At 33.7% G+C, this 144,179-nt stretch overlaps 5 protein-coding genes across 9 annotated transcripts; 1 reads left to right on the top strand and 4 right to left on the bottom strand.

Moving 5' to 3' along the window:
* Positions 1-3,934: 3,934 nt before the first annotated feature.
* On the bottom strand, positions 3,935-7,355 carry LOC140062910 (uncharacterized). The gene is made up of 3 exons (XM_072109303.1): positions 6,882-7,355; positions 5,810-5,908; positions 3,935-5,294 (listed from the first exon to the last, which is right to left on the bottom strand). Exons 1-2 carry the CDS (start codon positions 7,242-7,244, stop codon positions 5,831-5,833), a joined length of 441 nt encoding a protein of 146 aa, XP_071965404.1. The 5' UTR covers positions 7,245-7,355; the 3' UTR covers positions 3,935-5,294; positions 5,810-5,830.
* A 24,968-nt stretch (positions 7,356-32,323) lies between these two features.
* LOC140063194 (minor histocompatibility antigen H13-like) lies at positions 32,324-40,462 on the bottom strand. Its single transcript, XM_072109680.1, has 9 exons — positions 40,241-40,462; positions 39,728-39,826; positions 38,497-38,579; positions 37,927-38,012; positions 37,556-37,641; positions 35,820-36,003; positions 35,539-35,659; positions 35,023-35,211; positions 32,324-34,436 (listed from the first exon to the last, which is right to left on the bottom strand). Exons 1-9 carry the CDS (start codon positions 40,427-40,429, stop codon positions 34,349-34,351), a joined length of 1,125 nt encoding a protein of 374 aa, XP_071965781.1. The 5' UTR covers positions 40,430-40,462; the 3' UTR covers positions 32,324-34,348.
* Positions 40,463-40,542: 80 nt separating this feature from the next.
* On the top strand, positions 40,543-68,750 carry LOC140063192 (cytosolic carboxypeptidase 1-like). 5 transcript variants are annotated; one of them, XM_072109674.1, is made up of 27 exons: positions 40,543-40,664; positions 44,131-44,202; positions 49,241-49,356; positions 50,103-50,170; positions 50,571-50,775; positions 51,309-51,440; positions 51,809-51,902; positions 52,253-52,290; positions 52,410-52,556; positions 53,040-53,114; positions 53,483-53,647; positions 54,027-54,103; positions 54,275-54,292; positions 55,333-55,431; positions 56,769-56,867; positions 57,582-58,276; positions 58,950-59,084; positions 59,358-59,433; positions 60,243-60,399; positions 60,834-61,066; positions 61,495-61,651; positions 64,099-64,279; positions 64,788-64,917; positions 65,290-65,424; positions 66,006-66,182; positions 66,558-66,712; positions 67,288-68,750. In XM_072109674.1, the coding sequence occupies exons 2-27, from the start codon at positions 44,186-44,188 to the stop codon at positions 67,466-67,468; spliced, it is 3,762 nt and encodes a 1,253-aa protein (XP_071965775.1). In that variant the 5' UTR covers positions 40,543-40,664; positions 44,131-44,185; the 3' UTR covers positions 67,469-68,750. The 5 variants fall into 5 exon arrangements, with proteins under 5 accessions (XP_071965775.1, XP_071965777.1, XP_071965778.1 ...); XM_072109676.1 differs by lacking the exon at positions 54,275-54,292; XM_072109677.1 differs by lacking the exon at positions 55,333-55,431.
* Positions 68,751-73,361: 4,611 nt separating this feature from the next.
* On the bottom strand, positions 73,362-128,531 carry LOC140062309 (BDNF/NT-3 growth factors receptor-like). Its single transcript, XM_072108466.1, has 13 exons — positions 127,438-128,531; positions 94,164-94,238; positions 92,588-92,659; positions 91,354-91,425; positions 84,873-85,030; positions 83,778-84,038; positions 81,329-81,646; positions 80,487-80,593; positions 78,207-78,393; positions 76,645-76,966; positions 76,125-76,362; positions 74,884-75,042; positions 73,362-74,426 (listed from the first exon to the last, which is right to left on the bottom strand). Exons 1-13 carry the CDS (start codon positions 127,632-127,634, stop codon positions 74,226-74,228), a joined length of 2,367 nt encoding a protein of 788 aa, XP_071964567.1. The 5' UTR covers positions 127,635-128,531; the 3' UTR covers positions 73,362-74,225.
* Positions 128,532-138,694: 10,163 nt separating this feature from the next.
* On the bottom strand, positions 138,695-142,057 carry LOC140063054 (52 kDa repressor of the inhibitor of the protein kinase-like). The gene is made up of 3 exons (XM_072109491.1): positions 141,805-142,057; positions 141,141-141,251; positions 138,695-140,994 (listed from the first exon to the last, which is right to left on the bottom strand). The coding sequence occupies exons 1-3, from the start codon at positions 142,055-142,057 to the stop codon at positions 138,695-138,697; spliced, it is 2,664 nt and encodes an 887-aa protein (XP_071965592.1).
* Between the last annotated feature and the right edge of the window lie 2,122 nt (positions 142,058-144,179).

The raw sequence follows: 144,179 nt of genomic DNA, 5'->3' as shown, positions 1-144,179 counted from the left end.
CAGTTGAATTTCATTAAAAAAGGATTGGAAATTGGTAAGTTATTCTCCAACGTCTGGCCGTGGCTTAGCAGAGAAACGGACAACCAACAAACGAAGGAATGGGTGGAATGGAATATTTATTGTATTTGTGAATAACCTACAATTTATACTCCATGTTGCAAGAAAATTAATAAATAATTAAATGAAAATAAACGCTAATATGATGTGTGGGAAAAACTAAACTGAACCATCAGTGCTATTAGTATAGGCCTATCAAATAGACACAGGGCATCGAAGAACGACTGCATTAATTCATGCCTAACTGTAGGCCTATAGCAGCTTTAAAATGTGAATAATAGTAGGCCTAAAATTATTTAATTCCATCCACAATCTCAACAAAATAATTAAATAAAGAAAATGTATGTGTAGACTATATGCAGCGTACGAGTTGAGACGAACTTTATGTGAATGTCCAATTAGATTATGTATACGTAAACGTGCCTTTCAATTCGATTACAAGATTGCTTATTCCATAATTTAAAAATCTGCTCGGTATTTATTTACATAGGTCAAAGGTCGGAGTATAATTACTCCTTATTTGTATGCATAAAGAACGCATGCTAAATCATGATTAAAGATTCTACATTTGCTTCCGTCATCTAGTCGTGCGTGCGTATAACATTGATGATAAATGACATTCGGATTTTTAACGGCAAACAAGTGAACGTGTTTGCTTTTTCATACGATTTACGATCTTACACCCGTCTACTGAGATTTGGCTAAATATTAAAAACGTGTAGAGAATTATGAACATGAGTAACGTTAAACACTCAGTTCTTGTTCTTTTCGCCTATTTGTATCATTCTTTCGAAATTTAATGACTTAGTCAAAGTCAAATTTACAATTGCAAAACATTGAACAACAGAAATGCATTGACTGATATCGTATAGTGGGCGATATTTCTGTCTCGTCGGTAAATTATTTTATTAAAACGTGGATTATGCATACAGGTAATAAATTTCGCATTGAAATGATGTATTGTTAAATAACTTACTATTTATAGATTCATTTACTTTCAATAAAGACACTAATAAATAAGAAAAGTACTTTACTCAAATATCGGCTGCATTCCAGACAAGTTAAAAAAATAGGTGCGGAATGAGTCGAGTCTAGTTTTGCAATTTCAAAAGTGTGAAATACAAGTTGTAGCTGTATTAACAGTAATGCTGGTACATACATTGTTATACTAAATAATCATTCATAATTTTCAATTGAAAGGTCTAATATTGAGTGTAGGCCTATAATAGACAACAATACGGTCATAGCGCCCCCTGTAATATTTCTGCGCGATACTCAATGCTCAATAACTATTTTTACGGTTATTAGTATTACATTGTAATAATAATGACAAAGATATATTATGTGAATCATGAATGGTGCTTGGGAAAAAAAGCAGATATTGTAAAAAAAAAAAGATAAGTAGGCCTAGATTGATACGGAGTTATAAGAACTGTGGAAAACCTTATGTTGATGATGAATATGATGATGACGATGTTGATGACGATGATCGGGTGAGAATCAAATCAAGATGATCATAATATGATGATAATGAAGATGATAATCATGCATTAATATGGCCGATCATCATACGCATAGAGACGATTGAGATAACGATGACAAACTCAATGATGATGATGATGATGATAATGACGATGATGATGATACTGATGATGATGATGATAATGATGATGATGATACTGATGATGATGATAACATTAATGATGAGGATGAGGATGATGATGAGAAAGATGACGATGATACTGATAATGATGATACTGATGATGATGATAATGATGATGATAATGATGAGTAGGATGATGATGAGGAAGATGAGGATGATGATGAAGAAGATGAGGATGATGATGATGATGTTGATTATGATTATGATGACGATGATTAATGAATCTGATAAACGTAAGAATATTTGTTTCGAAAATCTTTTTCTACTGTTTTCATACTCAATGCATTAGGTTATTATCAACGAACAACGTTTTTCTTTCATTAATTTTCCTCGCAGCTCTCGGAAAAGCAACAAGGTAATCTAATATGGCGTCAACTGTCTTCTTTCTTGAAGAAGGATAATAATGATGATAAATGATAATTAGAATAAAGCATCGCTCTCAACCGTTCTTGCCTTTTCAAAATAAGAAAGCAAGAAAATGCAAAATTGCCATGACAACGACTTGACTAATGGATTTGCAATCATTCTCTCCGCCATCATCTAATACTTGAAACTGTTTCTCTTTGTTACAATGAGCTTTTAAATAAAGTTAATCACATTAAATTACTTTAAAAAAAGGTGGTCACCTTTTAGTGAATGCACACCCGGTGTGTAGTTATTATGAATGTTGCATTCGTATTGTATGTAGTCAATGAGTCCATGTTTTACGGTATACGGTACTCATCATAATTAAGATATAGGATTACCGTTAACATACGGTTCAAGATTTGAGTTAGAAACAACAAAGTATAACAAAAATAATGTGAATTTTATCTCCACATATTGTGGATTAATATTTATAAGTACAAATGTACTGTAGTATATAATATGTTGTGGGAATTTTTTCTTTTTTGTGCAATTTTTTGTATAAAAAAACATTTTTTAGGCCTACTGTTTCTCTATTGTTATTTAAAATCAGATTTTATTTCAACCAGTGACAATAAATTTACAACATCATAAGTACAAAACATAATTAACGATAGAAAATTATAATTGATAACCGGCTAAGAAGTAGAAGAGCTCAACAAACATTAATATTAATATAGTGAACCGGGCAAATTTCCAATACAATTGTAATACTCATGTTCAATGATAAAAGCCGTGCTTTAAAAAAAAATAGAGGAATTGTGGTTGTATTATTCGATGGAAATTGATTCTAAGAATTCTAACTAGGCCCAACTACCACCTGTGTCAAAACTTGACTGTGCTCCGCTATGATTGGGCGGGGGTAGGTCGTCGTGGTTGCGTGTTGTCAACACAACAGCACGCGTCTCCACGAATCAGCAACACAAGTAGAAACATAAGGGACAACTGTGTCAACAATGGTAAACACAGGAGGAGGACGACAACAACATACCTTACTCGTCCATCGATTCCAATAGGGAATGTTTTATTATGTGCAGTACTATATAAAAATGATATTATGTTATTTTGGTGGCGAATTCATAATATACTGTACTATCGTATCGTAATGTTATATATAGTGATTTGGCTTAGAATATATTTAAACGTAGGCCTAGGCTCTCTAATCACTCTCTTTTATTGAAAGAGCCTTCGATGAAAAGTGTAAATCAATAATTAGGCTGGATAAGATATATAAAACAGAAAATAAGATGTCCTAAACATATAATATATGTAGTATATTCAAAGATTTTATTGTCAGTAGCTGTATTTTTTATAGTCTGTCATGTCAAATATCAAACGTTAATGGTACGGTAGCCTACACGGAGAGTATCCACGTTTGTTAGGTTTCTTTTTCGTCTTCCCTCTAAAATGCATGATTTTGGCGTTGATTTTACGCATGTACGAGGCATATTTTAATAAAATGTATGTTTTATCGGTTTAGTCGTAGGCTACTATTATATTTGATACTACAGTAAGACGTATTAAAGAAATTATAATAAGCTCGTATGATTAAAACCCGTAGGTTTCATTCCATTAAGTGTAATGTATACATTGTAAATTGGATTTCAGATTTGTGCAGGCAATATACATTTACTGCAATAAAATAAACATAAATCGCTCATATTTCATACGGGGTCATTGTTGAAAATCCAATTACTGTAGCCTGAAGACTTTCGTATTCAACTTATGAGCTACTTTGACACAGCGCCCCCTGTTACTTTTCCCTTTTCGTAAAGACTGCGGCAATCAAAATGTCGTAAGATCAAAATAAAAAGGCAAAAGACGTTTTCAAGTTTTCATTCATTTATAGCTATACAAAATTTCTCTATACAAATATACAAACGGTAACAAATAAAATCGACCATTCTTAGTCTTATAAACAATTAATTTAACTTCATTTTCAAACCATTTTCCCAAATGATCCTTTTCTCGACCTTAGGTCGTCGACGCTGCAAAATAATAATGCAAGGCTTTTTAATTTTACAAATCTTAATTTTATATTTGTTCTAGCGAGTAAATGAAGTAAATGTTGGTCACGTGGCTATATTAAGCTTGGTCCCATTTGGTTGATATTTTAGAAGCAGAAGAAACAGAGGATGTAACTCAAGATCAGGTTAATTATGTTGTAGTCCCCTTTGGCTATGTTTTTGTATACAATTACAACATACTAGGGCTAGGCATCGTATTATGAGCTACCCTAATTTACCGTACGTTTATAACAAAATAAACTAAAGAATTGTGTCGCCATTACAAGACGACTAACGCCCTGTAAGTGGCCATAACACTTAAACAACATTCTTAAAACACAACAAAAAATAGTAGAAACTGAACATTTTATCAAACACAGTTTTAAACTATTGTTTAGTCGAAAAAGAATTTGCAAAACAGCCGTCATGGATTTTACGAGCCGAGTGTTATTAAAGGAATGCCCCAAATCATTAAAGCCCGGCGTGAGATCTGTCAAACCGACATTCCTGTGGAGTGGCAAGTCAACCGGCGTGCAAATTCTCTTTCGACACCTGTTTCACTGGGGCATAGCCCCCCACCACCTGCTTCTAAAATAAGTGGTTATTAGAAATGTCATTATGAATATTATCGATTGGAATCCGTTTATTCAACATTACTAAAACCCAAGAGACAGTTGAACACAAGAGAGTCAACCCATTGCTATTGTACGTTACTGTAGGCCTAACTTACACAATTGACAATATAAAAATCATTCATGATTTGTCGGATATTGCCGTATACAAGGTTAAGAAGAGTTCCGGGATAGACGTCACTCAACAACCGTGTACGGACATCCGACAAATTGAATAGGATATTTAACTATCGATCAAGTATAATATAGGTGTTAGGGTGTTTCAAAAACAAAAATTGTTCTAATACAAATAGTAACTGCCAGTGTTCACGTTTCCACGGATTTCACTTCCCTTTGTTCAGTAAATTTAGTTCTTGTTTCATTTTGATCGGATATTATTTAGAAATGTAGTCATTGAAAGCGTCTGTGCATATATCAAGTTTTTGTTCTTCTACGTTTGGTATCATATGAAATTCTTCGTTCTTCTCGTAGTGAGAATGTCATCCGCATCGAAGGTGACACCACCAAGGAGTTATCCATAAATTAATTCACCTAGAAAATAGAAGAAATTAGAAATTTAATAAAATACGAGTAATAATAATTTAACTGATGAAAAGATATTAGGCTAAGTATTACAATATGGTTCGGTGAGAAACCCCTGCCATGGGAACTGGCTGCACGGATTAGCACAATCGTAAGCTATCAATCTTATAAGTATTTCATAGCTGAATATTATAATACGATTGTTGAAAGGAATTCTCAAAAATGTGAGGCACCAGCTGGTTATAATATAATCAGCATGGTCCTGTCTTTAGTCCGCATGGGAACCGGAACAAAATTGGGAATGTTTGCTAAGATTAGAATGATAGAAACAAATCCCAAGCGATCTCTATTATTAATTGTAGTTTCACACACATATTTGGAAAGCACTGGACAGAGCGCTAAATTTGACTCAATATCTAGTGGAACTGGTTCACATTATAAACTATCAAAACCGAAACTCGTTCTGGTGCCATGAATATTATGTGATCTGTATGTTTTGAATTACATTGGGTTAGCATGCTTACCTCAATAATTTAAGACGGTATTCAACAGCTGCCACAGGGGCTAGACAAAGGAGATGATTCTGGGGTTTCGTATGCTTCTAGTGCTTTAGCTAGTTTTTCCTGCAAGATAAAAGAATTAAGAAAACATTTAGTCATGATGAACAATCGATACTATGTTGATATAACTGTACTTCGTGGTAATTCTATAGGAAGCATATTAAATCTCATTAAAATGGCATAATACTTTGATTAAATTCACAAATTTCACAAAAAATGAGCCATAAATAATACATCATTTAATATGTTGATGCAAATGCTACACACTACTAAATAACTACATAATAATTATATTCAATTTAATATTAAAGTCAACATATTACAATTATAATAAAGGTCACACTACTACTAGTGTAACTGAGAAGAGTATCAATCAATGAATATTATTAAGTCCAATTAATTTACAAATTTATTAACTTATAATTGTGTTATCTATTTCCACCAGTAATTATAATTTGACCAAACTTCCTCGCTCTTTATCCGTTTACAACACCACGAACGAAGAGATCGTTTTGGAACAGTATTAGTTAAATTCACTGACATTTTTATCTAGGCTCTCACTACATACTCGAGTATTAATCGCAGGAAATTTGTTAATTAGAATCCGTATCAACTTCATTAGGTATATACACATTACCAAGTAACCGTATCATGAATCTCATACTTCCTTGTTTTTAAATCTATGCCCATGGCCAAAGGCAACATGGGATATGGCAGAGACAGGCCTCTAAAATACTTCCGTCAAAAATGCATTTTATCAAATTTACTAATTTACATAAATAAAAAATAAACCTAATGCAAAAGTGAAAATAATCTGAATTTTTATCTTAATAATACATAAATATAGTATAACGTAAATAAAGGAGGGAATTTCTACTCCTCTCAGCAGCAATGTATGTTAGTATAAATCTGTGTTTTTGTAGACTATTATTGCAAAATACCAATTTAAGTTAAAATGTACTAAAGAAACTACACTGTAGAGAGTATCATAATATAAACAATAACAACAAATATGTTAAAATGTAAAATTACTTACTTTTAATTCTGCTGTCCTATCTGGGGTGTTTTGTAATGAAAGTGACGTCAGTGGATTCCTGTTATTCGTTGATCCTGATCGAATGCCACAAAAACTAATATTTTGTTTTTCAAGTTCACTTTGAAGATCTTGAATATAGTCAATGACATGTTGTAATATCTCCACCTGAGAAAGTTTTCTATCTTTGGGTATCGTAGGTACGATTTCCCTCAATTTTTCAAAACAGTCCTGCATGCTGAAGTTGCCAAGTGAATCTGTATTGCTGTGTTTACTGCGTTTTTTATGAATTCCAGAATTCTGTTGCAATCTGTGTGCGCAGACATGGTTGTGGGTCTCCAGCTGAGCTACGTGAGTTTTCGTCATCTTTCAAAATGATTCTAACCTGTCGAAATTAATAATATGTCAGCAAAACGATCGAATTGTGCCTTCTAGTAATTTTAAGCTAATCGTGTTGAGTTAGCAAGATCTAAGCTGAAAATGATCGTTCTACAGCTGTGAACACAACTTGTAGTATCTGATCGCATCAAGGTGACCAATCACAGATCGGTAAGTCACATGATTAATTAAGAATAAACACATTGAGAACTGTATTACTCGATTGACATACATCACACATCTGTCGACCAATCAGCGTTCAGCGTTGTCAATACGACCCGTCAATCGCTTTCGCCTACAGGCAACTTATCAACATAATACTTGATAGTTCTGTTCTTTCTAATCATTCCATATACAACTCCTAAATCCTTTCATGAAACCGCAATTAACATAATTTAAAATATTCAGTTCCTTTTTATGGAAAGTATTTCCTTTAACAAATATTAATACTATTGTTTGATTTAATATATAACCACAACTGCATTGTTGCGGGGAGATAGTTAAATCATGGAGGTACCTCCATAGTTTGTTTTTGTAACAATTTTACATGTTCAATACCAGGCAAAGTTATTAAAAAGTGTATACATATTTTATGAACCGGTCCTAAGAACATTTTAATTTAATGAAGATTTATGCAACGCTATAAATATGTTTTATAAAGATAAGAACACTTTAGCATTACAATAGCTTTATTTTCCAACTTTGTTTGGAAATATTTAACCAACTGTTATCTTTGTATTAATTATAACAAAAAAATGTTTAAACCCAAAAGCAAATTCCTTCAAAAAATGGCTGAAGATAAAAAACAATAAGCAAAAAACTAAATCAAATAAAAACGATAGTCAGAAAGATATACATTTTTAACAAAAGATTAAAATATGATATGATACTGTCCATTATTGCATACAATTAAATTAGTTTGAATGATTCAGTCACTTTTGTTTCCCTGCCCACCTTAGGACCGTCATGTTTATTATTTTTTCAATTAGATATGTAATTTCAAGTGTGTAATTAATACATAAAAGAATAAGATTGAATTTACTAAAACTTTTAGGCCAGTTTTTCTAGGCCTAATATTAGTTTCCTAATTGAGATTCAGTCAGTAATATACCCCTGGGATTTGGGTTTTTCAGGGTGGTAATTAAAAAAAACACGGCAAACAGTAGGCCTACCCCAAACAAACTATAACACCGATGTTGTTTACTTTTTGATGTGATGGAATTTTGGAGGAAGTATGTACAAAATATAAATGAAACGTTTTATCATTTTAGTTATTGTTTTCTAGCAGCATGTACGTTTATAATAGCTTCGTGGTTTGTCATACAAATTCAAAAACATTTTTGTGGTGAGATACCATGGAGCTAAATAAATGGTGAGCCCAAAACATTCAAAAGTATTTCTCAAGCGGGTTAAAATAGCCAATGAACATCTGTGAGCACTTTGGCTATGTATTTACTTTAAAGTACTGGTATAGTATAGACTTGTGATTAATCGTATAGAGATTGTCACAATCAACAAGTCCGTTCTCGACAGTCTGGCGCCGGATTTATGACGTCATCCATTCATTGCCCATTGAGTGCTGTCAGATAGGCGACGGACTGGCGGTCGTCATGGGAACAACTATGCCAATCAGGATCTGGTTGAAGGGGACCGCTTTGAATCAATTACAAGTTAGCTATTCAAAACTGATAAAATACCTTTTTGAAATCATCACCTTTGCATCGGTATCGCTTGCATCTTAACGCACCTGCATGCTTGTTGGTGTTAACTCAGTTCCTGTAGCGCTAATTACACTATTTGACCGACAACTTACCTTGTTGACCTTACGACTCTTCACAGTCCCATACATGCTGATAGACTTTTAACAACTTATTACATCATATTCACCTATAATTTTAATTAAAAGATATGAATTTTTTCGTATATATTATAATATATAGAATTGTTTTTTTTTCTCTTTACAATAATATTCAAACAGTAATTTGATTGTATTAAAAAGGTTTACTAAAAGTTTTTTGTAATTAATAATTAATACAGTGGCAAATTTTTTTTGTTCGATTTTGTATAAAATAAATAATAATAGGAGAGTCGTTTACTGACACAAGCTTTCGAGTGCATCAAGACGTTTTAATATCAACAACAATTCAGAAGAAGTTGATTAATATTATTGTAATATACATAATTTTAACTGAAAAAGTCATTGAAGTTGAGCTTTAAAAAAAGTTCGTGTATCGAAAAAAATTCGATACTATTATAGTATTTTTGTTTTAATGAGCCGTTTTTAATAACAAAAGTAAACTATATAAAAAGATAGAAATAATCAGTAGGCCTATATTGGTTTCACAGCGACACTAATTAAGGATAATTATCAGTCTGTTGAGTAACATTACGTAGGTTAACACATCTAATTAATAACAGATGAGATCATAATAATTAAGCGTAGGCTTATTTCAACGAATTTATGTAGATAATCAACTAATTACATTTAAACCAATTAAATTAAATAATAAACAATAATTGGAACTAACATTAACAAAGAATTTTATTGGACCAGATAGTTGTAATCAATTATATTAGGTCTATGGATAATTAGAGATACTGAGACGCCATTGTCCAGATGTGCCTCAAATATTATAACTATTATATATATAGACCTACTTATTTTCTTAATATGTATTTCAGCACCCCCATCCCCTTTTTGTCATAGGCCTACTTATTTCTTCGGTAAAAAGTTTAGGTTTTACTCAATGCGTAAAGATTTGTCTTAATTGAAGCTTGCCGTAACCTTTCATTTTTAACATTAAAATTACTACATTTTATATTTGATTAGTTTTAAAATGCTATAATATGAAATGATGCACGTATGGTAAATAGATAAAGTAAATGGAAAGTAGAAAGCAAGATGTACCCTTTTTTAAGTTCCTGACGTAGGAGGATAGAACAATTATTTATGTTTTTCTTTTTCAGTAAAGTCATGATAATGGTCGAGCACATGAGTGCAAGCTGCGATCTACACGCTTGAGGGTTCAGATCTATTGACAAATGCTCATAAACCTCGAAAACATTATTTCTGATTTACACTAATATTAGGCCACATCAGTCCCTGATAATGGATGATATCCCTGTTTTTGGGGTGCTCACCCGGGTGCTCAGTCAAATTCCAAATGTTATTAGTATACCGTAATTCATAGTTGCTCTTCCGTCAATTTTTCTTTTCTGTATGATTTTTTTCGACGTTTTTATACTTTCTACTAAAATTATAGTTTTTCAAGTTTATAATAATAATATGCAGAAGTATCGCACTAATATATAGAAAGATTACTACGATATGAAATACTTTACAATCTTTATACCAGAAAAGTCCTAGAATTAACACTACTGAAAGTATTTGCTTGTTATGATCACTGGAGGAATTCCTCTATACGCTCTGATTAAACTTGTTATTTTTAGTTACGGTAAATATAACGTTCAAGTCATTTAATAGATTCGTCAGCAGATCTAGAAATTAGAACAGTCGCAAAATGGGATTTTTGACAACACGATAGAATTGGTACTTTAGCTATAAGTAGCACGGCTGATTCAGATTAAGGATGGTTTTGGAGGGTCAATAGAGAAAAGGCAAAACACGTGTGATTGCAACACCTTTTGTCTATGTATACACAATCCGAACGCCCGGCGCCAGCCTGGCGCCGATAGAGATAAACTCCTGGAATTTATCACAAAAGGTCTATGGTGTTGAGTAGGGGGTTTGCAGTTAGGCCTAAACACAGCTGTGCTGGCCCAAGTAGGCAAACAAACTTTAGAAGGTAAAGATAGATTGACATGATACTCAAAACTTCAAATCTATCGGAATGCAGATAATAAATATTCAATTAATACTTTACAATCAAATACGAAAATACATTACACGTCAAATCGGTGATAGAATTACATAGGTTTGTTTACATTATGTTGAATAGCATGTTGTTAATCCTACTAGATAGCTATAGTAATGACGCAATAATACCATTATGTAGGTTATTGATTGTTTTAATTGAAATCTGTCTAAGCCAGACAAGACGTGGGAAAAGATTACCTTAACACCTAAAACCCAACAATTCTGTCTCATGAGTGATGCAGGGACGATTTGCAAAAGAAAAAAAAATAGGCCTAATTTACCAGAACCCTGTTATTAGTACTGCATTTTCATAGATAACTAATTTGCATCAGCACGTAAACAACAGGTTTATGTGTATTGGTTCTATGTAGAACAGTATTAAATAATGACATCAATGGTCCTCATATAGGTCCTCTATTGTAAACAGTTCTGTATAAAAAGTTCTGATTAAAAGTTGCAACTAAATTGATTAAAGTAGGGACATTGTATAGAATTTAATCTCACTTGTATCTTTAGCAATAGAGCAAAACGAAGGTTGAGACAAATCGATAAGCTATAAAAGTTAATTAATTCATGACATGAATAGAAGACCTAGACGTGATGTAGGCTTAAGATTATAAATAAAATTTCCAAAGTTGAAGAAAGTTTGATTCGTTATCGGTCATCAAAATCGTCAGGTGTGCATGTTGTGCTTTTGAAATTCCTCAAAATATTAGAAATAAAGACTTTTAATATCATATTTATTGATAACAAATGAAGCAAATAAATTGACAAAACTGTTGTGATTATATTTCGATTTTTTACGCCTCAGAAGTGGTTAGTCGTAGCGTCCATACCTACGACACATGTTCGAAACATTCCTTGACACTTTAAAACAATCTTCAAACTTTGAGCCTACAATGTCTCTTTACAGAGTATGCGTAGAAGCGTGTGAACTGAATTCCTGATATTAATTTAGCATGTTAAACACAATCATTCAAAATGCAATTAAGAAGCTATGCTTTCTTTTAGTCATAGCGTCAAACTATTCAACACAAATGTACACGTGGTTTGCCTTCTTCATATTTGTTGATTTACAATATTTTACGGTTTTGTGGTTGCCTAGAATGCAACAAAATGCTAGCAATACAATTGTATTGGTATTTCTAAAACTCCAGATGGTAAACTACTAAATTCGTGTTTTTATATTTTAAATCTTACTCAAAATAAAAGAACAATATTTAAACATCTGAAATGAACAATACGTTGTTGTTACGTCAACAAGCGAGCGGCGTTTTTTAAAAGAAATATATCTTGTCTTATTCTTAACAACAATAGGCGAGGGAATACTGTTTCCAAAAGTTTGACACTTTCTTCCTGGCTGATTCCTTACTCTTATTTATTGATATGCCTATATGAAACATGGATTTGTTTGAGATGTAAATTGCCTATTATTTTATCTAAAAAATGAATACTCTAACGAGGTATGTAACCAATAACCCTCCCTTATTTGTTTCATTCACTCTTGTTCACACTCCATATTTGTCACAATACAGATTATATACAGAACTGTGATGGGTGTAGAAGCACACCTGGGTGGGACGGTTAAACGCCGTGCAGAGCAAATTAATACTGTTTGACATTTTTGTGTATGCATCAGTAATGGCCTATATAGGTAGGAGCCTTTATATTAGGCTTTTATCAGGAAACACATTTAATCTCTTTTTACCTAAAAAACAACTTATTATAATTCCAAAGTAATTAGTTTCATGAAGTTAACAAAACGGTCCTACTAAGACATTTTCCAACTGGTAGAACATTACATAGGACTGTATTGTGAGTAAAAAGAATGATTAAAACATTAGGCCTATGGAGTCACAAAATGCATATTTTTCATATATTTTCATACTCTTTAAGGCTTCTAAAAAAGTGTATCTCCAATAGATATAGGCCACTGATTAACAGCTGCAGTGAAAATGGTGTTATAAACCAACCATAGAGGTCCATGAACAAACAAAAAGATAATCGTTTTTAGCTCAGGTGTGTTATAACAAGAACCGATACCTTAATCTAGGATCTAGTTTGATGTGTGCATACATTACTAATTCTCTAATCAAAACATTGCAAACGATAATATAACGATAAAAGGTCAGAATTTGTGGATTGTAATAGTTTGAAAACAAAGTACTTGAAACGAACATAAGTTGCTAAATTATTATTTCTTTTCTTAGCCTACTATTTATGTAATAATTTTAAACATTTAGTTTAATTTATATTATTGTTTTGACAAAAAGGAGCGAATGTATTTTTATTTATTTTTTTATTGGTAAAAACATCTTTATACAGAATTACACAGTCAGGTAAAATAAAACATGTTTTGTATTATGGTCCTGTCTTGAATAAAAAAAAAAATCAGGGGAAAAATGTTTAGTTTAGTGAGGAGAAAAAAAAATGAGATGTAGGCCTAATAGTCAAACATGAGTTATTTATCGTGACGGATTACAGTAGGCCTAATTGTAAAAAAAATAATGGTCTTAAATGAGGTGTTATACGGGTATGTAAAAGAAATATGTAGGCCTATTTTTTAAAAGAATTAATTAAATGTAAAAAATGATGTAGAGGAAGACAAAGCCTATATCGCCAACTTCGTCAATATTGCATTGATGGAAGAATTCACCGGTGAAGAATTACTAATGAACGGTAAAGATGTTGATAATTATTCAAAAAAATTGAGATTAAAATGATATATGCTGAAATGATACGAATGCTGCTGATGAATCATATACATCCAGTTCACGGAATTGATGAATACGGTAACTTGTAAGGTGGGAACACGTTACGCCCAAAACAATAGGTTGGAATGTCAAGAATGAAGATCAGTTGAAACAATTAGGTGTAAAATATCTGAATCCTTTCTTTTTGTATCAAACTAACAGATGTCCAACAATCAATAGATCAAAAGTACAAGTAAAATCAAATTAAAGTAATTTACTCATTTAAAAGTGTGTATGTATGAACGCGCCTAATGAAATATGAAATGAGGTGTTAAAAGAATGTCGACAGTAGTCACGTTCGTAGCCACAAAAACGAAACCTTGGTTGAAGAATTGACGAAGAAACTAATATACCAAACTTGTGTTATATTATTTTGAAGTCAGTCTGAAACTTGTTTATTTAGTTGTTGTTACAATTGGGGTGTATTGAACACGCTTATAAATATGAAACATGCTTTGGTCTAACAACAACAGTCCTCATTATTGTATATTAGGCTATAGCAATAGGCCTACACCAACATTTTTTTAAATGTTTTTTTTTAGTTTTCTCTATACATTTGATAACAAAATAAAGATTTTGTTCGTCGAAACTTTTTTTGGTAAGTTCTTGTTCTTGTTCCAACTCCTATTTCATCAGATATATAGGCCCCTAAAGAATATGGTATAATCCAGTACGGTATATTATTCGAATAGGCCTATGCGATTTAAGACATGTTCTAAAACATGTTCAGTGGAATAATATAAAGATAAAACAGAGTCAATATTTTCCATTGAATTGAAAACCACTTAATGGCAAATGATTTTATTTTCTCCATGCATTTTATAAAAGTTGTGATTGATGGTCCGACGTCAATCATCGACATTGTAGTAAGTAGGTTACACTTGTTCTATACAAACCAAGAGTTTAAACGTATTTTTTATTTTTAGAAATTTAGGGGCCTTCACGAAAATTAAAATTAGCTGATGTTTTATCTAAGAAACTGTTAGCTACATATGAATAATGAAATCATAATTAGCGAAAAACAGAAAAAAAAGGATAGAATTCAAGATCCGTTTTCAATGTAATCGGTACTCAGCAGTTTCCGCTTAATTGAAGCCGAATGCATCCTGACTGAATGAAAGTCTAAAAATAATTATAATATTCACATTTATTCTGAACTATCTTTTATTTGGGTTTATTTGTGGACGTGATGAAGTTCATCGAGAGACACATACCTTGCTTTGTTGTGGAAATGTTTACTCAGTGAATACTAGAAAACAAAATACAAACCAAGCGGAATCGAACGGTGAAAACAATAAAAGATACTTGAATTGAACTTAAATCATTCGGTCGGATACAAAATTAACCTTGGTTCTACCCAAACGACTTCCCTAAACCCATGACTACATACAATGGAAAATCATAATCTAGAAACACCTGTACGCCTAAAAAGTACTTATGAACTGAAAAAACCTCTAGTTCCGGTTTTACATAGAGAAAATAAAGGTTAGAACAAGTTTTGAAATGTAAGAATCTTCTTTCAGAAATCCCAGCTTCTTTGTACACTATTTTAAAGTTTTGTATAAGTTATATTAAGAATGATAAAAATCAAATAATACTATTTAAAGCCATTTTGGTTCATTATTTCGTTCTTTATTTCACCAGGAATTAATATGACAGTCAGATATCCAAATTAGCATAACGACATGACCTGTTACTGCAATACGCATTTAACTACTGTATATACGAAATTTATTTCACACTTTGAAATTCAGGTCTCTTTATTACTGTTAATATCTTACTGATTTGCCGCTTTGTTGATTAACAAGCCTATAAGGATTTTGTTAATTAATTCCCATTTTAGTAGGCCTAAACATTTGTTTTAATTTCACTTTCTTAAGTACTATGCGTAGTGTTATATTGACATTTTAGTGCGGCATAATGACTAAAATATTTGGGCATAACTTGCTAAAAACTTGTACAACTTGTATAACCTCCCTGCTTAATTATTAGTTTGTATCTATGGAATGAAGTAATTAATATCGTTAGTTCAAATGGTCTAGATACGGGGTCCTTGAAAGTTTCCCGGATACGGGAAAAATCCAACATCCTTCCTCCTCTAATCAAACGTAACTCATGGTCATAATTATCTGACTGCCTATTTCTTAAAATATATGCAATTGCTACTGATTTGTTGAACGAAGGTAATGCATCATTCACATCACAGAAGAAGCGTGATCATATTTTTGATGACGTCACACGCAGACCAAGATCTTTAACTAATGAGACTTCGTTATGACATTAAGAAAATAAAATTAATTAAATTATTAAGCTACACCTATCTCAATTCCGGGGCCGGACGAGGAAGTCGGCCAGTTCTTAAACGTTTCAGACCGTCTTAATAAATGTTTACAAATAATTAGGTCGCATTTTTATTTAAGCCTTGATATAAACAATATATGTTAAAATATTAGGAACGTGATTAATGACAGAATTGAAAGGACTCCCAATCATGGACTCCGCTTGACGAAATTAAAAATGCTTTCCGGCAGATGATAACATGGTAGGATAGGTTCCTGTTGTCTGATTCCCACGCGGGCATATTACGGTTCTCGAAGATGTGCTCATCTTCACTGTTGGTTACTGCCATTCTCAAACAGGTGCCCGAGATTTTATATAAAATCCTAAGTAAGAATTCCCTGAACAAAGACGGGAATATTACAAAACTGTGATCGCCTCAAACAGCTGTTGTACATGCGGAATTGCTTGAAACTTGAATTAGTATGTCCTCGCGTATAAGAGGAAATTTCACAAAACAATACTTGAATATATTCCATTATAAAGTTGATCAAAATCCAACGAATGTATAAAAATCCAAGAAAATTACTGACGGCAACTGAGGTTTGGGCTTACGATGTGGATGAGCCCATTCGCGTGCCGTTTGTGGTACATTAATCTTGTCGCGTGCCTGTTGTATTGAAAGTGGTAGGCAGCTTACAAATAATCTATTGTTCCGGTTCATCCATGACAATTACGGCACGCGACATTTCAGATAAAGTTAGAATTAGACCAATCACAGATCCCCACGATTTGTGCTGCTAACCGAAGCGTGAAGTGAACCTAAAGTTCTTGTTTATTTAGGGGTTCAAATTGTTCACTTTCTTTCCTTACTTTTGTTACTAGGCATATATGGTATACGTTATAATATTGATCTCTTGTTTTGAACATATAAAATCAAAAGTAGCCACGTACACGCGGTAATCCAAAAACAAAATGCTTGAAACTAAAACTTGTTCTTTAACGGATAACTTTCACTTCGTGGCATTTATATAATGTCAATAAGTGATATGAATGATATATCAAATTATGAAATAAATAATTATGAAGTTTGTAATTTAGTTTCGTTTAGGCATAGACAAGTGTAGCTAGTAGTGTACACAAACAGGTACTTTTCCTCAACATAATGATTTGAATTTAACTTGAAATAAATGCGGTTTAAATGTTGTAGTCCTAATTGCATTATTTGGCTTACATGGCCTCTGTTTAATGGGGTAGAATCGTGGACATTAGAATGCCAATTAAGGAACACCTTCGTGGGGGTTGGGGGGGGGGGGGCAAACTAACACGCAAGTGCCCTATGAAAGATTGACCGTAGTGCTAAACATAATTATAGTACTATACTTCAAGTTCACTTTATAAGTGTGTCCCCTGAACATGGTGTCCCAAATGAGGGGTTCTATTTGATGATCTTTTCCATTCTTAAATTGATTGTTAAAAATAAACGGTTAAGATATTTTATAAAGCGAAAGGCGTGAGTCTATATCAAACAAAACAACATGTTTAGATGCAAGTGCCAAGAAAATCATAAAAACAGTTTTAATAATATATAGTCCCACATCCGGGCAACTGACAACATAATCGAGAGAAACACACTGTGTTTAAAATTGATAATATTTTAGAAGGAGATTTCCCAGTTTACCTCGCCTTCAATAATTTTAAAACTTCTTCATTCTATTTTAATAGAAAGTTTGAAGAAAGTAAAACAGGTGGTTAAGTAAGGAAACATGTTTTTTTTCTTCTGTGATATAAACATGTTAGTGTACAAATAAAATACAGATCTTTTTTAATAATCCGTGACACTCAAAAAGATGATGGTGAGAACTTTAGTTTAGAAAAGTTATGGACCGTCTTTTTTTTTTATTACTAAGCTTGGCTATAGGCCTACTGGAAAAACGTTTATAAATGTAGGCCTACTGTAATGTCAAATAGGCCTATTATGTTTTCACTTTAGGCCATTGATTTAAATAATGATTTTCAATACTAATCAAACAGTCTATACATAAGATTATAGAATAGATGTATAATCAAATACTCACAGGCTCACGTGATCACTTGACTAAGTGAGGAGAGCATCTGAGTCCCAGGAAAATAGGTCTGCACATATTTCAGGCCAAATAATATTATTATAATAATACATTGATTATATATAACGGTATTTTGGAAGGCTATTTCGTATGTTCGTTGTAATATATAAAAGTATAAGGTTAATTGATGACGTAATCATAACGATAGTTAGTACAGCCTTGAGAATTGGTTATATAAATTATCATGATACATCATATTTTAAAAATATAACCCACGCATGTGGATATAGATTCAAGTAAATCAGTCAGCTTAAAGGGGTTTATATTGCTTTCAAGATGTATTCACTCAAATCAGACTTGGCGTCGTTTTCTCTTGACTTTCAGCTTCAGTCGAAATAAGTACCATCATGCAACACGCGATCTATTATTAATTGAATACCTGAAGTAATCGCCATATGATTATTTATGGTTTTTTTAAGTACTCTTAAATATTTTTTGTGACGTCAAAATCACAGATGTATGCTTATTTTTAGATGTTTATGACGTCATCTACCACCCTCCTATATCTTAGGAGGTTCCTTGTCCGTATAAGAGTCATATATGTTGCCATGGTAACTCTAACAACTTATCTGTCACAATAGAAGCATTCTTGGTATTGTGTAGTGATTAAATAGCTATTTTCCATTTATAAAAAAATTGCACTTACTAGACCTATTTATGATAACTACGCATATTAAAATAATTACAAATGTCATGTTTGTGATACGGGAAACATGCTCTCACGCTATTTGTAATTGAAGTCGTCGAGTGAGATATTAAAGAAGTTCTAAAGCCCAACCATATTGTTTTTATTTGTTCAAAGGACATCGCCATGTACATGATCTCAATAGAAATATATTGTTTCGGGACGTTAATTTATTAAATATGAACCTGTGTATGCGTATAACAATGTATATTTTGGTAGATTTTTTAACGTTTGATAATCGCACTTTGTAATAACGTTGGCGCACTTCTTTCAAACCCGTTGAAATTGTAACTGCTGTCGAGGATGGTCACATACATTTGGTGTTTGTAAAACAACAAGCTAATTGTAAAATACATAGCTATAGTGATTATTATAAATTCAACAGCTCAGTTATTTATATTTATTTATTTATACAGTTTTTACAAATTCCGACAGGTAGGACGATTAAAGTGCGATAACAAACATTCGTCTTTCATCTTGAAACGAAAATTCACTAAATAATATATTAAGTAATATAATTTATTAAATATTATTAATAAATAATACCTATTTGAACACTACCATGCATAGGCCTATGCTTAATTTGTATAATGATAAATATCTTGAACTAATTCGGGAATATAAATGCGCATTTTAAATCTGTCGAATTATATTAATTATTATATACAGTACATATTTTAATGTTGTTCCTCATTAGATAATAAGTACATTGCAACGACTGTGAGAAAATTAAATATTTCTTACAATTATTGTTAAAAGTCCTTGAAATAAAGAATTAATAATAAAAGTAAATCTGTAGTCCGCCTTTAGGGAAAAGAGTTAGCGTTCTTATACTTACAATTAGCCATAAACTGTGAAACAAATCACAGGTCTAGTTTAATCGTCCACGAACAATACATCTTCACTGATGGGGCCTGGGGTAGAGTTTGCTTCGTTAGTTATGGATATTGTTGAAACTAAATTGTAAAACATATCCTCAAGTTAATTATATTTCATTTAAAATATGACCGGAATAACCTTATCAACATCTGTCGATGTGTTACCGATTGCTCAATATATTTTTTGACAAGTACATATACGTTTTCTAACTGGGGTATGCTAAGACACATGATGGGCATGTAGGGATCCAATATATTAGAGTATAGCATTATGTATGTTACCGTATATGATAAAATGTCTACTTTTATCAATAGGTCCAGACTTAGAAGCCAGTCCCGCCTTCAGTCTCCAAGAATAACATTTTTTTCTGTATGCTCATTTTGTATGCTGTTTTTTTTGTCTTCCGTACTTTTATAGCGTTAATGCAAGCGCTGCTTGTGTGTTATATGGTGGTAGGCTGTTGATCTGCATGGCATTGTATTTCTAAAATTAAATTCACAAACTGGGCATAAGGTCAATAATCAATTTTGTTCACCTTCCGATAATTAAACGGTGAAGCCACTTTTTTATAAACTCAACAATAAACAGCTATTTTATATTTTAATATTTATTTTATTATTATTTTATAAACGGTCGTAGGCCTATATTTATTAAGAAAGTTGTTGAAAGAATCTTTCACTTTTTACATCGAAAATGCATGAACGTGATCGTAGGCCTATTACAAGCTGTGTTTGTCAACAAGACATAGGCCTACTAATCATTATGTTTCGTACATCGCAATAGCTAAAGTTAGATGCTTTGGCCAAATTTTAAATTTTTATATTTAAATAATTTAAGAAAGAAAAGAACAATTGGATTTAAAACCGACAGGTCAAAAGTAAGTATGTAATAACATCTATTGGATAATATTGGTGCCAAAAATGTGTCACCATTACCATACGATTTTATTAACAAGTGTTAACAATACGTCACTAAAACAATTGCTTTTTGAAGAATCTTCTAGGAATTTGGTCATTTCTTCAGACGTCCCAGGTGTTGAAGAAACCATACAGACGTGTTGTAGAAACATGTAGACAAATTCTGTCACTCCTACCAGTAAAGAATGCCAATTGGGTTTATCTTAGTTGGGTATCGCTATGTTAGTCCATTGTTCCCCCGTATGTTGGGCCAGACAACTGGCGCCGTCGAGTGGAGTTTACAATACCTGTGGATTCTTGAGTAAAGAGAGTACATACACGTGTTCAGACCAAGTAACTGGATAACAATACGTTTCGCTCCGGTGTCGTTATAAACAAACAATGGAGATCAGCGAAGATTGTGGTTACACAATACCTCGAGGAAGGTGATTAAACGCCCCCATTAAGAATAGCCCTGAATATCAACTTTGAAAAAATACCCTATCTATATATACAATCGATACCGCAATATGAAGGTTATTGGTACTAAGCTACTGAGAATTTAATTACTTGTGTTTTCAATTTGTTTTATTAAGTATAATGAGATAAAAAAGCGCCCTCACAAAAGTGGTTAACTTTTAATTGACTACGATTCAATCCAATTTCAAAGGGAATACCGAAGGCATCCGCCTTTAAAAAGATAATTATGATTTGGAGTATATACTATTTTGTTCTTTAAAAAAAAAACCGCCGTCAGCTTCAGAATCCAAGCGCTAAAAATTGTAAAAATCAAAATGGTAGGCTATCTATTCAATTCAGTTCAATTCGTTTATTCAATATTCAATAAATATTCTCCACTATATAAACACGTTAGACAATAATTAATGAAAACATAATGTTATGTCCTATTGGTATATAAGCACTCTAGGCGTTGTTTACTGTTCTGATGATGAGAATAGTTTCTCGAAACATGTCACATTTACATTTTAAGGCAGTTTGCCTTTTTATTAAATGCCTCGCTATAATAGTCATCTTAATGTTTGGTGGTATTATTCATGATAATATTATGTGGAGGGAAACCTATATAAGTATAGGCCCTAACATTTTAAGGCTAGGCTCCCAGAAAAAAGTAACAACAAAGTTGGGAAGAAAAAGAAACAAAATAGGATATATTCTAATAAAAAGGGAAGAAGAAGGAGAAGCACCACTGTTTCTGGCTTAAATTTGGCTAAACTATGGCGCAACGATAATAATATAATGGACGAAACTGCAATAAACACTGAAGGAACTTAAAAATAATCAGTGAAAAATCCTCAGTAGAGGAGAGAGTTTGGTTTTCTCTTTAGAAGTGATGGAAAGGAACGAAATAAAAGCGTCAAGCACTACATTTATGGAATTAAACAAGCCTAACTATTAATATTACACTTGAAATAGATATTCTAACCTACAATTTATAAACGTATTTTGTAAATCAAATTTATTCTTGAAAAGATTGTGATGGTTTTTAATTTTTTAATAAAACTCAACTGTGGTTTTGAAGAAAACTCACTTCAGCTTATATTGTAATGAAACGGTTCATTTTCGTTCTTTACGGTGATATCAAATTTGATTTCAAATTTTTGAATTGTTTCGAGTACAAAGAACCGTTAAGAACCGTTGAGATACCTGTTGTTTAATTATGCAAAAACATAAACACATTTATGAAAAGAATATAGGAAACGAGTCTTGTGTCTTAAACCTGTTATCGCATACCGTACGACCAGCGACCTGTACGGGATAACTGCAAACTAGTGGTATACAATGAACGAGTTAGCTAAATCACTACACTTCTGGTATTCGCTAACACTACAATCTTTTGTTATATTTTACAAATATACTCACTATATAATAGACTGCAGTTAAACTATCCTGGGAAAATTAAGAAAATAGTGTAATGCTATTTAATCGAATTTTTCTCCGGCAGGTGCAAGTTTTAAAATTCAGTGTTAACATTATGGCTTATAAAAAATGGGGAAGTTCATTAAACCTTTTGACATTCCGTAACAGTTTTTCTCTTGGGAACATATTGTATTGTTGAATTTACTGTATGACCCAATTTTATTTTTTTAATATTAAAAATGTTGGAAAAACTAACTACTGCAAAGGCCTACCTTTTTGTCAGGTTACGTTAAGATATGCCTATAGCCTAGCCACCGGTAGTTTGATTTGACTGAAACTTCTGCAAAAGAACATTTTGAAAGATTGGCATTCGATTCTTGACAAAAAGAATATTTTATTCTAAAATTCACCCTGTCATTGCAGTCATTTTGATGTAGTTATTTTGTCTGCTTTCAAAAGAAGCATTTGTTGGTATACTGTATTGATTGATAACTTTATTTCAGAATAAAAAACAAATACAAAAACGGAAAATCATACTAAATAGAATTTTCTCCCATTTAGTGAAGATGTTTCAAAATTCTTAACTAAAAACATGTTTATGTTGCAGATTTTTGACAAACTTAATAGACGTTAAAATATCTTTAACTTATTTTATCCTAAGTTACGGTACCTAACTAGCATTAAATATTGGGCCTACGACAAGGTATATATATATGTGTCTGTTTATTAATTAATTTTAATTAAATATCATAAAATTCAACAGTTATTTACATAAACCTTACTATTATTATCTTAAGACCATCTTCGAGTTTGTTTCTGATATTTTGAATCTTTTACAATGATATGGTTTTGTTCCTTTAGAAGTCTTTTTTTCTAATTAAAAAATATGTTACCGGTACTGTATATATTGTACGGATATATTCCAATTTTAAAGTAATTCTTTCTTTAGAAATTTTATAAACATTTCAATACTGTATAATACTATATTAAAATATAAACTTTATATTAGGCTATAATCTCTTGCTCGTGTTTTTCTGCAATTAATATTTAATTTATAACATTTTTATTTATTTCTTATTAGGCCCTATGGATGAATGCTGTACCGTGGATTAAATTAAAATAATAAATGGTACCTAAAGACATACATAGCATAGTTTTATATTTATTATATATAACATTAATAAGCATATCAATAATTTGGAACGTGAGTAAGGTATTAAAACCTCGACCCAGTTCATTGACATTTACTGGCTTATATCTACACACAGGTGTTCAGGCTGGTGATGTGTTTACAAATAAACCCACAACAATGCAATTCTCTGTATGTATTTGATCGCTTCGATAGACAGGTATAGCATAAAAGTTGATAATTATCGTTTAGTTGCCGTTGGCGACTCACTTTTCGAGACTCACCCGTAGGTCTCGGGGCACTGGCTCCGTTCGTCCGTAAGCCCAACGGTCAGTAACCAGTAACCAGAAGTATTTGAAATTCTCAGAATTTTTTTTCCTCCAAAACTGCACCCATTTTTAGTGGGGAGCCAGTATTTAATTAATGTCATGAGAATTTAATTAAAAAATTGATTTGTGTATTTTTGGTTTTGTAGAATGTGCGTATAATTCATGGATCACTGTCACTTGTCAGGCAATGAAAAAAGAGCATGAAATTACTAACAATGTGGAAAGACAGGCCTATTCGATTCGTCATATCCCAAAGTAAAGGGTCTAAATAATGTTATTAGCACAGCAAACCTTAAGTCACAACTGCAGGTGTTTCGATCCGGTTCTTTTATCATTGTTCGGGTTTTTAAGTGTTGTACATCAACAACTTACGTTCTATAGGTGTGTTGACTTACTTGGCTGCCAAGTTCACCTGTTGTCGGTCAATTTCTTTGATCATTTGTTTACAGTCATCTTTTTCTTTGATGAACAGAAACTCGTGTATTATTTACATTTCAATAAGGCCTAATGAATGCTGGGAGCCTAAATTCAAGTGTTGGAATAATTTACCTCTGTTGATATCAAACAAAATGTAACTTAGGCCTAGTAATTTTACCTTTTCGATATACCTGTCCACAAAATCCAACGGCTTAATACCCATTCTATCAAGGCAAAACTTACAGACCTATCAACTGAACAATCCAAGCCTAGGCCTAATACTTAATACCTAATTTAATACCGTAGGTCTATCGAGACAAATAAAGGACCTCTAACATGAGACTTGATCTTTTATAACTTTATTTAAACTTTCCATTTTCATGTTATGATTTAATGTTCTCGTGAGAAGCATGACTCATTCTACATATTTTTACATCAAGTTACATGGCTAACAAAAGAATGTTCAGAAAACACAGTAAAGAAACATAATAACTCATATCCAAATTGTTTTGTATATTGTTACCCCAGGTACGGAAGAGGAATGTGGTGATTCATTAGAAAGGTCCTAAATTCTTTTTTTTTTTTATTAAAAACACATTCGGAATTCTGTAGGCCTACCACACAGCACATGTTTTGTCCAGTTGGCTATTTAGGACATCAATATGCAGAAAACCCCAAACAAGCCTTGTAAGCGTCATATCACTAGACCTACAGTAGTAAAATAACTGTTACCATATACAGTGACAGTGTCAAATCAATCAAATATTATTTAGGTTTGATTACCCACGTGTGGTAGATTAGCGCCTTATTAGAAACCACAGGTTCTGGAATGTGGAGCTATTATGATCCTTGAGCTAGCGCCAATATGTGCAATGACGCGTGAAGTGTGCAACTGGACGCTGGGAACACGTGCGTTTGCAGACGATCTCTAAACATTTTTAAGAAGTGATAACCACTAATTATTAGTATTACGAAGCGCACGGGTTGCACCTGGCGCCTAAAAGTGTCTCACTCGGCCCATGAGGTATAATCTTTTTCGTCTTGTCAATATTCCTTTAATTTGACAGAAAAAATTTGCTAATTAGAGAAGCGTGTTCAACTTTCAGAGAAGGTCAAACTACAAATAAATCATCAGAATCATTATTTTTAACTAATTAATGTCGATTCAATCACATAGGCCGTTGTTCGTGATACAAATCATGGAGAATCGAAGTTTAGGCCTATTTGTATTTCCTATATAGGCCTACTACAGTATAGACTAATTATGTGGTAAAAAGTTATTTTTTTCAACAACACAACAAACAACATGGTAGACAAAATTCGGACGGTAAAAATTGTTGAAAGCCTAATGTAAAGCGAATGAAAGGTGGCGCTATTCAATTTCATCAAAAGGACAAAATTTTAAGTGCTATTGTTTGTAGTGCTGTAGGTGTCTTTTAATACATTTATATCTACATCTTATAAAATACGGATAATACGCAAAGAATAAAAAGAGATACGCCCAATACTCTTCCTTCAGATCCGCTAAACCCTTTTTATCAAAAGCACACAGGCCCACTTTGCGTAGAAGAAGAAGGGACATAAGATTTCAAATCACAAAGACATTTTCTCATGCTTTTTTTTCTCAACGGAATAATCATAATCAAGAGCAAAGATAGAATCTGTTACGTAATCCCAATGAAGTAATTCCTAATGATGCAATATTGTTCTTACTGATCTGTATAGATTAATTAAGCGCGCGGAGATTCATCATGACGTCACTGGCTTAATAAACGATTCCAATGTTTTCGGATGTCCTTCTGGGCCTTAGCATTGGTCTGTACTTTACTATCTATACTCTACCCCAATGAGTATGCAAACAAATATCAATGTTTAGTCTGAAATAATATTAAAATTAGTCTGGATTCCAGACGGAGTTTTGACTTAATATTGGTACATAATATTTTGGCACATATGGCGTTTTATCGAAATAAAAAAGACAAAAAATAAAGACTTGGGGCAAATAGTTTAGGCCTATATAAAAATATGTATTTTCGCCAAAACATTACATTTTGCTTTCCACAACTATTGACCACCAGTTTATGGTATCTTAATCTATACCCAGATGCTGTTAAAGCCTGGTTCACACCTAGGGCCGGGGCGCAGCGATTTAACTGATGACAAGCGGCAGCTCGAATGTGACGCAGTGTGTGCTGTTGGACGTTGGACTACCGATCGTCAGACCTAGGTTCGAATCCAACTCTCGCCGCATTGCTTGTATCCGCAGGCAAGATACTTTACTTACGTTGCCTCTCTCCACCCAGGTGTATAAATGGGTACCCAGTTAGATCTAGACACAACTTTGCGCTGGTTACCGGCTGCATTATGGGAGTATGTTTCCATACGTGTTTGATCCCAAAAAAATACTGGGGTAATAATGCTTGTAAAGCGCCTTTGAGCATGATTACTCATGAAAAGGGCGCTATATAAATGTGGTATTATTATATCAATTATTGTCGAATTACGTTGCGCTTACATTGAGTTATGGCTAGTGGGAATTTTTTTATATTGGTTTACTTCCTTTTATTATACTGTTGAATACGCTTTTTCATACATGTATTTTAGTATAAATATATGGAATAATCTTAGAATTGCAAAAAGGCTGTAATTTATAAGTGACATTCGATTACAGTTGCGGACCACATTTAATTACGATATTTGATCTCCCCGCTTTGACGACATCTTCTTGCTTATAAAAAATATCCATCCTATTAAAATTCTTTTGGATATCTAAAACCATGATCTCTGTTTACACATGTAAAACACACAAACGTAACATTTATCAAAACGTGTATCAACATTTATCTTGTTTTGCATCAAATTGATCCATGTTGTAAATCACACTTTCTACATCTGTTCTCACAGCAACTGATAAGAGATCGGCATCTCTTTGTTACGTTGTTATGGCAATTAGTGTGTTTCTCGGCAACAATTAACACAGAAACGCGGTATTGTAGTTTTTAAATCATACATGTCAAAACAATATCATTAGTCGCATTTCTAAAAGGAATATCTTCAATAAAATTGATTGTTCGAGGCGTTGTATAATGCAACATTCATATTCTCGTTCCCCTTCCTTCAACCAGGGAGATGAAAAAATGTATTAACCTGCTATTCATGACTATGCCTAAAAAGCCTTGTCTATACTATCAAACTTTATGTGACAAAAAATGTGATGTGCCTATAATGAACATGATGATGTCATATCACTACCATATTTAAACATATCACTACCATATTAGGGTACATCACACTTTTTTTCAAACTTGTTTGATAGAGTGTAGACAGACATACTATGGCTAGTCTATCTTTATATAGAAATACTCAAAAGTAAAATATAGATATTGAACTTGCACCTCTGTATCTTTCTTCTCATTATTATGAATGGAATATTATCGAGAGATTCAGCGGCGTGACGAGAGGCCCTTGGTTTAGGAACCCTAAATCCCTTAGTCTTTTCGACTTATTTCAATACCTGTTTTAACCTCTGGGTACTGCTCTGGGGCCCCAAGGTTCCGGGGCCTCGGGTTTAGCCAGTGAGTGCTCATAGCCATTACGCCACTAAGAGACTCATTGCCTTCGAAGACGAAAAAAGAGGAAAATTAGGAGTATCTGATCAGTTAGGGACCCGAATATTATGTCCACGTGCAGAATATGAAGAAAAAAAGATGTGCCGTAAAATCAACCGATGTTTCAACTTTCAATTGACAGATGTGAATATAGGTTTATTTCTTGGAAGGACTTCTTCAAGTCACGTCTAACAGTTCAAATAAATATTTATACAATTAATAACAAATTATCAGTTAAACAATTAAAAAAAATGTCAATACAAATGGGACGTATTGTATTTAAGGGATTCCAGTGAGTAGGAGTGAGTATATGCTAAGAGTTTTTGAAGTGCTCACTTCTAGATAAATGAAGTGTGATGACCTTGCCTCGTGGCGTACAGGATTGCTGTAACTCTTACAAAACAGTGCTCTGGTCTCGACAGCAACGAATGGGGCTAAGAAAAGTACTCTTGAACTTTTAGTTTTTAAATTTATATAAACTATAGGGCGTATTCTAGTAATCTGTACTTAGTATTAGGGAGTGAAATAGGCCTAGGCCTATACCTTTTTATTTTACAAGAGCCAAAGCTCTATCTACACTATCAAACTTTATGTGATAAAAAATGTGATGTGCCCATATTATGGACACGATGATGTGGTATATGGTATAACACTACCATATTTGGGCACATCACATTTTTGGTCAACCTAGTTTGATAGTGTAGACAGACCTTAACTTTAATGACGAACTTGTGATCGAGCCTACGTAAATAAAGTTCTTGCAGAGGTCCCTGGAAAGATTTAACTGAATGTATAGGCCTAATTGTATTTGTATGAATATTCCTTATCAATACGATATTTTTTAAATAACAATTTTTTGAGAGAGATGATTTGTACCATGTAAATAAACAGTTGCTCAAATCTTTATAATCAGGACGTGAACTTCATACAACGATGATCAACCACACATGCACCACCATCGACGAAATGCACTTTCAGACGTTCGAAGAAGTCGTTAATAAATACTCACAAAATTGTAAGAACCGTAAAACAGTTGTGACAAATGATACACAGGGGTATGATTCCTCATGCAAGATAAAAAAAAACATCTGAAAAATGGTGATGTTCCCAGTTTGGAAGGTAAGAGGTTATATACAATGATGGTGGTACTTGTCGGACTAGAAATTTGATATAGCGGTAAGTGGGACGAAAATAATAATAGGAATAGGGGTGTCGGGGGTTGGAGGTGGGCAGAACCAATGATGACACGGATGGCGAGACCACTCTTTTTATTGGAGCACCGTACGGCAAAGATTATGTTGCTTTTTTCACGCTGCTGCTCTAGCCCGCTACGTCACACGAGATGACTCATTCATTAGATGAAATCAAGCAGCTTTATAGTACTACACTTTGACATTTTTGTTAAAATGGAAACTCCACTATAATTTATTGGTACCACCTGTTGAATCCAAAAACGGCTGAGAAAAGAGTCTAACGACAAATCCCAAAGCATTCTGGTATTTAAATGAGTCCCATGATATAATTCGCTGTCAGATAATCATTGAATTATTATCAAAACAGTCCATTGAAGTTTTTGTTTGTAATAGGATACTTGAAGTATCTAGGCGTGATGAAGTGACCCCCAGACTTGACCTTAGCAATAACAATAAGCGAGCAGCGTTTTTTGTAAGAAATATTCTTGTTTTAGTTTTTTTCTGAAATTATTTAGTGATCAGTCCACGTCTGTTGACAAGAATTATCCTCATAATTATGTGGATTATCCTCTTCGTGACGTCACGATAACCTGGTAATGGACAAGGATGACACGGATGACGAGGAGACCACTCTTTTTATTGGAGCACCGTATACGGCAAAGATTATATTGCTTTTTTTGGAGTTTTTTTCTGAAATTATTTAGTGATCAGTCCACGTCTGTTGACTAGAATTATCCTCATAATTATGTGGATTATCCTCTTCGTGACGTCACGATAACCTGGTAATGGCCAAGGATGACACGGATGACGAGACCACTCTTTTTATTGGAGCACCGTACGGCAAAGATTATGTTGCTTTTTTTGGAGTTTTTTTCTGAAATTATTTAGTGATCAGTCCACGTCTGTTGACAAGAATTATCCTCATAATTATGTGGATTATCCTCTTCGTGACGTCACGATAACCTGGTAATGGTGAGAAATCCTGTTGATTATCTTAATACACGTGAATTATATCCCCAACATTAGAGTATTGATTTAATGATTAAATCTCTGTCTACACTATCAAACTTTATATGACATCAAATGTGATGTGTCCAATGTATATGGACATGATGATGTCATATCATTACCATATAATTATATGATATTGAAATTTCTTAAACCTAAACTTGTTTGTTGTGTATAGTAATGTTGTCATTCCATCATCATGCTCTTAAATACGATGCATTTCTATTTGTCACCATGATCTATTCATCTGTGTGGTAGGTAAACTAATGAGTCAATTAAAAACACGCTTTAAGAAGGACCTCCGCAGTGAAGGCCCTATCGTAATGATTGCCTATTCTTCGTTGATATCTATCACTAGGATAACTTACTAATTGGGCTCAGATTATTACTCAGTACTCTAATCTGCCTTTTGTTGTTCAATAAAGATGTCAGGGTGTTCACAACAGGTGCTGTGGTCCATTCACACTCACTACAAAACAAGGCGGCAGTCCATCCAGTGGGTGGTATGTTACCCTCTCAAGTGATATATGGTAGCTTTAATTGGTATTGATTGTCTGTAATTTGACAAACCCATTGACGATTTTTTTTATAAACAGAAAGCTTGATTTTTGTTTTGTTTATTGTAGTCCCGCTTGTTCAGTTCCAAATTCATTGAAGGGGTTGGCTTCAATGAAACTGCATAGTAGTAGGCCTAAAGAAGAGCTTATATGTAACAAAAGGGGAGAACGTGGGAAAATGTTTCAGTATGAGGTTTACAAAATTAAAATTCGTAGGCCTACTACGACTGCTGTTGTTTTTCCTTTCCTTTTTTTTTTCTGTTTTCTGCTTCTTGCGTTAACAGTGTACAATGTATATCTACATATTATTGTTCTCATTAATGTTGGTGCATAATTTTCGGAGATTCCTTACAGCGTGTTCTTTTTAATAAATACAAATTTAAGGTCATTATTTTTTTTATCGTACACTGCGCTGAACATAAAATTATACAATTTTGTAGCCAAAAGGCCAAGGGGACAACGTGTCACACACACGTACGCCGTAGTGTCAAGGATATTAATGCTTAAAATAAATTAATACGTTACATCATACATTGATGTTTGCCAGATACGTTAAATTGACAAGATAAAAGTGACCCCTGACGTTTGGTGAAGCTCACGGGAGTCCGGGTGCGTCTGGGATAGAAGGATAATGAGTTTTTCAATAGGGCTAAAGCAGCTATAAGGTAAGTTAATATGACATTTTGTAATGTAATTTCCTACATTGATGGATACAAGTTGACCATTTCTGGGATTGATTTTACACCTAAAATAAGCAGTCATTATGATAACAATCACCAGAGTCGACTGTCTTTTATCCCCTCTCCCGACCACCAGGTGACTGTCTTTGAAAGGTGCAAGACACCCGGATTGATCATGTCTCAATCTAACACAAAATGGACACGAGGGGGTCGCCATGCTTGTGTGAGGGGGATGACAAGTGAAAGTTTCGCTGATTCATGCGTGTAGGCAAGACGTAAGGGGGTTACTATAGCAACAAGTGGTTAAAATTGCCTCGAATGCGAGATTTGAGGCGTTTTTTGACTGAGACCGAAACTGAATTTCGCGCCACAGATTCGGTGCGGATGCATTAAATATACTTAACCGATGATGACACAAGTGTTAACGTAGTTTTATGTTAATTGTTTATAAATACAGTTTATTAATATCTAAAGGATATACTATGGATAAAATAATATTCATCTGTCCACGGATATCAAAGATAGTGTAGTATAATGGATATACAGAGTTACGCTTGTTCAAATGTATAGAGGGCAGTATACATGATTTTAGAAACACATTTCGTATTTTGACGTGTCGTCTTTTGACGAGGAACATTTTCAGTAAATTAATCCAACTCCAGAAATTTGAAATGATGAATTTATTTTCCAAATACAAATATTAATGTGCAAAATATTTCAAATTAAAAGGAACAAATAAAAAGCTGACATTTGTTAGTTAATGTAAATGGTCATGCTTAAATAAGAATATACTTTTTAATAGCACTTAATAAAAAGATGAAAAATGTTTCAACAGATGAAAATAAATAATGTTTAGCTTCAATCATGAATAGAAATTTAACTATTTTAATTAAATTTGTATTTATTGAGGTACCAACAATATTTTTATCCATTGGAACATTTTTAGTCTTCAGTAAAAAAAAGGTAAGAACAAAATTGTAAATAAATAGAATTTTAGATTAAAATATAAACCATATGAAGAATACAGTACACGGTTACAAACCTCTTTTCAAATATTTTAGCCGCAAGTTACTATATTTTATAGGCCTATAGATAATGATATGCTAATATTAAAATGCATTTAAATGTTTACTTAATGACATATGAGATGGAGTGTGTGACTAGAGTGGTGCTTAATGTGATTATTCTGTCACCTCTAAATGCAATAAGCATTTAACAAAACCTATTTATACTTTAGCATAACATTTTATACAAATAGTATAAAATGGAAAACACTGGCCAAAACTTCTTGATGTTTATATCAACATAACATTTTAAATGGAATCCAATGACAATATGTTATTACAGTATTCTTTATGTAAGCTCTGTCTACACTATCAAACTAGCTTGACAAAAAAAAGGGTGATATGCTCAAATATGGTAGCGATATGACATCATTATGTCCATATATGGGGACATCACATTAAGATCAACATCAATAATACAATAAAATTGAATTCATTTGGTAAAACATTATTATTCTTTGTGATATATTCTTATTTATTCTTATTCAATAAATCGTGTTTTTTTTTAAAGCGCCATTCCTACGATCATTGCTCATGGCGCTGTCGAAAAGGAAATCAAAACAAGTGATTTTTAAAAAATGACTTAAAACTGACCAAAGATGACAAGTTTCAAATTGTAAATTCAGATTGTTCCAACAGTAGTATTATTAATGTAAATAAATAATAATTTTAAATGCACAAGTTTTAATTATTCATTTACTTTTTTTACATAAATAAATAAAAAGTAATAAAAAGCTTTAAGAAAGTGTGTGTATACAAATAACAAAATTTTAATGAATATTTTTTTGTAATAAAGGAAAAAAACAACAATACAGGAATATTAAAATAATAATTAAATATGGAGAAGCTCTACAAACTGATACATGTAATCATTATTTGTGGAAAAGAATCATGGGATTTTGTTTAAAACGATAACAAATTATTTGTAATTTGTGTTTCCAGGTTGTTTAATAACATGCCGAGACGTGGACATTCAACCGGGGAAACCGAAAACACCAAATCTCAGACGTCACACATACAATCTGGCGTCGTCATTCCCTGATAGGGAGATGAAAATCTTTAGACATAAATTACAAATAAGTTATTCTCTTTAGATAACAGTTTCGATGACATGTAATACAATAAGATTAAGTGACAAGTTAAAACTTATGTTCCAGTGTCATATTTTTTTCATCAAAATATTGTCGTATGAAAGGTGCAAATCCTGACGAAGTCACCCCAACAGGTAGATGAAATTTATGGTACATAAAAAATTAAAACGAAGGATTTATCTTAAAATTTATGACCTTGAAGAATATGTAATAAACTATGATTTAAAAAGTGCCATGGCGCTTATTCTATGTTGCGGTTTCAGTGTGGTGTTTTTTCATTATCATCATTATGATAAAAAATATTCCAATAAAACTATTCTTTGATTGGCTGTTATTATTTGATAACTACTACTGTAACAGCATATATTGTGATAGTTGTCAGTAACTTGTAATCTACTAAAATAAAGGAAGATATATGCACAAATTAACGACAACAACGTGTACCAGCAAGCCATTTTGCGCAATACAAACGACACGGACAGAAGAATATTAAGTACAGTACAATGAATGCAACGAAATCTATTTTCCTTAAGGTTACCGTGATTGGCGATAATTTCGTTTTCTGCCTCATTTTACCCATATACAGTATGGAGTTGGTTGTACAATAGCATACTTAACATTGTAATAGCATCCAATAGTGTGAGTCTATTTTGATTTCTTCTCATCACTTTCTTCTTTTATACTTTCTTCATTGTCTGCTTCATGTTTAGTCCCTTCTGGGCTATCTTCATATCTAAAAAAAACAATTTTACCGTTAATGTACTGTAACTCGTACATACGGTGTTTTCTGTTATGAATTATGCACGGCCACACTAACAACAGCTCGCTTGAATATTTTCTATTGTTTATTGATAATACAATAACATAAGTAATTAATTGAAAGTAAAATACTACATATTCTGTATTTATAGTGATAATAGAAACAGTTTAGCTAAATTTGGAATGTTGTCAGTTACAGAGCATTGCTCAATATACTATTATTATTACTATTACCATACATCCTCTGGTAAAATCCCCTTCTCCCTCCCCCTAGAACACGAAATTGAACCGACTTTGAGGGGTGGGACTATACCTGGGGAATCTCTGGAACGATTGGTGAGCATTTCTTGTAAAAGCTCATCTGAACTGGCTAGAGAGAGGCCTACAACCAGACTAAAAGTCAATACTGGGACTATATCCTGGGATATGCGTGTTTGTGAATTTAGACCAAAAGTGGGATTACACAAGCATATACAGAAGATTACCAAACACATTCATAAGTGAGTTTAGTCACCAATATTAATGCTTCTAAATTTTATTGAAATAAAAAAGACACTTACTTTAAAATATCTTTAATTTCACCACGGATAAGAGCCACAAACAAAGGGAATCCAATGCACATGGGAACAAGGTATAGCAAAGCTGGCTGAGCATGTTTGTAGAAATGCATTACGCCGATGGTGGTTACAAGTCCAGATATGTACGCAAAAAATCCACAATAAAAATACAAATGACTGTTTGTCTTCTTACTATAGTAAATAAAATATAAAGACAAATATTATAAAAACAAAATAACAATAGGTGTTCTACAGTGATAGAGGATAGACCACCTAATACAAAAAGCTAGAAACATGACGGTTAACCAAATTACAATTATTATATTTATTTCATTTAGAGTTGGGTAGCTCTGTCAATAATATCAATATAACGGCTCTTTATAAATTGATCCGTCACTCTTACTCCTGTACAATTACTCCTATCACCAAAATAATAGTCCAATAGAATGTTGTACACAAATCAAATTTATTTATAAGAGAAAGTAAATAAGACATAATTTAAAATGGAAACATAATTACCTAACATCAAATCGAAGAAGTAGAGCAATAAAGATTCCAGGAATAACAATGTCTCCTAGACCAAGCATTGCAAAGTTATTGGCAGCAAGACCATTTTCTAACAGATCCTGCGGGAATACCACTGGAAGGAAATAAAATATACAAGGATGAAGTATTGCATTGAATAATAATATCATTCGTTCTAATGGGATTCTAACCCAACAATCAATTCAATTGATTATACAGTTTCATTTAAATGATTCTAAATTTAAACAAAAATGTAATGAAAACAAAACTCTTACATTTGATTGGTGCCTCGAAAGACTTAGCAACAGTAACCATAACGTCGGTCCCAAAGACCCAAAAGATATCATAGAAAAATAGACCACCCAGTAAAATGCAACCAGTGATGACAGTGTTGAGTTGAAGGAATTCAACAGCATTCACTGAGAATGCAAGACCAAACACATTGTTTGCAATCCAGTGCTATAGACAAGAAATGTATTGTAATTAGTAAATCATAGTATAGTAAATAAATACAGTAGTATACAAATAATGAATGTTTATGAGTGTAATGGTACAAATAATGGCACGAGGTGAATGATGAAAGGTTATATCAACGAGGCAAAGCCGAGTTGATATAACCTTTCATCATTCACCAAGTGCCATTATTTGTACCATTACACGAATACAAAACATTCATTATTTGTTTTATATAACATCTAAATAAATTCTAGTTATTTGAATCAAATAAAAGGTAGCCCTAGCCAAAGCTTACTACATTTCATTCACACACATTTGATTAAAAACAGTAACATTTGGTTTTTAATAATGTTATATTAAATGTTATATTTATATGGATTTAGTAAACACACCTACTTTTGTGTTAATTATGTCAACAAACGAACAAACAATCCTAGGCCTAGCAAGGCTAAAACGCCTAGGCTAGGCTTAGCCTAATACTAGCATGGCCTAGGCTAGACCTAGTAGCCTAGTACTAGCTTGGCTGAAAGGCAAAACTTCGACAGACAATTGGAACTTATCTAAGCTAATTATGGTTTTTCCAACAATTCCACGTCTTGTAGGGATGTCCCCATTAATTAATCAAAATCCTAAAAACGATCTAATTTAAATGCCTTTTTGAATGAAATTAGTACATAATGTCCAAATCGTATACAAATATCTGCTGCTGTTGCATATCTCACGGTGGTGTTTACAAATGAAACTGAGACCAGACGACAGGTGGCGCTGTTGTATTTCACAGTACATAGCCATATCATAGGATAATTTGTGTACTAGATTTTTTTTCATCCGCGAGACGTTTTTTTTTCGTACACAAAAATGTTTCAAAAAGTACTATTAAACGATCGTTTAATAGTGCGTACTATTGCACGCCATGTGACCCACAATCGTCCAATCAAATGACAGGAATTTATTTAGGTGTTATATAATATCAACTACTTGTTGAGAAGGGAAAGCAATAAATCTACCACTATCTAGATCTTGAAGATTTAGGACTATGTTATAACATTATGGATAAAAAACAAGTTAGCATAGATGTGGACAAGAAGAGTTGCTCTGAAAGTTGACACTATTACGTCGACCTTTCGTTTTCACAAAAATGTGGCAAGCAACCCAACAGTCATATATTGTGCATGCAAATATGTATTTCCTAACATATGCAGAATTAAATGTATTTTTGACACCACAGGCAAGCAGTCTAGGGGCGCATCATAAAAAGAAAGGTCCCTATTATATGTGCCAAGAAGGTTATGTGTCCATGTTTGGTTTTCTTGTGCATGACTTTTCTGGGCAGGTCTTTCTCAGTCAAAAGAACAAGTTTTGGTCCGGATGTGGTTACTCAATAACTAATAACGTTTTTTGTTTATTTACTCTCTAGGAGTACCCACAATGTAATTGTGTGTGTTGGAAGGAAAAAAATCACAAAATTGTTTTGATTTAGATTGTAGTTAAACTATAGAAAGATCAACAGGAGTTGAGGATACATTGTAATGTATACAAACGAAAGCAATCATACTTTTTGAACAAGGTACCAAATACCAAATCCAGCTGATACCACCAACGCCAAGAGGTCTTTGCGATCAAATTCTTGATTTACTATTTCTGTAAAAATAATATATAAAGTATATTTTAATGATTGTCTTTTAGTGCAATAATGTTTAATGGAATGAAATTATTCAATTATTCATCACGACTGTGTAATTAATATAATAAATAAAAACATTAACATATCAATGAAACAATGAAATTAGTTACTATTAGTATCACAGAAAGGTGTAAATTAACCTAAAAAATAAATCATATTTAATGAGTGCTTACAGAAAAGCGCTCATCCATGCAATTAATTTGCATATTTTTGTAGAGAAAACAAATCAATCTGTACTTTACCTTCCTTTTGTTCCCCCTCTCCTTGTGTGAATATCATGTGGTATGGAACATTTGTGAAAATGTCTGGAAGTTTGTGTACAATAGGGCTATGAAAAGAAAAACAAAACCGTTGATGAATAAAAAGTCTGTAAATCTCTGTCTACACTATTAAACTTTAGGTAACAACAAAATGTGATGTGCCCATATATGAACATATCACTACCATATTTGGATACATCACACTTTTTTGTCACATAAAGTTTGATAGTGTAGACAGAGCTTAAGAAAAATGTGAAGACTATGTACTGTACCTATCAAAAGAAAAACAATGGTTACAAATTAACAAAAGGTCTGTAAGTAAGATGTTTGTAAAACTGTATTAACATTAACAATTCAAATTATATAGCGCCTTTACAAGCATCAATGTACCGTGGGCAAAATTAAAACAAATGCTTAGCAATAAGCAAACTTGCTAGAAAGCCTTGTATCATAAATGGTTAGGGAATAAATATAAAGAAAAATTGTGATTTTCGCAATTTGAAAGAAACTAAAAATACAGTCAGGCCAGGTAATTATTTTGATATTACTCACCTAAGAATGTGGGCAATAGCAAGTACTCCAAGACAGAAGAAATAAAACGTCAGTAAAAGGTTTATGTATTCCTTGGAAAAAAACTAAAAAATAAAAATAAAACAACTATTATTTAATTAGGTCTTTATTATCTTATTTCTCTATGCTTATACAAAAAAGACAATGTCTACTGCAAAGATAAGATTTACAAAGATAAGGTCTGTTCATTTAGAACAAAACACTTCCTTAATTCTTTATTGTATTTTCTATTCTATTCAAGTTGTTTAATCAATTCAGTAAAATCACCATTAATTGTTTTGAATATTTTTGTAGCTCTGTTTTAACTTTCTTTGTTACTGTACGTCTGTTTCCACTTCTGTTCGTGCGGAACAAAGTGCCAGCTTATACGCAAGCATATTTTGTAGAAAGATGGAAACATGAATATGTATGCGTATAATTTAAAGCTGACAAGCTTTTGATTGGCGCTAACAAATTTGACTAGTGCAAAATAGGCTTTAGTTAATCTTCAAATGAATTTCTTTTTGGACAAATATATTGAACTACTATGATATACAGCAAGTTTAAAGACTCTTCTGATAAAAAAATCAAACAAAACATTTACGGTACTTCAATTAATATATTATGGTAGTGAATATACTTCAATGGAGAAAATATTTTAATAAATTTAAAAAAAATTTCATTTTTACTACGTGGTAGAATATGTGGTAGACATTTATACATGTTAATTGATACTTACATCATTGTAGGCTACACTGTACAATAAAACATGTGACATTAGATAACTAAGTCATGAGATAATCTAATAACTAATCTTCAGAGTATTAGAAAATTAATTCCTGCAATATGTTATTGTGAAAATAATATCATAAATGTATTGATAGTGCATTGATATAATGGTGAAATCAAACAACAACAAATGAAAACAATGTTAAAAATATTATTTTAATATTCTTGAAATTGTGGAAAAAATATGAAAGAAAAAATATTGACTATTATCAAAAGAATTAAGTTTAAAAAGAGATGGAGGACAATAGGACAGGTCAACAGTTGGTCGAAGAGAAGCAAGTTTCTAAGCAAGGATTAAGATTTAAGAAGCTCGAAAGATTGAATTGGTTTAGTTAACACAAAGCATACATACTATGTTGTTGTTGACCCTATCATCGCAAGGTTCCCAATTGTTAGTGGTCTTTCCCCTACTACCAAAAGTTCTGAATGTTATGGTGGTGTTTACCTTAAATACCAAGTAAATACCAAACAGAGCAGCACTGGCATATACAGGGAACATTGCCGCATCTTTACTTGACATCGTTTCAACTGCTTCTCCATTTAGCTACAAAAAAACAAAACACTTTTTACTTATCATCAGTGTATTATTGTATAATTATTTTATATATAACCGTTTTATTTATAAATTAAAGACCATCATAATATCATTATTATTTATCAGATTCACATCAATCAATCAAATCAATTTCGATGTTATTGTTATTTCAAATCTAAAAATATTTAAAACTTTTACTTAGTTACATATACACGCACGGTAAACAGTGACGATAGAAAATAATAATAATTTACACCAATAACCACATTATTATATGTGCTTAGAAATACAGCTGTTCGCACTCAGCCCCAGGCAGGACCTAGCCTAGTAGGCCTATCAGTCCGGTGGATTCGAACAGGCTGCTGCACCCTGCACCCATTCGTTCCCGTCCCGTCCGTATGGTGCGTGGTGAAATCGGCTTACCTTGCGGTCTTTTAAAAACTTAACAGAACGAAAAGATCCAACAAATATAGGTAGTAAAGCCATTATTAAAAGGCTGCTGTATGCCACAGCCATTCCTTCGGGAGTAGATGGGATTCTACCGGTGGCATTTGCCAAAGTTTCATTTAAAGTAGCGTTTTCCATGCTAACATCTGCTTCCGAATTCGCCATTGTTGCTTCAGATCCTCTGCTGAAAAAAATACTAATGCTGACGTGCAAAAAGTACCCCCTCTATAACAACAACATAAATGTTTTTTTTCCTTAGATATAACATGTCGCCCTCTCTAAAATAACGATGACAAAAAAAGGGACCGAGGAGGAGATCTAAAATTATAAAAAAACAAACAAGCAACCCGCCGTGGGTGGAAACAGAAATAGGTTTCTAAACAATAATTGTTCTTTTTAGGTAAATTTTACTCGTTAATATAAAGCGAATCTATTATTTAAAAGTTAGGCTACCAAGTACCTAGGCCTAGGCCTACTATAGCCTAGGCTATATAGGCCTAGTTAGGGCCTAGGCCTAGGCTAGGCCTACTAGCTAGGCTCTAGGCTAGGCCTAGAGCATACGCCGCGGCCTGTCAGTAGTGCGAGCTAGGCTAGTAGTACTAGTAGGAGCCTAGCTAGCCCTAGACTAGAGGCTAGGCTAGGCATAGGGCCTAACCTTATAGGGCCTAGGCTAGGCCTACTACTATAGGCCTAGGCCCGGAGCCAAAACGGCAGTTGATCCAGACTTAAAGGCCTAGCTAGGCCTAGTAGTAGGCCTAATAATAGGCCTAAACTAGAGGCTAGTAATACTAAATAATTATATAGGCTAGCTACTGTAGGCCTAGTAGATAGTGTAGATAGGGTTCTGTCAATAAGTTTAAAGTGGGTATTGAGAAGTTCTGGTCTGGCCACCATTTAAAGTTCTGCCCGTATAAGTTGGAAGAGGATGCTGTAATGTTTGAGTTGAGGGACAAATGAGCACTGTTCTCTAAGTCTCGAAGATTCAAGGTAAATTCAAGGTAGAAATGGAAGGCCCTACTACTATAGTACTAGGCTAGGTAGGTAGATTAGGGCTGCAAGTATTGTAAACTCTAATTTAACAGTAATTAATTAATAGCTTAGCTAAATAAAGTTTTACTAATAAGGAGAATTTGACATATGAAATTGCTCACAAGAAACTAGGACTCAGGAGGGGTTGCTATTTACAAAATAATAGTAGTGATATCGGACAATGTCGGAGCTTCTATTTAGCCACTACTTTTAATAATTAAAGTAAAGTTCCATTTGTTTGCACATAGTCTGAGACTATTGATGTGTTGTGAGTAAAGGGAAGTACTTGAAATATTAGTTAAACAAGGCAAAACCACTCTGTATAGCCCATACTGCACTCTTAAAGCTCTGTCTACACTATCAAACTGTATGTGAAAAAAATGTAATGTGCCCATATATCATGTACATGATGATGTTTAAATCTTTTTACTACAATATTGTCAGACTTATGTCTGCTTTTTTACATTTTTTTATATTATACCTGAATAAAAAAAAAAGATTTACTGTAACCTTTGAATGAATGAAATACTGTATGATATTATTCTACTGTACAGAAAAAAAGAGGAAAGGCACTCTAAGAAACTCTGAACTTAGGAAACCCTATTATTAGACATAATTTATTTTCAAATAAAAAAGTATAGTAGTAGTAGTCCATTCCATGATAATTATAAAGGAGACATACATTTTTTTTAAATGAATATTAAATTCTGTATTTACACAATGAATTTGTGTGACTAATTCACAATTACAATTTATTACAAAATATTTCAGAGGCCATAAACGGGTGATGCTCAAAATAAAATGTTTGATTAGCATTTATACATTTGCTGTTTATCCTAACTGACTCATTATATTTCCTCTTGAAATCTAACTGAATGTAATGTTTACAATTTCTACTACTGCTGGTATGATTGCTTGATTTTCTATGCTTTGTATTTCTTGATAGTTACAATGTATTCCAATTTCTGTATCTTTTTATTCAAATATGATTGAGTGGTTTTAGTCTCTCACCTAGTTTAATTAGTGTTTTCTAATATTGGCTCAGTTGACTAAATATTTATAAACTGCTGATAGTTCAACTGTCCTTCGGATGGTACTATACAAATATCTTTGTAATTAATGGTGGTTAAAGTTACACAGTAAAAGACGCAAGAAAAAAATTAAATGGTATAGGACTGTCCTCTCCTCTCTTGAAACGTTATCCGTCATTCCTACACTACGCTTCCCACGATTTGTTTCCATATTTTTCTTTTTTTGGCAGGATGGTTTGTTATTATGATAAAGTCTTTTTTATTTGGTTTATCCAGTTTTCTGTTGGTCTTCCTGGTGGTGTATTTACCTTCTTTTAAGTTTCCTTTATTGACTGTAAGTGTAACTAGGGTAAATGTATAGTACAGTATGTATGAGCAATTACCAGTTAGTAATCAAAAATATAAGAAAATATGCAATGGAAGATTAAGATATTTAAAAAATAATATTCTGTTCTATCCTTGTGTTATCACCTATGTCATCTGGCGCAAATACTGTACATCATGAACCTTGCTTGTTGTTGCCGCAATCAAGTATATTATTTTTGTGCTCCTGCTGTTGAAACAAGAAAACATAATTCATGTCAAATTATTTATGACTCAGACTCCTTGCTTCAGATTCCTTTGATCAGAATAGATTAATTAACTTCACACAGTCGTAACAAAATTTATTGCTAATTATAATAATATATGCAAAGGCCAGTTTTTAAGTCAATCAATATTCGTTTTTGACCTGAAATAAATATTTTTTAATTTTGTGCAATACCATGCTTTTCATTTTCAATTTTCAGCATTCTTTTCATCTTTAAACTACCCTATCAAAGATTCATCTTCTAAATGTCGATGAAATACATCATTATTAATATTATATAGCGCTTAATGCACAAAGCTTCTAAGCTCCTCACATTATTATCCAAGCCAGTCATTTTTAGGAAACTAACACGTACGCTAATTTTTGTTTATGACCTTACCAGGTGCCCATTTGTACACTCAGGGTGAAGTATCTTGCATAAGGATACAATACATTATACAAGCAATGCGATGAGTGTTGGATTCGAACACACGATCAGTAGTACAATGACCAAAACATTGCACTACACGCCTCTTGAATAACGTTGACCCTTATTCGTTTTATTAATTAAATTTTAAATCAGCGACAATGTTATTTACTGTAGCTGTCGCAGGCCTATTAGGTGAAAATTACAATTTGCACAAACTTACAGTACCGCAAATTAATTGAATCTCTAACTTAATTACTGTCCTCAAATACATTTTTAGACCTAAGCAGATCAACTTACCACCATTAAAAATAAATTCCATTTAACGAACCAAATTATCATGGTAGACAATCAAATGCATCTCTGTTATTAACGGCATTCCTAAGTTAAATTTAAAGCTTTAGGTAAATTAATGTACGTGTCGGACAATGAAAGAATGCAGTCATCTGTTGTGCTTCATAAATAAAATTCTTTTTTTTTTAAGCCAATGTTTTTGGTTTTTTTTTTTATTTAAAAAAATCATCAAATAGATAAATGTAAATACTACTGTAATTAAATTTGAATTCAATGTACATAATGGAATCAATATTTTATTATAATATAATAAACATTAATATTTTTTATGATAATTAATAATACATTAATAATATTGATTTAAATGAAGTTTAATCGATTTCTTCATATTAATTTTGATTTTATCTATTCTTGCCATTCTACTGTGTTATAAATAATTTACTGTCATCTCCCATTGGGCATTCGCTAGATGCATAATGAAACGACACGGTTAAAACATACATTCCTTATTTTGCAGTTGCCACCAAAATGCCAAGTGAATGCTTCTGTAGAATGATCAATGCCAATGCTCTATGATGTCTGCAACAAGGTAACATTCTTTATATTTATAAAATATTATAATTTATTTCTACCTTTTTTATGATTGAAATACAATATTTTTGGTCTTCTGAGTGAAAGCCAACGTAATTTGGAACAATCCACGTTCAAAGAATGATAATTTTATTTGATGATAAATTAGATGTGTGTGTTTCATTTTATTTTTACGAATTGTGTAGGGTTTTATTCACAAATATTTTTTATTACAGTAAATAAAGAAGTCTATAAAATGTATTGTAATATTGTACATTAACATAAATTTAAAGGGCAAGTTTGGTTTTTGATTGGACAGTTTATACTACATAGTGTACAGTATGTGGAATACAGGACTTTGTGTGTGTGACATAAATATACTACAATTTGACCTAAATTTAGGTACAAAACAAATACTGTATGTCCATTCTTTTTGTAACATAAAGCCCTTGACAAATAATTTAATTATTTGGTCTATACCCATCCACGTATCACTTTAATATTTTGTTTCCCTTTTATTTAAGTTGTTGTTGACTTTTATTGTAGGGTATTATCCTTTTTATGTTGTTGTATGTTACAGGGGGCAGTGGCGTATTACGTAGAGACCTTCGACCCCTGGTTTAGGAACCCTAAGTGGCCTTCCAAGGTATCGAGCATTTTTAGTCTTTTTCGACATACGGTATTTGAATGCCTGTTTTTTCCTCTGGGCACTGCTCAGGGGCCCCATAAGCTCAGGGACCCCTGGGTTTAGCCAGTGAGCACTCATAGCCGTTACACCACTGACAAGAGGCAGACATGTGTTACAACGCTCTCTGTTGCGGATGTAATACTTTGACTACTACTAGTACTAGTGGATTAAATAAATAAATGAAATGAAAAAATAAAAATGTAAAATTAATCCAAATTCCTGAGGGTGTACTTTACTTATACATTATTAATTTTGAATAATTGTATCATAGAAAGAATTGGCCATATTCTTGAATAAGCATGCATAATTTCTTCACATCTATCATATATTATGTATGCAAACCGTTACAACTTGACAGCTTCTAGACAGATATGCTAGAATTTCGTCCAATTAAACAATCAATCCGTTAATAAGTATTGGCCAAGCCTACTGTATTGATCCTTGTAAAGCTATTCATAACTGATAACCTAAAGGCTGGTTTATACTACAAGCAAATAACCGTTTAATAACGTGGCCTGGTGAATAAATTACCCCCAATTTCTTGGCAGCAAAACCGTTTAAAGGGTGTTTCATAGTAATGCTTAAACGCCCAATTGATTGTTTAGACTGTGCAACTTTCAGCTGCAATGCAAAATAATTGTTACTGGTAATTTAGTGCTTTGCCATAGCATTTTAAACATTACGTCTATTGCAGTTTGTGTAACATCGTTAAAATTGAAAATAAAAACATATCTATTTATACATTTATTATCATTATTAATATTGGTTCTCACTAGAAAAAAAATCCTGCCACAATCGCAGTTGCGCTGTACTTTATTTACGCAAAGCAGAAAACAGTGTTGAATATACACCTTACGACGTCGGTTCCCACTTGTGGCACCAAAATTATGTTCAAGCCTATGGCACTTTACATCAATATGTAACGTTGCATCTACGTCTATTGAGAATCACGCTTTAGGCAATAGAAACAGGGCTTAAAATAGATATTGCATTTCTTTCATTGCTCAGTTAGCATACTGTAGATTTTGTAAGTTTGTCTGTCAGTGTACTAAACTGTGGTTTGTAAATAATCAATATTTAACTGACCTAGTATAGGTAAACATTCTATTTGTTCCTTAATCCTGTATTGTATCCATCTCATTACAAGACAAATGATAATGTACTATTGATCTGTTATAGTAAAATAAATGCACATTCATAACAATGAATTGGATAATCATGTCAATTTGTTTGTATTGCAGTTGTTTACTTTAATTTAAACCCATTTATGCAATTATTTAGGTTAGCTAGAGTTTTTTAAAGAAAAATTTGTATCGAAGAAGAATTTTGACTAACTAATGTATTTTTTATATCATACCATTGCATACATTGTTTCAGTAATTTTGACATGATCTCTTACTAGTTTCAAAATAAGTATGTGAAATGTATGGTTACTTACTTATTACTTGTTTGCATGGCTATCCTCATTATTGGGGACATTTCGCCGTCATTGACATTATGTTGACATAGTACAACAACGAGATACGTTAATTTTGATGAGAAGGTCATGGAACACTAATTAATTTTAAAAACAACTAAAAACCTGGGACCTGTAACCCTTGGTAGGGACCCTGACGGGATCCCGAAACTCATTGGTGGGCAGGGGCGCTCATCTCCCTGTTCAGGACTATTCCTGATGATTACCCAATGGTGGTATTGTTAAAACTAACAATAGACATGCCAATTGAGCCATACTCAAGGACAACAAAATGTGCTTTTTGTTACTGTAGTTGCCCTTTTTTGTATTGTAAGGACATTTTGTATGAGAGAGAGGAAAAAGTTAATAAGAGAAATTATAATGAAAATAATAATATTAATAGTAAAAAGAAACATATTAAGTAGCTCCTAAGAAAAAAATTGATAGGGGTAACTATGTAAACTGATTCATTGAAAATTCATTAAAATCCTATTAATGGTGAAATGATGCTAATCTACAGTTAATGAAGATGTCATCCTAGTAACACAATCAATGCATGGCAACCAAAGTATTTATCTTGTTTAGTTAGAATAGTGTTTACAAATCAACGATAGAGGAAATAGGTTTCATTTACAGTTACATTGTTCTTCTACTGATATACGAGCTTTGAAACCTGTAAACGTTTATTCAAGAACAGTTGTTGGTTACTAGACTAGGCTTACAGCGTTCTAACACCGAATTGAATGGGTGTTTTTAACCAGTTATTTTGCGCTGCCTTTTAACCGGTTACCACAAATTTGTCCTGTTTCTGCTCCCAAGAAAATAGAGTTAATTTATTCACACCGATTTTATCCGGTTTTTTTTTATGCAGCAGAAATAGTCAGGCCCTTAGATTATTCCATTTAATATTGTGTATAAATTTGGATGCTTCCTGTTACCTAGTTGGATATAATATGGATCGAACTAAGCCGCTGAAAACTGTTCGGCGCCGTCGTAGAAAATTGAAAAAAGTTGTGAAAAAGAAAGGACTTTTACTGAAGGTTTTTGAAAGAGTTGCAGGGTTTGAGTATGTTTTATATTTCTTTAAGAATTAGAAGATTATTTGTTTTATTGAAAAGATATTTGAGTCTTTTACTCTTGAGTTTAGTATGGAGAAGTTACACTTTTTATTTAGAATTTCTTTGGTATGAATTTTAAAAATGTAAAGAAAAAAGGGAAAAGCAATGTTGATTCAAATTGCGTTCTACTTCTTTGAAGGAGATGACATCTCCCTGCTTTAATGTTATGGCTTGATCATACAGTAATATCTATTTTTAGAATTACTATCTTTTGTCTAATTTTCTTGAGTTGTATTTTGTTCAATAGTACTACTAGACATTAAGTATGTACATTCTTGTGTTATAATAATGTGATTATTACAGCAATTCACATATAGTGCAGCCAATCATTATGTATGTATTCCTATTATGTATGTTTTTGTGTATTGGCATAAGCCTGCACAATCAAGACATTCTGACATGTAGGCCTAGTGCATATTATTATTAGTTTGATATTTCAACTTTCCATTCTAGACAGTAACAACTAACATTAACATGCAAAATGTCTGAAATTATCTTCTGTTGGTTTTAATTAACTACTCATATATTGTTTACATAAAGCAAAAGGAAAGGTTGATAATAAACTGATTCTTTTATTTGAATACAAATAGAACGCTATTAAGGGGACACACTGAGGACCCAACAAAGTGTCCCTTTAATAGGGGTGTCCCATGAATAGGCATTGGCCGTAGTGACATTTTTATTGCCCCATCATTCATTTCATTGCCCCTCATTCATTTCATTGTGTCATAATATCCTAGATATAATATAATACATCCTGGATTTATATAGCGCTTGATGTTGTGAACATTATTACCCCAGTCATTTGGGATCAAACGCGTATGGAAACATTCTCCCATATAATCAGTGCAAAGTTGTGTCTTGATCTAAACCGGGTACCCATTTGTACACCTGAGCGGAGAAAAAGCAAATATAAGTAAAGTGTCTTGCCTAAGGATACAAGCAATGCGGCAAGAGTTGGATTCGCACCTCAATCTCACGCTGAGCCACACGCCCTCACTTTTCATGTCATGTGTTGTTTCAATGTGTCGCCTTAATAATACGGGTGTTACAAAGAAGGGGTTCTATTGTACCAACATTCAGGTTACATTAAAGACCCCTTCCCGGCAATTTTGGACGTTTTTTGGAAAATAATACATATATCACTTTAAAAACATTAAACCATGTCATTCCTTGTCTTAAATGTACGTTTTATGGTAAATTATGATAAAAAGTGAGAAACAATGCACTACCTATTTAAAGTAGCTCGCGGCGATCGAGCTCTCGTGGACGGTCTTAGGCCTAACCTAGCTAGGCTTAGTTTTGTAGGCCTAGCTGGTAAACATCGGTAACGTACGAACATCGTACACTAGCTATATACCTAGCCTGACGTATAGTTGCTGCATTAATTGTCTTTCTATTTTTGCCAGACTCCGTTGATACAAATTGGGGAAAACCCGGTATTTTCGCTGAAAAGTTAGGAGTCTTCCATTTGTTTTGGCCTCACGATCGATCGAAAAGTGGGCGAATTACAGGTGAAAAACAAAAATATCAATCCGCGTGCAATGCATTTTGGGATTTATAGCAGGCCGCTATAATTATTAGAATCGACATATTTTTCACATTTTTAACCGTTTAAAGACGAAAAAAGTTATCGCAATAGGACCATATAGTATTATTTTTACATTAAATATAGTTTGTGATCTTAAATTAGATCTAAAAAACGTAGGGAAGGGGGATTTAACTATTTTACAAATTTAAATTCTATATAACAAAATATAATAATTAATAAAAAAACTATTGATAACTTTTTCAGTGCCAGAGCATGTGGGATGCTCCAGACTCTAGAGAAGCTGAATACACAAAGTTCTGAAGATGTTGAACAAATACGCTACCTGACATCACGGCTACAAGCTCTCATAAGAGATCAAGGTGAGGTGATGGGATAGGAAATATGATGGGAAATTTCCGGTGCCTGAAAACAGTGAAATAGTATGTCTACTATTCGCTAGTTAAAGCCTCTCACTGAATTATATTATGTACTTGTGATATATTGAACACCCCAAAGTCAAAACAAACAGTCTATAAACACATATATTCCATCAGCTATCAGGTTGTATAATAGAGATTTCAAACGCTAGTCCGCTTATTACTCATGTTTCTGTTACATTTCTCTGTTTATTATTTATTTTAGTCTTGTAATTTATGTTGTATTCATACTAACTCGAGTGTACCTAAGGAACCATATCTCATAACTGTATATTTTTGCCGTTGTGACAATAAAGTTTTATCGTATCGTATCGTACATAAAGGCTGTATGCCAATTATCAAAAGAGACACAGGTTGAAAATGGCCAAAAACCTAATTGTGTATTGAGTTTGCGAAACTTAAGGCTATGTGCCGAATCTATAAGGTTAAGATTTGTGCTATGATTATAATATACCCAATATATATTACAGTCAACTCTCCCAATACCGGACTCTCTGAAAACCAGAAACTCTCCCAATACCAGACTTTTTTTGAGGACCAAAAGGTCCCAAATTTATTTTTACCATTAAAAACACATTCCGAATACCAGACTTTCCGGAAAACCAGACTTATTTGGCCGGCCCAAAGGGAGAGTTGACTGTACATACTTTATTTGTAAAAATAACTTTTGCTTTATGTTTTCCTTTCAGAAAAAGTGAGAAAGGATGTTGTGTCCAAGACCACAAATGGTTTACATATACTTTTAGCAACTTTAGAGGTATTTTATTTTATGTTTACAAATTGGAGACAATTGTATATATTATTTTTTACTCTAGAATTTGTTCATAGAAGTGACTCTCTCCAAAGTAATGTTAAGAACAGTCACAAATCACCCACGATTTTTTTACTTAAGCTCTGTATACACTATCAAACTAGTTTGACAAAAATATGGTAGTGAATGCCAAAATATGGTAGTGATATGCCCAAATATGGTAGTGATATGCCCAAATATGGTAGTGATATGACATCATCATGTCCATATATGAGCACATCACATTTTTTTTCACATAAAGTTTGATAGTGTAGGTAGCTTTGAAGTCAAGGAAAGTTGATATTTACTTCCAAATAATGATCATGTTTTAATTTAAAACTTTTATGCTATTTTTTATTGATTTCAGAGTTCAAAGGACACTCACGTGTCCATAAATATTGTGCAATGTTTTCTGGAACTCTTGCATTCTGGGAAAAGAGCTTCACTCTTGGTATCCCATGGTGCAACACAGATCCTACTGGGCATGCTCAGTTCTACATTCCAGCAACAACCAGTAAACGATGAATTGATGAAGATACTCCATCAAGTCCTTGCAAAGATTGGTCCAAAAGGTAAAAGTTTTTATTTAATTTTTTATTTAACCTAATAATAGTAAAGAAAAAGGTATGTGGAAGAGATCAAATCTATGATACCACAATATTCGGGAGCTTTCAATTTTCAATGATCTAAGAACTAGCTACTTCATGTTACTTGTGCACATATGGGTACATTGGGATGTGCCTCCTCTTGTTGATTCCTTGATATCAATTTGGTTGATTCTAGGCCTAGCTTACCAACCAACTCACAAAATGCATAAGTACTAGGTCGTAGTAATTCAAAAGCTCTCTAACATCACATTAAGTTCTCTATCATTGAAAATAGTACTAAATTTAGTTAATTAACAGTCTATAATGTCATCACAAAACCAATCTTCTCGGAATGCTATGGAGGGATCTCGGCCTTACGCTAACGAAATGTAGTGACCTTCAGAAACTTCGAAAACTTTGATGTACAAAAAACTTGTTAAATGTTTTCTTTTTATGTTTTTGTAAACAGTATTTATATAATTGTTGCTTTCCATTTACTGTGACTGTTCTGTTTTTAGATCGTAAGTTTGGTGTGAAAGCAAGACTATCAGGAGCTTTATCCATCACCTTGGGGATTGTCAGAACTCACACCAGCTCATTCTCAATACTTCTACCTTGTTTACTGGTGCTCAAAGTATATACCACTAATGGTAAGCACATGTCATTATCATCATCATTATCATCATCATCACTCTCTCATCTTTATAATCATATTCACTCTCATCAGCATTATCTATTCTATTTATCCATATTGCCAAGGATAATCTTCGGCTTGCAGCCTACTGGCCTGAATTGCACACAGGTGTGGATGACACAATAAACAACTTTCTTCTTCCTTCATGTTGTACAGATTCCACCAAACAGCACTCAATGACAGGGGCTGAAATGTAGCATCGTTATCATTATTAACCCCATCACTTTCGTTATTGTCATTTATACATTGTCATTAATGCTTTTTATATTGTACATTATTAAAGATGAATATGATTATGGATTATTGTTATTTTATTTTTTGCAGCTGTAAATTGTTCACACCTTGGCAAGTCAGGAGCTGTCACTACTATGTTGAAAATAATCACCATCTGCAATAGAAAACAACATCATATTATGAAGTATGTATAAAGCTCTGTCTATCTACACTATCAAACTTTATGCGACAATAAAATGTGATGTGCCCATATATTGACACGATGACATCATATCACTACCACATTTCGGCACATCACATTTTTTTTCAAACTAATTCGATAGTGTAGACAGAGCTTTGTCATGTCATGAAATGTATGTATACCAAATAATATATTCGTATTTATACCTTTTGGCAACAGTGAAGCAACCCTGGGTAATATTTTAAGAAATATGACCCAGTATCAGTAATGTGATAGAGTAACATTTTTTTTTGAGACATGAAGTGTATTTAGACATTTATTTATTGACATGAAATATAATTTATATCTTACAGACATGCCCTTGATACTCTTAGTCACTTGGTAAAATCAAGTAAGTATTTGCTGCATATATGATTTCAGGACGACCTTTTGTTATATGCTATTTATTAATCAAATACTAAATAACAACATGTATGTTTATTGCAATAAATACACCCAACATTTTTTTAGAGAGTAATTCAGCTAGAGCCGTTGGTCAGGGTGGAATGGCTTTACTACTATCAACGTATGCAGAGTGGCATAAAGGAGATACACGTAACAGACATATCACTATACGCAAAGGATTACTAGTCTCATTGAAAAATATCACAGCCTTGAGTGAGTAGAGCGGGTATTCATGACCCAAAGATTGAAAACAATAAATCAACTTTTCAGAAATATCAGCCTTGATATGGTGGGAAGCCTTTCCAAAACCATATTTCTTTTATTTCCAAAATAATAATAATGTTCAATTTATATTTCACAAAATACACAGTGCCTCTAAAGTGTTGAACAATAAACAGAATATGTAAAATGCACAAAATTAATTAATGTTGGGACTACAAATTAAAAAGGTGGGATTTGAGGAGTTGTTTGAATGTGACGAGTGATTCAGCTGTCCTGAATCTAATTGAATTTCTGTCATTGTGAATTCTAAAATCCTGATATAGTGAAGTTTAGAACCAAAAAGGTGGGATGGGCTTTTTAGGGTGCCAAAATTTTAACGTGGAACCAACAAAATTTGATAGTGTTTTGATTGGCTATTATTACAGATATCTTAATACCAAATTAGTTTTCTAATTGGAATGTACTCTATTGTAGAAACTGGTCGTAAAGCGTTCATTGAAGCAGATGGGATTAAGATTTTATACAGTGCTGCCAAGGAAATGTCAGAAAGTATGTTATGAATTTGATTTCATTTCAATTTCATATTCATTATATTATTATAAAGGCCTATTTACACAGATGAGTGGTAATGGTAAGCGGAAAACCATGTAGCTTGTGCCACGTACAATATGTATCTATTCTGAGCGGAAACTGTCCGTCCATTCTGCATTGTGTGTAAATGGTCATAAGGAATAACATAGATTCTATATTTGTATTTGCCGTTACCGCTCGCCTGTGTAAATTGGCCTTAAGGTGTCATTTTGGATGCAAAATTTGCACTACAAAACGTATCAGTATCATGTAGCACTGGTCAGTCACTTTTTTTATAAACATTTACGAGTATTTTTAATTAATTTATTTTCACATATCTTTACTAGTGTATGTACCAGGAAAAGACCTTGAAAGTCTAACCACTTCAATCAGTGTAATTCTGCGAAAGTGCTTTCCAAGGAATCGTCTTCCGGTACCAACCATTAGAAGCTGTGTTCCCTTCTCACTGCCAGAATCACCCACCATGCCTAAACTTGATCTTGTACAAGCAGGTATTATTAATTTTTTTTCTCTATGTGAATAATTCATTTTTCAAATATGGATGGAAATGGAAAATATAAACATAAATAATTTTTTTTTTTTCAAAATTTTTTTTTTCATGTTTATCATTATGATAGTTGTTATACTTTAGTTGTTCCTTTCATATGGCCTTGTGGAAGAACACATTTTGTTGTGAACGAGCCTCCGTTTTAAAATAAAGATTTTATTATATTATTATTATAAATTCCAATTACAACAACATTTTAAAACGCTATCATTTAAATACCAAATTAACAAAATACAGTAGCTTGATAAGTGAAATTAATGAATGTATAATAATCATTGAATGTGGAATAAATTGTAATGGATATCTAATAATTCTATTTTTAGCTGATGACGTAATCGATGAGAGCGAAGATGGAGATGATGATCTTAGTAGTGGGGATGAAATAGCAAAGGAACCTCAGGTATGTCATCTACTTTAAAAAATACACTTTATACATCAAGTATACTTTTGTAGTAAATAATAATGTAAAGAAATATAGTAAACTAAATTTTATACAGATGAAATGTTTTTTTTTCTTTGAGTTTCTTCTTATTTTGCAATTTAAAAAAAAATTATCTTATCCTTACTTTAGGAATGTTTTGAGTTTCAGGTAAGAAATTATTAGTAATACAATTAGAATTTGTTAACACCCTCACAAATATTGCAAATGTTGAAGAAAGTCAGTGTTCTCTCTACAGTCCTATTACCATGGAACCTTAATAATGTATGTATGTAATTGCCAGAAAGTATCCACTATATGTCTTTTAGGATTAAAATTAATATTTTGAATGGATTTGGAACTGCCATGCATCTGTGACCTAGAGAGACCACTGAATTTAACATTGTTTTAATAACAACAAATAATTAATTTTTAACAGATATTAGATGCATTAAATTGTTTGTTTTAATAACTTCTTGATATCAATTGATGGCATAGTAATGTATATGTAAACAATTGAAAAAACCTTTTTAAGAATATAATTCAGCAAAATGCTATTTCAAATTGATTTTTTCAATTAATACAATCTTTTTTCCCCTACATTCCTCATAGGAATTGAATATGTGTGAGTCATATACAGGTCATATACACGTGCACTGCCCGTATTCGAGCCATATAGGGCCGTATACTTAAATTAACTTTCTGTTATACTTCCAACCTTTCATATTTGTATATGAACAAATGTTATACAGAACTTATATGAGAAACAATTATTATTATAATATTGTATTGTCAACTCTTCCGAAATGAGACACCCAAGGTATTATCGTCACCTAGAAACTGATTCTTGGTACTGTATATATTTCTGAAGTATCATAGAAATATTTTGGTAATACAACATCACATGTGTTTCATAGGTATCTAGTAACCTAACCCTTAACCTAACATTACATGATACAGGCACCACATGTGATATAAATGAGATGCTGTATTACCAAATATTCATATAATACTTTCGGAAATAGATAATATGTGGAGATACAGCAATGGGAATCTGGTGAAACAGGAGAGTCTTCAAAAGACTTGTCCAAAACACATTTTAACCCCAGGCTGTACTTTGTATTACATTTGTCAATATTATTGTAACTATAAATGTCAAAAGAAACAACATTAGCAACAAGAATAAATGTGATAATTTCTACTGACTACAGGGAGCTAGTTTGACCTGTGAGGCTGACCTTGCTGGTGCACTTGTTGAGAAACTAGCAACTTCTGACCAACGCTGTCTCTGTAAAGATTGTCTGCAACTGGTATGCCCCATATGTTTCACTGTCGTTTTGTCTGTTTAATAGTTGTAGATGTTTGAGGTGAAATGTTTTTCTTTATAAGTGTTAGCGTCATTGGGGTGATTCATTGCCAATTTACCAAGACATAACAAGACTCCTAGATTAACTTTTCCTAACCACGCCCTTTCTCCCTTTTGTTTGATTATTGTATGTGTAAAAACTTTTTTCCTAAAACTCTATATACACTATATAAAACTTTATGTGACCAAAAAAATGTGATGTGCCCATATATGGACAAGATGATGTCAAATCACTACCAAATGTGGTCATAACAGTACCATACTTGGGCACATCAATCTTTGTTTGGCAAACTAGTTTGATATAGTAGGCAGAGCTTTAGCACATTGCAATAGAAAAAGAATGCATTTAGTTTGCATTGGATTTGGTCACTCCACCAGTGTAAACCCAGCATGTCTACCAATCCTACTTCACGCTGACATAATTTCTGTTCAAAAACTCACATTATGAAAAAGAAGTTGCAAAACATTTAATATTCATTTTCTTTTCAGTGGTTGACTTTAAAATAAACATTCCTCTCTCTGTTTCTCATTCACATTTGTGTTGGATTCTAGTGCATGCTTTGATTGGTTGTATTTTTCCACAAATTTTTTTTTTTTAAGGACAGCAGAGGGGAGGGTGTAGCTTAAAAAATGTGATGTGCCCATAATGATAAAACATGATGTTGTCATATCACTACCATATTTGGGAATATCACTACCATATTTGGGAATATCACTACCATATTAGGGCACATCACATTTTGTTGTCACATAAAGTTTGATAGTGTAGACAGAGCTTTATACTCGTGAGTGAGCATACCTAGGTTTTTCTTTAAATGTCATATATTAATACATTGTCTATTTGCAGTTGTATTTTGATGTGTTTATTTCAGATGTTTTGTCTGTGTTTGAATTGTGTTACTAATGATTTAATTTTGTTGATTGTTAGTAATATAGTTATATATTTTAATAATGATACAGTACTGCATACCAAGTTTAAAATGTTTATAGGTTTTTAATTAAAATTGTATTTTTTGTTGATCTATGTGTAAAATAAGAAATAAAAATAACCTAATATAATCCTTTCTGTGAAATAACTCCTGCTAACCGTATTTAAACACAACATATTATGTGCTAGATGACATAATTATATGCCATAATATACTGTAGTACACCCTGACAGATGCTGATTCTATCATTATCCCATAAATAACAATAATAGGATAATATTCTAGGTACCATCTATAATTATAAAGAAAAAGTAGTTTGTCAATTAACAGAATGAATATTGTTTTTTAATAGGAAATAGAAGGTGAATGTCCATTGTACATGTGCAAACGTTCATTGCAAGAGCTTCAGGTCTACAACAAGTTTTTCCCTGAGATGACTGACTTTGAAGAGGTAGTTATTATGTGCCTTAGGCCTAGTATCATCACTTATTTACAAATCCATTTTATAATCACTGAGTATACTTTTTAACAACTACACTAATAATTACTCTATGCACAAATCCATCAAATGCGGCAAAGCCAAAACTAAATTACGGGAAAATGACAAAACAATAAAATAAAACAGTAAAAAAAAGTAAGATAGAGTGAAACATTTATATAGTTCATGTCAGTATTGTACCATACATGACCAAGTTTAGGAAGTTGGATTTTATATTTGGATTACACCCTCTATCACCAATTAAATAATTCCTCCATGATTACACTAACAAGTGATTTAGCAAAGTATTGTGTCTGATTTTAGATTTAATTAGGTGTAGGATTTTTATAGAGCTTGGAATTGTACTCTATCATATTAAATTAATCTAACAACAGGATGATGAGCTCCGGAGATCAAAGGGTTTATCTGTGGCTGCCACACGATCAGTTCCACAAACCTTTACAGACACCGTGCGCCACAGAGAATATGTACATTGTACAGTACTGTTGATATTTGTCGCAGCCAGACATAAGATCAAAGGATTGGCAAGGCGAGCTCAATGTCCTGTTGTTAGGTTGCCTTGGTCATATACAGTATATGATGCCAACTTTTTGTGCTAATAACTTTAAATGAATTTAATACAATGTAAATATGAGACCCTTTTATTATTCCTTTTGCTGAATGTAGATAATTGCACAAAATGTGGATAAAAGTGAGCTTGAACAGGATGAAAAATCTACTAGAATACCAACACCTATTGTAATACCAACAGGTATAACAGAAAATGCAGAACCGCAGTCTTCATTTGACACAAGCCAGCAAAATGGCGGGAAAAATAAACTAATCGATGTAAAAGAACATCGGAAAAACGTACCCAATTTGGATCAAAATCCTTCGGTATCCGAAGAAGATACGGTAGAAACGAACGGAAGTAAAACGTCGTCGGTATCCGATTCTGCAAATAGTAGAACTACTCTGAAAGGAAAACAGCACAAAGTTAAAAAATCCACAAAAGGAAGCAAATCGCCTGTAAAGATACGGAAACTTTCAAAGTCGTTGACGCATGTAAAGCATTCAAGTCCTGAACGAACATGCGTAAAATCCAACTCCTGCCCTAACGCATCGTTAGACTTTGCCTCGTCAATGATCGTATCCAGAATGACTTTATCTAGTCCTGATAAGCAAGATAAGTCTTTGGAGAATATTTGGAACTTCACGGATGACGATGCGAACATGAATGTTACTCCAGAAATGTACGCTAAACTTGAAGAGTCGACAAAATCGGTTTTACCTGTAAGCAAAATAAGTTTTCCAGATATACATGGACATATCAGCCCACCATTTAGTGAAGAGTACAGTGATAAACAAAGCAATATACAAAAGTAAGTATTTTTACCTTTTTCATTTGATTAATTTAAAAACAGACAAAAACAAAACACAAAACGCAATTATTTTGTATGGTACCTGGGATTGCCCTCCAAATTCCCAAAGAGGATTTACATTTGCAGCTAGGGGACTTTTATGAGATGTACCACTACCAAAATAGTAAATGTTTTAGTAAAAATGATTACCTCTATGGTTGCTATTTTAAAATTCAAGAAAGCTACCATGTTTCACAAAATGTCTTAGACCTATATATAGAGAAGCTAACGTTATCCAAATTCCTTCACTTGCACTGATGAAGGCTAGTGTTGCCCAAAAGCTCTGCTAACTTTTCTGGCTGTTTTACTTTATCGTTTTGATTTAGCTTAAATTCGCTTTTTTTTGTATCTCTATTGAGATCCCGCCACAGCATTGTCATTTTTTCAGTAATATGCCTTTGGATTTATATAGAGAAGCTATAGGAAACATTTTGCAGCCACATATAAAGATTTTGAAGCCTATGTAGATCAGATAGAGGATAACTGATTAATTACATTTTCATTGAGCCTCAAACCAAGCACTACCCATGGCAAAGCAGCGTATTAGAGAAAAATCATTTACCATTGCCGTTCTTCCCCACTGTACCTCTACTTCGATAAAATATATAAAAGATGAATTTCTTATTTTCAACAGGTCCTTGGTGTTTGAGGATATTGATAGATTAATATATCCAGAAGGAATTATTGACCGTGTGGTGTATGATCTTGACGCCATTATGAATGGCGATGGCTCCACACTTAACAGCAACCCAATGTCTCCTAAAGCAAGGTAAATTTTATTTGTTAATGAGATTATTAAAAGGATTACAATGAAGATAAGTGAGATGAGAAATGTTTGTAAAAATATATTTTTAGTATCGTTGCTTAGCTTACAAAATATTTAATAAATATCAGAATACATCCTTACCATACAATCAGTACTTATTTAGTGTATAACAGCTCATGTTTTGTGTTAAACATTTAGTTGTGTAAGTGTAGTTCTTTTGTATATAATTACTCTGAATTTTTCAAAATATTCAATGCTAGATTTTCCTTATTCTAGAATATCAAATGGAACTGCAAATGGACTTAAATTCAACTCATTGTTTGAGTGTGGAAATTTAAGAAAAGCAATCTGGGTAAGTTTCATTATATATATTTATATTTTTTTGCAAAGTTTGTGTTTATGTCATATAATGCATAAGTTTTGCTGAGGTTTGTTCTCCAGACACCTTGGTAACTTTGTTTTAATAAAGACTGGGTTAGTTACAGTAGAACCTTTGGGACACTGCTAAGGGAACACTTTTCAATTCAATTCAATTCAATTCAATTCAATTTCTTTTTTATTTCGGAAATATCATCCATATTAATAAACGTATAAACAGAAAAAAAAATTAAAAATCGTAAACTCTAAACTTAAGTATATAGAATGCTTCTCCATCTACAATACATTTTGGAGTTATGGAGCATATTTTTGCAAACACAAGCAACAAGGATGTTACCACTATTCTTCAACATACGTTGCATAAAACCATAGGTAGATTTTCGCATGTACTCATTAAAGGAAGGGACACCATGTTCAATAAACATTGCACTGGCACTACTACTTCTAGAGACATTAAGTATACGGCGCAGAGCATTATTGTAACATACATTAAGAGATCTAATATTCTTCGTACGATAGTTATACCAAAGGGCTGCACAATACATATTATTAAGGCACACCTCTATTAAGGGGACAATTATATTAAGAGGATATTTGACCGTGAAATGAACGAGGCCCAATATACGTTTAACACTAAGGGCAATCCTTATTAAGAAGACACCCTTATTAAAAGGACACTGTGTTTGGTCCCCAAGGTGTCCTCTTAATATGGTTTCTAGTGTATAGCATGTATAGATGCTTTCTTTGTTCTGTCTATCTGATCATATATTTTATGTTTTGTAGGTACGCCAACATGAGTATGACCTCATCTTGAATTCTGATGTCAATTGTAATCATCATCATCAATGGTTTTATTTTGAAGTGTCCAACATGACACCAGGGGTACCATACAGGTTTAATGTTATCAACTGTGAGAAGCCAAATAGTCAATTTAACTATGGTAAGTGTTTAGTTTTACAGTTTATGATTGTGCTGGATAAAATGTTTTTCCTCCACCTATTCAAATGTACAAGATCTTTTATCCACTCTCATTAGGGACTTTTGATTTACGACTACTGACGACCAACGTATGTCATGTTTGTATTATGTGTGGTGTGTGTAGATATTGGCCTGGTGTCCTCTCTCCTTACCTCAACACAGATTTGATGGTTTTTATGTTTAGGCAACGACTGATGACACTTCAGTTGACCTGACCTAGGTTAGTCGTCGGTCGCCGCAAATCAAAAGCTCCTTATTTTCTCCCACCCTGAGATGTTGTTATTGCTGAATTTTAAAATAATAACATTTACTTATGCTCCAGCAATGGACAATAACATTATTAAAATAAGGTAATAAAATGTATTAATTTACTACATAATAAATGTCTTTTCAAAGGAATGCAACCAGTAATGTATTCTATAAAAGAAGCAATGCAAGGCAGACCAAGCTGGAAGAGATCCGGAACAAAGATCTGCTACTATAGGAACCACTTCTCAAGAAGCTCAGCTGCCACTGGTGGTCAGAAAGGAAAGAGTTACTTTACATTGAGCTTTAGTATTACATTTCAAGATGAAGATGATATGTGCTACTTAGCCTACCACTATCCTTACACATATACCATGCTTCAGGTATGTTGACCAATACTATGCTACTTAGCCTACCACTATCCTTACTCATATACCATGCTTCAGGTATGTTGCCCAATGTACTGTATGCTACTTAGCCTACCACTATCCTTACTCATATACCATGCTTCAGGTATGTTGCCCAATGTACTGTATGCTACTTAGCCTACCACTATCCTTACTCATATACCATGCTTCAGGTATGTTGCCCAATACTACTGTATGCTACTTAGCCTACCACTATCCTTACTCATATACCATGTTTCAGGTATGTTGCCCAATACTACTGTATGCTACTTAGCCTGCCACTATCCTCATATACCATGCTTCAGGTAGATTTTTCAATGTACTTCTTATACCACTGTAGTATAAGCATGGACCGATCAATCAAGTCTAATCATGGTCTATATTCATTTCCTTCTTGTTTACAGGCTCATTTGTGGAAGCTAGAGTCAAATTTGAAAGAATTAAACAGCATCTATTACAAAAGGCAAACATTATGTCAAACTCTTGGTGGAAACAGCTGCACATTGCTAACAATAACATCAAATCCTCTAACACTGGATTCTGATGGTATTCAACAATTCAGTAAGTTTTGTTTGTTTTAATTTTGTTTACCATACACAAATAAAATCACTGTAATATCTACTACACTATAATAGAGAAAATTTTCGCATTTTTCCACATGCATTATCAATATGACTGAGTTTGTACTGGAAATGTTAAACTAGATTTGAACTTCCCTCAGGAATGGAACTTTCCTATACTATGATAGAGAGTGTTTGTACATACAGATTTGTGCTCATGCAGGCATTTATCCACATGCAGTATCAAAATGGCTGGGTTTGTACTGGGAAGGTTAAACTAAATTTAAACTTCCCTCAGGAATGGAACTTTTCTATACTATAATAGAGAGAGTTGATACATACAGATTTTTGCCTCGGGCATGGAACTTTCCTAGTAGAAGTTAATATAATTATATAAGTGATACAAACATTCTTATATAAAGTGTTTTGTAACTTGCAAGTATAAGAAAAACAATCAATTACTGTAAAGTCAGGCTTGTGGTACATATTCGCTTCATGAGTGAGTGAGTTGCCGAGCGGTTTTGACAGTGGAACCGTAATTACGTAGCTATAAAACATTGGCAGGGGTTCGAGGCTCACTCACTCCATGGTTCTGGTGGTAGAACGAGTCTTCTCGCATAAGGACTATAAACTGTAGGTCCAGTGTACACATCTAGCTCGTGTGCACTTTAAAGAACCTAGTACATCACAGCCACTAATCATAACTGGGCCTTCTGGGAGACCACTCTTTGACTGAAGAGGTCGCCCAGTATAAATATATATTTCAATTCAATCAATCAACTTGATTCCCATGAAAACAAATCGTGACACTGATAGGATTTGAACCCAGGATTGGTAGCTGAGCATCTTTGAGCATCTTTAACCCACTTCCCCCTTCCCCCATTCTCAAATGTATTTCCTTTTTGTAAACATAATGGTGTACTGCAAGACCTGACTTTACCAGTGTTTATTCGCCATGCAAACCTTTCAATAGTATTATTTCACCATGTTTCTGCATACCACAACTGTGAACCTAATCAGAAGTTGAAAATTAACAAAGTACTATAATAACGCAGCAAGAGTACATTAACATAGTGCAGTTCTTTGGAGGTTTAGCAACCATTTTGAAATGAGTGTTAAATGAGGCAAATGACGACTCGTTGGTAATTGTCTGTTAAATAGCTAGATCACACTAAAATAATGCGCTCATTAAAAGTACATATAGACCTCAACCGCAATTACATTTTTCTAGAATTAATACAAAAGTATTTTGTAAAGACTTGTTTTATGTTTTATTCATTGTGCATAGATTATCAACTATTTACCAGCTATTTACCATCAAATGACTTTGAAATGTGCTGTTTTAAAACAACTTTTGACAACCCTTACAAACATCAAAGATATTTAAATCAAATTGTGCCATTTACATTTTGTGATTTATAATTATAAACCAATAAAACACTAATAGTGTAGAATTTTTGAAAATTTAACTTTGTTACATCTGTGTATTAAAAAGTGTATGTATTAATTTGACCTTTAGCTGCATATGAAAGATATAAAAAATACTAATATTAATAATAAGGAAACTTGTTTATGTTTTTTATTTAATCTTATACATAGAAGGTGATCCTAAACAGCGTATGCTGACAATCAAGGGACTCTCATATAAAACAAACATATATGAAAATATACTATACACTATACTATGCGATTTTTTTTTCGGTATTAAATTAAATTTTAGAACAGACACCACATTTCTCAGTTCAGGAGATAGCATATTAAGATAGGTTGGTGATCTGTAAATATAACTGTTTCTTAATGTTTCTTTCACAGACACTTTGAATATAAAAGTATTAATGTCCTAGTTATTTTCAAATATATATAAACTTTATTTAGACACAAGACTGATGTGCAGTACAACTCGTTCAATCAATATTGATTGTTTTTACACAAGTTTGTGATATTACAACAAAAAAACCAACACCATATAAATACGACAAAAACGATAGAAAAAATTGAAATTGAAAAGAAACAAAATTACAAGATTTGAAAATGAATGATTTGTTAATGAATAGTAGTGCTATATTATTATTATAAAACAGACAATGTAGCACAGATAACAACAATTGTGTTCTATCACTTAAACAAGGATCAATGCACAGTAAATCCTTTTATAATTCCAGTTTAGTTTATTTTCGAAATGAAATAACACAGTAACAATGACCTTCTGTGAAATAATTGGTTTACCATAATACCGCCTCCGTACTACCCACAATTTAGTATCTAATGATGAAAATTAATATCTTCTTATTAAATTGGGAGTTAAATATAGATAGACATAATTAGTTTTCTTATCATAGATCAGTTTATGATTATCATTCATGAAAACAATAACACTACATACACTATTATGTATCATCAATGTTATTCTAATTTTGCCATTTTCTAAAAATAATTTCGTATTCACAGGAAACAGACCGTACATATTTCTATCAGCACGCGTTCATCCAGGAGAGAGCAATGCATCATGGGTAATGAAGGGCTCCCTCAAGTTTCTGCTTAGTTCACATCCAATTGCACAAGTTTTGAGGGACACATTTATATTTAAGATAGTTCCAATGTTAAATCCTGATGGAGTCATCAATGGAAAGTAAGTCTTCTTCAATTGTATAGCTCTATCAATCAAAATCGGATATTTAATATTTTATAAATCATACTTTACTTTAGAACCTACATACCTCTAAATAGGTTGTTTCCAGAATATGTGTTAATAGAAGTGTTTCCTGAATAGAGGTGTCCCAAAGGAGGGATTTTTGTGCTACGGGAACCATCTTAAGAAATGAAAAACAGTCGTGACCAGCCGAGCGTAACCAACAAAAATAACAGCATTTTCATGGGATTTCAGGACACCATGTCAATAAAAAAAAAATGTGAAAAAAAATTACTGTAAAATGTTCTTAAAAGATTGGCCTACATAACTGTATGATTGAAAACAATTAGAACAATTGTTGTCACCACTAAGAATTCATCGAAAAAAAACACCACAGTGTATAAGCATAGGTGCTGAGACTGCACTGCGGAAAACTCGAGGTTAAACGGTGGTGTTCCAACCATTTTAAACTTCAAATAATAACGTTTTTTGTTTTTTTTGTTTCAAGTCATCGATGTTCTCTTACTGGTGAAGATTTGAATCGACGTTGGATCAGTCCAAACCCTGAATTCCATCCAACTATCTACCACACTAAGGGATTATTACAGTACTTAAAAAACATCCAACAGCAACCATTGGTATGTACTCAGCAGTGGCATAATGGTTATGAGCACTCACTGGCCAAACCCAAGTCCCCCCGGAGCTTATCGGAGGCCTCTGAGCAGTGCCCATAGGAAAAAACAGGCATTAAAATATGTTTAAAAGGTCTAGAAACGCCTTAGGCCTCCAGCATTGGAGATCCACTTAGGGTTCCTAAACCAGGGCCTCATGTCTCTACGTTACACCACTGGTATTCTGCCCTTCTTTTCAACTCAAAATTTATTATAATTAGAATCTGTTTATATTACGTTTTTAAAATGTGATTTAAATTTATTTATGTTTGTCTATAGTTTCTTTTTCTGTGATTTGGTGTCAACAACTCAAATTTCATGTATACCTATTTCTTTTAGGTATTTTGCGATTTTCATGGACACTCTCGGAAAAAGAATGTGTTTATGTATGGGTGTAGTACAACGCAGTCATATCTAGCAGAAGATTTGAATATGTATCAAATGGGAGATAACATTGAAGACACTAGTTACAAGGTAATCTGTTTTTGTTATTTTTATGATAAAAATATTTTAATTTGTTATTGATATGTGTATTCACTGGTCTTAGTTTTTAAACTTGACGTTCTACAAACAAATGTAAACAATATATTTCAAAGAATGTTTTATATTGTTTTTAATTTAGTTAGATTTAACATCATGTATTATATAAATATAGTACCACTATTTACTTCATGGAAACAAATTGTTGATGTGTTTCATTTGAAATTGGTTCATTCATTCAACCGAAAAATATAATTTAAAATAAAACAAAATATCTTCGGCTAAGGACTGCAAAAGTAAACAAAATTACTATAAGCTGCGGGCATGGCAGTCCAAACACAGAAATTAAATTTAAAGATTAATATCTAAAAAAAAAAACGATAGAAAAAGATATAAAATGTTGCAGGTAGCCTAATGATGAATGATTGTAAAATAAATTCATTTTAGTGTTATGTTTTTATTCAGTAGTAATGTTATATATTTCTTTATTATGTGGAATGATGCGTGTATGTGGAATGTGTATTCATAAAAAAGTCACTACATGAGATGTTTAATAATTAAATGTTATATTGTAGACTCTACCACGGCTGCTGGGCCAAATAGCGCCATCATTTGCTTTGAGTAATTGCAGCTTTACCGTAGACAAGGGTAAAGAATCGACGGCAAGAGTTGTAGTGTGGCGTGAGATTGGCGTGCTTAGAAGTTACACAATGGAGAGTACATATTGTGGATGTGATAATGGTCCCTACAAGGTAAGTAAAATGGAAAACGAAAAGCTGTATAATAATAATAAATGTCTGTAGCTAGTATTATACTTTAAATTACTTACTTCATATACAGTATTGCCATTGACTCCACTATTGATATTTTCTTTAATTGTTTATCTTTATTTAAATCCAAAATTAAGAATTGTTTGTAATTGGTTCTTGTGGACCTTGTTGATGTTCTTTTGTCTTGTTTTTTATATATTACAGTCTGTAAATGGCGAGCTCCCCGCTGGAAAATTTGTAGTTTTTTTAAATATACAAAAGAACTCTCTAACAAACAGATTGTGCTGATTAATCAACAAATTTAAAAAAAAGTTAAATAAATTAAAGTTTAATGTTAGTTTTATATTTATCTTTCAGGGTCTCCAAATCAATACAGCCATGTTAGAAGAAATGGGTCAAAAGTTTTGCGAGGGTTTGTTGAAGTTAAAACGAGCTTCAACATCAAAGACGATGTTGGGCACTCAACCAATCTACCAGTATATACTTACATCGTCAGAGAAAGAAGATGACAGGTTAGGCTTGTGCACTTTCACATCATTTTTTTAATCTTATTAAGAATATCCGTTTAATGCACTTGACAATTGTATGACCCATCATACAACCCCGGGAGAGGTTCGACATTTACTTACCTTTAGGTGACCATGACACACCCTATTTGAAGAACAATGACACATTGTGACCATGATATGGTGGGTGGAAAATCAACGCACATTGACACATCATTGTTATTGATTTTTGACGCACCACTGCATCAATAATTATCCATGACACACCTCCCGGGGTTCGTATAGTGGGTCATACAAGCGCATAATAGTGGGTAATCTTTATAAGGTTAATTGATGACTACTACATATCATCATACTTGAATCTAGCCTTCAGCGCAAGCTCATGTTTGCCAGGCTAGTGATCTGGAGGTTGTGAGTTCAAGCCTTAGAGTTAGTTACAAATTTGTTCTAAAAGTATACAGAACAATTACAACAAAACATCTAACCAGGTTAAGAGTTAACTTATATAGTTTTAAAATGATCAAAGCAATGTATTTTCACATGCAACACAGATTTTAAAGCAACAATGTGCTCTTTTACAGTCTGGAAGAGACCCCATTGTCACCTCCACCTCCTACTCCATCAGCTGCGGACATTGCTGTTGATGATGAAGACATCAGTCTAGATGAGGATGGAGATGAAAGTGATGATGAGGATGAAGATGATGATATTACCGGTATCCCAGTTGAGGGTGCCAAATCATCTAGGAATGGGTATTCATAATGTCTAGTGTGATTGAGAATTAATGATGTAAAAAGCACACAGACTTAGAATTACCCAGCAGTCAAAGTATATAATGTATTACGGTAGTTGTATGACAGCAGTTATATGAAGTATGTCAGCAGTTATATGAATTACAACAGCAGTTATATGAAGTACGATGTCAGTTATATATAGTGTGAGGTATTACCAAGTGCTACACATCGCCAGTTATTGGAAAGTAAACACCTAGCCACAGTGTAGATGTCTTTGGAAGTGTGTCATACAGAGACAACACAAATAATTATTTAGTTATGGTATATTTACAAAAATCATAAAATTCATTCAATAAAATTCATTCAATAATTTTGATGGAAAAGGTTTTTTAGTACTTTAAAAACAGAGCTATAAAACATTCTGTTGTAGGTTGATGAAGTCACATGATATTTCAATATATTGGTAGTCTATTTTAAAATATTTTAATATTTTTAATTCATGCTTTCAAGGAAAATCAACACAATTTTTTTTTTGAACTTATGAATTTCCTTTAGTTTTCAAATCTAAATTAGTGCATTAAATGTTGTCTTTCATATAGACGCACCTTTACTTCTTGTTAATTTAGTGTTTGATTTACTGAAATATGTTTATTTGCCAGTATTGGTATTAATTAATAACTGTACAATTGTAAATTTAAAAAAAATGAATTGATAAAACATTTACTCATGGATCCAGCAATCGGAAAAGAAACTTGCTTCACCAGCAACCATCTACAAGATTATAATTTAATTTTTAAAAATAGGACACATAATTACTATGTTGATATGACCTTTAAAAGTGGTCTTAACCACCGGCTCCCACTCCCAACGGAAACAAATGGGGGAGGTAACACCTACTTCCCAAACTTGTTCTTTTCTTTTGCGCTTCTCAAGCAAATAAATCGTGGATTTGTTCTTTCTAATGAAATATATTTTAATATAATATTGATTGGTTGGTTCTAGTACAAACATATCTGTAAAATGAATGTCGTTTCTGTGTCAAATATGTGATATATTACATTATGAAATAGGTGTTGGTAAGATAAAACTGTCACCCTGCAGTGTCTGTCATATCCACCATAGAGATTTGATTTCTAGTAAATATAACCCATGAAATTATTTTGCCAATACACTATGACGCAACCCACTGTATGCAAAATATCATTTTAAAGTAAATATAATTGAACCCTCTATATAGGGGACACCTCCATGATCCTACATATAGTAGGGGTGTCCCTTGAATGGAGGCATATCCTAAATAGTGGTGTCCCCTGAATAGGAATGTCCCAAAAAGAGGGGTTGTACGTCATATTTGGACGTGATGCATTGTTTTAATTACATGTACATACAAACATGTGATTATATTTCAGTTGAAAACAAATGCGAAGGTATTTAATCAGATTAAGGTGGTTTATGGTAATTCTTGATGTAACCAAGTGCATGTAGTGTGCTGTGTTAATACTATTACGTCTTTGCTTCTATTTTAAGCAGCAATTTATTGGTTACTTTATAATTATATGCATGTAAAAAAAAGAGGAATGTACATTCTTTGTTTTATGTAACAATTGCCAAATAAAATAAATATAATAGCGTAACTGAGCTTGTGGTTTAATGACAGGAAGACTGAAAACCGCAATTAGGAAATATATAAAAAAAACTTTAGAGGTTTTTTTTGACATTTTTAAAAGATAGAATTTTTAATGCATTTTATTTATTTACTTCGTTTTACATTCATTCCATTTTATTTAAAATGTTAATTATAAATTTTATATATTAATATTCAAATAGGCCTACTTTAGTACTAATCCATTGGATTAAGTTGATTGTTCATTTTCTTTGTTGTATAATGTATTAGATACAATGCAAATGATATAGACAAATCTATAGTACTTGCTGTGATTACTCGTTGCATCTTTCAATAAATAAAATAATAAATAACTAAAATATTTATGGAAATTTGTTTATTTATTATAGTAGAGTCGTTTTTCACTACAATAAATTAATAATCGTATTATAATGCATAGTTTAAAAAATGTGACAAAAAGGAGATGGATGCGATCTGCAATTGTTTGACGTCATCAGAGTATGCGCACCGGACGTGACGTGCTTCAAATCAGACGATAATACGTCCAACTACTGACCAATCAGAAACATCCATTGAGGATCATCCATCGCGCGAGACGAAGACGTCGACACGAAAGGAAATAAAAAGAAAGAAAATTGGTAAGATTTAACGTTTTTTTAGTTATATTTTATCTAATTTTATATTTAAAGTATTGTATTTTGCTTTTATGGCATCAGGACTACGGTGAATCTAAAATATCAAAGTGAAAGCGACAGTTGTGGACTGTGGTCTAGCCTAGGTGGCTAAGCCTAAGCATGGAGACTCTGGTTTAAAGTAGCCTAGGCCCAGCTAGTGTAGGCCTAGATTATAGACCAGGCTAGCTTAGACTATCGCGTCGTAGGATGCGGGTTAATTAAGGTTAGCGTGATAGAGACCCACAGCACCGAAATTGCTGAGACGTAACTCGTTCACTCTAGCGCATGTTGTGTGTGTTAACATTTTTTTACCAAATGTGAGCTACTATCTTTACAAATTGGTAGGCCTAATACGTTTAAAACTGAAAACCACAGCACGACACCGGTCGCAATCACAACAAAAAGCGAGTTGACGTAGGCTTCTTTATGTGATAATTGTTCTGTGCTTATAAGAATGTGTAGGCCTATATACGTGCGTTTATTGAATATTTATATTCAGCATACCTTTTTTGTGAATATACTCAAGTGACTCAAAAGGCAACAGTTAACGCAAGAAAAACATAATAATCTTTTGATACTTTCTTTATTATGTACTGTCTCGCTGTATGGTAACAATGCTTTTTTTCCAACACGATACTTTTTACTGTGTTTTCATTCAGGGCTGCTTCTATTTAAGACAATCATATCATTTGACTTTTATAATCTATTACATAATTACATACATTAATTTCAACTGCGCTATAAACTAGCGTTTTAACGTTAATTAACATGTTTCATAGGATTTTCAATAACAATAATAGTTGAAACAAAACAGCAATATTTTGATTATAATTTGGAACAAATTAAGCATTTCAATTAACAATCAATATAACAACTTCGTAACATTTTTAAATGTGTGATAATAATTTTGATTAATTTTGAAAAATAATTAATTATACATGCATTTTAAATGAAAACACTGAGATATTATAATTATTCCAAATGCATTAAAATTGATATCAAATTAGTATAAATCAGAACATTATTTGGAAACGAAATTTTCAATTTTCTATAGCTTAGACAATACTATTTGGTCTTTCTATACAGATATATGTTAAAATAAATAACTTTTCTTGAAACATTACAAATGAAAAATATAATATTTATATCTATATTATACGCAGACCGGGAGTAATATTAGGTCACTGTATCGTTCAACTAACCAAGGAAGACACCAGAAAAATAAATCAAATGTATAACTTCTGTGCATAAGCTAATATCGATATATCCTTTACACCAGCCTACTAGCCATTTGAAAATCTTTAAATGCGGCTGTGTTACACACTACGTCAATGCATTGCGTCCAAGTGGGAAAGTTTAACAAAGATGTCTGGATATTTTCACGGAACCAATATATCTGTAATGCACATTTATCCTAGTCGGGTGGCCGGAAAGGTAACCAAAATGAACGGTGGTTTCGAGAAAATCAAAATTACATATATCGGTCTTAATATGAGTCAAAAACAATATAGAAATAGTTAACTCTGACTCATCTAATCCAACAGAAAATTAACTAAGTCTGAACTTATTAAGCTGTGGTTCTTAGCGTTTATAAGGCAATATTAAACTGTCTTGAGTTTCGGCAACACGGATGTTATAACATACAAATGTTGGCTATACGGGTGGATAGACAGTGATAAGGGTGAATAGACAGATGAGGGTAAATAGCACTTTTGTACAACTTACACTGGCTACTTGAATAAAAATAGAAATCTATCGTCATAGCTACGGCTCTCTGTACATAATTTTACAATCCTAATCGTTGAAATACTTAAGAATAGGCCTCAAAACCAACCATAAACTCATTAAAAATAGGCCTATACCTTATAATGTGTAACATAAATACACATAGCTTGTTGTTTATCATGCCTGCATATAAATAATAATAGTATAGCAATTGATATTTTCTATATAAACTTAATTATAATTTATTATATCATTGTTTATTAAAGGGCAAATCCGGTTTTTTTTTTCTAACACCGGTTAATGTCTTAAGCACCCCGACAAGGGCTAGCTACAGTAGTATCACAAGACTCGCTTGGCTTCACTGGTACTATATCAACCGAACCCGGAGTTGCCCTTCAATTCTCACAAATATACCATGTTCCTTGTGATGATCTAAGAACATGATGTCATCAATACTGTACATCTCATTGACTTACAGTATGATATAATATTGTATAATGTTGGTCATTAATGTCAGTCCTAATGTTAATTGTATATGTAAAGTATATTAATTGTATAAATATGATGCATGCACATACTCATGTATACTCCTCCTAAGTCCTCCGTATAAGTTATGCATATGTTATAATGCATAGTTATGTGTTTATACTATTCGTACGTATTCGATATGTAAAATATAAATTTATTTATTACCTGACATTAAAGACTTCACTGTCTCAAATTATGTCTAGACTAAGATAATAGGATGAACTCAATAATGTGTTAACTATGGGGTTTTCGGACTATTAATTTGGCTTCATTTCTTTACCGTACACGAAATCGCAGTTAAACATGTTGCACATGTCTTAAGTCCCCAGTTTTAATTAATTCTAAAATTATTTCTAATAATTTATTCGCACGTCTTTCAGTAGACCACTTGTATGGTTTGTCGATAATAACAGTATCTCGAATGTATCTATACTATATAGTTTTCATCAATAAAGTAATAATACCAGTATTAAACCTTAATCATAACGATAACTTTGTATATACCTTATAGATAGATTACTTTATGGCGGCAAGTATTTAAAATCCTATATTATTATATACAATATGTTGACAAGATGAAGCGGTAAGTCCGGACTTGCATCGATAAAGCATGTCCACTATACGATTTATTAAAGAGAAATTCCGGGCGCCTAAAATGTCTATTGTTAAATAACTGTAGATAATTTGTATGCATTTTCCTGTAGTTAACACTATACAGATCCAACAGCGACCCAAGAATGAAACAGTCAAAGTTACAATAATATATTGTATTATTCCATACTGTTAGTATTATTTTAGTATTTGTACGGAATTTATTTTAAAGGGCCTTTTTTCATGACGCTGTCTTTGCTTCGTTACTGTCTGAAAGCAAGTCAAAACGTTTGATTGCAAATTATCATATTTTATAATAAACAATATAATTTTTAAACCCGGATATACCCATTAATTCAACCGTAACCTTTAAACTAGATTTCTTAAAGTATTTACATGTATAACGTATTTACTCTGATCACATTTTCCTTTTAAAAATAATAATACTTAACACAATCAGTATATACATCTGTTTTAAACAATCTTTCTTATAAATACTCTTTAAAAAAAACGGCGTCAGATTAAAATCACGTCTAAATAATTCATATATTCAAATTATAACATTAAAGATGTATTTCCCCCCCCCCCCCAAAAAAAAAAAAACAGGAAAATCAATATTAATAAAATCAGACTTTGAATAGATTATTTTGTAGTTTTGAAGTTAATCACTTATAAAATGACAAAATAAATGGTTAAATTCAACCAAAACCAATTGGCTAGCAGGCAATTTGACTATTTTTAAAATTTAAATTACAGTTTTTTATGTAAATATTTTTTTTATCCAATTTTTGGTCAAAGTGGATAAATATTAGGTGACATTAAACTTATTAAAAATTAAAATTTTTTTCAGGGGACAATACATCTTTAATGTTTCACTGCAAATATCAATAATATCGTAAAATGGATTTAAAATCATATACAATGTTTTTGTTATCATTAGAAAACCCACTAATCTTTATTAATATTTAAGCCTATATTATGTATAACACGAGATAATTTAATATGCCTTTTTATGATTTTCAAGATTAAATAGATTTAAAAATGTTGACATCACAAAACCTTTATAATTTTAATATCACAAATAAACATTTGAGGAATCTTAAAACAAATTAAAGTTAAACTGAGTTGATCTTAAGGACAAGCCGATCAATATGCTTATTAAATTACATAACAGACTCGTGCTATACGTTCTTCTTTAGGATTCTATTTACCCGTCTTATTTAGACACCGTTTCTTCCATTGTCGTCGCACATTTTACGTCGTGAAAGACCGAAATAAACGTATTTGTAACTAATCTATACAATGAACACAACTTATAGTTTCGTCTTTATTCCATTCACCAACCAGGTGTCTTTTATAATATACAAATACAATGTCGCTTTTCAAGTTGTGTCTTGCTGTTCAACAATTACAACTGTACATAGTCGGTTATGACACCTTAACATATTGGTTGTCATAACATTTGAATATACAATATTACACGTGAAACATCTACTGGTTTCCGTATGCGTTAATCGTCAATGTACGTGTTGCCATTTTATGGCACTTCTCATCCTTACGTCTACTACCGTGTTTAGATACAGTATCGGTCAAAACGTAACATTTTAAGTACGGTAAACGAACAATTACGCTTGTTGAACGTTTTATACGAGAGTATTCTTTCCTGACATATCTAGAAAGGGCGGCATTTCCTCGGAGAACCTGGAAATCCTTTCGAAGATCTCCTTTATTGGTAACCTGTCTTGCGGCTTCCTTTCCCAACATCCTTTGATAATTTCGAATATTTCTTTGGGACAGGCCTTTGGACATTCAAGTTGCTGGTTACTAAGGATCTTCTCAATGACCTGCAGCAAATGAAACACATGTATTAAAAAAAATATTTTATGTATTTTTTACACATTTTTTTCTCTCGTGAATTTGTTAGTTGAAGTACTGCATGTACATCAAATGATGTTTTTTTCATGAAAACGATTAAAGTTTCTTCTATCTTGTATATTGTAAAGCTCTACACATATCAAACTATTTTGACAAAAAATTGTGATGTTCCTGAATATGGTAGTGATGTGACATCATGTTCATATATGTGTAAATCATTTTTGTCACAAAGTTTGATAGTGTAGACAGAGCTTAAAAAAATATTCAAACTATACTACGTTAATATTTATGAACATTAACAGAAACGTATACATTTAACACATAAACTATACAGTCTATTTGTACTGTATATCTGAAATTTCATAATTTTGATAAATTTACTTTCCTATATTGGAAATTACAATTTGCTTTATTGGCCTAGCCTACCTCCACGTTTGAGAGTCCAAACCATGGTTGCTTTCCGTATTCAAATATTTCCCAAAGAACAACTCCATAACTCCAAACATCACTTTCTATTGTGTTGGTTCTATAGTTAATACTTTCAGGCGGCATCCATCTCACTGGAAGCATCGTCTGACCACCGATCTAAAACGAAATTCAATTAAAAGAATTTAGTTTTTTCTTTTTACCATCTGTAACTAAACATTTTATATTGAATATGGAATGGAAATACTGACTAAACTGTTAACGTGTGTTGCGTCGCACTTTGTAATACCTTTTGCACTTTGCAACAAAGTTGTCGCGCTTTGTAATAACCTTTTTTTTCAGGGTTTTACAACTATATCAATGCGTTATTTTTTTTTTGGTAAATCTGATAAATATGACCATATTGTGGTTATTATTTTTGTTATAACATTTAGGTAATCCTGCCCTATTTACCTATTTCTCTGTTCATGTTGTATGTACTGTAAATTGGCGAAATAATGATATGATAAACTTGATTTGAAATTGAAGATATGATTTGTTTCGTTAGATTGGTCAACTTTTTATTTGTGAATGGCTTCATAGATGTGAGATAAATTGAGGACCCACAGCTGAGTTCAAATTAGTGTGAAGACAGTATAAACATTTCAACAGCATATGAAACGATTATCTACAAAGAAGCCTTTCTTCAATGAAAGTAAATATTAATAATCCTCGCATTAAAAAAGCGATATTTCTATGTCCTTAGCTTTCCTGTTATCTGCACTTAAAGTACTTTTTCTAATTAGACAGGTTTGATGCTTCTAAATTTCTTTCTCGGTTTAGTACTCCCACGCTAACAGTTCTACTCTGGTAAGTCTATAAGAATCTTTTGGAAATAAACGTCATTGGTCGAGAGCAATGTACCGCTGTCATTGTCATACATCATACAGTATTATATTGTTATTGTTGAATGGTGGTGATATTAAATGTGTCCTCTTTTTTGCGTTTCCAAAATAGAAAACTGAATAGGTATAATTAAACATGTAAGAGTAAGTAATAATATAAATAATCAATTTAGTAAAGCTCTGTCTACACTATCAAACTAGTTTGACCCAAAAAATATGGTAGTGATGTGCCCAAATATGGTAGTGATATGACATCATTATGTCCACATATGAGTACAACACATGTTTTGTCATAAAGTTTGATAGTGTAGACAGGGGTTTTGAAGAAAAAACATCTGACAAATTATATTAACTCACCCTATAATAATCTGTGCTATATACATCTCTTGACATACCGAAATCAGCTATTTTCACGACAAGTCGTTCACCTACAAGGCAGTTTCTCGTAGCCATATCACGGTGTACGAAATGCTGAGACGCCATGTACACCATCCCAGAGGCAATCTGCTTCGATATGTAGAGCAACTCGTTATACGTTAAGGGTAATAGGGATACTTCATCCTTTGTCAAACAATCAGCATCGGGACCTCGACATCTAGAAAAAAAGTTGAAACATTTTACAAAATGCTTAATACATGGAATAAACCTCGAAAATGCATGTGCCAATCATATACCGAATAAGGTCTCTATGATCACTAGACGCTTCACTCATATCAGTTTGTTTGACGTATAGATTTTAGAACAATTTCGTCCGAAAAAGTAACGTTTTAATAATAAAAAAGTCTTACGTATTTAAAGATTTCTTTACAATGGGGAAAACGATAACATCTAAAAAAGTGAAAATATTTTTTTTTAATCGAATGCTAAATACACTTACCGTAGGTAATTGTTGAGGTCACCATTTTCCATGTATTCGAACACCATCAGAAATGGTTCTTTTTCCATACAAACACCGTAGAACGTTACAATATTGTCGTGCTGTAAGTTTGCGAGTAGTTCGGCTTCTCGTTCGAAGTCCTTGCGAGCGTCTCCACGTGCCGCGTCTTTCAAACGCTTGACTGCTACACGTGTGTCGTGTAGTGGATCATTGATGCATTTGTATGTTCCAAGGTACACCAGGCCAAACGCTCCCTCACCAAGAGCTTTCATGAAATGAATCTTGTTTCTGTCAATGTGATGCGTTTCTAAAGAAAAAACAACTTTAAAAAGAAAAAAACAACTTTAAAAACTACAAATTTAAATTACGTTGTGTCAGGATAATATATGACCAAAAACTAAATGTCATGTTCGCCTATGTTTGTGATCATGAGAAAAAGAAGAATTATTTCTACTCTTATAAAGAAATAGAAACACTAACTCGATTATTTACGACAATGTAGCCTATAACGCGTACAAAATGACGAATGGACAATGATAACACAGTAGAACTCCATAAAAGGAAAAGATCCCATAGAACACCATAAAAGGATTTAATATTTAAGTAGGGTGTAATCTGATTAGTGGGAGGGGGTGGGCATAGTATTTAAACATTATATTACCCTTGTTTGTTTCCATGAGGAGAGTTTATGTTGCACAACCGTTCCTTTCTTCCGAACGAGTACGAGATGAATATTTGAGAACGAATTGTAAACAAAATGATTTAAGTGACACGTCACAATACATGTTTGAAAAAACAATATAACGCTGTTTGTTTTTCGAATGTATCATTGAAGATTAAGAGTGTATTGATAATTGTCTGTTGGATTACAACAGATTCTCCATAATGTATTAATAACCAAAACAACGTTATACATCACTTCGCCCACCTTTAAAACGGAAGATGATAATTATAAAACTAGCCTAATACTAGTTAATGATATCATTGACGCAAACACTTATGTTCTGTTATATAAGCAGTTCTTTATTAGTTTGCTTTCCAATCTGCTACGACCACAAGTAGCACTGAGGGAAACCCGTCCTTAAATTTGCTAAGACGATTGATCTTATTTTCATTCATTCCATCAAGCCGCGATTTGTAAGAACTTATAAATGCTCAACACAATAGAGATTTGTAACGACCTTTTGCAGGGACAGTGAATCTTTTCAGGCGTATTGGTTCTAGATCGTCTACTCATGGACATATAATCCGCCAAAACTGTGACGACGCGAAGCACATTCAAATGTCTCATAAGTAATACATTAATATGACGTAACTAGTTTTTTAAGTCGTTGCAAAGCTACCCATTGTTAAATTGCATGCCAATTGCGTCGACGTATTTGCGCTGCCACCTACCATGGATATATGTATATAGTAAAAGTAAAACAGCACTATCAAAGTAAGACCTAGATTCAGTGACGTTACTGATGTTTTTGTATTAGACCTTATATAATATACATTTTCATAGGCCTCTACACCAAACATGCTTAGTTAAAATGAATACATGTACATGTGGAACTTACGTATTCCATTAAGATAGTTTGGATTTTCCACCATAGGTAATGTCGGGGCGTGTGGTCGTAAAGGATCCAGTACTTCACCATTTTCAAAGGCATGATGATGGCGACGACTTTTCTTATGTCGAAACTTGATGAAACACGCCACTAAGACTATTATAGCAGCGATAATAGCTAGCACTATTACATATGGCTGGGAAAGTTTAAATAAATCAAATTATAAATTGGAAAATTACATGTTGGGTCATTTATAGTGAGATAAGAGCAGACAGACATCTCCCTGAGTTTGGGACACTTAATGGTACTTATTCTGGGTGAAGATTTTATTTCATAATTTTGATTATGGAAAACATATTTAAATGTATAAATATATCAACTTTACCAATGCATAAAGAATGATAATTATTAAAATCCAAAAATCTGGGTGTAGATTTTATTTCATAATTTTGATTATGGAAAACATATTTAAATGTATAAATATATCAACTTTACCAATGCATAAAGAATGATAATTATTAAAATCATTAAAAATCAAATAGGTCTACTTTTCTTATCACGTAGTAGAGTTTTGGCAAAGGAATTAACATCTGTTAGGCAACTATGTTAAATTAATTATATAAAAATAAATGTTAATGTAATTATGTGTAACACATGGAAGCTACTTAATTTATAGTCAGGGGAAATGGCAAAATCAGGACTGTGGTCATGTTACAGATGTCAAAACAATATAGACTATCTGATACCTAAACCATATTTAACCTTTTGCAATTTTTCCCCTGACTGTAGTGAGGAAATAGCATAATGGAATCATGCATCTATCAGACAAAGAAGCAGATGATAGAACAGAATATTATGGAAGGAAGAAAAATTAGAAATTAGCCGTTTAAAAAACTTTAGTTTAATCCATGCTTAACACAAAGCTTAGTTCGCACACTAAAGCGTGGTTCCTACTAGGACGCAACGCAAGGACGTAAGCCGAAACGCAAGCGAATTTACCAATTAAAAGCGATAGTTCGAATAATAATCCATCGCTTTTGATTGGAATTCGCTTGCGTTGCGGCTTACATCCTTGCGTTGCGTCCTAGTAGGAACCAAGCTTAAAAGGCGCAACGCAAAGACATAAGTACACGCAACACAGGATAATCCGAAATGTCACTTGTGATTGGGTCAAATTTTTGTTTTGTGTCGCGCCCTAGACGCAGAGTGGGAACCAAGTTTAAAATAAACATGCAAGGAAAAGGTAAGTAAAAACAGCAGAATAAAGTCACTAAAGATATAGGTGTTATAGTTGCAATATAAAACCACCAATGTCCTGTTTTGTTGTGATATGTGGTAGCCAGTATTAGGCCTACGTGGATAATTTATACAATGATAGTGCCTATTATACAATATCTAAATGTGTACCGGAGTTTATGTTAAAAGTAGTTTTTTTAAACGTATAATATACCTATAACACAGTAGAACCCCTATTAAGGGGACACCTGGACGCAACAATAAGTTCATGCAAGGACGTAACGCAAAGCACAGTGATTTGACCAATCACAAGCGATGGATTAATCACACAGTCGCGTGTGATTGGTCAACTTGCTTGCGTTGCGTCTACGTCCTTGCGCTGCGTCCTAGTGGGAACCAAGCTTTAAAATGGATGTCCCGAAAGGAGGGGCTCTACCGTATTTGTGCTTGCTGACTGATAATTTCACTTACTATAATATTTGTCTCATTAGTTGGAACAACAGCAACCGGTGTAACACCAGTATTTGGAAGGCTTATTGTAGGATCTAATCAAATCAGTGACAAACACAAAAACACCAGTAATAATGATTTTCATCCAAACATTAAAGTAAAAACACAAGTTGATGATCACAGTAAAAAAAACAATGGCTGGTGCAAACTACAGCACAATGAGGTGTCGAGCGCCGCAGAATATGCGTTTGGTAAGCTGCTGCACACAAGCAAAGCGTCAATTGGACTAACAAACACATTCTACTTAAGTTCGTTTCAATGTATTTTTTGCGTGTACCGACAATTTACCCATGCAGCGCATCAGATCTACCGACACCAGCTATAATAGTTACGGTAGATGAGTGTTGACGCGCTTGCGTTAGAGTGCGTATACGAACGCAGAGGAATTGCTCTTGTATGCATCAGCCTTTATATAAAGCGTTAGAATAAAAATGAAGCGCACAATATAACAGTCAGCTTTTCAAACAACACATGCACAGGTGGACACGTCATGCAAATGATCACAACACGTGGTTCGTTACACCCTGTCACAAACATACTTACTATGGGTACAGAGGGTTTTGTCTCATATACTGGATAATTTGTCGGGCCTGTTAATCCTGTTGGAAAAACTTGCTGTGCTGTGCTGTTAACATGTTCAAAACCTGGGCCTAATGTCAAATTAAGTCAGGAAAAGTAACAGTGGGGGAATGTCAGTTTTTTATAACACTCTGTGTAGCACGTAATTCAAATTATCTTGATTTTGTACAAGTATCCATGTAATGTTTCTCTCCATCACAGCAAAGTTTCAAATGTGATGTTTGGTTTGACTGTTCACGTTCGTAGAAATTTTAAGTCACTACTACATCAAAACAAGACATTATACTACACACCACTGATACCACCACCCACAACCGACAAAACTGTACACGACTCAAGATGTCAAAAGCACTAACGATAATAAAACAAAACCATCAATTCCTAACACCCTCTAATTTTAACATTCAGACGATCAGCCTCCCCGCACATAACCTCCACCGCACATAAAACCACTCCCATTTCCTACTGCGCTGCGCTATCATTTTTAAGCAACTTTTGACAACTCTATTAAGCCATTCATATGATTTTGGATAGTATGGCAATCAATAATGCTGTCATCATCATAATCATCTTCATCATTGTCAGAGTCATTATCATTTTCAACCCTATTATAATTATCGTCATTGCGTCATTCATGTATTATCGAACCATCACAATTTATAAACTTCGACAACCACACATTTTGTTTAATAATCAATTGTATATTGGTTGTCAGGTTAAGCATTTATTAAGTTTAAATTCCACTAATTAAACGCCTTCATAATCGTCTTGTAAATATACATAATATACATCAGTAAATGCATTACCTGGATCACCGACGAATATTAGGTTGTATAACGTGGCTTTGTCAGATCCAAACGTATTCTTGATGACCAGCGTGTAGTTGCCATTGTTAGCGTGTGAACAGCGGACAAAATGCACGGACCCGTTAAAGCTATTCAGCGTTGGTGAGAAATTGTTTTCGCCACGTTTTAAAAAGCTCCCCTCCGTGTCAATAGCTAGTTTATCTGTACCATGAAAAATCTCGATTTCCGGCATGGGAATGCCAGAAATATTGAAGAACAACGTCTTATAGAATATCTCTTCTCCGAGGATTGCGTAAAAGTCGTTGATCTTGGGAGCAACTATAAAATGCAAGAACATTATAATAATTAGTGATATTTGTCAAATAACAAGAATGTCAACATTTTGCAGTACAGTAATTGATGACAATATTAATAACCTAAAATAGTAATTAGAGTATACAATACGTAGGTTTATTAAACACTTAAGCAAAATATGAAAGTTAACCTAGATTTACATACGCCTCAGTTTAATTGAATACGTGAAACATGGCACTTATTACTATACTAATTGCGCTGTTGTAGGATTTTGAAACTTATCAGGTCATTTCAAGTTACTGTACGTGATGCGCCCAGAGAAAACGCGTTTTGAATAATAACGAACTCACCACGCGTTTATAGCAACAATCCAACATATAGAAATCAACGTCAAACGCGTTACAGAGTAAACGTTATCGTTTTATCTTTCCAACTATGGAGCTGTAGGCCTAGATTTAAAGGCCCCTTTCTGGTGACGGTAATACAAACAGTTAACGTCATATTATTGGTTTTTTTTTAAATAAAGAATATGCTTAAATGTGTTTAAAATCAAGAAACGATGAAACAGAATATTCAATAATGTACTTAGTGACGTCACACAAATATAAAGTGACGTGGCTAAACTGAAACCAATTACATTTTATGTTCAATTAACCCTACATCCAAGTTAATCATTTACTAAATCCCGATTGGCCAATTACAATATTATTACGTTGAATTGCTCTATTTGTTCCGAAAAATATCGAAAATTCTGTTTGGACGTACGTGACTTATAAAAAGATTTTGTACATAAATTATTTGCACGTTACCAATAATCAGTAATCTTGAACAGTCTTCTTATTTAAATAAAAAAGAAAAATCACTTTCATTTGAAATTAACATGGAGCAATATGCTATTCAGTTGATGACCGATTATAATCAGAAGGCAATGAACGTACACGATAAACCGTTAAGCATTATATTATGAAAGACAAGCATTAGAAAGCACAGTACCGTGAAGAAATGCAAATGTACATTTTTTATTCTGTACAGATAGGATATCGAAGGATTGCGCAAGTTAAAACTGGATGAAAAATAAATGTGAAAAATGAAAATGTTGAAGTGAAAATGTAAATTTATAATCTGTAGTAAAAATAGTGTTAGATCTTAAACATGGTTAGATCTTAAACATGTTTAGATATGAAATATGTTTAGGTTCTAAACACATTCTAAACATGTAGTATGTATCTAACTCACCACATCAGTGACGTGTTGATTGTTAAACATGTGGAGCAACATAAAGACACGTTTAGGTTTTAAACGTGTTTAATTTGCCATGTGTGGAGCTCATGCGTGGAGCTTTTTAGGCCACAGTAAAATCGTATGCACGCAACGCTAAACACGTACCTAAACATGTTGACTAAACATGATAGCGACGTTTAGGGTTTAAAAATGTAACTACGTGTTTAAAAGCTAAATGGGTGGAACAAGTGGGTACAAAATACATTTTCAAGATCTAAACGCTATTTTTACAGTGAGGCCGCAGTTAGGAAATAGTATTGAGAGCAAAAAGGAAAGCGTAAAAAAAACAATAAACTCGGAACACTAAATCACAAAATTAAATACACGGTATTTAGCGATTGAGCCATGTCAATACAAAGAGTTGACCCTAAACACACCATGCTGGAATTAGGCGAAAATATCAAAAAGTGCAGTATAGATTAACGGAATTTATGTTCTCTTAAGAATATTCAACAATTGTTCAGTAGTATTACAAATCATTGAATGAACCGAACCACATTTTGAAATCACCATGTTATGGTAGGCCTATGTTTTTAGTCGCGTGCAACGCGACTCTACGGTTCACTATGTCGGTCGGTTGGTCGGTAAACTTAAGCACGCGACTGCAAATATCGTTTTTCCAATCTTTCGCGCGAATAATTCGACAAGTTCATCATGTTTTCAAGAGATATTTTGCGATAGGAACTCTCTAAATTATTCTAGTACACCAGATTATTCCACTACCGCAATTTATATGTAGAGGGCGTTGTTATTTATTTAGAGGGCGCTGTACTCCCGATATCAAAATTCGTTTAAATACAAAAATGGATGTAAACAATATATTTTCTAAACGAAAACCTAACTTAATAACACAAAACTATTTTTTGTTACTTACATTGAACGGTGAGATTGACAACCTTAATATCGTTGCCGGCTTCGTTGCTAGCTTCACATAATATTTCACCATTGTCGTCATGATAGGCACTATGTACAATTAACTTTTTTCCATTGGTAATATTAACTATGGAATGATTGTTCGGAGTTAATAGCCACTTTATCGTAGGTGTTGGAGATCCGGTGGCCGTGCAATCTATCTCAGTACGTTGACTTTCATTCAACCGTACGTAGTTGGTTGACACAGATACATTAGGTAAGACTAAATACAGAAAATAAACAACCAATTAGAGGCGCAGATGAGTTGAACAAAAGTCGTATTAGACCAGTCGTATTAGACCAGTCGTATTTGAGCTATAGGTGTCACTTTTTGCAGAATAAAAAATCAAGATTGTAAACGTTTATATCTTTGAAAATATCAGTCCGATCAACAAAAAGATTCTTAATCTACATCAAAAAATGCATTAGAGAAAGTTGGTTTAGAAAATTCTGCAGAAAAGTCACACCTGCCCCAGATCTGACTGGTCACCGATGAGTTTCGGGATCCCTTTGACCCAGAGGGAGAGTACCCGTCAGGGTCCCTACCAAGGGTTACAGGTCCCAGGTTTTTAGTTGTTTTTAAAATTAATTAGTGTTCCATGACCTTCTCATCAAAATTAACGTCTCTCATTGTTGTGCTATGTCAACATAATGTCAATGACGGCGAAATGTCCCCAATAATGGGGATAGCTATGCAAACAAGTAACAAGTAAGTAAGTATATACATGGGAATCCCTAATAAATGGACACCTTCGGGATCCAACTAAGTGTTCCAAGAAATATGGGTGTCCCCTGAATAGGGATCGATACAAGTGTTAAATCTTATATTCACTCTTGTTTGTTTCACTGGAAAGCGTCATCTTGACAAGGATGTCCCAAAGGAGATGTTTTGCCGTAATTTATTTATTTTGTTAAATAATAAAATTTCCTAAAATCGTAATTTGTAAGGAGGCACCCGGGCAGCAAGTAAAGATTGTACAGAGAGATTGATGCATTTAAAAGGGACGTGATGGCTCCTATCTATAGACATAAAACAACACTCGCCAGGCATACTTACTGCAATCTTTATCAAATGTTACATCATTCAGTTTGATCTGTTGCTTTGTTTTGTCATCCCAACATAAAAGTTCTTTGCTCGTTTTATTTTTATGAATCAGCTCTTGTAACCAATGATGATTACAGTCTCCACATTTAAGATTGTTACCCGCTAGTGTTCTGAAAGATTTACATGAACATGGTTGTTATAATGATGTCCCTCAATACTCTTCTGACGACAAATGTTGATAATCAGCTAAATTTATTAGTAGGCCTACTTCATTTACAACACTAGCTTGTTACAATAGCATAACGTACATTGGTCTTCTGAATATATGCGAACATTTCCGTACATATAAAGTAGTCAGAAACCATAGAAATCATGGATAGAGTAAATTTTGCACAACATCGGAAGTGAAACTTTACTGATTTTTCAATTCGTCATAATAACGCTTTCGAGCAAGCATTCTCTCATACGTAAGCATGATCAGTATATTTTAACGTCAGGTTGGGAAACAAATTACTTGGTCAGGTAGTTACGAATTTATCTCTGAAACTTTACCCAGTAAATACACATTTCTATGTTTTAAATATTTAATTATAGAGTTGTATTACCTTTCAATTTATCTAATAAAATCGGTTGGTTTGGAATGATATCTGACTATTAATCTTATATCTTATCTCCAAGCATTGACATAATTATTAATTAAAAATTGATATTTAGCATCCAATTGATTAACAACCATCAACTTATACCGTAAGTTATTGCTTTTCTAAAAAGTCTTTCCCTTATCCTCTTCCGATGGATCAATCAACGCCTCTTTGGAATCTGTAGATTTCATTCTGACATTGTAGTAAGAATCCAGCAACGATACGAACCCAATTTGTTAATAATGTGATAAAATTTACACACTTTTAATACATAATGTATTAATGATTAAAACGAAATTATTTACATGCGTCCTTGATGTAATTGCGAATAATATTATTCAAATACATACACTACTTAATTCTAAAACACCTACTGAAACGACTAGATTCATTAGTTAAAAACATATCTGATTGTCCTCATCAACAGTTAAGAAAGGCACCCATTAAACAACAATCGTGACAAGGAACATATTAGGCGCATGCGCAAATCAGCCATCTTATGATAAAAGGCGTATTTTGTTATTTTAAAGTAACATTTTCTAAGAAAAAAATTAATCATAGTGTATACCTTAAGTGCAACAGATAACGGCCTTTTTATACCAAGGTTTTTATTATTTAAATTGGCTGAACGTTTTTATAATAAATAATAAAAATACAATCCAAATATCGAGCTAACAAAACACATGGAAGTACTTTTATTTATAAATTTAATGGAACTAGGCCTAAACAACTCAAAATGAATACATTGCTTTTTTCGAGTATTTTGAAAAATTATACCGGACTTTCATCTGTTTCCTTATTGATAATATGGAAAACATTTTCAAATATCACTTTGATTGACGAAAGGTAACAATAGCCTTTTGCATAGAGTCGTTTTTCTTACAACATGACGACATCATCTTCTAAAGTTTACAATGTGAATTCTCATCTAATAGAGCATAGCCCAAATCTTTTTGAATAGAAATACAAATGAAATAATATCCTTTAATTAGTAGAATCTCGAGGTTAGAGTTATATCTGTTACGAAATAAAGTAAGAAATATCAAACCGAGCAAGGTTCCTTAGCGACCGAGTTTCATTCCTTCGGGGTTTGAAGAAAACTGTAAAATCTCTTAAACGCGCATTCCAAGATTATTAATTATTTTGCCGAGTACAAAAATGTGATGATAATTTAGAAGACAAAATGCTATACAAGATATTTCCTCAGTGACTCATGTTCATTCTTAGTCTGGAAATTACGGCTCTGTTGCAGCTTTCCATTTGTGGAGTAAAAACTACTTAAATTTGTGACGTGCAATTGCCAAAAGTGATATTATGCAAAGCAACATAACATGAATAAGACTGAGATTTACATGCACTGTGAATATTGACACTGAGTGCAGTAAAAATTTACGAAGAAAGAAATGAAAAATAACCGCGAATGCCCCTCCATGTACTCATAAATTAATTAGAATTACACATACAGTTCCTTTTCAACAACACAGTAGGCCTATTAAAAATTATGAATTTTTAAATTCATTTTTAATTTCATACCATCTTTTTTTAAAATATTTTTTCCATGATGTTTTAATGTTAACACCAAAATCATCAAGTAGATGTACACTACAATTCATTTACAACACTAGGTATTATCATCATACATTTTAAAATTTATTTTTAATGTCATATGTTGTTTTTCATTTGTTCATGTTTTATTGTTAATACCACAATCATAAATTATATCTTACGTTCACATTTCCAAATTAATGGGGACCTACTGACAAACCGACAACCTCCAGCCCCAGTTAATTGTATTTAAATGAGAACGTGACACAATCTTAGATATTTATTTATGTGTCATCGGGATAACATTACATTGTTTCTGAGAATTTTTCTTGTTATTGACAGTTTACTTTACAAGGTATGAGTAATTAATTAAGAGTATATTTTTTGACATAATTATTTTGATTGAAACAGAAAATAAATTCTCTAAGGTAGTTAAGAAATGATGACGTCATCTTTGCCGATACTCAGTGATGATGTCATCTTTGTCGAACTCCACTCTTTATATATCTCTGTTCCATGCTACAACGTGTATAAAATAAAAGAACATAGACGCAGAAATTGTGATCACGGGGTGAAATGTTTACAATTTATAATCATAAATAGTATGGAACGTCGAAGGTGCAAGTTTGTCCCAAGTTAGTACAATTAACTATGTAGCGTTCCCCTGTCAATACTCAGTAACATGAACTCCACAGAATACGCTTTATTACTATAGATTCAGAACCTTCAATCTCAGAGGCATATTGCTACTTTACATATATAGCTTGGAATAATAAATCGCATGCTTGTCACAGATGTCATGCTAAACATCGTTAAAGCTGACAATAATGCATCCGTTAGTTCTTAACACGTTCATAGCTAATCTATCCTCACCGTAAAAAAATATAAAAAGTGCATTCTATTATTCCACTGGTTTACTTTATTATCAACAGTGCGAGGGTACGGCACTTTCTCAATCCAAACACTGAATAACAAGATAAGTAAATGTAAAATGACTGTTTATGTTTACGCAAATCGAACAAAAAAGAACAATAACGTAATAACGATATTAATTTGTTGTTATTAAACAAATATGACCTACTTTAAATATGATTTATTATCTGTTTTAAAACAGAATGGAAATACAATTATTTGACAAGTTGTAGCATACATTAAAATGATCAACTAGAGTAAATAAAGTAAAGATGTCGTCAGTATCATGAGACTTTTAAAGAATTCGATTGCTAGGCATTCTGCCTACTTTCGTAATGTGAACTCAAACGCCACTATGACGTAACGCAAATACGTAACTGCAACGTAGGCCAATCACAACATTTTGGATGATCCATCGCCAAGTGATTGGTCAAAGTACGTCAATTGCGTCCGCGATTAGGGGAACCTAACTTATACGAGTGTTCTGCTCTTGCCCCACTCCGGGCTTTCACAACTCCGGGCATTCCCAGCTCCGAGTTTTCCTAGCTCCGAGCTTTCCTATAATTGTATATGTAATTAGGGAAGTATGGTTGCATTTGGGACAGATTAGATAGTGTAACGCATACATTTGTAATGAAGTTCACACTTAAGGTGGAGTCACAGGTCAATCTCCTATTAACCCAGACCTATATTTTCCTTTCAAAGGTGAGCCAGATTACATTTCAAAATACACAAAATTAATGTTTCTAGCGACAATTTTACACAATTACTGAGATCAAAGGTCTTAGAACAAATCCACAGCTAACAAAAGTAGTTTAGACTGGGAAATAAAATGACATGTTGAATTTACACTAAAAGCGGATGAAATGTTAACAGTAGGCTACTTGGGCATTTAACACAACGTGTAAACGGTCCCTTGTGGCTATGGCACGCTTAAACTCTCAACATACGCGTCGTGTATACGTTGGGATAAACGTAACAGTAAAAGACACCCATTTGGCCAATAGAATCGTCCTTAGTACTGTGATAAAGTATAGAAGTAAAGTCTTTAAGAAATGTCTTTTTTAAATGCTACTGTATGCATAGATATACTGTATATTATTCAGAAAATTATAACCGGTCTTAAACATCAACATTAACAGTTTGCCATCTTCCTCCATACAAACGCTAAAGGTTTTGTGATGTCCCCAAATATGGTACTGATATGCCTAATATGGTAGTGATATGACATCATCATGTCCATATATGGGCACATCACATTTTTTGTCCCATAAAATTAGATAGTGTAGACAGAGCTTAACAATTTTTTAGAAAACAGTATTATAAATTAAGAATATTGACAGCGCCCTCATTGAATATTATTAGCAATAAGCCAAAGGAGTATCAAAGAAAAATATAGGGGACTTAACTTAAACAAAACAAATGATCTTACTAAATTGTTGCTTTATGATAATGGAAAATAATATTTGACTTTAAATGAGAAATTGTTGTATTTGGGTCAATGTATAGAAATAAATATAGGTCTACATGCTTGCCTAAGAAATAAGTAGGTTACACTATTTCATTGTTTGTTTCAGTCAAAACATCTACGGCACACACGATAAGTTTAGGTTCTAGACGACGATTTAATTAATATTCCTACCGACACAATTTTGGCATACATGGCGTGTCATAACTATATTTGAGTTTTTCGAGAAAAAAATAAGCCCACATTAGAGACGCAACACGCGTCCTCAAAGTTTGACCATGATTAGGCTAATAATTTAAACATACACTGAGCCGTCTAACTGGGGTTTCTCGCAGTCTGTCACTTCGGTATACCGCAGGCACATTCCGTGCTTAGAATTATGCCATCACACGCTCAAACTGCTAACATTGTTTAGCACATTGTTTTTCGATAATTTAGCGGAAAAGTGAAATATTTTCCTAAAAGGGTGCCGAGTCGTTAACGGTATATTTCACACTTTCATCTTTATTTGATAGAATAGGCCTAATTGTAGTATAATTAATTAGTTTAGTTCAATTGTTGCACTTCATTTCAGACTCAATTCAAACTCACGTTGTGAAAAAATAACTCCATCATGTTATACGTAGATTGTAATACAACCCCTAACTTTGGTTATTAAATGTACAAAAAAAGAAGATAATTCAAGACAATCTCAACACGATGATTTAATTATTGGATGTGATTAACGTACATACGTCAGTAATGTAATGATAGTCACAACATGTCAGCGTTTGGTGCTCCATGTCTTTGGGTCGAATGTTTATGACGCAACACGCATGCAAATTGCGTCGCGTCGCGAAGGTGGGCAGAGTACAGCAGGATACGACCTCTGTGAACGTCAAACGTGGTAATCAAAGAGTGTTCTGTAAACAGATTTATGAATTAAGACTCTGTCTACAAAACGTAGCATTATTAGATGTTTGTTCTAACAACGTCAATAAAACAATACGGTAACATACGGAATAACAAGACATAACAAGTGTATTATGAGGCCCAGTCAAGTGAACATGTGTTGATCGTGGTTTGATAATGAAGCATGATCAATCAGTAACTTAATGCTTGAGTTGCTCTTCGTAAAAAGTATAGTAATTACTGGGCCTAATAAGGGCCATTCAAATCTTATGGAAAAGTGTGTCCGCATTGGTGATGGACCAAAAATAACCTAACCATCTATATAACCTATCTTACTTCTTCAGAATATTGCCTTTACCACCAAAAGCTGTAAGCAAACCAATCCATGGCTTGATACTGTAAAATCGCAATTTCACACTTATGCGCGCTCAGATGCGTTCCACACGAACCGCTCTTTCCACCACGTGCACTTCAAATCCGTAGGAATGTTAGGATTCTGTCGAACGACAGATGCTGGAAGTTTCGTTCCTACTTTTGTAACGCAACGAAATAGCCAACGCAACGACGACGTGGGCTCAACGCAAGTAAGTTGGCCATTCACAAGCGACAGTTCGGATGATCCGTCGCGTCGTGACCAAGCTTTACGGTTGTAGTAAACGATAAACGATAAACTTTATTGAACAAACGCTTTTGTATCAGTGGCACACGTTCATTTACAATTTAAAATATAAAAACAAAAAGAAAAGTACCAATAATAAGCCAATTATACAAGTAAAATGAAATAGTAAAAAACTTCCGACATGGATTGGACTGAATTATGATTAATACTACGCACGTTAATTGTTGTGTTGAGCGCAGCCTAAAATTCTTCTGCCAGTCTATGGCTTCCATTCATATATCTCGTATTCTTAAGATAAGTATAACATAAAACTGTTTTCCACCACTAATGGCGTACTGTTTATAGTCAGTACAATACACTTTTTAATTTGAATTTGGAAAATATTTCTCGTTCATTAGAACAACAAGTGAAACTTACAATTTCTTCAGTTTGAACAAATACGCAAATGGTTGCCATGGTAAATATTGGAATCCATTTTGGTCTAGTTCTCTGTGGAGTGAAAACAAAAATCATAGTTACGTAGGGTGTTTCTGAGATACAGTATAAATATACGCATGCGCATAAACCAACGGTTTCGACGACGTTTCTGTTTTTGTTTTGAACAATTTGTTATAATTTATTTGTATAGGCCTAGTACGGTACGATGGATTAAAGTAGGCCTATAACGAATATATTTTCCATAGGCCTCTAACTTATTACGAGAAGTTGTTTTGGTTTCATATTTACGCATTTCATTTATATTTGAATAGTATTACAGTATTTGATTAATTCATCATTATACAGGTGACTTCCAGCCATTACCTATTACAAAACAAACTTTCCCATGCGATTGCGTGGCGGCAACAACATATCATTTTCGCGCTTCGCCCAATAAACTGAAAGTCATCGGTCTTCAACTAAACAAACACACCGGAGTTGTGATTTCATTTGTAAATATTCTAAATAGTTGACAAGACCTTAATTGAGGTGTGAATAATCAAACACTATAAACCTTATTTAATATCAATTATCATGGTAGGTGAACGCATCACATCGACTATAAATGAACAATTTATCACAGCAGCCCTTCGAATTTTCAGTTTTTCAAAATAGGTATTCCAAAGCTCATAGGAAAAAATCGTCTATAATTTAGGGATAACTCATTGTCAAACCTCGATTGGCGGTTTGTAATTTTATATAGAATAACAATAACTAAAGCTTCGTTCACACTAGGAAGTAACGCAAGGACGTAAGCGTAACGCAAGCGAGTTTACCAATGACAAACGACAGTTTAAGATCTACGTTTTGATTGGTAAAATGACATGCGTTAAGCTTGGTTCCCACTAGAACGTAACGCAAGGACGTAAACGCAACGCAAGCGTTTTAACCAATGACAAGCGAAGTTATAGACAGTTAGCAATCACAAGTGAATAAGCCATCGCTTGTGATTGGTCAATTCACATGCGTTGCGTTACGTCCTTGTGTTGCGTCGCTAGTGGGAACCACGCTTTACGCTTCTTACGTTCTTGCCTTGAGTCTCTAGTAGGAACCAAGTTCAACGCAAGCGGGTTGACCAATGACAAGCGACAGTTTACGAGGATTTATATAATATAATGTGTGCAATAACAAAAACAATATTAATATCAATTTAGTTTTACTGAAATGTACTTACATTGTGGTTAATTCCTTATTCCCTGCAAATGCATCATGTGCAATCTCTGATATGTTGTTTCCTCCAAGTTTTCTGTACATTGAAAAAAAAAATTTCATTATGAAATGATGTATTGTAGGCCGACATACATAACATAACTTAATGATATTGACGTGTATCGTAAAAATACCATCAAATTAATAATACTAATAATTCTGTTAAATTTATGTAAAACTATTGTTTAAGGTGTTAAAGAGCCGCTATCCAATCAAATTTTAAAAAATACCACGAAGGCCACAGTGGTCTAATGGTTATAAAACTATTGATTTGTTTTACTAATTTGTCAATTTCTAAATTAAAAGTTTGTAAATCTATACCTTTTTTTCATGTCTTTTTTTGTGGTTTTCATAATAGAATGTTATATTATTTTGGGATCGTCGTTTGGATGTAATTGAAATAAAGAAATATTTTAGATGCATAATCAATTTCAAACAAAATGTGTTCTTCTACGTCTAGAGGACCCCATTGGAAATAAGTCCCACATCGGAACTGTCATGGGCTATCCATCTCTTTTTTTTTCTTTTAATTGATATATATATATATACATTTTGTATGTTTTTAATGAGATGCAAATAAATCAAATCAAAACAGAAACAAGTAATATGTTTGAGTTTAAAGAAATAGAAGAAACTGATTTAATGGAATTACAAAAATGTTAAAATCTTACTGTGAATGTCTACATACAATACAAAACCTAAAAAGGCTTACATACATCAGTACTCGACCTGTCGTGCATCAGACACAAACATATTTCTTGGGGATGTTGGAGTTAATTAGTGCTTCTTAGAAGCAAATGAGCACGTTAATTAATTACATTGACGTTCGTAGTGCTTAAGTGATTATTTGAATCACTTGACATGTTGTTAATTGACTTGTTACAGCAAGAATTTTGATTTACTCCTAATTAGAACCAAAGGCTAAAGTTTAATTAATGTAACAAGCAACGACATATGCTAATGATTGAGTACAGATCAGAATAAATTGTTGTTATTTTGTAATGTATGTATTATCCGAAGGTATTTAAACAAATTGAATAGGTTTACAATTTGTTGGGTCTATTGATTGACTTATTGATTGAAATTATTTAGAAAATACATAACACATTCATTATTTCTAAGCTGATGACATTGAAAATGCATTTAAAGACGATTTCCCGGAATAACCAAGGATTGTTTTCAATGGGGGTTCTGTATGGTTATAGATTATTAGCAAAGAAATATAAATTCAGTCAAATCCACCACCGTAGGAAATGAATACTAAACCTCTGTCTACACTATAAAACTTTATGCGACAAAAAAATTATGATATGCCTATATGGACATGATGATGTCATAACACTATATTTTGGTATATCACTACCATATTTGGGCACATCACTCTTTTTTTGTCAAACTAGTTTGATAGTGTAGACAAAGCTTAACTATAATATATTATATCTATGGGTTTGAATTATTGAGAATATTGAATGGGATAAACCAAACCACTCCGAGAAAATATAGTAAAATTCGTTTACTTATCGTAAAACGCGTTTACTTACAATACTTGAAGACGAGGAAACGCTCTCAATGTCAAATTATCAATCCGGGTAATTGCTGTTTGTCTTTCAATTATTCTGAAAATCAAATGAGAGAAATATTAAGAAACAGATAAGCCTGAAATGGTTTTAAAAATGAACATTAGGCCTATAATGCACAGCAACGTAAGCTGAAAACCAACATGAAACACAAAGTACAATTTATAGCCTTTGGGGTATTTTTTTTTATGAAACAAATATTATTAATATTGAATAATTATTGGAGCAGTATATTACCTAGGTTACACATTATGTCTGATGTGTATTCTATTCCACGGTGTGGGTCATCAAAATGACATGGAACACAAGGGGGTGGGGGTGCGGAATTCTACCTCTCGTTAAATGCAATACAAAAGATAGAACATTAGGCTATAAAGTAATACTTTTACAAATATTTAGGCCCTATGACCTGCACCACCCCTCCCTCTAAAGGATGCATCACTCAAGACTAGTGTATGCGTCTCTATGCTTTGTTAAATCAAACTAATAAATAACTGATTACAAATCAAATCAAGTAATCTTCAAACCAGCGGTCACGATATAATTATGATTGCCTTTTATTCAATTTGATTGATGACGACTATTATTAACTCATTAAAATCGTAAGGTATGGCGGAATTGAAAAAAAGTTCACTACAACTATGCTTCCGTGACGCCAGGTACGCGAAAAAATCCCTGATCGTCTGACTGCTGTCGCTAAGCTCCAAATGACCAAATAGCGCAACGAACAAAGAGCATTTTATCTGTCACTAGCTTTCCGACGACATCTAAAACAAATCACAACATTTATATTGATATAATTTCTTCTATTATTGCTAGGCCTACAAATTTTGCAAAAAAAAATTCGTTTTGTCCAGAGTTCTAAAATTGGAACGACTCCTTTTCCCAAACTAGAGAGACCAAGTTTATGATAATTTTTCCCTTTTTTTTAATGAAAAAGCACCCCCTGTAAAATCCTGACTACGGACTTGACAAATCATTAACAGTTAATCACAATTATTTCATGGAATTTCAAGTTGGATTTTGCAATCTAGTCTGAAATTATATCACGTTAAAGTGATATAATTCGGTTAAGAGACAATAGTAATTGTCTCACATTGTTTATTGGTTGTTTTAACAGTTGAAATCACGAACGACGTTTCCTTAACAGATATCTTCCAAACCATTTACCTAAATTCACATCACACTATCACGTAAACGGTATTCTTTGACGCAACGTAATATAACCCCCGTAGCTTTCATGCATATTTGGATTTGGTTTGTCTAGAAAATTCAATCAGTAAGATTAATTTATAATTATTTAGTTCCAAAAATCGCTTAATTATGACATATCCACTGTACTTAGTTATAACATGGACCTAATTTATAGGTCCATGGTTATAATTCGATGTTTTAATGGTTATATTATTCGATTTGTTGTGTTTTCTTATGGAACGCCAAACCCGACAAATGTAAACTGTTGTTTCGTCAACTGAAAACAACATAATAACCATATAAAGAGGAAATCATCTTGTTTTCATTAGAGTTGATAATAATTAATGATACTCCTACAAACGGAACACTACCGTACTGTAAGATATCCTTCATAGAGAGGCGTGTGTGGGTAGCTTCTGAATGAACAACTAAAATTAGAACACGTAGGCTAGGCATGCGCAGTATATTGGTAATACGCACGCTCTACGGAAAATAAAATGTTGATAAAACGACATATGGACTAATCGTGGAGGAAAAATGGACTAAGGTACTATATATTCCGACCAACTGTAACGTCAAAAATTTCAAAATGTAACGCAAACTTATAATTATTTGGAAGCGGAAAAAGTATTATGCGCCAACGTGATATGTAATTTGTCCACAACAACCACAATAGAATTTGTGCACCTGCATTACGGTCTATAGGGTGTTATATTTTATGGGTATTTTGCTTTGATGTTACCGAGAAGATGGTAGCGGCAAACACACGATATAGCGCGTATGTAATATACATACTATATATATAAAACCCATACAATAACATACCACCTTATAGAAATGTAGACTAAACAATCTGGTTACATCTAGGAAAAGATTTCACGTTTCGCTTGATATCAAAGCCAGACATATACAGTAATCACGTAGATTATATCTCGGGCAGATGTCAATGTGTTTGATACGAAACTCAAATGATTACTCAAAATGAATGTATTAATAATTAGGTTCGATCGTTCATAATATTTGATATTATTAATTAAAGAATAATTACGGATTATCACCGTATCAAAATTGCAAGAAAATGGATGCCCTCGGTATGGTTATTATCAAAGAAAACAGATTACGGTATTTATACAAACATCATCAAAAAAGAGTGATGGAAAACGATATTAAGGCCAAGCATACAAAATGTAAACTCTTGTAAATAACCGTCGATAAAGGACTATTTAGATAGGTATGGGTGGAGGGGGCAGGGGGCGCGAAAGTTTCATTAGCCTTTTGACCAGACGTCACAATTAAAGTGAAACAGAGACCTGCTGTATGATAACCGGTGCTTTTTCTTTCCAATCGTACTTTAAACTTTGAATTCACTATATTCTCTGTTTTATAATTGCAGAACATTTTTCAAGTATAATTACTTGCCTTATTGCAGTTATCGTCCTGAATTCTTTTGCATATCCATATAAAACAGATAGTTATTGATTTCCAGGAAAAAGTCTCAAAAGCTCGAGTTATCTGCATCTTTAATATGGGCTGAAATATTAAATAGCACGCCCTCTGCATGCATTTTACTAAAGTTTTCGCTCAGTTTGAGCGCTGAGGTGGAAAATTATAAACTACGTGTTTCACACTCTCGCGGGGAACGAGCTCGCAACAACCCAGGGTAAACCCATGCAAGTTATTAGTACGGATTACCGGTACATATTAGAAGGAAAGTATTAAACAAAACAAATTAGCACCAGAGCTAAAACGCACTAACCATTAGCAAATTCCTGGCTGATTATAGTAGCGCGTTAATACAACATGAATGTGTCGAATGCAGACGATATATATCCACGAAATACATTATGTTGCACATTACAACTATTGCAATGAGGGAAAACATATCCAATGATTATCGTGGCGTTAATGAGCGTTAATGTAGCGATACATTCAACTTGTCGCGAGGAACACTCGGGAAGGCAAGAAACAGTGGATTTCAGAGTAAAATCCCGAGACCAATTAGCATTTGCTTGGAAGATGCTCACTGCATCTCCCACACGTGATCGCAACGCAATTACGTACGTAAGCGCATCACAAGCAATTTAATCAACCGCGACGGATCATCCAAACTGTCGCTGTCATTGGTCAACTAACTTTGCGTTGTTGCCTACGTTGTTGTTACGTCCTATAGTGGGAACAACGTTTTAGCGCGTGTTGGACAGTGTGTAGAAGACTCTGTTCGATAACTGTGGATTATTTGTGGTTCCCACACTTTTTCACTGATCTTACTGCCCTCTACGACTGTCTTTCAACCTCGTAATAGAGTGAAACTTAAATACCGTCCATTTCGAATGCTATCGATTTATTTCATCGGATCCAATAAAGTAGAATGTAGTTTTTCTCTGATAGCAAAAAAACGTTCCAAAATTAATGTTTAATCAGTGTATCTGTATCACCATCATCATCATGTGCAGAACTTCATTTGAGTATAATCGCACAATTGAAATCCCACCAAATAAATACCGTAGCTTACCACACCACCACATTTTATGTATTATAAAGCAAGGCATTAAGCCTAGTCTAAAGCGTGGTTCCCACTAGCGACGCAACGCAAGGACGTAACGCAACGCAAGTGAATTGACCAATGACAAGCGAAGTTATAGACCGTTAGCAATCACAAGCGAATAAGCCATCGTTTGTGATTGGTCAATTGTTTGTGTTGCGTCGCTAGTGGGAACCACGCTTTAGGCTATTTCAAAACGTTAAATCTCGGAACGCAGTTATAGATAAAAGAAGCTAACTAGCTTTCTCGTCTATTTTGGTATGGTACTTCAAACATACAATAATGGTATTTGTGTACACACACTTCCACCTAGTTAAAAGTGTTTTTAAAAACAGGGTTCATCGGAACGTATCGATTCTAAGAAATCGAGCGTGGGAAGATTATGAAGGCTACATGTAACATTAGCCTTATAACGTCATCAGTTCATTAATTGTCACTTAAAATCGCTAGATCATTATACCATTATAATATATGGATTATTTTCTATTCATGTTTTTACACAGATTAAGTTAATGTACTTTGGGATTGACCCTCGATTGCACAGGATGGCCGTTAAGATTGTAATTACACCAAGTTTGGAGTGATCTCTGTTTTTGCAGACGCATTAGACAAAAACGCGTTAAAGCTTGGTTCCCACACTAGAGGTGCAAGGACGTATAACAAGCGGGTTGACCAATGATAAGCGACAGTTATAATAATCCATCGCTTGTCATTAGTCAAATCACATGTTGCGTCACCTCTTTAAGCAACATAGCGCGATATTTGAACCTAGGCCGAAATCACGCGTCGCCATATTCACTTACCAAATTTTACAATCGGCCATAAAATATAACATATAAAATCATGATGTATAGTAACTAAAATTTAAAAATTGAGTAGAATATATAGATATATAACTACTTAGACTTGCTCCAAGTCTGTAGAGTTATTTAAAGCCTTTTCGATGTTTGCCTGAAATACAAGTTTACAAGCTCAAGAAGTATGAAACGCCATATGTGCAAAAATATTTATCTTTTTACTAATGTTACGTCAAAACTCCGTCTAGAACCCAGACTAATAACTACTGTGTGACTGTGTGAAATATATTTCCAAGACATTGTCTTTTTAAAGTAAATTATAAATAAGTAAAACTTGAATTTAATTAAATGAAATATTGGAATGACATACAATGACCATTGATTCACCATCTACTAAACAACTCACACTTTATCTAAATCACCCCGATTTGCGTAAATATTTATATATTTCGTCTTTAATGCGTCTTTAGCTGCTTACATAATATTCGGATCGATAAGATTTGTTCCACTTGAGCCAATCTATGTCTAACCAAAAGTGTTAATGTAATAATGCACGTAGAAAGTGTTAAAGACTCTAAATCCATATTTGTGAGTTTGTTTCAGAAGGAAATATCATGAAAGAACTCTGTGTAGTGAAACAAAGTCGTATGTATAGGCGTGGATCAAAGGGGGTCGACTCGTGACCCCACTATTTTTTTTAAATGTAATGCAAATGGGACATTAAACGTATACTTGTTTCAGAATCCTAAGTGACTTAAGTGAGATATTTCCCTTAAATATTAAGTATTTCACTTAACTAAATACATATTTAAGTATTTCCCTTAAATTGTATTCACTTAGAAAGGAGATTTTTTTAAATTTTAAGGGTAAGTGTCTCCCTTAGCCTAAGTGTAAATAGTGAATACGGCCATTGGATCCCCTGTATTACAAAGCAGGCTTAATTGACAAAAACACGATCTGAGTATGATTTGCGGTATGGCACGACAGGGCATATTTGGATCATCACATATATTCTAATATTCTACTCTTTAAAACAAATGAAGTCGTAAGCGTCTTACCAAAATGTATGCACGCTGATATTCCAATCTACTTCATATAAGGTCAACTAGTTAGTTTAAAATGCACGTCGGTAATTAGCTAAGAAATGATATGTGTTTGGTATTGGGTTTGATAATCAGTGTCTCGTGTTGGTGAAATATTGACAATTCAGATGTCTGTTTTGCTTGACGACTAATGGGAACTTGTCTTATTGCGTCCTTCAAAATACCTCTCGATTGCACAGCAGACGGTACAACAACAGAGCATGCGCATTACTTCCTATTAAGGCTCAAACATTATCACAGACATAAATGTATGTAAAATTATTCATGATAATTATATCAAACGGATAACCGACACTTATTTTATTCTTACTGAAATATAATGAATAATATTGGGTTGCCTGTATTTAACTTTATATTCACAACATCAGCCAATCATTGGGATATTAGACTCCCACTCTGAATTATGGAGATAATAATAATACTGTATATGTATTATATATCTCGTTACTATCACCATAGTGTATTATTAGTAATCTATGTTATTACATAAAACATACAGGACTGTATTTACATTATTAAAAAGTTGGGTATTTTCTAGTTATCTAGCGGCATTTATCATACAGAATAGGATTTATAAATAATAAATTTTCTTTTCTAAATCATTTCTTATTTTTTATTATGTGTATGTATTCATGTGAATAAAGTAATTTTAAAGTAATATTTATAATCATGTCGAAAGTTTTCATCAAAACCGCCCTCATCAAACTGCAATCCATTATGTATTGCATGTATCTATTGATTCTTGGTCTATCGCCCATAATAACCTTATTTGAGGTCATCTTGAACCGTTGGTCAAGCTCGGTAAATGTGGAATACGGTGGAAAACACGTATAGACCGATCAAAATGACCAAGTAACAAAGGGACAAATAGAAATACCAAAATCATTAAAATAAGGAAAACACTTATTGTCAGCGAAAATTGAGCGAAGACGTTTAGAATCTTCAGAAAATAAATTCTCGAATATTTAGGAACGCGAAAAAAAGAAATTGTCAAGAATGTAGTCCAAAAACAAAGGAAAATATAAAACGGTTTCCTGTAAAGCTCTGTCTACGCTATCAAACTTTATGTGACAAAAAAATATGATGTGCCCATGATGGACATGATGTCATATTACTACCATATTTGGGCATATCGCTACCATATTGGGCACATCACACTTTTTTTGTCAAACAAGTTTGATAGTGTAGACAGAGGTTTCACGATTATGCTCTGCGCAGGTTCCACCCTTCATTCTCCGCGTAAAGTTGTTACATTGGTTTCATTATTGAAATTGTAAGGGTCCCCTTACAAATTCAGACAGAACGAGAAATGCAATCGGTAATATTATCCAGAAAAGATGTATTTTCCCAACGGGCAACATGTCGAGTACTGTCATATCACTAATTTCATAACTGTTCCTCAATTGCGAAACCTAAGTATACCTGATGAACACTGTAAACTGCACAGCGTAAGCTTCGGGGTGGGAGACGTAATATGTTTTCCCGTGGTCGCCCAGCTACAACCGATTAGCGGCACTGTAACTCTGTACATACCATAGTGAAATATCGTGATACAGCATCACACATGTTTCTTATGCTTCTCCTATTTATCATAGACCATAAACTAAGCTTACATGATACGGACACCATACACAAGTATATACGTGATTTCCATATGATACGGATCTGGACAAATATTGATATTGGAAAAATGACTTCTGCAACGCAACGCTTCACTCAACGTTTTCATACAGAGATACCTTGTAAAACAATATATGGAAGAAAAATATAATTAGGGACCGATGAGATGCTAATAACCCTTGGGGTATAATTATTATTCCTGATGATTACAAATGTTAAAACCAAAATTTGTAGGTGTTGTTATTCGTCCGACCGCTGCAGTTTGCTTGAAATTAAAGAACAAATTTAGCAGAATAACTACGGCACTGTACTACACGTTTGTGTTCTTATACCCCTTTGGTACACCCAATAACCTAAGAAATGTCTTCGTCGCCCCCCCCCCCACACCCCTTCAGGTGAAATCCCAGCTATTAAGAGGTACGGTACTTTCCCGTGGGGGGGAAATAATGTTTCAACATGGCCAACCCATATTCAGTGGACACCATTATTTATAGAGGAAACCGTGTTAGTTTCTATGTCCCTTTATTGGGGTAGTACTGTACTGTAAAACAATTTATGTTTTGTTTTCCAAAAAAACACTGGTGAAATTTCATAGATTTGGAATGGAAATTATGCATAGCACAACGATTCTCGACAAACTAACCTCTGCTCACGTTCATAAATTTCATTGAAATTGAGAACAATCATAATTATAAATATAATGACAATCGTTTTTGGTCATAATAGTGGACAATAGATTATTAAATATCCATAATATCTTGATAATGTATGGAAGACAGGCAGATAAATTACCTATACAATTTGAACTATTCACCGTAAATGGACGACAGAGACGATATTCATTCATAAGAAATTGGCTCAACTCACAACATGATTCGTTACCGTATTAACATTGAAATACTAAATGTAATTATGGGCTTAGATGCTTAATGAAATTTCTAGTCAATGTAGCTTGGCGCTAGCATAGCATCCTCAGCCAAAGCCATGATTCAATCGATTTTCACAGGCTTCGGGAAGCTTGACATTGTATGTGAAGGTACGAGAGGATACGGGCTGACTTATCCGATACCTGTTATCAGTTTGAAGCCCTGAAATTACATCAGACTACGGAAAGCAAATCAAAGAAACATTAAGACTGCTTGGTTCCCATTTGGACGCAAAGCATCATCCAAACTGTCGTATGTGATTGGTCAACTCACTTGCGCTGCGCTACGCCATTGCGTAGCGTCTGGAAACCAAGCTTAATGCGTGGTTTCCACTAGAGACGCAACACAACAACGTAACGATGTTTTATCTAAGTTTAAATTGGAAATAATTTGCCATAATTAGGGGCCAGCATAAAAAATGGAATGTAGTCTAAGATGGGAATTGCAGGGTGAGCGTTTCTGGAGTCTAAATAGGTAGTCATATTTGGACGTTTCGGTACTTAGACAAGGACATAATGTTTCGAATTTAGTGATAAAGACTCCCCATGCGATATTAACATAAGAAAGATATGGTAACATTAAAGTGCTATAAAGTATTAAAAGAATTCGAGGTGGTAAATGATATTTTAGTTTGTTCATCATTCCTAAATTCCGAGAAATTATATTAGATACACGATTAATATGAGGTTTCCAGTTTAAGTTAGAATCTATGGTAATGTCTAAGAATTTGGTTTCAGTGACGCATGGAAGTTTGGAATCAGCCATTGAAACGCATAGCAGCGATGGGCAACGGTATGTAAATCTTTACAAGCGATTAATCTTTTCCTTGAATTGGTTAAATTACCAGGCCCTAATTAAACTATCTAATAATAAAGTGCGCTTTGAAGAAAATAAAATAAAAATATAGACGTTTACGTTTTTGACCGTTCCATTAAAATAAAATCGGCCCACTGTGATGCGTGGTAGCGCTGCATACAGTGGAATGCGTTTCACACAGAGAATCACTTACCTTAATTACTGTACGTTTTTGTTGCAACATAAATAATATAAGGATTGAGTCGGATCTCGACGTCTCTTTACGACATCAAATAGGCCTATTATGCATTCTTCTCTTTATTTATTCAGTACCCGATTAAGAGGGTTTTACCAAAATTTGCACAACCATAATTTAGCCTATACTCGCGGTCAACCAATTGAATGGAACGGTTGCACACGGATAACACACACGCATAACACACACGCATCATTGTCTCTGTTCCCACGTGAAACGCAACGCAAGGGCGTAAGCGCGCCGGAAGTATCACGACGGGATGGATATATAACAAGAAATATTTCTTACAAAAAACGCCGCGTAACTTTTTGACTGGACAGTTGTAAGAACAGTCTTCATTAATTTAATATAATAGGTCGGCCAATCAAAACGCAAGTGAACAATTGGGACTTTACTTGTGATTTATGTCATTGGCCTGTCAGCACAGTCGTTTCTTTCTAGAATTAAACGCACAAACTTGTATTGGGAATAATTTATGTTTATGTGGTTATTACTATCGCATTTAGGTATTGATAATAATAATAATATGGCTTTTGAATATAAAATTACTGTCTGTAGAATAACATTTATACATTTTCGGTTCGCGATGAAAAGTTATATGAATGGATTTGTAATAGGTATTTATAATAATAGTAGGCCTATATGGGTTGTATTATTGCTAAGCTATCACCAAATCGCGTTATACCATTATTTCTCAGGGTTTGTTGCACCATTGATCAATACCAAACGCTTATCGGTATTATAGTTTTTAATGAATCATTACATTAATAAAAATACCCAATTAAATCAATCGCGTCAGTCCAATTCCGACTTATGTTTCGATCACATAGTTCTGTGTCTACACTGTCCCAACTAGTTTAACAAAAAAAGTGTGATGTGCCCAAATATGGTAGTGATATGCCCGAATATCGTAGTGGACATCGGGGGGACATCGTCATGTCTATATAATAATTATGGGCACATCATATTTAGTTTGATAGTATAGACAGAGCTTAAGGATTATATTTAAAAAATGTTTTCTTACATTTTGAAAAAAAGTATTTTATTTGTTGATAAGCCCAATTGTGCAGTCTTATTTTACATTTTGAACGAAAGTATTTATTTGTTGATAAGCCCACTTTTGCAGTCTTATTTTATATTTTAAACGAAAGTATTTATTTGTTGATAAGCCGAATTTCCAGTTTAATAATAATGACCCCTTCCACAGTGCTTATACCATATAAATTTTACATGATATTGACCGTGGGTTCTTTACGCCTCTGATGCATTTGTTTTTATTGTACCTTTTTAATAAATTATTATATGTTTAGGCCTAACCACACCCAATTTAATGAAATGGTCAGATTCCGATTTCAATTGAACGAAAGCAGTACTGTATTTATTATTCATTGATAAGCCAAGGGTCCCATGGCGTTAGCCGATATCTTGAGCATTTGACTCATGTGTCAACCTGTAACACAAATCATTCGTCAAAATCTAAAGAAAGGACCTCACACGTCTTTTTTGTGAGTGATACACTATGGATATGCCCACGGAAATAATATGTGGACATTGCAAACAATCATAGGCCTACAGTAACAAACATAACATGGCTAATAAGCATAACATTCAGACTTGTTTGTTTTCTAGTGGATTTTTATTTACTTTAGCATGTAGAATAAAACTAGTAACAGTGGCTATATTAATAATTATTATACTGATTATCCTTGATGATATCGCGTCTAATAATAAATTATTTTGTTGTTGATAAGCCCAATTTTTCAGCCTTGATTTTACATTTTGAACGAAAGTATTTATTTGTTGATAAGCCCAATTTTGCAGTCTTAATAATGACCCTTCCACAGTGCATTTTACAAGATATTGATCGAGGGTTTTTACGCCTCTATAGCCACTGATCAATACCACAATTAATGTACTTTTTTAAATGAATATTGAAATGTTTCAACATACCCAATTAAAAAAAACGGTCCGTTTTCGAGTTCAATCTTTTGATTAGAGAGGTTGGAGTTTCATTTTGAACGAAAGTATTTAATTGATTGATAAACCAAATTTCTAGTCCTAATGATTTGAGATTCAACGGGTTTTGCTTTCAATTGTATAATAATATAATTATATATATATATATAAATATAATATTAAGTATAATTATGAATTCACCAACACTTTCAGGCCCAATAACAATGATCCCGGGCCCGAGTTTTTGTAGACCGGACTTCCATGCACAGCCACATGTTAAGGAATATGAATCAGTGGTGGCGCCAGCGGGGGGGCTACGGGGGCTCTAGCCCCCTCGTCGGGGAGCCTAGCCCCCCCCCCCCCGTCGGGGAACACGGGTACTTTTTGTCGGGGAATATAATATACAGTAAAAAACGTTCGCGTTCACTTCATACAGCTTCAGCGCCTAGAAAACCACGACGTTCCATTGACCGTGAGAGTACGTCAGAGGGCTATTATGCACTTTTATGCATTCATTATTGCCAGCGATCTAACTTACTACTAAACATTAGCTAGGTACGCACTTGTCTGGCGGTATCCCTTTGTACGAATCGTTCAACGTTGGGTTGAGACGCGTGATATCAAGTTCCATCCAGGGACCAAAATGTGTAATGTAGTTATTTTCCAGGCGAAGTTTACCGACGGTTAACGAAGGGAACACGGGTACTTTTTGTCGGGGAATATAATATACAGTAAAAAGCGTTCGCGTTCACTTCGTAGCTAGCTTCAGCGCCTAGAAAACCGCGACGTTTCATTGACCGTGAGAGTACGTCAGAGTGATATTATGCACTTTATATGCATTCATTATTGCCAGCGATCTAACTTACTACTAAACAATAGCTAGGTACGCACTTGTCTGGCGGTATCCCTTTGTACGAATCGTTCAACGTTGGGTCGAGACGCGTGATATCATGTTCCATCAGGGGACCAAAATGTGTACTGTAGTTATTTTCCAGGCGAAGTTTACCGACGGTTACGTCGTGTACTGTGTCGACGTACGCTACACTACAGCAAAAACGAATTAAGTTAATTGTTCGTATGTTCACCAATTTTTTAATTTACAAGTAACCTTCTGTACCGTGGGGCACCTAAAATAAATTTTTCATCCATTACTAAACAAAAAAAACGTGCCATTTTCGCTTAGCCAACATCTTATTATAGCTAAGTTATTACATTTTCAATGTCCTGTATGTCATGAATTTCTCACCACTCGGAAGTCCAGATGGTACGCACGCATACACTTGGGAGGAATAAACTTATTTCCCCGACTGAAAAATGTCTACTTGCGTTTTTTAAGCCTCTAGGCCTGATGTTTCCAAAGTATAAAATGCAATTTTTTGAAGACCTGCAGTTTTAAACATTTTCTTAGCTCAGCCCCAACAATAAATAAAATCATATTTCGAAGTACAAGAAGTGCATTTTCCGGGACCTAACATCTCTATTTTTTTTTTCTACATTTCTTAGCTCAGTCACAACCTTGATAGGGACTTATATATTTTGTTTCATGTTTTGAAGTATAAGTCCAATTTCCGGGACCTCCAACTCTATTTTTCTAAATTTTCTTTGAACTTTTATTTTTTAAATTGAAAAATATGGATTGAAACAGTCATCGCGCATCGTTTTTTTGCACGCAGTATTTTATTTATGCATTATAAAAAATGGAAAAAATGGCTACCCTAAATCTGATTAAAATTACCTCAAATGACGCTAGAACGCGTTGCTTCCGGGGGCTTCGCCCCCTGGACCCCCACCGGGGGCCCTTGGCGGCCCCCTGGCCTCCAGCCTAGTGATGCTCGCTTCGCTCGCATAGCCCCCTCGTCGGGGAATGTAGCCCCCGCGTCGGGAAGATCCTGGCGCCACCCCTGATATGAATCTCTTTATGATTTTAATATGGTTCGAAATGATATTACACAACAACGATTAGACAGCAACTGTGCAAGAGTCCAACTAATAAAATCGGAATGATCAATTAATTGAACATTTACAGCATAAGGCCCATACACTAGGACGATAACGATCGACGATAAAAAGACAAATGTGCATTTTTAATACATAAACCAAAAGAAATATAAACAATTCCTTTGATGAAAATTATATTTTCACACGTCCAATCAAATGACTAGTGAATGATTAGTAAGACCAATAATATCGTGACAATACAGCGATTTTATTGTTTTTATTTATCATGACGTCATTTGATTGGAATTTGAAAAACATTATTATTTTTTATCAAAGACAGCATAAATGATTATCCTATAGGTCTAGAACGAAAACCTTTCTAATTTCTTTTGGTTTATGTAAAAAAAATGCATGCTATATATTTATCGTCCGTCGTTATCGTCATAGTGTAATTGGGCCTTTATACAAAAAGAAATAAAATGATTACGAAGTTACATGTCATTTTCACCTATCACCAAAAAACTAACCTTTTCAACACTAATTAATTGTTACGAAGCCAATTTATATTATATATTTCATTAAAACTGAACTTTACGGTAAATGAAGAGTAAGTATCAGTTAATATGAATAATATAACTAGTAGGTCTATGAACTTGCGTCCAGACACAGAACTGTGACATTACTATCATAAATGTTGAAACCACTTATAAAACCCTTTTTTAAAGAAAATATAATTGTGTTAGGAGAAGGCTAATACACAAATAGATAATGTACAAACCTTTTTCTGGATTAATTAATGGAGCAGGCGTTCCTATACTAATAATCTGCTGCTGCTACCTAGACTGATTGTTCACCTTCTGACGATAATTGATTGGGCCCTCCACGGCATCTGATAACCAAACAAAATTTACCAGGACTGTTTCAATGATTTAATATCTGACGGCGTATTATTATAACATTTGGCCTAGATTGACAGTCAAAAGAAAGTCATTGTAAATACCTCCCTTTATATTGACAGAGCCAAAATAAAGTTTTGACCATTATCGAATGATTGTTTGACAGTGACTTATTATAATACCGGCCTGGTTGACAGCAAAAACGAAGTTATTATTTATTGAACAAGATTTTACAGATTTCCGTCTACATCTCAATAATACTGTATTATCAGCAAAGGCTTTCATATAGACTCTCTTCTCCCAGACGTTTTTTGGGTCCAGCAGCTACCTATAAATTATAGTCGAGTTTCCAAATTCACAAAACTGTCAGCCTTAGATACTAAAGCTACCGCTATGAAACAGCTTATTAATGAATGTGTCCTCCTGGGACATAGCTGGCTAGAGCCGCGGCGCGAAAACTGTTGCTTGGTGGATTCACTTACGTCTACGCCCTTCTCGCGTTGCGTAGGATGTTGGAACCAATAAGACTCGTGTTCGCAATTTGATACCCACATTATATAGTGCCTCGATGGAATCAGAATAGCTTATAAACTTGACTCTCTCATCAGGATGATAGCGTAAGTAGCTCGGTCACCCAAGGGGCTTTAACCAAAAGGACGAATTTGAAGTCTCCCTCTCACGCAAATTCCAACAGATAGGTTTTTCACACGTAGTACTGTCCCAGTAAGCGGGTATGTACGAAACGGCTGTATCAAGTCAGGTATACGATGATAGATACGGTACCATCAAGGGGAATGGAAACATCACTGGGCCTTAACTAATCTATGACACTAATTAAACGTCACGTGAGTGATCCGACTAATTAAGCATAATCCGCGTACCAATATCCTAGGAAGAGTTATTGAAGGTGAATAACCGTTGATATAAGAAATTAAAGACTTAAAATGTGTCTTTGTTCTTGTTACCATTTCGCTATGTGCCATATGTTTCAAAGTTCAGTGCTAAACTATATGAATATTTTTATGTTCGTATATATAAACACCACAGGCACAGAATAAATTCTAAACCGTCAGTTGATATACTGAAATTGTATTAATTAATTAATTTGAAACGATAAAGATGAGGAAATCCGTGAGAATAAAAAAAAGTCGCCCAACCGATTCGAACCAGGAACCTTATAGTTTGTATATTCATATATATGTTTTATATAATACTAGTTAGCAATGCACAATAATGGATTTGAATTCTATATGATAAAGGTAATATGGAAAGGTTATTGGGATGACTTTTAGATAATGATGATAACGTCATTTTGATTTTTATCGAAATAAAATTTTGTAAACGTCTGATTTAAAAAAAAAATAATTTAGCTGGATAATGATATGCAGAAATGATTATTTCTTTATCAATACAACATTGACATCATGATGATTGAAAGGGAAATTCAAAGTGATCTTAATGCGGAATAATCTACTTTAGGCCTAGTTGGCAGTAATCAATGATTAATGTGTATGATAATGATAAATATACATTATTATCATTTTGAATATGTCGTTGTATTGTATCGCCATACAAGACCCGACTTGGTACATTTGACCATATTATGACTGATATCTGTGTTTCACGTGTCGTCGCGGTGTCATGACCGGGCGCCGGTGTCGAAGACCCAACCTTCCATGATAAAGGCATCACATGGTATACTCTATTACTACCGGAGTATGTATGATACTGGGCAAATATTGTCATGTGGAGATACAGCATTGAGAATCATAGTGTTTCGGAAAATCAAAGTTGACTATGGGACAGTAGTCAATGGGACATCGGTGGACTAACAGAATTCATTTTGGCGATGCGATCAGTATTATGGACATGTCATTCCAAATGTCACTATTTTGTTATCGTAGGCCTCTGAAAGAAACCTAGGTTAACAGTAATTGAAATCATTCATCGCGTAGCTAGAGACGAGAAAAGCAAACACACTACTTAGAAAAATCAATACCGTCATTGCATTCCATAAGAGAAATTCAGCTTTCTGGCCTAGAAGCAATACATATGTGATGAGCACATCGGAGAGGTCAATGCATACTTCCATAGTTCAATACAGCAAGGTTAATATAAATTAATATTATATACAGTAGTTTAATTATAACTATATAATATATCACGAAACAAGATACTAGTAGAAACAATGTGTTTAACATACACGAAACGTCACTGAGTTTTAAACTATAATGTACAGGTGTACTATTATGTTTCAATTTTAAAAGCAAACAAGGAAACTCAAAACCACTCTCAGTAATATTATGTTGATGAAAATAAATCGTGAAACGGTATAAATGAGGAAATCTGCTAGACTGACAAAAAGTCGCCACAAAAAAAAAACCACTCCAACTCAGATACGTCTCTTGCTCGTTCGGACATTTGATCTATTTGAAGCTTTCAAATGAAAATGTGATGTGCCCATATATGGACATGATGATGTCATATCACTACCATATTTGGGCATACCACTACCATATTTGGGCAAATAACTATCATACTTGGACATATCAGACATTTTTTGTCAAACTATAGTTTGATGGTGTAGACAGAGCTATAGAACCAGTTGAAAAAGAATTATAAAATATTAATTACCAATAGGCCTATTAATTAATCCACCTCATCAAACCTAATATTCTCACTATATTCCTATTTTGGTCACGTTTTCAAGTATTTAGGTGGTAATGTAGACCCAGAATCTACTATGTCGTTCATTTTACGACTAAAAATACGACGTAAATTTTAAAATTATTTAAGAAATTTATATTAATTATTAATCCTTATAATCTGTAATACGTAATTTTATATAAACTTTTTAGGAAACATATTAAAAATCAAATCAAAGTCAATACGAATCAGTAAAATTGTTGCTCATGATACGACCTTTGTAGATATCATTCAGCCACATATATATCAACAGTACATCATATTTCTACTGTGTTACGTGTAATTTATCCCATTCTTATGTAACTATGTATTCATAATGAAGATAGACCGAAGAAACTAATATAGCCCGCAATTTGACAATATGTTGATGATGTCTTATATCAGAAGCTCGTTCCATTGCTGCTTATCTGTACATTATATTTTTAATCAGAATTACTAGTATTGCTTTATAATGAATACCATCGCGTGTAGTAACTTAAACCCCATTATCATAAAGTCTCGTGACAACGGTATTAATTATATAAAATAACACGAAGCCTTATAACATCCATCTCACGAATCGGAAATGAATTTCTCGTACCTGGTAATTCTCCCCCAAGCAAGGTGAAAATAACTGACTCGGTGATGACACGACGTAAGATCACGTGACGATTGGGGGAAAACAGGGAAAAAACGTCCACAACAATAGCAATTATAGACTAGATAGCAAAGTGACTGATTTATTGTTAAAATATGTGAAATTAAGGAGCGACATCTATGCTAATATTGTAAAACCTTGAGTCTGTTTGTCGCAGTCTTTGAACGACGCGCGATATAATGACAATTTTACGCATTTTATCGTCAGGATCTTATAATTTTATTTAGCCGCTTAGGCGGTTTTTAAAGAGAAACACAATGAGTCAGCATAATAACAATGTCTTCAAGAGAGATAACAAAATAAGGTTTCTTTTAATTTCATTATTATTATAAAATAATAAAATAGTGAGTTATATTATAAGCAGTACGTCGTGGCGAGAGGTGATGGCGAATGACGACGTATAAAGGTATCGTAGTTAGCCAGATAAAAATAATAATAATAATTATTAGGCCTAGTTATACGATATCGTAACATCATTCAACAATATCATTATTTTTCTTTTAAACGTCTGCTTTCGGTTTTTAACCAAAACATAAACTGTTTTTCTCTTAATTTAAACACCATCTTTAAACTAATTACAACATTAAATTACAATGTTGTTTATGTTAATTCCTTTTTCCAAAAATGGCGCCAGACAATATATTCAAAAATATGAATGTGTTGCAGGTTTCACCATCACGTCTGTCGTCACCGACAACTCTATAGGGACCGATATTCGGTTGTTTTAACATTATTTTCGACACGCAATTACGTACAATGGCGTGTAATTACGCGCAATGACAATTGGGAGAATTCACCAGTATGTCACACGATAAGAAATACTTTAAGCACGCGTTCAAAAGTTGATATTTAATGGTACGGTACATCATTTGTACGTGCAAGCCAGATTTATAATGTATATGCTAATCACTAAGAACAAAACAGGAAAGACAAGAATCTCGTAATATTGTATGTCTTCCTTCATAAAGTATTTGCGAGTAAATCGGTGCGATACATCTTCGGTTTTAGATGTATGTTTACAAGTACACTGAAGTATGGCCTTTATTTAATCCATACTTGTAATAATAATAATTGTGTTTTTTGACAAATGTGCGCAGGTGCGAAATGTAAATATAAGCACGTTTTTATTTGATGTCTAATTTATAGAGAAATAAAAGTGTATTGCGCTTGTTTACTACCGGTAATATATTTCTAATGTCAAAAGTTTATCATAATTAACCATAGGCCGTTTGAGGTCCTTAATAGGGAGCTTTTGATTTTCGATGATCAAGCTAGACCAGGTCAGTCGCCTGAACCTATAAACCATTAAACCTGTCGAGTTGGGGGGAGCGAGGATACACGTCCCAATATCTCCGCATGCGCATAGTGAATAATATATAGACGTAGTTTGGTCGTCGGTCCTACGCTGGTTATTAGGCCTGCGCTGCGCCAGCGCTGTTTAGTTATTTCAGAATGAACGCATTGTTTACACGTCATCATCATCACAGAGTGCCTAAATGCCAATAACATTTTTCATTATACTTTTATTGAAAGTGTACATCCATGACCTTTATACAGTACTATTCTCCTTTATGCCGTTTAGAATTCTCTCGTACAAAGTAACGACGTTCATTCGTACCTTATTGTATACAACAACCCATCCAACAAGCACTACGTATACACCGTATTTTATTTTACGTAACCGTGTTCTCAAAATTAATCATGCATAGCGAATAGTAACTAGCGCCATCACTAACTGCAATTTACAATTCATTTTTGGGGAAGGTACTGTAATTAACTTAAAATGTATTTTACGTGGTGGGGGAATATGGAGTGCGGGGGGGGGGGGGTGAAGTGGTGATATAATTGTCTACCATTTGTGGTCGTCGAATAGCCATAAATTAATATCGTCTACTTTCAGCAGACGTACTGGAACTTGATTGTCTTGTTTAAAGTCACATTTTAATTTGTTTGAACCTATGTTGTATAGATAACCATAAAGGTAACTAATGAATGACACTGTTCATGCTAGTACATTAAGCAATGTTAGTCCAAATTGTTTAGTATCTACAGATACCGTATCATATAGCATTCAATCAGAATGCCTTTCGTTCAATTCCAACGTAGGCTTAGTGTCAATAATATTTTTGAGTAATGTATTGCTGATAATGTGACGTCGGAAGTAGGTGCGTGCTACGGATTAGCAAAGTGGATGTCGTAGAAGAAAATAACCGAGCTTACAAGCAGGTTGTTGTTTTCGATTTTTGGGGTTGGCAGTTCGATCTTCATTCGGTCAATTAATTAAAAATTTTCTTTTTTTAACAACCCATTTCACCCATAGACCTACACCGAAAGCGTTACTGTTTTAGGTAGGCCCGGTTAACACAGTTTGCTAAAAATGGGATAGAACATCGGGGTAACGCCTATAACTTCCGAAACATGCACTGGGTTTTATGTGCACACACAAGCTCGGTGCACTAGAGCATCTAGTTTTAATCTTTATTAAGAGAAGCATGGTCAAGGAGTGACTTAAACCTGTGCCGTATGGCTGTAATGGCCATTGTCCTTCCCTGTAACTCGATCGAAAACAAGAAAAAAACATTTCCGAACGAAAGTTCTGTACATATAGGCCAGTAAACATGATTAATTAAATAGGGAAACTAATATACAGATTTTATAACCTTGTACATAAAATAATTCTGCTTGCTATGCTATTTTCTATTATTAAAAAAAAAATAAACCCGTGCATTTAAAACCTATTTTCCAAACTATCAGTAAGAAAGCAATGATTACTTTCAAACAAAAACATTCTTAACATACGATTGCAATGATTATGTTTGACATAAGGACTTTCGATTGCTGTTACATCATAATAGTCAATACACAAAAGATGCACAAACACTACAACTCCATTGTCACCTGTACAACACGAGGTCGAAATAGAAAGTATTCCCTTGATAGCGATTAGGATAATTATACAATGTCGTACATCAACATTTATAAACAGGCTTAGAAGATAAATCGTAATTATTAAAAGAAAAATCCTGTTTCTTTTCGTGGAATACAAAGGTCAATTATACAGGTTACCCTCCCTCCCTTTCCCTTTCGATGATATAACGTTGTCATCAGAGAGTGCAGTGACGGATGTAGAACACACGGGAAAATACAGGAAAAACAATAATTAGAACATACAAATTGCCTTGATTAACAGATTTTTAAATTTGATTTAATAACTTCATGTTGGACAGTTTATTACAGGTTCTTCTTATATTATATAATAATTAAAAGTCACTGCAAACACACAGAACACATTTGACGATTGTATCTCGTGACCGTGCAATTTCGATTTAACATTCTTTCCATTTTTTACGGAATATAAATAAATTATGTCCATAATTTATAATTTAGATTTATAGTAATGCAATATAATTCGTGTCCAAAATATAACAAGGGGACGTGAAACCAACATTATTTGGCTTAAGCTCTGCCTACACTATCAAAATAATTTGACAAAACAAGTGTGATGTGCCCAAAAATGACAGTAATATCCCCAAATATGGTAGTGGTATGATGTCATCATGTCCATATATGGGCACATCACATGAAGTTTGATATACAGCCACGTCACACCTGCAGCCAATGCTGCAAAATATATGATTCATCATTTGCATCATTGTAGAAAATTAAAAAAACAGCAATGATATAAAGAGCAACGATATAAAGTACAGGAAGATCTCTAGTTTTTTATTCGATGGCCTCTGGGGTAGATAATGATAATGGCATTTTACTTTGCTGAGCAAAAATCAGAACAAGACGTCTATGGAATTAAAGCAAACTGACTATTCATGAAGTAAAGCTAAGTTTATTCTAATTACTTAACGCGTGTCTCTCACAACAGAAAATAATAATGAAGATGGGGAAACTAACGATACAAATCTGTGTTTGAGCAATACGTTATTCAAATATTTATAATTATTTTTTTTTCATTTATTCACGAAGTATAATTTGCATTTATTTATAATCTGCATACAATAGGTCTCTGCTCATTAAACATTATGTTGCTCTTACTGAAACCAATACGCAAATACAAACAAAAAACGGCGCTAAAGTAAACATCTCGACAAAATATAAAATTCCTATTGTTCTTGTACATTCAGTGCCAATATAGAAGCTGGATAGAATAGATATAGAACCTACTGTATTTGTAATAAAAACTATTTGACTAGAGATGGTGGAATAGTATAACGTCATTATTTGCATCACTATACACCACAAACACCACTATAGTACAATACACTGTATAATTTATAATTTCGTATCACCATAACCCCTATTTCAATACCACCACCACTACTAACAATCATGTCCATACTACTATACCATTCTGGTACTAATATTATGTTAGGTCCTAATATCATCACCACTAAAACCGTTGCCGTCACCACTAAAACCGTTGCCATCATCAACATACTGCAATCATTCCCTTCACCAATGTCAACTAATCATCATCAACACTAATAATCAACTAATCGTCACCACCACTGCGTAATTATAGACTCCATCAGTGGTCACCCCTAACACCAGATCACAAAGTAAATTTTTTTGTTAATCTAATTCTAACGCATGGAATTAATTTAAATACCTTGGCAGCAGAAATTGATATAAAGTTGAATGGCACTATGGAAACTAACAAGAGTGCCGTTAAACACGACGATCGTGTAAACACAACCTAGCATAAACAGTGTGATTCTAATTAAATCGAAACTTATACTTAATATATTTAACACGTCCATATGCTAAAATTAAAATTAGAAATTTAATCCAGTTATTAACAGAAATAAGTTAATAACGCAAGAATCTACAATACTGTATAACAGTTATCTGTTATTTCAGGGGTTATCGCAGATTATCAATATAAATACACATAAGATATACACTTCATTTTGCAAATTATTTTTTAAAAACTTTATTTTATTTAAATTAATAAGTAAGCCTATCAGCATAGCTTCTTAGGCCTCGACGCAAGAATCTACAGTATAACAGTTATCTGTTATTTCAGGGGTTATCGCAGATTATCAATATAAATACATAATTATCATAAGATATACACTTCATTTTGCAAATTATTTTTTAAAAACTTTATTTTATTTAAATTAATAAGTAAGCCTATCAGCATAGCTTCTTAGGCCTAGACGCAAGAATCTACAGTATAACAGTTATCTGTTATTTCAGGGGTTATCGCAGATTATCAATACAAATAAATAATAATAATTTATATAAAATTATATACATACACTTCATTATGCAAATTATTTTTTTTACACTTTATTTTATTTAAATTAATAAGTAAACCCCATAGCTTCTTAGATCTAGACGTTCAATGATCGTGTTTTTTCAACAAAGCCCACATAATAGTAGTCAGTACTGTATAACAATATTTACATTTTTTAAATATTTTAATAATACAATGTTAAAAATAAAGTGCATATAGTATTATACTGTACGCACTTTTTCTATACAGCGCCCGCAGTTAGTTAATTCTATTTTCTGTGCTTTCTGGTTTTAGTTTTTACTTATTTTCTTTAAAATATGCCTATTTGATTTACAGACGATTGTCATAAACGTAAATTAGATTAAAATGTATTTATTTTTTATTTATTTATTCAATTTCCAGGTATACCTACAATAAGAAACCAACACATTACAAACAAGGGATGGAGTACCCTGAGGATTGCCAACAGTGCAAGCACTATCAAAGTGGCTCTCCAATACTAAAAAAAAAATGTACACCGTCCTTATTATTTTCATATAAATATTATTATTATTATTATTATTGTGCGTACAAATAATGTATATTTGTAGTTGTATTATCAATTATTAAAACCATGTCATTTATTACTACGTCCCATAATCCGTCGGTTTATCAAGATGTGGCTCAATGGATGCGTTTCGTTCCACTGCCTATGAGTCACAAGAAGGAGAGCAGGACAATGACCATGGGTTAGCGACCTTGCGAGGGACATGTTTCATTAAAAAAGAAACCTTGAATGAACGAGTTATATTTGCTGAGTTGCATACATTTTGTAAATTGGAAAGGTACAAATTAAAAACGTCGCAAATGCATGGTAATCTTACCGAGAACGCATGGTTGTGAAATCATACGAAATTAACACAAAAGAAATGTATGGAGAGCAAAAGGTGCCATATCGTTTCTTTATTATCGTATTTTTATTACTTCCGTTCTGAGACACTAAACAGTTTTAGATCAAGTATATTATATATGACACGCCGTATGTGCCAATATGTTATCTTTTTACTAATATTAAACCATCTAGAATACTGTACAGTACGGTATATTATGAATGGAATTGTTACGTGTCAGATATAAAATTCCTGTACACTATAATTATACAAAAAGGCACACACAAATCAATACGTCGTTTGCCCTAAAGGCTGGGCTGGGCCGTGTAGTTACTGATGTAGGAAAACGTTTCTCTCTCTCTAGTCAATCGATCATTAAATCTACCAGTATACTTTTTAAGTGAAAAATAAATAATTAAGGAAAAGGAAAACAAAATTGAAATGAAATGATCCTTACAGTACTACCCTGAAATATAACACATACCACATAAGGCCTACCAAAAACAAGAACCGGGATTGTTTTTAATCGACTACTTGTGCTATCTTACTGTATGTTTATAGGCCTACAGGACCTTCATTTGCTGTAGACCAGTAATTTTATATAGGCCTACAATACCTATCAAATGGTGCCGATACACATTTCTCTTTCCATCCGTTTTTGTAATACGTACACAGTCTGTTTCCGAGAATTACATTTTCCGAATTTTAACAGGTACTACATAACAGTATATATACAACACTCACGTCCAATAACAACGCATAAATGGATGGTCTAGGCCTACAGTATGATATTTCTATCAGAAACCAGCTTTAATGTGCCAGTATCAATTTGATAAATACCGCCAGGCAAAACTAACGGTGATAGATTGGTATTTTGTTTTCAATGTAACTTGAAACATTCGAATTTTGACCCTCGAGTTAGGAGTAATTTCCTCTCAAGCTTATTACTCAATACTACGAACTAATCAACACGACACGACGAACTTTTTCACTCTACCCTTGAATATATATTCAAATTGACTGGCCGGTAATTATCTGACCAAGGCTAACATTTCAACACACAGTCCGTGAAGGTGAACAAATGCTGCAGGCGTAGAAAAGTGCTGATCGATTACATTAATTATCGATTAATTAGGGTTCAGAATAAAACGAAATCTCTTTTAGTTAACGAAACAATCACCATGTATAATACACCGTATAATAAATAGGCGGATACAATGGGTGGGAGGAAACGGCCCCCGTTCGAAATTTAAAATACAATGTCCAATTTCAACATTTTCTAGTTGATTAAAAAGGGAATGACTATAATCATAGACCTATAATTATTTATATTATTATATAATACTAATTCAAGGTTCATGCTGTAATCATGCCCTTTGGCGTTCCATAGGTGAATGTGACAATTTAGCATTCAAATTAGACAATGATTATGTCAATGTTAAAACATAACAACTCAACGTCCAGTTTCGGAAATTATACGTGATAAACATCAATTAATAATACAAACGTTAAATAATATGATTGTTGTTACCAATAACAGACGATTCTCGTATTGTACTCTACCTAGTGACAACACACTGCGGTATCGTGCCTGTTGACTGAAACACCAATATCACTAAGTACTAATTATGAACTTACCCCTCTCATTGTGTCAGAAGAAGCGATACAGGGTGTCAGAGTATTGTCGCTAGATATTAACTAACTCGTTAATTAAGTAACTCGTGTATTGGGTGGAAAGTGTGACTACATTCGTTGAACTTTAGCTTGATCGACGTGACATCAAACGATATACAAAGTTGTTTTTAAAATTATTAAATCACATCTTTCTATCAATATTATATCTCATTACATTCCAACATTCGTCTTATCTCATGTCGTAAATCATGTCGCTTCACATGGCAATTGCCTATCTTATAATTCCATCATATTATCTACAGTATCATTAAACCTTGTTGTGTCATCATAACAACGTTCATAACAATTATTTTCATATATCATTTTACGTCATGTCACATGGAAACATTCATAACCAAATCATCTCAAATTAAATTTTTTTATTCAACAGTGTGAAAGGTAAATAACGGAGTGTCAGCAACTTATATTATAAATAAATCATATCCAATAACCTCACAACATTAGTATCAACATAATTTCAATATATCATCATTGTTTTCAGTAACATAGCAACATATTAATATCTATAACATCTCTTTCACATTACATTACACAACATTCATAATCAATATCTTAAAACTACACTATCAAACTTCAATGTGATGTGCCCATATATGGACACGATGACGTCATATCACTACCATATTTGGGCACACTTTATTTGTCAAACTAGTTTGAGATATAGAGCTTTAAATAATCACCATTGTTCTGTCATATTGAATCACGGTATCTTCCATATTCATCCATTCCTCCACATAACAAAGGCATAGTTCATGTTATATACTGTACATTTCTACGGTATTCGTTAAAAAAAGACAAATATTTTGGCACATATGGCGTTTCATATGTATAATCTATACTTGAGCTTTCCACCAAGCAGAAATCAAAACGCCGACTGGTGGACTAAACATAAAAAAGACAGTTGTCTAGCACCAATATGTTTATTTATTTTTTATAGGAGGAACAAATACGGCTTGTTACTGCAACTATACATTGTTATTGAATTAATATTTTATGTACATCTATAACTACTGTACAAGTCCTACTGTAGGCCTACATAGGGTGACATAAGGTGGTATTCATTAAAAACCTCTTTGCTGTGTTCACAACAAATAAAATACTGTATCATATATTTTTTAAACATTAACTATTGCATTAAAGCTTTTATAAGCTAAATAGTGTTCTTCGAAAATTTATTCTAGGCTTAAATAAATCCGGAGGATTATCCTTCGATTAAGATTAGTTTCAAAGATATCTTTATCGTATACGTTTAATAAAAATCTGACTCAATATATAGGTTAAATATACCGCAAATTGAGTCGCACATATTAGATTATATATTATAGTGTACATAATGACGTTGGTCTGAAGTATAATACTACACGTGACTAGTATTAGGAGAATCGTAAAGAAGATTTGTTGTGTTCACATATCAATATACAGGCGGATGATGCGACCATTAAAGTCACTCCTCATCCGGGTTGTTTTTATAGGCGCGGTTTATTTTATAAACATAAAGAAATGGAAACTGGCACCTTCAGCGCTATCCAAATTGTCACCACAGAACAGTACACTTTGAATCAATCAAAATATCAACAAATAGGAGGAAGAACACATCTTGAAATTAAGATTTCGTACTAAAAACCAACTATGAGAAATAAAATTATCATGTTAATATTCTTTAAACCAGTCTAGGTTCCAGACTGTTGAACTTAATATTAGTTAATAAATATTTTGGCACACATGGCGTTTCATACGTACAACACTTTTCCCACGAAAACTAAAACGATGGACTAACATAAAATGGACAATAACTACAGACTTGGGGCAAGTCTAACTGTAGTGTAGGTCTCTACAGTAGATATTTGCATTTTATTGCACAAAATAAAAATGATAAATTACAATTATTAGACTAAAACCGCCAACAAGTACGTGGCCTATTGTACAAAACGAAGAGAATTCTCAATCAATTTAAAATAAAATTCCAAATATTCTATAGAATTCACAAAGAATACATAACGAACTTTCGATTTGTTTTACGAATGTGTAAATTTGTTGGCCATTAATATTAACATAACACATTCTCATCATGATCATAGGGACAATGGAAAAAATAATGTTTAGTCTGTTACAGTGGATGTGTTTTTATTATGGCTCCTGTTAGATGAATGGCTTACCTTATTCCATTGAATAATTTAGTAGGCCTGATGTATTGTTACATGATGGAAAGTATACCAAGAGGGTGGTACATGACATGCGTGTACTGTAGGGAGTGTGTGAGGAGGCACACAAATGGACAGTGGGAAACGATAACTAAGTTAGTTACTAATGTATGTGTGTTTAATACTAATAATTGAAAACTTCCTTAACTGTAAGCTTCCCTTGTTCCTAATACAGTACTCAGAATTATCCGATTGTAACGTAACTACAGTATATAAAGCCACATTCACACGGCGACGTGTTAATAAGACAAACAAATATTCGTGGGACTAGAATCAAGATTTTTTTCTGTGGTACAATGTACTACTACTACCGTTGCAATCACCTTAGCTTATATAGACTTACGTTCAAATTGACCATGAAGTAACGATTGACCGACATATCGATATTACGATTGGTTTTTAAATACATACACCTTATCTCCTTATCTTAGTTGTTACAGTTGTGAAAATGAACTATGGACTGTGAACATACTGTAATAATACTGTACTTAAAACACAGAAGTCATAGTCTATAGCTTCTAGATTGATTCACCTTAATGTGCCTTTTTGGCAGACATGGCGTGTCATAACTAAAATCAAAACGTCCGCTGTAAGCAATTGTGGCAAGATTAATAACACTTAGAGCTAGCCCAGATCATAAATCTAGAAAGTCGGAGTAGGGAAGGGTTTGAAACAAGTCATTGTTATCGTCTAGCCATACCTCAATGGTCTAGCCTAAAGCGTTTGCGCTTTTAGGAGAGGTTGACATCACATCCCGTTGTTGATTAATGTTGTTAAATTAAATTCTGGAAGTGGACAGAGTTATTATCACCAGTATACATTATTACCGTGTATATGTTAGGATGTATACATTGTGACGTATACAACTTGTTAACAACCGAACATGTTCAATTAAAAAGATTTGTGTTTTGCTTAATTAAACGCGTTTATGGTGAAACATGTTTGATGTAACGCGATAACCGACGCGAACTTTAATCGCGTTTAGATTAGACCATTGTTGATATGCGGGTTAATTAATTTATTAAATTATTTCCGAATCGTCTTAAAACGAATTACAAACAATTGTTTGAGAAATTAACCATTTTAACAAGTTACAGAATATTAATAATTCAATCTAGTGTATAGTTTGTCAAATGACATCATATTTAAGTCAAGTGTTACAGTAGTTACCGTAATACTAATGATGGTGATGATTGTAATATCAAAATTATTAGCATCATAATTTAATAGTCCTATATCACCAATGCTAACCAAAGAGTGAGAATAGGCAAAAGTCTACTGTATATAGTAAACAGATAGTGCACTTATTCTACTACAAACAGTAGGCCCACAACAAAACCTTAAATTGAAATCGAGGATGGTACTGTATCATAGATTGTTAATGTTAAATTTTTCTGTAGGTCTATTGTACACATGTTTCGTTCTAAAATGGTGTTTTTAATTATAAATATTTTATTTATTTGTTTCGTGAGAAAAGAACCCAAACCAGTTAAGAGGAACATCATAGGACTACCAATTACATATTATCGTGCCTACTGTCTTGTTTCCAGACGGCGATTCGACTACAGTATTTCAAAAACATGTTGGCATGTTTGGCGTTCCATATCTATAATACTCGTTTTTATAGACAAAAATCGAAACGCCGACTGGTGAGCTAAGCACATAAAAAAAGAAAACACTTTTGAATTTGAATTCTACTTCATATACAGTACGGTATTTTTTATGGCAGCCAACCTGTATACCTGCGGCCTACTTTGTAGTTTTCTAATTACATTCTTTCTGTTCACCTAAAATCTTCCACTACAAAAGTAAATCAAATGTCTAGGATTTTCTAGGCAACGACCTTCTTCACAAATATATTCGATTAACATGAATGAAACCGCCGATGATAATCTGACAATGAATTTGTTTAATTGAATTAAATATTCACAGTACATTTAGGTTGATGATATGCTATTTTTACCCATTTCGTATCCTGTGTACTGTATGTGTGCATGAACAAGCGTAACGCATTTTACTGCGCGTTGTTTAAAAACAACAGTGTAAAACTGCCCCAAACTTATACTGTAATCTCACCCCCACCCCCCGTCCCCAGTTACTCGTTACGTTCAAACTATTTGTGATGAAACACCCAATCAGACGGTCAAGAATTGTCATATTCGATGAACATTATTTTCCACTCAAGCTAAAGCTCTGTCTACACTATCAAACTTTATATGACCAGAAATATAATGTGTCCATAATAATGGACATGACGATGTTATATCGCCACCGCATTCCATTACCATATTTAAGCATACAACTACCATATTTGTGCACACACTTTTTTTCTAACTAGTTTGATACTGAGACGGTTCCCACTAGGACGCGCAACGCAAGAACGTAAACGCAACGCAAGCGTGTTGACACTAATGACAAGCGACTGTTCGAATAATTCATCGTTTGTGATTGGTCAACTCACTTACGTTGTGTCTACGTCCTTGCGCTGCGTCCTAATGGAAACAAAGCTTAATACGCGAAATAATAAAAGACCACACTGATAAGTGTTCGATGTATTGCGCAGACGCGAACTAAAGAGCAGCAGGGACTTAAGTAAGACTTATTCCAGAGGCGAATTTGAGACAAACGTAAAAACCCTGGACGTCATTGATCCTCAAAGAATTCGCATTATTCAATTTCTCTTACACCCGTGGACAAATCGATATTTGTTTCATCTGATTAAAATCAGTATTTATATTGAGATCCTGTACTTTGTGCCAACCCATGTTCTCACTAGTATTATGAAAAGCACGCGAATTGTCGTTTAGTTTGTGCTTACAATAATAAATATTTATATTATATTTTTAATTTATTTGCAATTCACTAATTATACAAAGAACGGACACTTGACTAGTTCATTCATGAATATCTGACCCTTTGTTCTATTTCAATTATGGCCAGAATCTAGCTGCTAACACTTTCTTTTATTAATATTTAGCTTGGTAGGACAGTAGGCCTACATTTTTATTTAGAATAATTTATTTTATAAATCGAAGCTCCTTTGTCTTACGTGACCCACATCACGAGTGTCCTTGGCCTTCATAACAAATCTAAACAGCTTTAATATAAGTAATTAGGTAATTACTATATTTTGGGAAATGTTACAAAAACAGTATGGGACGCCAAAGGGGCAAAGTGGTTTTCTGGCACTTATTTTTCTACGTACTGTATTTTTTATTATATGGGTCGCTGTAACAATCATAATCGGTAATTATTATACAATACTTCTAACATTCAGTATCCTTATTACATGCAACCTTTGTTACCAGTCTACAAACAACATATATGGTAACGGTAAAACCAGGCCTATAGATTATACAGTAGTACTACTGTATGCCTATATACAAAACTACTGTAGATCTATCCTATTATTACTGTACTGTAATTCGTTACAAAGCCCCTTCTTTTATGCTGTATGTTTAGTTTTCGTTGTACTAAAAATTCAGTACATCATTATTACACTACTTATTAAATAAATTAATATTATTTCATACTTAATGATTTAGCTGATCCTCGATACCCCACGAATATTACGTGTGTCACACGCGGAGGAAAAATATTGCTGTTATCGACGCATGCTTGCATGAGTGTCGACAATGATTTCCTCTTTATGTAGGTTAATGGTCTAGGCCTATTCTGTTTTACGACCACTTTATTTTCAAGACTGATACTAAACCAGCTGAGCGAGCTACAGTACCTGCCTACCCGCATCTACATGGTTTATTTTATACTGTATTACACTTTAATCAGTGTGTGAAGAACAATAAATGCTGCGTCATGTTATACCGTACGTCACATTAAAACCATCAATTATGTGGAACAGGGGACCCCAATGATAACCATCACGTCATCATTAATAATATCATTTATTTATGAATATTCGAATAAAATTAAAATTATATCTGAACGTGTTTTTTTAATATTACAGCGCTCAAATAATTCCGAATCATTTGTTTTTTGTCTTAAGATGTTTCACTCATGAAATGCGATACATATTAGCATAGAACACTATGGGCGTGGATATGCGTTACTATGCAAGTTATATCTTCTTATCTATACTGTGATATAAGCTCGGATTAATATTTTCTCGATTACATAAATACTCAATCGTATGCACGCTGCTCTGAGAAAATTATTTGATTGCGAACATTTTTTGCGATGCAAAATGCGATTCAATTTACGTGACACGATATACCGAACGGTGTCACATGCAATACGCGCTCATATTAAGTAGGTCTAGGCGAATACTTCCTGCTTAAATGACCGTACAATTCTTTACCTGCAGACATTTAAAAGAATGATAAATCACGTGATGATAAATCAAATTATGAATAAATTAAAAGCATTAGCATTCTTACATACTGATTTCCAATTATGTGCGATTTTTTTTCTTTTGTAAACGGGATGCAATATGCAAACGGGATACTCTTTACCGTGCCTTGTCAATGAGTGTTATACACGTTTAAAATTATGTACAGTAACATGTGTGATTTATCATACACATTCGAAACTAAAGTTATACGTTTCTAAAAAAAAATCGCTGACGTTTGTATTTTATGCAAATTAGGAAGGTGTTAACGAAAAAGAAGGCGGTTACATATTGGTTTGTAATTATGCCTTCGAAGTTTACAAGGGACGGCCAAATGGGTGCGACTATATTTATGTAGTCACTATTTTAATGAATTGTGTGAGCAAGACAATAATTGCCTTGATGTGAAACCCATCAGAAATATTAAGAAGATGCGTTTGTCACAAAGGTTGTTTCAGGCAAATGAGTTTGTATCAACTTTAAATTGAATGTAATGGAAACGATTTGTAAATGAAGTTTTATGTAAATGAGGAGGGCAGATTTTTTGTAAATGAGGACGTTTACTGTATGTAAATGAACATACGCGCGCGTATTGCCAATTCGTGTTCGTGTCACAGGGTGATCCACCATTTAAATTATGACGTCATCAAAGATTACATTTTGACAGAAAGGCCTTGTATAATGCCATTATAAAAGACCATAGACCCATTTATTAGGAATCCCTTTGGAAGACACGTGGATGACACCACTGGTAAAAGGTAAAATTTCAAATGCACACATTAATGAACCAATCAATACTGTAGATTACGATGACGTATGCCTACAACAACTGTATAACATAAGGTTCTCAGTCACTATGCAGGATCCTTCTTTTATATAAACACAATTTTATTTTTTTTCAATTTCCATTACAAAATAGTGTAATAATTATGATTTGGGCTATGACCCGTCGGTAAAAGATTGGAGTTAGCAATCCACACCGACTAGGCCAATTGGTTTAAATCTTAGCAGATTTAAACAGTGATAAGGTGTTTACAAAGTAAAATTACAATCATACACTACAGATTAAAATAATGTTTCGAATACAAACAAATGTTCAAGCACACAGCAGCACAATAAATGAACACCACTTGGACCAAGGACGTTCAGTAGGAAGATAACCTTGCCATTATGTAATTAGCCGCCCTTGTTGCACCGATTCGTTAAAAGAAATCATGACTTGTGATAGCCATGCAGGCTTTGTATTTCGTTTATATAATTTTTTCGTACGGGGAAATACATTTTCATTACGACCGGGTGCAATCCGCTGTGGTTAACTTGTGGCCTATACGCAGTATTATGGCGTCTGCGCTTGCGTGTATACGAGGCGCTCAGCAGAAAGACTGATCACATGATATTTTCACACACAGGTGTGGCAGACATGTTGTTATTCGTAAACAGGCTTTTCAAATAAAGAAATAAAAGAAAATATTAGTTATATTGTTAAATAAAATGAAGTGGCTACTTACAGTTGTTCAATGTATGAATAAACATCGGGATCATCGTCGAATGTCGGGAGAGAGGAAAGTGTATTTATATCGTCACATTCAATCCTTAATTCCGTCAATGGACATTCACAATTTTCCGGACACGCTAACAGAGGCGTGACCATATAGAGAAGGCTAAAAATCCAACAGAAACACACAGAGTGTAGAACTCTCTCCATGCTGCCTCCGCCACACACGTAATATACTCCAATTAAGAAATACGCTGGCTTAGGCCAAATGCAGAAGAAATGTAAATATTCAAATGAATTAATAGTTTCCCTGCGAAGTCATTACCGAGAATTGTTACACATACAATTATAGCAGGTATGACAAGCCGCAGAATATATTTTCCCAAATATTCAAGTAGATTTTGTTTTGTCCAACGCTAACATTCCTATCCACACCTGACGCCGATTCACTATAATTTCTCAGTCGTTTTGTATGCAACTATGTCCTTGTATGCGCGAGGATGTAGCATTGTTTTTTTCAACAACAGTCTATTTGAATCACAATTATTTTGACGTGTGTTACGTAACCACACAATCGCTTAACTCTGTCAAAAAGGACTTGCTTGTTGACGCACGTCCACAAACATGGAGAAATCGTTTACACAGAATAATCTATTATAATTTTGACGATTATCTTAAGCAGGAATAAAAATGCTTTAAAGTTGGCTGTGAAATAGATTCTTTATCAGTCGTGAATTAAATAGAAAGACAAATATCTCCGGTGCATTGCACAATATGAATAGTACTATTACAGAGATTTAACAGTCGAAACATTCACGCTAGCTATACGTTGTACCAGCAGCAAGACACTCAGCATCTTGTTATTATGGTGAGTCGGCAACCTGCCATCGTAATCTTGCTTATTCCGTCAAGCGTATGTACATCTTCTTCAGCCGAGACAAAAGATACTAAAAGCAAATCCCAGATAAATAAATTAGGCTTTGTTTTTTTTCACTACTGAAATCCGTGCGTTGTCCGTCGGTATTATGTGCAGAATATAATTTTGCGTTACCCACTTTGATGCTGCAGAGTTAAGAATAAGAAAACTAGCGTGCATGGCTCACCTAACCACGGGACTATCTGCCGAGCACATTAATTTAATAATTCAGTATTTTATTCACCTCGATTGAGTATTGCTTGAAGTGACGTCAAATAGGATTCCCTCGTTGTGTTTTCAAGGGCATTCAATGAGTTCTTTGTTAATTAACTTCTAATGAGGGCGCTATATCAAAATCTTAGTTGGTTCGTGTCATATATGCGTAACACAGTTGCAAAATGGTATTTACGTACTGTTAAATATCTTTCGTGTGACACGCGTGCAATATTCGTGTATCGTAAGATAATTACTATAAGGAATGAGTTTACTAGATTTGTCTGTCTGCCTGTGGATTCATTTTGGTGCTAACACGGGTCATAAAAATGTGTAAAACCTTTGGAAGATCAGAGGTCAATTTTATCCTCCCAATTCACTCGAAAAATACACGCAAGGATTTATTGTGTCATATTATGATAACGCAGTTTGTTAAACATATTTGAAGTGGAAATATCTGTACTATAGTGAGATGGTTAAAAATATATCAAATTTGATTAACATAGAGTTTCAATAGGCAAAAGTCTGTGTTATATAATTTTCTACGAATTTTCACTCAAAAATACACGCGAGGATTTATTGTGTCATTACTATGATAAAGCAGTAGTTTGTTAAACAGTACGGTTGGTAGAGAAATATCTAATACTAGTGAGAGGTTTAGGAATATATAAGATTTGATTAACATAGGGTTTCGAAGGGCAACAATCTGTATTTATATTTATCTACGAATCGAAAAGCCTTAGTAAAGACATACATACAGTTCATAAATGCATTCAGTATGCAAACATCGATTATATCTTAAAACAGTCAATACATTATAAAATATAACACGACAACAGTAATTAAATAAATAGACGAATAACTTGTACTTGTACACACTGTTTAATCGATGATTAAAAAGCTATTTTGATTGAACCTTAACCTCATATTATTGATATGAACTCTTTAAAGGAGGAACGCTGCGCTACAACTTCTAATGTTATAGTTATCTTGGATTGGATATTTTATTTTTGACCTTTTTGACATGCGTAGTAAAATAAACACCAACCAAATTAAGCTGGAGTGCTTACGCTTCTTGGACGCAACGTAAGGACGTAAACGCACCGCAAGCATTTTGAACAATCACGACGCGATGGATTATCGGAACTGTCGCTTGTGATTGGTCACAACTCACTTGCGTTGCGCCTACGTCGTTGTTTTGCGTCCAAGTGTAAGGACTAGACTTTTTATCATTGCCGTGCCTCCCAGACTCATAGCCACAGCATCCCCGTCCATTCCAGCGCTGTTTGTTAAAAATAGATCATTTGACGCCTAGTTATTTTTTTAACACGTTTAAACATATGTCAGTAATAAAACAACAATTTCTAAACAGATAAAAGTATTATTATGATTGAACCAAACAAACGCCGTACAAATTTGCGTCGTAAGCTGTTTTTCTTTAAGTGCCGTACAAAGGGGGTGTCAATAATAACTGCAGATCGATCAACACATCCTGTTTTTAATACTCAACTATTTTCAAATCTTATCTTTGTTCTCTTTTATCAGAATAATTATGTTATATTCATTATATATTATTTCTAGATGTTTTTTTTAACGAAGTGACACCGTAAACTTTGCAACGGAAAAGGCCTTTCTGTATGTACTACAGGCGTGTTGTACTGTCTATCTTCTAACTTTTAGCCAAACAAAATCACCTTAACTTTGTCAATGATTTTGCTTTTTATAAATAATCTAAGGAATTATTTGTTAACATATCTTTTTAAATCTCATAAGATAAAAAGAACTTGTCCATTTTCAAGAATTTCTTAATTATTATAACAATATGAATCTTAAATTAGTTATTAATATTAATTTTATAAATGTATTATTGCATTATAAGCATAAAGTTAAAAAAAAATGAAATTTTAAATTGTCTGTCTTTATGCTGTATTGTAATAAAGGGAGAAGTTTTACTCAATGTTTATGATCGAATAAGGACAAACTCAACACAAAAGTCAAACATAATGAATATAGTACAAACAGAACTTATTAGCTCGTTTATATTTGTTGGAATGGTATTTTACACAAAAAAACAAACGTTTGTGTGCCTAAGGCAACCCATAAACACTTGACTGTTTATTCCTATAGGTCGAAATGATTGTATACGTCCAATAGCATTATCACTTTTAGTATTAAGATTTTAAGGAAAGAGCGTGTAAAGTAATGAGCGACCATCTGCCAATGTTTGGTTGTAATATGCTGGGCCGCGGTGTACCAGCTGTACTTTTATTTCTTTGTGAGTTTAGTACGGTACAATACCAAGAATACATACAATAACAATGAGTAATATGTCGTACCATAGGGGACATTTTGTTTCCAATTTATATAGTAATTAATGCTAAAAATTCTAAACTGCATAATTTGCAAGTATTTAACACATCCATGCCGATAACGCGTTATGACGACGCGTTTTAATATTCCTTGATAATGACGCGTTTTAATATCCCTTGATGATGACGCGTTTCAATATCTTTTGATGACGACGCGTTTATTATTATTATTATTATTATTTATTCTGGCAAAAGATACATTTTACAAAATATCAGGGAAAAATTTCATTTTGTAATTTTGTTTAGCAAAATTGCTAATCAAACTGATTTTTGAGTCAAGAAACATAGTTTTGTATTGTATTTTTTGCTACACAATTTTAGAAATGTGTAGCAATATTGTTGTTTTGTATAGCTTTTTGCTATGCTACACTGGCGAAATTATTCCCTGAATATAATACAAATCAACAAATTAAACAAGCACGACGCAAAAGAAAATATAAAATCATAGTCTCAAGCTGCCAGGAAAGCACAAAAGCAGCCTAAGCTACTGTTACCAATTAGGTGTGTACCTCCAAATAGATATGATATAAGTATTGATCTCTGTTTCATGTATAAGGTATTGATCTCCGATATTGAATAACATTGATGAGCTCTGGACCATTTTCGGCATGCTTTTATAGGAGGCCGTTTGAGGTATGTTTTATCCCCAGCCTGATATATATATATACCAGATGCACCTGAATAACTAAACCAAATATGACTATTATAAATATTTGTTAATCCGATTCAAGAAGTAGAAGACGCATTTTAGGTCCAATTAACGATCTAAAATTTAAATTTAAAAATCGTAACGAAATGTATAGTCAAACTCAACAAGGTAAATCTCGTAAATTATGAAAATATATATGCTGATGCTAAATTAGTTTGATTATCTTAATTATTATGACATTAAAAATTGTAAAGTATTCATTGACCGAGTGGAGAGTAAGCACATCCACATTTAGAATATGTCCCTTTTACTTGACATCGGTCAATGTAACGTAAGTTGCAAACGCAATGACTCTTAAACCAGCAGTTATTGCGTCATACGAACACATTAACTCGTTAACATCGTTAAATTTTATCCAAACAATTACTCTCATTTGCAATAAAGTAATCTTGAGATAAATGCCAAGCCGAAAGAGATATCGACATTATAATTGACATGTTTACTATATTCCAAACGATTATTGTAATGTAAAGTCTGGTTCTACCCACCCCCACGGATGAGATAAAACCGGACGCGATTTTTCTTTTCGTACATAAGTTGGGGATCCATTATGTGAAAGATAAATATAATTAAACCTCTAAATAATCTCATTATTAGTTAATTGTAGTTAGATCAATTCTTACGTCACACCTTATAGATATGACTTATGTTTATTTTGTGACGGTTCATGAGGGGTCCCCAACTTATGTACGGTATGCCAAGAAATATCGCAAACCGGACCACCGCAATCCTTGTTTTAATTTTATTTGTTAAACCAAGATGATGACCTTAATATTAATTAATCCTTTCTTGATATAAACACTTATATAATAATATAGATATAATATTTGTAATTTTGTTATCTTAAGGCCTATCATAGACTTGACTTGCCCCAAGTCTGTGTTCTTTCGAGGCTTTTCGATGAAACGCCATGTGCCAAAAATTTATATTTCAATTAATATTAATTTAAAACTCCGCCTGGAACCCAGACTAGGCCTATCATAAGTTAGATTGAATGCCGGGCCTCAAATCAATATTAGCTAGTTACACGCACGTCACGCGCGAGTCCAGTATTAATTTGTAGGCCTATTTAATAAGGGGTTGCAGCCAAAATGTGTTGATGGTCAATCGAGTTCAGACATTTCAGTAACAATCTGCGCCAAACATTGTGCTGATGTCAATTGTGATATGTGCAATGGATACCTTGATAATTGTGAAAGAAACAAAGGTATAGAAATAATAACACGGTACTATGGAACAGCTTGCAGCCAGCGGCCGGGATGTATATCAAATCAACATACAGAAGAAAAAAATAATAGCTAGCCCGCCCCTCTCATAATGACAAATGCAAAAATATCATCTTTCAGATTAGAATATAAGCTGTTGGTTTATAAGCAACGTGACATTGTTACTCTACTTTTCAAATCACGCCTGAAAAACCTCAAATGAATTCAGTTTTGACACATTGTCTTCAATTCGGCTCGGAAGAGACGTATAATTATGAACTGTTTCAGTATACTAATATTTTTCTCATAATGCTTGGTTTCCACTATAGGAGGTAACGTAACGTAAGTAAGTTGACCAATCACAAGCGATGTATTATTCGAACTGTCGCTTGTCGTTGGTCAACACGCTTGCGTTGCGTTTACGTCCCTCTGCGTTTGCGTCCCAGCGGGAACCAAGCTTAAGGTAGAAGAGAATTAATTATGAAGGATTTCAATGAACTAACACAAGCATCTCCATACCACTTGTCTAACACACGGTCCTGGTTATTTTTAATGCGTTATAAATATACGACAGAATACAAACGACTTATGGGCCTCTACATCCATTTATTTCTGGAATTTTAGAGTCCATATTTGGCGAAGTGATGAGATTCTCTTTAATAAGCAATACAATGTTTTCAAAATAGGATTTGGTGAATTGAAATAACGCCAACAAACAGGTGACAATGACCGGTTATATCTTATTTTTAAAAAAGAGATATTTGTTACGACGTTTAATTTTTAGTGTATATTTTAAAATATTTATACTTTTTTTTAATGGTACTGCCTACTCTTTTTAACTTTTGTCTATACTTTTGAGAGTCTGCATGCAACAATCAAAATAATTTCCCAGATTGAATTAAATTTAACGTTATTTTTTGGCATTTACTTGTAAAATGGTGTTGATGATAAAGAAGAGTATGATGATGACCGCAACGAACTGTCGCTTGTCATTGGTCAACTCGCTTGCGTTGCGTCTACGTCCTTGCGTTGCGTCTCTAGTGAGAACCACGCTTAAAACTTGACCCCAACCCAACACAGACCTAAGTGATTTGGCCAATCACAAGCAATAGATTAAACTGTCCTTGTCATTGGTCAACTCGTTGGCGTTGCGCTTCACGTCCTTGCGTTGCGTTCAAGTGGGGACCAAACTTAAGTATTTTACCATGCCGTATACCTGCAAGACCTTTCATCCTCTCATACCCGTCTATTCCTTCTAAGTGGGAACCAAGCTTAACAAATGACAAAACAACGTCGCATGCAGCATTGCTCGCGTCTGTACGAAGTGTCTCTGAACTGTAATGATAGCGTGTTAATCCTGACGACCATAAACATAGGTTTTCATTCAAGCTTTTTGAATCCTTAGGGATTGAAGCTACTTCGTTTTACTCGTAATGGGAAGCAAATAACCTAAAAGCTAAGCAACATCGGCTTACAATTATAAACCAAATATTCCAGAAAGATCTATCTAAGAGGCTCTGCGAAGGAATTACTTTAGATGTTTTAAAGCCTGCTATAACTTAAGCAAAATTCATATTATCATAATGGTCAAACATCGTTTTAGCCTTTTGATTGTTGGTAATTGTTCATCACCTCGTTTTGGTTCGGTCACCTTAGTTCCAATCGTTTGCTATTCATTTATCAATCAGATCTAATTATATTTCTGGTTTTTGTTTCGTCTGAATTGTTCGATTATTATGTACATATTCATGTATTTTGATCTTTCATGAGTGTTTTAATTCATTTCCCATTGATTTGTTTAATCATCGATTTTAACGTCGAGCAAATATATGGACATGATATTTAAATATTTGTTATCAACAATTTATTTAGTTACAGTTAAGTAATTTCAGTCTTATTTTATATAGCTTCTTTTTGTTTAAATCACGAAGATTTAACTACTGCAAGTGGACTGCGGTGAGTGGTCATAGGACTACACTCGTGGTTCACGGATTTGTAAGTTAGGACGGTAGTTATTCAACATAATTGGTGGTTTGAGAGATCTGGAGAACGTGGGATATAAATGGATACTAAACCACATAATAGGAACCGATTATTCTCTTCTTTTTATTCGAATACAGAATTGTCTTCAATAAAGAAATATATTGTTATTTTGATATAATTTGTAAATATAGGAGGCGTTTGTTGTACCGGAAACCAATTTGTTGAGTTTTGCTGTAGGAAATAAGAGAATCATCTCACAATTCAGAGGAGGTTTCTTTCTCATCCTTCACGATCTGCGCCTGCTCCCCATCTTACTCAATTATCTGTATCTCGGGTGGCTTGAATTTGTAGACACCACGTACGTTGGTGTCACAATATGAGGTATGACGCAATGTACATTGGATAATATGAATATAAAGAAGTGATAATGATACTTAAATAATTGCTCTTTTGGGAGTAGTACGCCTTCCTGCTCATTAGCAACTTGTTATGTTTCATCCATAAACATCTAGAAGCCATTATTTACCTTATGAATATTTATGAGGCTATTTTCTTTTCTAATGTGAATATTTATGAGTGGTATTTACTTACTGATAGTTTTTAATAATAATTACAGATATATCATTTTGGTTTATCGTTATTCCTTTTGGTTTAATAAGTAACAAGACGCAACAATCATCCTTTATTTTGATGTTAACCTCCCTCAAGCCATACCCCTCCCTCCCACCAACTCTTTTCCCCTCGTAGAATAAAAAGTTTTCACAAATTCATTCCTACAACAACAATTCAAATGTTGGTTCAATCATCCCCCTTTAAAACGTCGAGGATCAAGCTTGCTTTAATCGCGTGTTATACGCGCTTTTAATCGTGTGAAATTCGAGGCATAATGTACGGTACCCTCTACAATCTTATACCTCGAATTTTACTATATCCCGTGTCTTATGGTAAGGATTTTTAACAGATTACGTGGAATTGATAATCAAACACAACGTTTCCATAATCGTCAAAACTTGGAACCATTCGATGTATTGGTCAAAAGTAACAATGACTTTTGTTCTATGTATGCCTAACGTAGGTCTATCATAAGTAACACGTACGTGACCCCTCTCTTGGTTGTGAAAACGTGAACAATTTGTGCAATGATGTAACACACAACTATAAATATCATTCTTGTAAACGATTTGGCGAAGATTTGTCGTCGTACAAACGAGAATAAAATCAGCTTCCAATGCTAATAGCACTATTAACATTATACAAATTGCGTAAACAAATATGAATCAACCTTTAAAACGATTTCAACCATGATGACGAGTAATTGAGACTATAAGAAAATGTCATTTTTAAGGATTTTTTTCTTGCACATGACCACTGCCACATCATAGACAGACATACGTTGACATATTCACGTAGTGTACTGCAAACAGCAAGGCCCGATACGCACGATAAACAACGACGATAGATAGATAAATACATACTTTTCTACAGAAAATAAACAAACATTAGAAAGTTTTCATCTTAGAACTAAGATATTAACACTGTTGGCCTACCCTGACTTTCTTTGATGGATGAAAATGATATTTCCATAAATCCGATCAAATGACGTCATGATCAATAAGAACAATATAATCTTTGTATCGATTTTATTGATCATTACGTCATTAGATTAAATTTGTGTAGTCGTTCGATATCGTCTTACAAAAACGTTCTAGTGGTATTTTGTTTCTGACATTTTCATACAGGTGTTCTTAAAATTGAGGGTGCTAAACATAAAAGTTACGAGATCGAAAGCAGGTGGCTTAAGCCAAACAAGATGTTATGGTGTGCTTTCCTTGCCGCAACACTAATGCCCTGTCATAGCCTTGGAGTCGTTTCCACGACATCACCAGACACATTGATGTTTCTTCCTCATGATGTGTAATTCTGTGAACCCCAAAAGAAAGTAGCTTGTATAGCTTTAACTCTATTCCACCACGTCAACGTTCCAATCAGCGTGGGATTTGAACTCACGACATGTTGACGTAACTGGGGCGGATCCAGAAATTTTTGAGAGGGGGGGTCCGCCGATAAAAAGGGCACATCAGATATTGAGTATTTGAGCCACAGCCCCCCCATGGTGGGGGTTGTGGCGAAGCGAATTTTGTTACAGGACACACTTAGATGGCCGGAAATGGTACTCTCGCACGCAAAATCCATGATAAATGGCACCTTTCTAGTTCGCCGGAAATGACACTTTATTTACGCGGCGACTAACAATAGATACATCTTTTTTTGTTGCGTTCAATGCAAACGTCGGGGGAAGTCCCAGATGAACGTACTTCCGATTCGGTCATAAAATGATAATTCATTATTATTATCAATTGATGATGCATGTAATCTTTTATCATTCGACATTGTTTTCATGTTGATTACTGAATTTATTTGATTTAAAAATGAGCAGTTTTTCCGTTTCTATTGATGAACACAAAATCAAGAATTCACACAATACCCATCGTAAAGTATACGGTAAAACTTTATAAGTTTTCAAGTAGTGTATTACCACCACGAACATTTAACATTATTTACAATACATTTGTTAACCCAGTGTGCGTCTGGGGGGCCTAGAGAGGTAGAGATAACCCATACCCTCACTCCAGAATACTGTTATTCTGGCTCACCACCACGAACATTTAACATTATTTACAATACATTTGTTAACCCAGTGTGCGTCTGGGGGGCCTAGAGAGGTAGAGGTAACCCATACCCTCACTCCAGAATACTATTATTCTGGCTCACCACCACGAACATTTAACATTATTTACAATACATTTGTTAACCCAGTGTGCGTCTGGGGGGCCTAGAGAGGTAGAGATAACCCATACCCTCACTCCAGAATACTGTTATTCTGGCTCACCACCACGAACATTTAACATTATTTACAATACATTTGTTAACCCAGTGTGCGTCTGGGGGGCCTAGAGAGGTAGAGGTAACCCATACCCTCACTCCAGAATACTGTTATTCTGGCTCACCACCACGAACATTTAACATTATTTACAATACATTTGTTAACCCAGTGTGCGTCTGGGGGGCCTAGAGAGGTAGAGGTAACCCATACCCTCACTCCAGAATACTGTTATTCTGGCTCACCACCACGAACATTTAACATTATTTACAATACATTTGTTAACCCAGTGTGCGTCTGGGGGGCCTAGAGAGGTAGAGGTAACCCATACCCTCACTCCAGAATACTGTTATTCTGGCTCACCACCACGAACATTTAACATTATTTACAATACATTTGTTAACCCAGTGTGCGTCTGGGGGGCCTAGAGAGGTAGAGGTAACCCATACCCTCACTCCAGAATACTGTTATTCTGGCTCACCACCACGAACATTTAACATTATTTACAATACATTTGTTAACCCAGTGTGCGTCTGGGGGGCCTAGAGAGGTAGAGGTAACCCATACCCTCACTCCAGAATACTGTTATTCTGGCTCACCACCACAAACATTTAACATTATTTACAATACATTTGTTAACCCAGTGTGCGTCTGGGGGGCCTAGAGAGGTAGAGGTAACCCATACCCTCACTCCAGAATACTGTTATTCTGGCTCACCACCACGAACATTTAACATTATTTACAATACATTTGTTAACCCAGTGTGCGTCTGGGGGGCCTAGAGAGGTAGAGGTAACCCATACCCTCACTCCAGAATACTGTTATTCTGGCTCACCACCACGAACATTTAACATTATTTACAATACATTTGTTAACCCAGTGTGCGTCTGGGGGGCCTAGAGAGGTAGAGGTAACCCATACCCTCACTCCAGAATACTGTTATTCTGGCTCACCACCACGAACATTTAACATTATTATCTAGTATCTTAAAGTATTACAACATGTTGAGAATGCTCCGTTTGAACAATCTCCTATTGTTTCTACGAATAAAAATGTCTGAAATTACATTTACATCAACATCAACATCATGATGTATCATCATTAGTGATAATCCGGTCAGTCTCTCTACCGTCATCCTATTACGGAGGTAGCTCTTCACTCGTCTTAACCCTGAGAAGGAGCGTTCCGCTTCTGCACTACCAACTGGTGAGACACAACCTATACAGAGGAGCTCATAAATATTGGGATAAATATCCTTGTCACAATTTCTTAGACATTCAAGTAAATTTTGTGGATGTTCTTCTCTCTTCACGGTTACCCAATGGGCTCTCCAGTACCTTAATTCATTACATAATGACAAAGGAGATGGCAAGTCGCTCTTCCAAAATAACAATTTTTCACAGACGGGTGCAACGTTGACGCTCTTGATAATTAATTCGGGAATTATTTCAAACAGTGAAGCGATAACTCTAGACTGAGCATTGAATCTTGTCTCCATTTCATTGAGCAAGTGATCTATGAATGGGATAGCCAGGTTTTTCCGGAAATACTCTTCAATGGTATCTGCTGGCACATTGCTTCTGTGCAATTGTCGCCTGTTGGTTCTTGGTTTGGATACTACGCCACCAACACTTATAGTAAGTTGTGATGCATCAGCAAACCAAGCAGAAAAATGATTATCAATATCACGTCTTATCTCTTGTAACTGACTAATTACTGTGTCAATCTTATGGTAGGCTTCGAAAGAGTCCAAATTACTGCGTTGTAACTTGACAGCAATTGGTCTATTTGGAAACAAGCACTGCTTTGTCACAAAAAATGACATTAAAAACTCAAAAGACTGTAGTGTTGAATATAGTCCCTGTGCTTTCGTCCTGGTGTCGGGATCCCATGACCAATCTTCATTACCAATTATGTCGGGGAAATCATTAGGCCGAAGTATAACTTCAAGTGTGGTAACTATGTGTGCAAACAACTCATGAAACGTTTCATAACAATCATGACGCTCCACCCAACGTGTTTTACACAAACCCTTAATTTTCTTTTTTTTCCCATCATAATCAGAATGTTCTAAAACGCTTTCAAACATTGCTTGACGTTTTGGCGAGTTTGAAAAAAACAAAAATACTTCATTGATTGAACCAATCATATTTCTAATTTCTTGTAGCTTACAGGATGATGCGATACTCAAATTCAGAATGTGACTTTTACAGTGGGAGTATAGTGCTAATGGTACTACCTCTCTTATTCTACCATTCACACCTCTTACAGCAGATGACATAGCCGAAGCCCCATCGTATGCCTGACCTCTGAGATTTTGGTAGTTGAATCCATTGTCACTCAACGATTTCATGATGGCATCAGCAATCGCCTTGCCTGTGGTGCGGTTTAAGTTGACAAAGTCGACAAAATGTTCTGCAATTTCCACCTGCTCATCACCGGTTAAGAACCGTAAACAAATTGATAATACCTCTTTGTTGGTGGTAGTATCAGTAACCTCATCGGCTATAATAGTGTAGTACTTCGAATACTTTTGATCAGACAAATCAATTGTTATCTTATTCCTAACAAATTCACCAATTATACCTATCAATTCATTTTGTATGGTTTTCGAAGTGTAAGTGCTATTTTTATTACTAGATTCCAGGTGTTTCCTCAATATTGGATCTCTACCACTTAATAACTTTAATATGGCCAGAAAGTTCCCAGTGTTGCTACAGCTGCTTGTACTATCATCTCGATGGCCACGAAGGGCAATATTCTGCTTGCCACATAGCAGTACTGCCTCGATGATACTTTGGAGAATATGGATGTTGTCCTTGTAGATTTGTTTGCTAGCGTCATTTAGCAGAACATCAACATGATGTTCAGGATGCAGGAAAGACATACTAAGCTGCTTGTATTTGTCTACAGCAGTTTTATGATACAGGAAATTAGTGTGGCAATCAAGTACTCCATCTTTACCTTTGGCGTGCTTAAGAATTTTAAATGGTCTCCCAACTAATACGGCATTGGATAAATTAGTCTTATCTGGAGGGAACATCACACAATACTTGCAGTATCCACCATGATCTGATGGGCTGTACACTAACCACTTATATTGATCTAACCACGAATACTGAAAAGTTAGTGTCTTTGATCGACCTTCACCCTGCATTACTATTTGTTTTAAAAAATGCTTATAGTTTGAATCGGGTACAAAGTGGTTGTCGATGTATTTAAGCTTTTCTGATGGTGTTAGAGTTGATATATCAATAAGCTTGTTAACAATGTCCCCAACATCCTTGCAAATAACTGCAAAATAATCAGAACATTAATTGAAAATATGTCCGTTTTGTAAATTTTTAATTTTATAGTTGTTTAGGATACATACATTCTTCACTAACGCGTGATACTGTCTGCATCATGAACATGGACAGTCGTGACGAATTATTATTTACCTCCTTCTTGCTCAATGGGCATCTCTAAATCCACAGGAAGTTGAATGTCTACATCAATGTCATCATTGACGGCCGTTTCTGGATCGGATAGGTTACCATCCTCATCAACACCTGGTGTAGAAAAAGCCGTTCGAGGGTTTCGTAGTAAACAAAAAAGCTATACTACTACTACTAGCTAGGCCTATGCTATAGATAGTATATTATAGGCCTCTATCTAGCTAGTAGGACGATAATATTAATAACAATCTTTTTAGTTTTAACAACCACATTCATTATTCACATGTTTGTGGTTGAGTGAAATGGAAATAAAACATACTTGATCTTATATTATAGGTAAATAAATATTCACTAAAAAAAATATTTTCATGATTAATTTATTTTCAGAATAAAACTAAAAAGTGTTTATTAATAATGTGTAACAACACCGCGCGAATTGCGGCATTACGCGCATAGTAACGTGCGCGCCGTTTAATCGTGGTAATGAAAATGGAGTCCCTGCGCTGTTAAGATTAAGAATAGATTTACTAAAATGTATGCAAGGTAATTTAACTAGGAAATACTACCCTAAGCCTAGACCTAAATATACACTTACTGTATTATGATCATTAGGCTAATAATATAGACTAACTTAGTTAATACTGAATTGTAGGTACAGTGTACTAACCTGGGAAGAGACAGACCTCGTCGGCGGCGGCGGGTAAAAAAGTAGGTGGTCCAGAGCTTGAGGTATCTAAGCCTTGCTGATCATTATTACAGACTTCAGCGGCGGCGGGTAAAAAAATAGGTGGTCCAGAGGTATCTAGCTGATCATCCTTATTACTAGTATGTAACAACCAGCCACCTAATTTGACACAATGTTTGGCTTGTTCTGCCAAATCTTGCTGTTTGCGCTTTCTCCCTCTCTCCTTACGAGGCATCTTCTTGAAAATAGCGCGAAAAAAGTTTAAATGCGCCCTCTGTAGTATGTGAAACGATCTATTTTTAGAAGTTTAAGTAGAGATCATCACGCGTCACCACCTCTCACGATGCTCTTTGATCGGCCGCCGTAACTTAACATCGCACGCATTGTGATAAATTTCTGTTTTTATTTTTGGGGTTAGTGTAGCCTACTCTGTGCATACTTATATACACACAAATATGTCACACGAATAAAATATTGAACCTCTAAAAAAAGGGCACCCTTAAAATTTAGGGGGGGTCCGGACCCCGTGGACCCCCCCTCTGGATCCGCCCCAGCGTAATCAATCACAGATCTCACTAATCTGTATCTTATTTTTACCCAAATTGTTGTCAATCAATTATCTATTGTATGCGTTACCGCCATTTTATTTTGATGACGTCAACATGCCGTGAGTTAAAATCCCACGCTTATCGGAACGTTGACGTGGTGGAATAGACTGTTAAAGCTATGCGAGCTACTGTCTTTGGGGTTCACAGAATTATACGTCCCCCTTTCCACCACACATCGTGAGACGACAACATCAATGCATCTGGTGATGTGCTGGAAACGACCCCAAAAGGCTGTGGCAGGGTCTTAGTGCTGAGCGCATTTAACATCATCTTTTGTTTTTCAGTGGCTTTCGACACCTGTAATTTTGATGTTGTAAATTTTATGTTTAGTGCCCTCAATTTTAATCAGAAAAAAGGGAATTAAATAATTCACTTCGTTACGTGTTTAGAAGAGAATTAATATCTCATCGTAGTTTGGTATGCCGTGCGTTGTTATGCAAATGAGTTTATGCAGATGTAGTGGGGAAGATGGTATTGTTAGCAATTCGCGGTCAACACGCCACACTGCTAAATTTTTATTTTCTTAAGATTGTTCAAAAGTCATGTAAAGAAGCAATTTTCCGTGCGGGAACCTAGCAGCTCCTTTCTTTTAGTTTGCAAACGTAATCTCGAAAAGAAGCCCATCCAAGAGTACTAAAGTATGAAGGAACGCATGGTCTTCTTTTTTAGGTTTTATGGTAGTCTATTTAATAGAAAAATGAATACCATTCTGATTTTTGTTAAACGAAAGGTCCACTTGTTTAGGCCTAGACCTGACATTTACAACACTCTAAATATCTCTCTTTCAAAATAAAAGAAAAACAATATATTTTCCATTAAAAAAAAATGTATATATCCGCAGAGGTTCGAACCCTATCTGTAGAGCTAAGAGCACTCAAACCTGAGCATTAGTCGTTGCGTCACAATGTACATGACTACTGAACAGCTGATAATAGTCTATTTATACGTATATTACGTAATTCATCATTACGTCATAAATATACATATTAACACTATTCAAAGCAAGATGACCGGTTAGCTCAGCCGACTGAGCGTCGTGTGAATACACGAATAAACATCTTTTGTTTTTCTGTGGCTTTCATGCCACCTGTATTTTTGATTTTGTAAATTTTATGTTTAGCGCCCTCAATTTTATTTAAAAAAAAAGAATTTATATATTTTATAATAATATTAATCTTCGTTACGTGTTTAGAAGAGAATTTATATCTCATCGTAGTTTGCTATGCCGTGCGTTGTTATGCAAATGAGTGTATGCAGGTGTAGTGGGGAAGATGGTATTCTATTGTTAGTATAATATTATTAATTTTGTTAATCTTTTAGAATTATTATAGTTCAAATCTTTTTTCGGATTGGAGGAAAGTTGCTGGTTACTCAACCGTGAGCAACCAGGAAGTGAATGAAATACATGTGCACCAACACTTGAGGACCACAACAGTGTGTGATGGACTGGAATTGATGACAGAATGTGACGGTATGTCTAGCTAGCCAGTACAGTAGTAGGCTAGATTAGAATTAGTGTGTTTTTATTTTTATCATATGAATATTTTGGATAAATGCAGAATGATATATAAAACTATATGCTGCAGATTAGTCATACCAGGGAAGAGTTAAATTACACTCTTCCCTGGTCATACAGGGTGTGCTTTTAAAAAAGACATAGGCCTACTAAACTGTCTCAAGCTCCGTCTCAAGTACCTAGCTAGGCCTAGACCTAATTCGTCCTGCTGCACCAGCCAGGCCTCGTTGAAT

The sequence above is a fragment of the Antedon mediterranea genome, chromosome 11 (assembly GCF_964355755.1).
Source record: "Antedon mediterranea chromosome 11, ecAntMedi1.1, whole genome shotgun sequence".
Classification (NCBI taxonomy): Eukaryota; Metazoa; Echinodermata; class Crinoidea; order Comatulida; family Antedonidae; genus Antedon; species Antedon mediterranea.
This window is presented reverse-complemented; position numbering and strand designations above follow the sequence as displayed.

Excerpts from the sequence above, each read along its gene's own strand:
- LOC140063192 (XM_072109674.1), top strand. Across the intron at positions 58,277-58,949 it reads AAACAAAGCAATATACAAAA|GTCCTTGGTGTTTGAGGATA; the intron begins GTAAGTATTTTT and ends TATTTTCAACAG. Across the intron at positions 66,713-67,287 it reads TCAGAGAAAGAAGATGACAG|TCTGGAAGAGACCCCATTGT; the intron begins GTTAGGCTTGTG and ends GCTCTTTTACAG.
- LOC140062910 (XM_072109303.1), bottom strand. The coding sequence starts at position 7,244 with ATGACGAAAACTCACGTAGCTCAGCTGGAGACCCACAACCATGTCTGC. Across the intron at positions 5,909-6,881 it reads ATAGGACAGCAGAATTAAAA|GAAAAACTAGCTAAAGCACT; the intron begins GTAAGTAATTTT and ends TTTATCTTGCAG.
- LOC140062309 (XM_072108466.1), bottom strand. The coding sequence starts at position 127,634 with ATGGAGAGAGTTCTACACTCTGTGTGTTTCTGTTGGATTTTTAGCCTT. Across the intron at positions 84,039-84,872 it reads AACATTTGATAAAGATTGCA|TCTTACCTAATGTATCTGTG; the intron begins GTAAGTATGCCT and ends TTCTGTATTTAG. Across the intron at positions 80,594-81,328 it reads AATATTCGTCGGTGATCCAG|GCCCAGGTTTTGAACATGTT; the intron begins GTAATGCATTTA and ends ATTTGACATTAG.
- LOC140063054 (XM_072109491.1), bottom strand. The coding sequence starts at position 142,057 with ATGCCTCGTAAGGAGAGAGGGAGAAAGCGCAAACAGCAAGATTTGGCA. Across the intron at positions 141,252-141,804 it reads CGAGGTCTGTCTCTTCCCAG|GTGTTGATGAGGATGGTAAC; the intron begins GTTAGTACACTG and ends TTTCTACACCAG. Across the intron at positions 140,995-141,140 it reads GCCCATTGAGCAAGAAGGAG|TTATTTGCAAGGATGTTGGG; the intron begins GTAAATAATAAT and ends ATTATTTTGCAG.
- LOC140063194 (XM_072109680.1), bottom strand. The coding sequence starts at position 40,429 with ATGGCGAATTCGGAAGCAGATGTTAGCATGGAAAACGCTACTTTAAAT. Across the intron at positions 35,660-35,819 it reads TTTCGAGGCACCAATCAAAT|TGGTATTCCCGCAGGATCTG; the intron begins GTAAGAGTTTTG and ends ATTTCCTTCCAG. Across the intron at positions 35,212-35,538 it reads CTTCTTCGATTTGATGTTAG|TAAGAAGACAAACAGTCATT; the intron begins GTAATTATGTTT and ends TATTTACTATAG.